The sequence below is a fragment of the Eucalyptus grandis genome, chromosome 8, assembly GCF_016545825.1.
Source record: "Eucalyptus grandis isolate ANBG69807.140 chromosome 8, ASM1654582v1, whole genome shotgun sequence".
In the NCBI taxonomy this organism is placed as follows: domain Eukaryota; kingdom Viridiplantae; phylum Streptophyta; class Magnoliopsida; order Myrtales; family Myrtaceae; genus Eucalyptus; species Eucalyptus grandis.
In genome coordinates this window covers 63,692,985-63,837,163 of record NC_052619.1, presented here as the reverse complement: position 1 = coordinate 63,837,163, position 144,179 = coordinate 63,692,985, and the positions used below count along the sequence as shown (strand labels likewise).

General features: G+C 38.3%; 8 protein-coding genes, 2 long non-coding RNA genes and 2 pseudogenes across 16 annotated transcripts in view; 1 reads left to right on the top strand and 11 right to left on the bottom strand.

Annotated features, from left to right (window-relative positions):
- Positions 1–46,160, bottom strand: part of LOC104415633 — a 46,660-nt gene extending 500 nt beyond the window's left edge. The window contains exons 1-5 of the mRNA XM_039300228.1: positions 46,055–46,160; positions 44,851–45,069; positions 43,963–44,214; positions 624–736; positions 1–383 (exon numbers count right to left, since the gene is read on the bottom strand). The exon at positions 1–383 is cut by the window's left edge and continues 500 nt beyond it. Of these exons, the coding sequence (XP_039156162.1) occupies positions 315–383; positions 624–736; positions 43,963–44,214; positions 44,851–45,069; positions 46,055–46,160 (759 nt within the window). The 3' untranslated portion in view covers positions 1–314. The remainder of the gene's footprint in view (positions 384–623; positions 737–43,962; positions 44,215–44,850; positions 45,070–46,054) is intronic.
- On the bottom strand, positions 751–2,977 carry LOC104415596. The gene is given in 5 exon segments (XM_039299051.1): positions 751–863; positions 866–1,057; positions 1,682–1,790; positions 1,878–1,997; positions 2,831–2,977. Coding segments are annotated over 5 exon segments (594 nt in total). The 5' UTR covers positions 2,936–2,977; the 3' UTR covers positions 751–795.
- On the bottom strand, positions 23,827–24,893 carry LOC120286682. The gene is made up of 2 exons (XR_005545355.1): positions 24,279–24,893; positions 23,827–24,209 (listed from the first exon to the last, which is right to left on the bottom strand). It is a non-coding gene; the product is annotated as an uncharacterized LOC120286682 (long non-coding RNA).
- On the bottom strand, positions 26,288–28,099 carry LOC120286679. 4 transcript variants are annotated; one of them, XM_039299061.1, is made up of 4 exons: positions 28,000–28,099; positions 27,065–27,424; positions 26,748–26,812; positions 26,288–26,439 (listed from the first exon to the last, which is right to left on the bottom strand). In XM_039299061.1, exons 2-4 carry the CDS (start codon positions 27,205–27,207, stop codon positions 26,330–26,332), a joined length of 318 nt encoding a protein of 105 aa, XP_039154995.1. In that variant the 5' UTR covers positions 27,208–27,424; positions 28,000–28,099; the 3' UTR covers positions 26,288–26,329. The 4 variants fall into 4 exon arrangements, 1 of the variants encoding a protein (XP_039154995.1); XR_005545353.1 differs by having other exon boundaries at positions 26,748–27,491; XR_005545352.1 differs by having other exon boundaries at positions 26,288–26,812; positions 27,065–27,491.
- A 23,909-nt stretch (positions 46,161–70,069) lies between the features above and the next one.
- LOC104417717 (cell cycle checkpoint control protein RAD9A-like) lies at positions 70,070–107,767 on the bottom strand. 3 transcript variants are annotated; one of them, XR_005545343.1, is made up of 5 exons: positions 107,597–107,767; positions 72,423–72,542; positions 72,228–72,336; positions 71,163–71,596; positions 70,070–70,310 (listed from the first exon to the last, which is right to left on the bottom strand). XR_005545343.1 is itself a non-coding variant. In XM_039299052.1 (5 exons), the coding sequence occupies exons 1-5, from the start codon at positions 107,699–107,701 to the stop codon at positions 70,300–70,302; spliced, it is 597 nt and encodes a 198-aa protein (XP_039154986.1). In that variant the 5' UTR covers positions 107,702–107,767; the 3' UTR covers positions 70,070–70,299. The 3 variants fall into 3 exon arrangements, 1 of the variants encoding a protein (XP_039154986.1); XR_005545344.1 differs by lacking the exon at positions 107,597–107,767 and adding an exon at positions 73,426–73,519; XM_039299052.1 differs by having other exon boundaries at positions 71,345–71,596.
- On the bottom strand, positions 94,001–96,512 carry LOC120286675 (annotated as a pseudogene).
- Positions 103,903–107,572, bottom strand: LOC104415635. 2 transcript variants are annotated; one of them, XM_039299058.1, is made up of 3 exons: positions 106,613–107,572; positions 105,436–105,864; positions 103,903–105,212 (listed from the first exon to the last, which is right to left on the bottom strand). In XM_039299058.1, exons 1-3 carry the CDS (start codon positions 106,629–106,631, stop codon positions 105,193–105,195), a joined length of 468 nt encoding a protein of 155 aa, XP_039154992.1. In that variant the 5' UTR covers positions 106,632–107,572; the 3' UTR covers positions 103,903–105,192. The 2 variants fall into 2 exon arrangements, 1 of the variants encoding a protein (XP_039154992.1); XR_005545345.1 differs by lacking the exon at positions 106,613–107,572 and adding an exon at positions 106,507–106,527 and having other exon boundaries at positions 103,903–105,864.
- Positions 107,768–126,343: 18,576 nt separating the features above from the next.
- On the bottom strand, positions 126,344–129,100 carry LOC120286683. The gene is made up of 2 exons (XR_005545356.1): positions 128,808–129,100; positions 126,344–128,628 (listed from the first exon to the last, which is right to left on the bottom strand). It is a non-coding gene; the product is annotated as an uncharacterized LOC120286683 (long non-coding RNA).
- A 120-nt stretch (positions 129,101–129,220) lies between these two features.
- LOC120287432 lies at positions 129,221–130,690 on the bottom strand. Its single transcript, XM_039300227.1, has 4 exons — positions 130,650–130,690; positions 130,081–130,403; positions 129,899–130,011; positions 129,221–129,639 (listed from the first exon to the last, which is right to left on the bottom strand). The coding sequence occupies exons 1-4, from the start codon at positions 130,688–130,690 to the stop codon at positions 129,571–129,573; spliced, it is 546 nt and encodes a 181-aa protein (XP_039156161.1). The 3' UTR covers positions 129,221–129,570.
- LOC104415593 (nuclear transport factor 2B) lies at positions 130,618–131,804 on the bottom strand. The gene is made up of 2 exons (XM_010026924.3): positions 131,359–131,804; positions 130,618–131,045 (listed from the first exon to the last, which is right to left on the bottom strand). Exons 1-2 carry the CDS (start codon positions 131,680–131,682, stop codon positions 130,830–130,832), a joined length of 540 nt encoding a protein of 179 aa, XP_010025226.2. The 5' UTR covers positions 131,683–131,804; the 3' UTR covers positions 130,618–130,829.
- A 7,237-nt stretch (positions 131,805–139,041) lies between these two features.
- LOC104431429 lies at positions 139,042–140,994 on the top strand (annotated as a pseudogene).
- A 1,348-nt stretch (positions 140,995–142,342) lies between these two features.
- LOC104415589 (N-terminal acetyltransferase A complex auxiliary subunit NAA15-like) lies at positions 142,343–143,367 on the bottom strand. Its single transcript, XM_039299059.1, has 4 exons — positions 143,312–143,367; positions 143,117–143,228; positions 142,905–143,005; positions 142,343–142,596 (listed from the first exon to the last, which is right to left on the bottom strand). The coding sequence occupies exons 2-4, from the start codon at positions 143,218–143,220 to the stop codon at positions 142,358–142,360; spliced, it is 444 nt and encodes a 147-aa protein (XP_039154993.1). The 5' UTR covers positions 143,221–143,228; positions 143,312–143,367; the 3' UTR covers positions 142,343–142,357.
- Positions 143,368–144,179: the final 812 nt, after the last annotated feature.

The following is a 144,179-nucleotide window of genomic DNA, read 5'->3' as shown; positions in this document are numbered from 1 at the left end:
ATTATCCAAACTCGATTCGAAGGTGCACTATATTCTACCAACCAAATTTTCAATGATAGTCTCTTGTTTCTTGACATTCAGCTCAGAAGTAAGCTTGTCATTGGCCTTTACAATTGTGATTGTGAAGCTATGCGTTAGCATGTATTAAAATTCTGAGCAGATAACTAGCAATTATGCATCTATTAAAACCAGTTATGGACTGATTGCATGACAACTACCCGCTGCATCTGAACTACTTGCATATACAAAATTGAAGTGAAGCATGGAAAAAAATGGATAGTAAGGCAAGAGTCAAAAGAGCATTCAGAATTTACTTACTTGCCAGCCTTCTCAAAGAACAAATGAATGTCCACTTCACATCCCTCACAGAATGCAAGAAATGCCTGGATTTCTATGAGGTGGACAGACTTTAAATACTATCATGTTCACAGGAAAAAACAAGGAAAAACTTTTACATAAAAGATGGTTCTGTATGTGACCCCAATAGCATTTCAGCAACTAGGTGGAGTCATTTTAAGGAAATGGAGCTAGGTTTGAAAGTGAAGTCATATGTTCAAGAACTTTTAGCTGCATTTACAACCCAAACGTCTTAATAGATAATATATAAAAATCAGATGGAACACCTTCAACTCTTTGACAGCAAAAGTCACGTCTACTGGGTTGCCATTATGAGTATACCGTACAAACTCTTCCGCAGGATCTATCCACAGCTGAGTATGCAGCAAAGAGTCATTCTCTGCAACCAGAATCTGAACCATGATATTCTTCTCCATATTTGATTGAAAAGGAAAAAAGTCAATCTCTACCTTTGGCAGGATCAATGTAGCTTTGAAACTCGACAGCTTTCCCACTAAATTCACTGCAGCATCAGAAGGATTGGAGTTGTGTTCTGTTGCAATCATAGTAATTTCATGAATGGATGACTGAAAATTTGCAAGCAATCTATTCAGATCATGAGGCCTCACTACAAAATTGCTTGGGTATCTTCTCCTGTCCAGAGATAATTGTTGTATGTCGGGGTCAACATTGCAAGTAATCCAGTACGTTTTCTTAATGCCTGCATGCATATGATGACAACATCACATATTCATGACCAAAAACTCACAGTTGGTATACTGAGATAAACATGTATCTCTGCATGGTGCAGCTTCTTATTAAATTAATGCAGGTTTGACAGGTGCCGGCCTCCTATTTATATTGCAGTTCGATAACAAACTGAATAGTATGTAGTTAGCATGACTAAGTCACAAAGACTTAAAATGGTATGTGGTTAACAAAAAAAGAAGTAAAAGTGGTAGACAGTGGAATCTAATTTTTAACATAAACTTCCCCATCTCTTTATTCTGAATTTGTTGGCTATATAGGTCATATTGGGGCACTGCAAAATCCCTTTAACAGAGTTCATGCTACTTTTACATGATGAGAAATTATCAAAGCTTGTCTCTGTGGACACATATGACATGACAAATAAATGCTTCTCCCAGCATCTTGCAGTCATTTTCTCTCAATGAACATATCAGTTTCAAGACTTCCCTGTTTTCCAATAGAATTGAAGCGAGATTAATTTTATGGGGAAAGGGAATGTGCTAACTTTTCCATCTGTGCCACAAGCTTGCAATCTTAACTGTCAAATACACCATTTCGAACATAATGAATACAGAGCACCAGATAAGGTCTTTACCACTGAAGCACTGCAGAGCCCATTGAATTTTTTATGCATTGACGTCTGGTAATTGCACACTCAAATAATCAATGTTTGTAATAGGCGTTCTAAGGACAGAACAGACAGCCTGCACAGAGTACTTTGTCAGTGTTTGTAAGTTGCTTACAACTATAAACTGGCAAATACACTATAAAGATGACAAACGACAATATACCTTTAAAAGAATGCTGCATTGAACCTGCGCACCAGATACTGTAAATACATCAAAGAGGTCTGGCTTGAAGGTTATCAATTGATAGGCAGATCTGGACGAATTGAGCGCGTGAAAGGAAATCTGGAGGTCAAATATGAATATGAGAATGAAATTGGAATCTTGATCCAATATATACGAGTAAGAAGGTGATATTTGTGCACTAATCAAGACTATTTCAATTCTAATACATCAAATAGTGCCAAGTGCCAAACATTGAGCTTAGAACTTGGAACTTCTATTGTCATTTGGGCAAAAGGAAGCCAAAAGGAAGTCATGCAAAGTATGGACATGTAAAATATGATAGGGAAGAGATCGTGCTTTCACTTTTTGATTGTTGCGAAACTCCACATAATACCATCAGAGTAATTAGACAAACCAGCAAAGCACTAGCAAAGACAGAATAGCAGCACCCATAGAAGGTTATCCATAGGGCTTTTCTCCTATGGTTTGACCATTCAACATTTTCCTTGAGTATTAGCTCTCCTGTTTATAGTTCTTCTTACGATATAATGAGTTTGAATCACCCTCCCAACAGTATGAGCTTCTTTTTGTCACTTCAGATTTATGCACGTCAGGTTCTGATCATCGTCAACAGGCCCAATCACAACCTAGGTCGACAAATTTCTGCCTCAAGTCCACCGCCAAAAGCTCCACGCCCTCAGCAATCGGTGCAAGGACTCAAAATTTCTCAATCGGACACCGCATCGAGTGAAATGAGCCCGTACCTAACACAGCATCATAGCCATCTAAACTAAGTATCGATCGGCAAGGGCACACGAAGAAGCAACTGCCGTAGCTATTTCACTCAGATAGATGAAGCTGAGGAACGATGATCGACGTTGATTTCAGTGGCCACATGCCGGAGCTGCGGCCGAGAGAGACTACGGAGGAGAAGAAGAAATCGATGGAATGACCTGGGAAGGGGAAGCTTGGATGGCGAGGTCGGTGCCGACGCGGGAGAGGCAAGTGATGGAGCGAGCCAACGTCTTAAAGGCGTTGCCGCTCAGGGTGAACTCCATTTTTTGAGCTCTTCGCTTCCCTCTCTGCAGCGACGCTGCAGATTTTTATGAGGTGGTGGCCGAAAAATTGGCGGGATCGGAAGAAGACGACGCTTTTGGTCTTTGGCTCGGGGAATCAATTATATAACAGTTGATTATCACTTTTGGCCCGCAAAGATACAATTATATTACTGATGTTTCCCCCGGTGAATTTGTTAGTTTTATAAACAAATTCATAAAAAATTAGGAAATAGTTTGCTAGATAAATAGAAGGAAACATGACTTCTCATTGGGCCACTTTTTATGTTTCAATAGGCGGCACCAGCCTTTCCAAAATTTTGATCAAGTAAATCCATTTCTTTTATTAAAAGTAAACTTTCGGCCATGCTGTTTTAATTATAACTCATGCTTCATTGAAGTTTTCCGTAAATTATAACTCATGAAACTCCCCAAAAATACAAACGCAGCCCAATCGACATAGTAATAAATATAAATCATTTTGATATTTGGTCGATGTTCGTGAAGAAAACATTACGTTGTACTATAATTTGCTTTATTCCTCGCGATAGAATCTAGGGTTAATACCCTAAAACTCCAAACCAGTACACACACCCGACAAATTTACCCCAAACTATTTTTTTGATCATGAAAAACTCCAAACTGGTATACTCGTGACAAATTTACCCCGACTAATTATAAAAAACCCTAAACTGGTACATTTATGACAAATTTACCCACAAACTAATTTATTCGACCGCAACAAACCCCAAATTGGTAAATTTGTGACAAATATACCATCCGCTAAATTAGATTAATATCATAAAAAAAAATCACAAAAGTTTTAAACTGTAACAAACGGAACGTAAAATTATACAAGTCAACTGTCACGTGTCATTTAATTTAATAATTTGACAATAAAATTTAATGAAAACTAACAAATGATAAATTTGTTACAAGTATACTAGTTTGAGGTAAATTTGTCAAAAATATACAAGTTTAGGATTTTTGGTAATCAAAAAAATAGTTTGGAGTAAATTTGTTATAAGTGTACTAGTTTGGAGTTTTTTTAGGGTTAACCCTAGAATCTACAATGTTACACGAGCAGCGGAGCCTCTAGCACACAATATCTACGAAGGTCACATATGAAGAGAAGAGAAAAAGGGCACAGGACACACAGCCACTCAGGCGCGCGTGATGTGAGGCTGTGAGCGTTTACATTTCCCACCCTCCAAGCTGCCCGTTCCCACTTTCGACAAAAAAAAAAAAAAGCTCCCCGTTCCCACTGCTGGGCTGGAAAGCCACTGAACCTCGGACACGTGGTACAACCTTCAGTACCATTCTTCCATTGTCCTGTCCAGCATGTCAACACTCAACGTGTACCCAAGTACGTGCTAAAACTCTTTTGTCTAAACTCTGAAATATAAAATATTGTGGGTACTCCCTCATTGGTCGAGAAGAAAAAATTACACTCGAGATTTAGAGGGACCTTCGGGTGAGGAGGGTAGACTCCACCGCACCTCGTAAGGGGTATTTGAGGAACTGATAGGCCGATATAATAGTTACTCGTGCCAGGTGTTGGTGAAGGTGAATGGGTGGGTGAAACACCCATTGCAAGGTCAACATGTGCTTTGCACAGTGTCTCTCAACTAATTTGATGGCCTTGTACCCCCGATTGAGAGACGCTGTGCATTAAGCATGCCTCATCCTCAATAAATAAAATCCCCTCCTCTCCGTCTTGCTTCATCCATTTGCGCAATTGAAGGTCGGAGGATTCAGGCTTCCGGGGTTTCTTCATCCCTTTCAAACATGGATTCTTTTTCCCATTTCGAGAAGAGAGAGAAATGCTGACTTGCTTTTGGATGCGAATTCTTTATTCCACGGAATGCTGCCATGGATCATAAGTATTTCAACATATCTCAACCATTGATGCATGCCTCATTTGTATGCATCAGTGTTAAGAATTAGTTGCTTAGACAAATGACTTTATGGAAAAAAATTTCCTAGTCATTGGAAAATTAATGTTTAAATTCAGGAAAATAATTTTATATTAAAAAATCAAAATTTTTTTTTTTTTTCCATAATATGATTGGATATGGATACTTTAATTGAAGACTCTGCGTTTGGGCACGATACTGGCTTTGGGATTGGAAATTGGGAATTAGAGCATTTCTTGGATTCTTTCTTAATTTGTTCTTTCTTAGAGCTTATTAGGGATGAGATTGCATTATTTTCATAACACAAATAACTTGTCAAGTTAATTATTTTGTACTAGAGTGAGATTGGACAAACAAAATTTAATCAATAGCATAATTGAAATCGACACTTCTTTTAAAGTTCTATTTATTTGTTAAATGAATCCGTCTCTCCTTTTATATCGTTCAATTCTATTTTCTGTTCGAAAAACCAAATTCCTCATCTCATGTTTTGATTGGGTCCAAGCAGAGAAGAGGGAAGAAGGTGCGATGAATGGAATAAGGCTGCCAATTCAGAGAATTTGAGAAAGAATCACATTAGATGTTGACGAATAAGACTATACATATTTTTCATATGTAAAAACGGTGAGAGAACTGAGATTTTCTGGGAGATAGGCTTGAAAAATTGAGATTTAGGGGAAGGAAGTCGCTCCAAGTTATGATCGTTTTGGCTTAGCTATTGAACCAATTACTTTGTTCAACTTTATCGGTCGAAGAGATGAAGAGCACATGGGGACCATGAGACGCATTTTGTCTTACTCAATTTATTATTTTTAATTACTTTCTTTTTCTTTTCTTTGCCTTCCACCTTCTTCCTCCGTTGGCCACGTGCCTCGGCGGCGGCTGGAGCTGTGGGCGAGAGGGACGATGGAGAAGAAGAAGAAATGTGGAAAGAAATGATTGAATGACCTGGAAGCAGATGCTTGAATGGCGAGGTCTTCGCTGACGTGGGAGAGGCAAGCGATGGAGCGAGCCAGGGTCTTCAAGGCCTCGCCGCTCAGGGTGAACTCCATTTTTGAGTTCTTTGCTTCTCTCTTTACACTGACGCTATGGATTTTTATGAGGCGGTCATTGAAAAATTGGCGGGATTGGAAGAAGAAGATTAGGCGAAGGTCTAGAGAGGGAAGCGAAAATATTTTGAATTCCAGTGCTACATCTTCTAGAACTCCGAGTCAATCCACGGTGCTAAATTCCAGTGGTACATCTTCTAGAACTCCAAGTTAATCCACGACAGCCATTACCAATTATAGTCTTCAATCGTCCGATACTCAAGTTGCTCTTTGGATAAGGGATTAATGATGTTAATAATGTAACACATTAATTATCATTTTTTGCCCCCAAAGATACGATTATATCATTGATGTTTACCGAAGAAAGTATTTTAGGTTTTTTAGATTTATCATTAGATAGCATTGACGCATAAATAATAATTTATAACTCGAAGAGAAATCACAAAAATGGTTCATGTATGAGTGTACCTATTCAATTTTGATCCTAATACTTTATATTTGTCGCATATTTGATCGGTAAACTAACCTTCAATCTTGATTTTAGGATCAATGTCGATTTTTTCGTCTAGATGCAAACAAAAGTGCAAAGTAATGGCTAAAGATTGTCATGTGGCATTAACATGTAATAATAGTGCAAAAACAATGGGCACCCGTGTGTTCTTGCCGGAAAATAATTTGTTATATAGTTCGGCACATCAAAAAATAATAAACAGTTTTTTTTTTTAAGCAAGGCTTGACATTTACAGAAATTATCTATGATAGATAACATTTGCGATTATTATAATTCTTTAATTGCCACTTAATTTGTTATTTATTTGTCTGAAGTGATAGAAAAATATTCTTGTGTTGTATATACCTTTTCTAAACTATGTAGGTCTAGTCAAGTAATTAAATATCCAATTGTTTCAATCAATTCTGCTTGAATTATATTATTTTTTAGTAACTTCATAATTTTTTTCCTTTTTCTTGTGAAAGGATATACATTTCGAGTTTTTAGGATCCCTAGAATTTCATTAAAAAAATAATAGGAACTCTAAAAGTGAAAGAACAAACCTTTAGATCTTTCTTTATCTTGTTGAATTTTCCTCTTATTTAAAGGATTAATCAATAAACATAAACGAAAAGGTACATGTTTTTCTTATTATTGATAAATGAAAAGAACAAAAGAAAAAGAAAAAAAAAGAGAAATAAGAAGGAAAAGCAAAAAAGGTAAACGTGGAATTTGATGATTTTTTACCGCTATTTTACTATGCATCAAAGGCTCAGTAAAGCATTAATATAGGATATACGAATTAATGATGTCATAGTTGAACGAATTTTTTCTCACAGTAGATATATTGTCAAATGCTAATTACATGTGCAAAGTGCAATATATTATTACTATATATAGGTATATATATCATCACAATTGGAAAATATATAAAGAAAATATAATATTACAAACGTTAAAAGATAATTAAAAGAATTATAAAAGCGCCCGGAGATTCGAGCCTGGCTCCCACCGACCTTGCTGCATTTCCGACCGCTGGCCCTTTGATTTTGATAGTCTTGGTCATTCTCTAATCTAGTCATAAGACGACAGAGAGGCAATGAAAAACTGATACATGGCTTGCTCCTGGGGAAACCTAGACCAATAACCCGTTGTCTACCTGCAGCAATTCTAAGTGATCGATCAGCACTCAGCAGAAGCCCTCGAGCATTTTGGTCCATTTGAACTAGGGGAAGCATTCCAAGTATATGCTAAATTATCGTTCATAAAATGGTTAGAAGCGATACTATTAGATACTTAAGAAAGCTCGACTTGAACCGCGCATGCAAGTTTATTTGTGTAGATCATCTTTGATAACTTCTTCAGATTGTATAAACTAGCATATTAATTTGGGACGAATTTAGCAATTTCCGTTTGCACATATAAGAAAATATTTGAAATTGAAAATGGGAAGTCAGGTTAAGGACTAAATTTGTAATAAATAGAGGAGGACCACCAAAATCAAACATCAACAACAATACATTGACCATTTTGTATTTTCTTTTGAATAATTATCTTTTTTCATTTCACGTTAGCACTACTTGTATACCTCTGGTGCTTAGTAAGCATATATAGTCAATATTTGATCAGTTACCTAATAACCAGGGATTAATTTATGGATTCAATTAGTTAAAGATAAGGAAATGTGCTAACTAAAGATAAGGGAATGCACATATTTGTTGAATGATTGCTTAGTCAGCATATCATGACTTTGAATTACTATATCAACAGTATAAGGTTCTTTTAAGCCCTCTTTAGAAACCGGCTCAATAGTGACTATATATGTTATTTTGTTCCCCAAAACAAAAAAAAAATGAACACAAATCCATTTGATAACGTCTTTGTTTCTGGAAACATGAACAAATTTGTTCTCGGGAATAAATTTGGAACAAAATCAAGAAGTAGAAAAAATCTACTTATTTATTCTTAGGAACAACTCAAGAATCAAGCAATTTTTTTTTTCTTTTATTCTTTTCATTTTCTTCTTCTTCTTCCTCTAGTTGACAAACTAGTTGGAGCCTCGCCCAGCCAAGAAAGTCAAGCTCGACCAGCCACTAGTGAGGCTCGGGCCAATGAGGCTTGACCTCGCTAGGGCTGGTGAGGTCGCCCATTCTCGTCTAGCCAGGTGGCCAACCTCGGCCGTGGGCGGCGATCGGCTAGAGAAAGAAGAAGAAGAAAAATAAAAGAAGAAAAAAAATATATAATAAAATTATTTAAAAATTAAAAGAAATTTCAAGTCACAAAAAAATTTGATGGTCGTATTCAACACATATCTATTTTGAGAATAGAAATTTTGTGCAGTTTTTAAACGCTTTTGAATGTTCAAAAATTCATCTAGGAAACAGTAAAAAAAAAAAAATTTTAAGTAAAAATTATTCCCGAGAATATAAATGCACTCTTAATGACTTAAAATTTATCCACATCAAGTTCTAACCATTGTCCATAGGCCCAATCACAACCTGGATCAACAAACTTCTGCCTCAATCCATCGCCAAAGTCTCCCCGCACTCGGTAATCGGTGGAAGGACTCTCAAATTTGTCAATCGGACACTGTATTGAGCGAAACAAGCCAATTCCTAACACATCATACAATCTAAACTAAGCACCACTCATCAGGGTACGAATAAACAATGACATAGCTTTTCCCTCTATATATGACTTTTTGGGTAGTGATTGGCGTAGATGTCAGGGGCGATCGCGAAAGTTTTCACTTTCCTTTCTCCATTTTTTCGGTAGAATGACTATTATATTGGACTCTTTTCGGCTCAACATGGAAAGTTACCATCATATCATGGGGTATACTACTAAATTAATCCCGTTCCAAAATACAATCATGGTTCTCGCTCGCGCACTAGATCATTTAATGATTTTTTGGTAATTATTATTGTAAAACATGGTCCAGATATTGCAACCCCCGACCAAAGGAACAAGTCCAAAAATAAGTTTACAAAGAGGAGCCAACAGTTGCTATAACTCTTAAGTTTGATAAGGTGCATATTCGATTGCCCGGATATACTATCGTGCCTTTTTAGCAAGTCCAGAATGCAACAAAGCGGCCATTTAATTGCAATTCCTTTTCCCCCTCTCTTTTGTTTTTCAGTATTAAGTTGATGTGCTTTGCTGAAGGTGGTGTCGGTATAGGTATGTTTCTGCATTTGTATTCTGTCACAACTGATGACTTTTCCTGGCTTCCTGCCAAGAAAAATAGAGCAGCGCCGAGAGAGCCTACAGTTACATGCTCTATGGGCAGGACCTGCAGTTTCGAACTATTGGAGATGGTGTTGAAGTTGCTTGTAGTTTTTTCATTTGTACTGACCCAAATAGATGCCTTGCGGTGGAAAGCTTTTCTGTTTTGTCTTTTGGAAACCATTTTAAGTTAATCTGTGTATATAGAAGAGGAAAAGTCAAACGGTTTTGGAGATGTTTATGTTCGTCTCTTAAAATCTCATTCTAGAATGATTACGTCATTTTTAAACTCCAACCGATTCAGTTTTAACTTTTCCTTGTCAGTTGATTCCATTATCTATACTCATGCTGCGGAGATAATTTGTGACAGTGTCAAGGTATCATAAAACTTTCTTAAGGTTCGGATAAGGAGTTTGTTCTGCAGAATAAGCACCTCCATGTAAATTTCAGTACAGGCAAGTCCTTGTGTCTGTGTTTTTCCTCTCACACATTTTGGGTCTTGGCATCGTGTCGTTTTATGTTGAATTTGTCACCTCCACCTACGGTCATTCATCCACGGACGTCAACCTTCAGGGCAAATGTCTTGATGTTTGTTCAGTTTTATTCTGTCCCATATACCTGCACATGAAATCCGACATTCATCTTTCCATGATGCCCATGACCTTTGGAGGCTGGGACCGATTTGGCACTTATTTAGGGTGTCACATTCATGATCAAAGACATTTGATTTCTCTAGTGGCAAAGACATTTCTTGCCACAGCGCGTACTCTTTTTATAGTAGGAAAAGAAAGCAACTTTTTTTGCGTGGATTTAAGAACCTAAACCTCAATTGGATTGGTTCATGCGCTAATACCATGTAATGAAATAAAATACATAACATGAGTACCCTGTTACATTAGCAAGTAATGTATGAATGAAATTACCGAGTAAATTTGGTAAACCGGTCTTAAAATAGTGATAAAATCATAAGTTCGGTAATCTCGTTAGTTGTCTCATGGCATGAACGGGTGAACAAGTGATGAATCAAGCCTGTACTTGTCTAGCCTGCTCTACGTGTGAGCTTCGATGTCCATTTAACTTGTCTAGCCTGCTCTACCATGAGGAACGATCTACAAATTATATCAAACACAATGTGTGTATCCAAAAACGAAAGAGTAGTGAACGGGGATCATGTTATTCTTTCTAATGTACCCATTGTTTCCCCCTCTCCTCTTATTATTATTATTATTATTATTATTATTATTATTATTATTATTATTATTATTATTATTATTATTATTATTATTATTGCCTAGTTTCTCCAATTTCATCATTTCTCAATCTTAAATTGCACCACGATCTTATGTAAAATTACCATTATCATCCTATATCCTGCTTTGAATGTAATAATAGAACACAAGGTGAACGTCCAAGCCAGTATTAACAGAGAGCAACCAATTCTTCACTTTTTGATTCATGTAAACGAGGCATGTATTAACAATTGAGATATGTTGAGAGACTTATGCCTTGTGAGACAAAGAACCACATTTAAGAAAAAGGGGTTGATAACTATCGACAATAAATCTTACTTTTGATAGATTTGAAACCATTTAAAGCCAGTTAATATGTTCTTGATTACTTTGCTTCAAGAATTTGAGTCGCTCGGAAATCAAGAATATAAACTCGAATATACTAACATATACAGAAAAGGAATACAGGAAAATCTACAAGGTACATATTGGTCTCCAATTGTTTCGTGGAAAATTTGACATTTTTAAATATTTTTTCTAAGAAATAAATTTGGACAGCAAAACTTGCTTTTAATTTTTTAAATAGACATGCACTATGTAGACGTTAATAATTTGGGCATGGGCAGTCATGGAATCGAGCATGGGCCCATAGAAGTCGGGCTCAAGATTCCCAATGCCCATGCCCGGTTGCTCAGCACCTCAAGCTGGGTCCTTCAAGGTGGACTAGCATCCACAATGGTTGAGCCTAGGACTTTAGCCCCCGTGCTTGGGTCCTTGACACCCAAGCCCTAGTTCATGGAGGCTAGGCACAAGCCATAGAGGTTGGGCTTGGGACCTCAATGCTCATGCTTGTGTCCTTAGTGCTTTAGCCCGTGTCCATTGAGGCTAGCCCATAACACTCATGCTTGTTGCTCGACCTAAATTTTGTGGACTCAAGCTCAATGTCAATGGACTCAGGTTGGGCAACAAGGATTTGAGCATGAGCACAGGGGTATTAGGCTAGGGCACTGGGGAGTCGGGAATGAGTATCGAGATCCTAGGCCTAGCCTCTGAGGATATGGGCTCGGCCTCTATGAATTCAGGCCCAACCTTTGTGGATGCCTAGCCTTTGTGGACACAAGCCAAACATTAAGGACTAGGCATCGGGATCCCAAGCTCAACCTCAATGGACCCAAGCCTAGCCTCAATGGAACTATGCCTAGTCTTGATGGACTCAACCCTAGCCCATTGCTAAGGACCCATGAAATAGCGATGGAGTCTCCGGCTTGATTTCTAGTCATATTTCGAAAATAAATTTTGACTTTTAAAGAGAAATTTATTTTCCTACATTTTCTTTTGTTAGTTTTTCTTGAATTTAAATATAAGTTTTCCATTGACTTGGAAAAAATAGTTTGTTAAGGGTGCATTTAGTAACAATTCTATTCTTAGGAACAATTTTTTATCAGAAATGGTTTTTTCTGATTCTATTCTCAGAAACAATTTCTGAGCAATAGAATGTGACTTGGTAACTGTTCAAAATTTTTATTCTTGAGATAGAAATGTGTTTGGTAGGATTCTTAAATTTTTTTGTTTCTTTTAATTTTAAATACTTTTATTACATTTTTCTTATTTTTCTCTTTTCTCTTTTTCTTTTTATCTTCTTTTTCCTCCTTCTTTGTAGCTAGTCGCTGGCCATGAGTTGGGCGAGGTCGGCAAGCTCACCGAGGCCAAGGCGAGCCTCGACTTCACCCGAGCCACACGAGGTCTGCTTCGCCCACCATGATGAGGCTTAGGTTGATGAGCCTTGCCATGGCTCGGCGTTGCCGGGGGCCGGCGATGCTTTAGCGAGGTTGCTGGCCCTCGTCTAGTTGATCGCCGACCATAGTTGGGGCCGGCGACCGGCCAAAAGGAAGAAGAAGAAAGGGAAAGAGAAGAAAAGTGGAGAAAAGAAAAAAAAAAAAAAAACTGATTTTAAGAATTGTTCCTGGGAATACGAAGTAATTTTTTTTTTCTATTTCTTGATTTTGTTCCAAATCTAGTCTCGGAAACAAAAATAAAATAAAATAGATATTTGTTCTCGAGAACAAAAATTTTACGAAATGGATTTATGTTCTTTTTTTATTCCGGAGAACAAAAGAACAAAAATAATTATTCCCCAGAAGATTACCAAATAGGACTTTACTCATTTTTCTAAACAAACTAAATCCCAAAAAATGAACTAATTTTTTTTTCCATGAAATAAATGAAGCCTATTTTTAATAGGCATAAAAAGGATGGAGATCCTTTACCTTGAACAATGTTTTCATTGGCATCTCAATCAATTCTTAACAATGAGAGATGTACATTAGGTATATTTTAATGGTTGAGATATATTGAGACACTTATGTTTCGTGAAATCATCTTGTGAAATAAAGAATCCATGTCCAAAAGTGAAGTCAGCATTTCTTTCTTTCCAAAATGGGAAAAAAAAAAGCCACGTTAAGAAGGTATACAGAAACTCAGAAGGTTGAAACCTAGGATCTTGATCGAACGAATGAAGGAATGAAGCAAGAGACGGTGGTTTTATTTATAGAGAGAGAGTAGGATCATTTATTCAAAAGAGAAGGGAAGGGGACCATGTCTTTGCATGACCCCTGCAACTCCAGTTCCTTCAGAAATCTTAAGATGTTTGGCTCAAGAAGAAGGGCTGACCCATATCATCATCACTTAGTTCTATGATGTATTGTCTGCACTTGTATTAGTTATCAAAGGGTTCTAATGAGGCGAGGGATGAGTATTCCCCATGGTAATGTTCCTCTGGTATTATAATCTTTACATAAAGGACATTACGAGCATAAATACCCTCTTTAGAAAGTCACGTAAAAGAGAATGAATAAAAAGAATATGGAAAAAGAAAATAGCCTCTTTAGCATAAATACACGGTTTTATCTTTCATGATGTAGAAGGTATTCAAACTAATATTAGTACAACACAAGGTCATGTCTGAATATCTATACCAACTTCACAAAGAGCAAGCCATAACATCCTAGAAACTAGAAACTGTTACCATTCTCTAATTTGCGATGAATGCAAATGCCATCAGGATATACAGAACGGCAATCGGCCAAGGCTTATCACTTAGGAAGGTGTACATTAACAGGCCACATTTGAGTTGCCTACTGGAGAGACGGAGGAGAAGAAGAGATGTGGAAAATATTGAGGGGATGAATGCTTCGGCAAACGGGGATAGTAGTTTTGGGGAGAATCCGCTCATTTCAGCAGGGGAGGAGTGCTTTTGTGAGGGTGTTTTGGTCCTTTTAGCGCGTCTTTGCGCTGATCACACATCAGCTGTTGATGTGTGATCAGCCCGCGAAACACCTCACAAAAGCACTCCTCCCCTGCTGAAATGAGCGGATTCTCCCCAAAACTACTATCCTCGTTTGCCGAAGCATTCATCCCTGGTGAATCAATATTTTCCCCATCTCTTCTTCTTCTCCTCCGTCTCTCCAGTGGGCAACTCAGAATCAGAGCGTTAATGGAGAACAACAATCCAGCTGATCTCGGTCGTTGGAGGTAAAGCTTCAGCAACCTCGAACGTGGCATAATGTCCTTCAATAAGTTGGAGAATTGTGACTTAAATCATGCCAATATCTTGATTTCCTTTCCTGTTCCTATATCTGATCATGTCCACTGAATGCTTATTTGTTTGGGAAAAAACCTGCATCCTACGTAGATCAGTTTAACTTGTTGACGCATTATGATCTTGTATGTTCAGCACTTAAGAGCTCAATTCCATGATCTTGTATGTTCAGCACTTAAGAGGTCAATTCCAGGTGTAGCACTTAGGAACCAAGACTAAAGTACAAGCCCCTCGAGTCTCAAGTAGAAGCTAGAAGACAAGACTTGGTTACATTCTCGTACCGAAACTCAGGTTCATGCTCGGTACAAGATGGAGCACCCAGCTTGTATCCTAGTTTCGGTTAGCTTGAGACTCGGTTTCTACTTGAGTCTTCTACCCAAATACCTGAGACTAAGCTTCTGCCCAGTAAGCATGGGTCTTACCTGGTTGTTTATTCACTCTGTTTCTGGGAGGGAAAATTCTTTCACATCGACGAAGAGACACGAAAGTATATCCACTCTGTTTCTTTCTTTTGTCAATGGAAACTCATATTAAGAAGAACGTATTAATTGAAGGTCTTTTTAGCTTTTCCTCCTAGTTAAAAGCTTCAGGGACCTCAAACATGTCATAACTGTCTGAGGTGTAGAACTGAGAAAACAATTGGGAGCAAGCTACTCGCGTGGCAAGTAGAAGCTAGAAAACGGGACTTGGGCACATTCTCGGACCAAAACTCGCGTTCATGCTCGGTTGAAGACAGACCACTGAGCTTGTACCTAATCTCAGGTAGCTTGAGACTCTGTTTCTACTTGAGTCTTCTACCCGAATACATAAGACTCAGTTTCTAGGTTCTAGCCAAGACTTAGCTTCTACCCAGTAAGCACGGGCCTTTTCTGGTAGTATATACATCCTGTTTTTGAGAGGGAAAATTTTGTCACATTGATGAAGAGACACAACTGTATATACACTCTGTTTCTTTCTTTCATCAACAGAAACTCATATTAAGAACTCGTTAATCAAAAGTCTTATTAGCTTTCCTCCTAAGAAAAGGTAAGATCTGCAATTAGCTTTACTCTGTTTCTGCCTGATAAGCATGAGGGCTTAACCGTGCGTATTTTATATGCCTATTCTTGATACTTATTGTTTGAGCTTCTGTAAAAGACAGATTGTCTAAAAAGAATTTGCTGATTTTTATTCCAAGGTTTGTGTTAGAGGATGAAGTTGGAGTTAACAGAGATCTTGATGCCATCTGGAATGTTTTGCAACGGCTGATTACGGTCAGGGAGGCCTTCATAGGTCCAATTCTCAATGCACAAGGCATTGTGCATATCTGTGTTGCCATCCATATCATCCGGGATATATTAATCTTCCTGATGAGAAGACAAGATATTGGACCAAGTTTCCAACTTGTCTTTGCTAGGATTGCTGCTGTGCTTGGAAGTGTTGAGCTTGCTTACCTGATATGCACTCTACTTAGCGATTTGCCTTGGCCAATTTTTGTTGCCTGCACCCTAATGTTGGCGGTCCTGTTCAAGTTCATCGTGAATTGAAGGATTAGCTTTTCTGATGCGGTGATGTGTTTGATTTGCTGGGAACCTTCCAATGCTGGCTCGGATATGAACCTCGTGTTGTATTAACATAGCAGAAAAAATTAAGATAATGATTACAATCATTTCTGGTTCAATGTCGTCTGCAGTTAAGCATACTTTGAGTTAGTTTAAGCATATCTCGGTAAGATCCCACAATCCCCTTTCTGGTAAGGCAAGTTTAACCCTTTTGCTAGAGTGCCGGTTTCACCTTTAAATCTTAAGTGTGTTTAGATCCATTACTCCCGCTTTGGATCGAGTTGCATTGGTAAGATAAAACTCATGGAGTTGCATTACAAGTAAACAGAACTCAGAAATGGTGGAAATTGGAGAAACAGGGCAAGTTTTTCCTTTGGGCCAAATAGAAACAGGGCAAATGAGAGTATATAAAAAAGAATCCCATACCCTCATTCACTATTCTTTCATTTTGGACACATGCATTGTTAGTTGGACATAATTTATAGGTCGTTCCACATATAGTTTTGATCACTATTGTTGTGCTTTTAAGGCTAGTTTACCAAAATTATTTGATAATTTCATTCATACATCACCGTTAACATCACAAGGTACTCATCCATGATCCATGGCCGAACAACAACAATGGTCATGTGTGCCATTTTATGTTTTTTACTGCATCACATGATAATAAATGACAGATTGAATTGATTGTGATTTAGGTTCTTAAATCCATGTAAAGAGTTGCTTATTCCCGTGGTATACAAAGAGTACACGCATGTGTGCGAAGAAAACATTTACATGTGTGGAGAGAGTTAAATACAAAAATAAAAATTAATATAGGTAGAAAATTAAATCGATTGTGAGATTAAATTCAATGCTAGTAAGTAAGATACTTATAAGTATTATTATCTTATGTATATTTATGTTCCAATTTTGTCCATTTTGTTGTGCTATGTCACTATGATATATCCAACAAACGGACAGAAGCATTACATAAGTTTTTTATAAAAATTGAAATCCTTGTTTGGATTTGTTTCTATATAATAGTAATAAACCGGCACTCACTCCATGGATAATCGATTAAGTTAGCATGTGCCATAAATATAGTTTCTCTAATATGGGCCTAATTGTTCTCAACGTTCCCATGAAGCAAGGATTCTTGGGCCTGGACCGACCCGCTGCATTAAGGATCGGAGCTGTTGCGGGTCATAGAGGACTCGGATTTAAGCTCCGACCCGTATAAAATCCTCCATCCACGTTCCCGCATTGTCGCTTCTCTCACCTGGTGCCGCTGCATAGCTCTCGATCCTCCTCCGGCTGAATTCCGGTCATTCTTCATCCTTCTGAATGCGTAGTTTCCTTCACATTCCGATGCTTTCATGTGGGTTCTTTTCCTTTTGCATACAATGGACTTGATGAATGATTTTGTAGAACGAAAGCTGCATTTGATTGGTAACCTAGTGTATCTTACTTTTGAATGGATCGTTGCGTTGTGAAAATGCAGAAAGATCCAAGTGAATTGTAGAACTTAAAGACTTCAATTAGTTTGCCTGGTTCTCACCAATGTCTTTGCGTTTACTGTTTAGACACTAGCGATAGAAGGAGCGGAAAAGGAGAGTTCCCAAGTTCCAACACCACAGATCAAGCACGTCCCAAGCTCAAAATGTGTGCAAATTGAAGTCTTCGTAATTTGATCATCTATCAAATAGAGAGTATAGAATTTGTAGCCACATCCATCCGTACTTGGAAGAGGATTCATGCGACTTTGGAAATCTACCTATCTAAATATAGCTCGCATTGTCAAAATGGATACATTAGTAAGAAAGTAAACGATGAAAATGAGATTAGATAAAATCCACATAATTTGAAACTGATTTAAAAAATTAGATAAGAGAGAAGTTCATTAGCTTTAATTTTTTATTTTATTCTTTGACAACTTTTGTTCTTGATCTTACTTCAAATAGAATTTAAATAATGGATAGAAAGAGATTATGTCTAGTTTTCACTTAGCCATTAAAATGTGAAGAAAATATCGATTGAAAAATATAACATAGAATAAAGAAATTCATATACTTTTTAAAAGTAAAAATGGAAATTGTGATGAAGCTAAGGCTCCGTTCGTTTCACGGAAAATATCATGTTTCGGAAAACATTTTCCTGGAAGTTATTTTCCGGGAAAATGACTCTATTTTCCTAGGTGTTCGTCAAAATCTAAAATTTGAGTGGAAAATATTTTCCACTGTTTGTTAGCTCAAACATTTTCCTGAAAAAAATTATCAAAAATTGAATTTTAATATTTTTAATTGACCAAAAAAATTATTTTATTTATTTATATTTTTTTTAAAATGATTTTTTTAAATTATTTATATTTTTAAAATATAAATTTTTATTATTTTTTTCCTTCCTCCTTCCTCCTCCTTCTTCCTCCCGATTCCTCCCGGCGGCTTCGTCCGCCGTCGCCTCCTTCCTCCTCGTTCCGCCGCCGCCTCCTTCCCGCCCGACGATGGCGGCTACCCGGCCCGACCAAGACCCGGTGGCCACTCCGGCGAGCTCGAGGCTCGGCCGATCTCACCGAGCTCGTCGGATCTAGCGACGAGCTCGAGCTCGCCGGATCCGGCGAGCCGCGAGCTCCGCCGCTAGATCCGGCGAGCTCGAGGCTCGGCCGATCTCACCGAGCTCATCGGATCGCGACGAGCTCGAGCTCGCCCGGATCCGGCGAGCCGCGAGCTCCGCCGCCAAATCCGGCGAGCTCGCCGGATCTGGTGACGATCTCCCGCGAGCCTCCGGCGCCGCCCATGCGGAGCTCCCTCTTGAGCCGGATCCTCCCGCGGCTTCGAGCCGCCGAGGAAGCGGAGCGCGGCGGTGGCGGCGCGCCCGGCCGGGCGGGGCGGGCGGAGCGGCCGGGGAGGGCGGAGGGCTGGTCTCGGAGAAGGACGTCGTCGAAGCCGACTTCGCAGCAAGGAGAGCAAGAGAGAGAGAGAACAAGAACCGAAGGAAGAGAAGAGGCGAGGCTTGGAAAATGTTTTCCTCTTTTGAAAAGAGGAAAACATTTTCCAAGCTGCAAAGAAGGAATTTTCCGGTCAATGGAAAATGTTTTCCGTTGACCGTGATTTTCCGCTCACCCGAACACCGGAAAATCCGGAAAATATTTTCCTGGATGTTATTTTCCGCGAAACGAACGGAGCCTAAATGTATACAAATTCTTATTTTCTGATTTTTCTATTGTGCGAGTACCAAAAATTTCTATTATACGTCTTTTTGAGGTCTTTTTCAGTAAGATTTTAAATTTAAAATTTCAGCCACATTTTGTATGTCCGTTTTGATGAGTACTTTCACTATGCCCGTTTGACAACAAGCCCAGATAACATGATGCCAAAATTGGTGACACTGGCAACGCAAAAAATAACAAACACATGTCAAAATGTAATGTCCAACAAATAAATCGATACATGTGAAAGTGAGTTTACAATATATGTCCGCGAAAATGCAGATCACATAAGTAGCTCATGGTATTATAAGTAACAATTGGTCGTTGTAATGCACGTTATATTTATTTGACGCTGAAATCCAATAACATAAATAATGAGAAAATGACACGTGGCTTGCTCTTGAGAAGCCTTGACCCGATAGCACTGTGTTAGTGTCTTTAGAATTGATGACCTAGCAGCAATTCTCACTAGATGATCACTGTTATTTATTACTTTCGAGAATTTAGTCCATTTGAACTGGGAGAAGTAACCACTGGGGGTTCGCCCCGGTGGCCACCCTTCCAACATGGAATGGGGAGGTGAGGGTTCAAATCCCCACCTCCTCGGGGGGATGGGGGTTAGGGACGCGTAAGTTTCGAGAGTGGGTTGCGACTCACGCCCGCAAGAGCGGGCGCAAGTCTGCGAGTGAGTGTAGGGTAGAAATAGAATAGGACTGACTAAAAAAAAAAAAAAAAAAAAACTGGGAGAAGTGTTACAACTCTAGGTCAAATTGTCTGCTGTAAAATGTTAATTCCGCAATAAATGGGCAATAGTCATGACAAATGCGCTAGTGCGTGAGTAAAAGCTTTGATACTTAAGAGAAATCAGATTAGAATCACATGTGCGAGTTTATCATCTTTGATAACTTCTTTAAATTGTGTTAACTAGCATATTAATTAGGCACTTATTGAGCAATTTCTAATTGCATTTGGAAGGATATATTTGAAATTGGGATCGGGTAAGGACTAATTAGTCGTAAGATAAAGTATGAGAACCAAAATAAAACATCACAGTAATATGGGGAACATTTTAAGATATCTATTGCATAATTATTTTTTTCATTCCATATTTAGTGCCGCCTGTATTCCTCCGTTAGCTTAACGTGGTCGGTCGTTGAAATTTTTCCTAAAATGATAATTGTCGATTATTTTATGGACCCTATCTATCACAAGATAAAGTATGATGACCAAAATTAAATAGTCGCAATGGTACAAGGATCGTTTTTGTAGTTTTTCCCGGATATATATTCCAATAATTTTATACTTTCATTTTCTCAATGTTCATTATTCATTTTTTATTCGATTTAAAACGTTAGTCTATTCATTAATAGTAAACTCGCAAGTCATGCGACTAGCTTTTTCTTTCAATTCAAAATACTGAGACTATTTTGAGTTATACTGATGTGATAATTTGTAAGTAAATATTTATATAAATCTCTCTAGGTATTATTTTAAAAAACAAATCTTCACCACCAAAAAAAGTTGCAACCTTAGGTCCAAATTTTATCTTCCCATCTCAAAGAGTAATTTTGGCAAACAATTTTGACCACGGTATGTATAAGCATGACGTGCTTGGGGAATGTTGCCAGCTTGATATGGGTTTATATGATGATGATGTTTCCAATATCCTGTGGTGCAGTTCAAAATTGAGGAACAATGAAAAAGCATGTACACCTGATTAGGCAACCATTTGACATTGAGATGCCTTCTAATTTAAATCATCCATCCTTGTAATAGGTTCAGAAAACCGATGCAATTGGACATTCTTTGGATGAGAAACATGGGAATATGCAACAGCAAGGTGTAGGATGATCCGCCCACAACTCAAAAATTCATGGTATCTTTTTGGGGAAAGGCCTAAACAATTTAAAACCAAAGAGATAACATCACGCCACTAACGATATTTAAATATGTTGAATGCAAGAGCGCAAGATGGAAAAGCCACGCACGACAACAGAGCTTCTAGACGATCCAAAACACAACCATGAGTTCCACGAATCACTCTGTGAGTGTGACTCTGGTTGGTTCAGTTACTGACAAAAAGAGTAACCGATTGCGAATACCTGGGAGCCCAAGACGCAAGTTGAATTGCCAATAGTCAATCCTTGCAGATCGAAACACCAGATCCATTTTTCTCCAAGTCCATTTAGGGCCTATTTGCTTTCACTCTTGAGCATTAAAAAAAAAAAAAAAACTAGAAATCCGTTTGATGAATTTTTTTTCCCAAGAACAAAAATTAATTTTTTTGTTCTCCAGAATAAATTTGGAACATAATCAAAAAATGAAAATAAAAATGTTGCTTCTTATTCCCAGAACAGTTCCTAAAATCAAGTCTAATTTTTATTCTTTTCTCTTTTTTCCTTTTCTCCTTCTCTCTTCTTCTTCGTCCCAGCTCATTACTGGCCACTACTGGTCATTGGCCACTATACTAGCCACTACCGTGACCGGCGACCGGATTAGAAGAAGAGAAAAGGAAAAAGAAAAAGAAACTAATAATAATAATAATAATAATAATAATAATAATAATAATAATAATAATAATAATAATAATAATAATAATAATAATAATAATAAGTAATAAAGATTAAAAGAAATAAAAAAATTAAGAATCTTACCAAACGCATTTCTATCACAAAAATAGAAATTTTAGACAGTTACCTAGTATTTTTAAAAACTTAGAAATTATTCTCGGGAACATAATTTAAAAAAATCATTTCTGCGTAAAAATTGTTTATCGGAATAGAATTGTTATGCGTCTTTATAGTTAAAGCATAGCTCACTCAACATTGAGAAGGGAAAATTGTTCATTTGTCCACACCTATTATACAACAACTAATTCAGTTCTAATTTTTTAAATTTTGCTAACTCAATTTTAAATTTTTTAAGAACTTGTCAATTCAATCATAAATCTTTTGATTGTGCCAATTTAATCCTAAATTTTTATACAATTTGCCAAACTAGGTTTTGGCAGCCTAGTTAGCATCTTACATGGCGTGACTAATACTAATGTAGACAATTTTTTTTTATTAATCTTTATTTATTTTTTTCTTTTCTTTTTTCTTCCCTCTCTTTACATAATGATGGTGGGGCCGCAAATCCCTTGTTGACCATGGGTTAAGTAGCACCGACACCAATACATGACGCCACGTGACACAACATGACATGCCGACACGTCATATCTAAAAAAATAGAGAATTCCGACAAATTGGGATATGTTGTATATTAAATATATATTTATATATATATAAATAAATAATAAAAAAGAGCCTAAAATGAATTTACACTAAGAATTGTGAGTCATATGAAAGTAAAAAAGAAGAGAAGACTATTTTTCTTCTTTCCTCCTTTATTATTATTATTTTTTTACATATTTACATTTTAACCTCTTATTTATTGATTTTTTTTTTTCAAATTGACCATGTGCATGTCGAAATTGTGGATTTGCGATTCAAGAGAGTTGACCACATGTTGAATTTCCCAACAATTATTAATTACATATCAAAGTATCGACCATGACACAGAAGCTTATGAAAAGTGTTGGTGCTTCCTAGGCCATGGGCGAGGGTCACAACCTTTGCTGTGGCTGACAAGCACATCGCGAGCCTTCACCCAAGGCCCAACAAGGGTCATCAGCCCTTGCTCAACAGCCAGTGGAGGTTGTCGACAGGGCCGCTAACGTTGTGTAAAAAGAAGAAAGAAAAATAAAAAATCCAAAATTTTTAAAAAAATTTAAAAATTATTTACGTTAGAACCGATTGTGTCACATAAGACAAACGACGTTGATTGAGTTGTTACATTAGTAATATCCAACCAACATTAGCCGAGAAACTAAATTGACAATCCGTTAAAAGCTTTAAGCCTAGTTTGACAATTCATTAAAGTTTTATAACAAAATTGATATAATTGAAAATTTTAATATTGAATTGATAAAATTGAAAGATTCAAGATTTTTTTATAAACAATTTCGCTCAAAAACCAACAATGTTTGAAATGATTTGATGGGAAGCACTCCACAACTAATTATGGCGTTTTTCATGTCGATTGACACTGCACCGCTGAAGAGAGCTTCCTTTAGGGTACTTTCACAGAGAAATGACAGCACCAGCGTAGCCTTAATGTTGCATGTAGGGTATGATTCTTATCCTAAGACGATTGAAGTTGGCTTATTTGATGGGGCAATTTCTCCAAGGGAGGACAAAAGAGAAGCAAGAAGACGAGTTAAAACAAACATAAAACGGACTTCGGCGATAAAATATCCAATGGTAGCAAATTTTGACCATGCACCATACAGAGATTTGCCGAAGGACAAAAAAAAAAAAAAAAAGACATACCTTTTGCACAAAGACACCATCTGTACCTTTAGGAAATGTTTAGTTGCAAACCAGACATTTGGGAAAAATACAAAATAAAATAAGCAAAAGCTCATGCAATAGCAACTGTGACCATCGTAGGTGCGACATAATCGGCTTTCGCATGGGCCCAAGTACTATGAACATTCCGTGATTCAATCACTTATATGTACATTGGGCTTAATTGAATTGGCCCACTTCTCCCGAATCGAGATGCTAAGGCCCACATCTTATGGCCCACTAAGTAAAGCTCATAGTGTATCTCTATAAATACAAAGATGTAATAATTTCATTTAAACAATTTTCTCCAATCTGGAACCAGAACAAAAATCTGCGTGGAAAATTTAAAGTTAAAAAGGAGAGACATTCGTTCCCCACAAGTTCACGGATGCGCCCCTTTGATTTGACAGCTCCAATTCTACAACCAACCTCACCCGATTCATCACTTCCCATTTTCCTCCTATTTTACCTAATGATGAATGGAGGAATGTGAATTAACAACTTGTGATGTCGTTGACATATCTGAAGGAATCATGCTGACCACGAAGAAATAGTCGCCCCGAAAATCAAATCGTATTGAATGAAACTGAGCAGAGGGGCTCGAGACCATGGAATTGATTGGAGGAGAACAGGTCAATTCGCTCTTGGAGTCATCTGTTCACCCACCGCACATGATGAGAACAAGCAGGAAAAGGGGAGAGAACAGGAATATGCAAAAGGTACCTCAACCAAATGCATCGGAGGGCTCCTTGGAAGGCCATACGATGAATAGTCTTCTTGGATTGTCGTTTGAATGGCCAGACCTTGGTTCATCAACGAGGAACATCAAAGTGTTTGTCTGTCTCTCGTTCGCGTCAAGGCAAGATAATTTTATCTTTACAACCACCTGCATCATGGCAGATCATCTCTAATCGGATTTCGGCGTCGTCCTTCTGGAATTACGCTATCAAATCCACCTCATATCGTCTAATCAAAACAGCAAGATGGGGCCGTCTTCGTTGAACATTAAAGCAAATAAAAGCAGACAATTACAACGACATAATCTGCTAAATGCTTTCAATGACCCTTATCAAATAAGATAATTTTACATTAAAGAAACAACATGATCCCATGACTTCCACCTGAATGACCGATATGTCTTTGCCACGGGAGAAATCAAATGTCTTTGACCGTGAACGGGACACCCTAAATAAGTGCTAATCAGTCCCCTCTAAAAGTCATGGGCAACATGAAAAGATGAATGTAGGATTTCATGTGCAGACATATGGCACAGAATAAAACTGAACAAACATCAAGACATTTGTCCTGAAGGTTTAAGTCCACGGATGAATGACTGTAGGTGGAGGTGATGAATACAACATAAAAAACATGAAGCCAAGACACAAAATCTGTGAGAGGAAAACCTCAGACACAACTTATGTGTCCTGAAATATGCACGGAGGGACTTACTCTGCAGAACAAACTCCTTACCCAAGCCTTAAGTAAATTTTATGATACCTTGACACTGTCACAAATTACCTCAGCAGAAAATATTGCCACAAATCAGAACACTAGAAATTCGCTATCCTTGAGTACAGATAATGGAAGCAACTCACAAGGAAAAGTTAAACTGAATTGGTTGGAGTTTAAAAATAACATAATCATTCTAGAATGTGATTTTAAGAAAGGAACATGAACATCTCAAAAACCTTTTGACTGCTTCCTTTTTAATATACACAGATTGACTTGAAATGGTTTTCAACAGACAAAAGAGAAAGCCTCCTACGGCAAGGGATCTATATGGTCAAAAAACTTTGACAGCCTTCTTAACGTTTTGAATGTGCTGGTGCAAATGGTAGAGAAAGAAAGTGGGAGAAAAACTGACATTATTTTCATAAACAGACAGACTACAAGAATAGCTCAGAGAAACTAGGTATAGAAGGCAGCAGAAACTTTAATCAGTCATAGATCTCTGCATGAATAGCTGTTTTAGAGATGGTATAGAGCACACCTCCGCACCACCACAACATTTGAAGTTGCAAAGCTAGAAAGGAATTATTTGACAGATTTTACAAGGCCTAAACACAATTTCCAATAATTCTAAACTGTGAGGTCCTGTCCATAAAGCATGTGACTCTTGTAAGTACCATTGGCACTGCTCTGTTTTTATTGGCAGGAAGCCAGGAAGAAGTCGTGATAGAATAAAAGTGCAGAACCATACCTACATCAATACCTCACTCAGCAAAGCATATCAACTTAATATTGAAAAACAAAAGAGAGGGGGCAAAAGAAGTGCATTAAAATGGCAGCTTTGTTGCACGGTGGACTAGTTAAATTGGCACAAGAACTAATGTATAGTCAAGTAGGAGAAGAAATGAGAAAGAAAAAATGACAAAGGACACTTAAAGCAAGCAAGGTACTACTCCAACTATATGAAGGAACACAAGACAGGAAATATCAAGCATAGGAAGGCACAAGCCCTTACCAGTAAAACTTAGAGAGCAAGATTATCATAGTCAAACAGGAAACATAATGTTATTGACCTTCACAGTATGGTGGTGTTGATCAAATACAGAGTTCATCACCATCCTTGTCATCATTGTCTTCATCCTCATCGGCGTCAACCCAATTACTTGGATGATGTTGTGAAAACCATTTTCATCTACACAAGAAACGAATGAAGAAAATCGCTTTAGAGGGATTACCCAATTCAACAACTAACAAACTGCATAAACAGACTTATGATGCGCTAATTAGTGATATGTAAGTGACAATCTTGTTCAGTAACTTTGCCTCTAAAAAACATCTAGAACCACTAACAAACGACTTGATACAAGCAGACCAATTGAATTGATAATGAGAGCCCAAGAAAGGCATGTGAGTTCAGTCTTCCAGAAATAGGTACCTGCACAGGTATGTGCAAGTGCAACACATCCTCAGGGTTCACAGTCGAGTAAAAAGGGGAAAATAGTTTTGCTCCAGCTTGTCTGTGGTATCAGATGGACAGTCGCTCTAAATAGTGGAAAAACAGAAATGCTTACAGGTTTGGTAGGACATATATTGATTTCTGCCAAAACTTTTTCCTTCTCAATGCATGAGTTAAGAGTAAAATTTTGCAAGACTCCAAGATAAAGTTGCGCAATCAATTGAAGTGAAGCATGGAAAAAAATTAATAGAAGGTAAGAGTCAAAAGAGCATTCAGAATTTACTTACTCGCCTGCCCTCTCAAAGTACAGATGCATGTCCACTTCACATCCCTCACAGAATGCAAGAAATTCCTGGATTTTTATGAGATGGACAGAGTTTAAATATTATCAAGTTCACAGGAAAACACAAGGAAAAACTTCGACATAAAAGATGGTCCTGAATGTGGCTTTAATAGCATTTCAGCAACTAAATGGACTCATTTTAAGGAAATGGAGCTAAGTTGAAAGTGAAGTCATATGTTCGGGAACTTTTAGCTGCATTTATAACCCAAATGTCCTGATAGATAATATAATAAAAAAAGAATCAGATGGAACACATTTAACCCTTTGACAGCAAAAGTCACGTCTACTGGGCTGCCGTTATGAGCATAATGCACAAACTCTTCTCCAGGATCTATCCACAGCTGAGTGTGCAGTAAAGAGTCATTCTCTGCAACCAGAATCTGAACCATGATATTCTTCTCCATATTCAATTGAAAAGAATAAAGTTAATCTCTACCTTTGGGAGGATCAATGTAGCTTCAAAACTCAATAGCTTTCCCACCAAATTCACTTGCAATGTCAGAAGGATCAGAGTTGTGTTCCGTTGCAATGATAGTAATTTCCTGAAGAGATGACTGAAAATTTGCAAGCAATCTGCTCAGATCACGAGGCCTCACCGCAAAACTGCTTGGGTATCTTCTCCTATCCAAAGATAATTGTTGTATGTCGGGGTCAACATTGCAAGTAATCCAGTATGTTTTCTTAATGCCTGCATGCATATGATATGCAGGTTTGACAGGTGCCAACCTCCGATTTATATTACAGTTAGATAACATACTGAATGATATGAAGTTAGCATGGCTGAGTCACAAAGACTTAAAATGTTAAGTGGCCAAGAAAAAAAGAAGTAAAAGTGGTTGACATCGGAATCTAATTTTTAACATAAATTTCCCCGTCTCTTTATTCTAAATTTATTGGCTTTATGGTCATACTGGGGCACTGCAAAAATCCCTTTGACAGAGTTCACGCTGCTTTTACATCATGAGAGATTAGAGAAGCTCGTCTCTGTGGACACATATGACATGGCAAATAAATGCTTCTCACAGCATCTTGCGGTCATTTTCTCTCAATGAACATGTCAGTTTCAAGACTTCATTTCTCCTGGTTTTTCCATAGAATTGGAGGGGGAAAAGGGAATGCACAAAGTTTTCCATCTGTGCCAGGAGCTTGCAATCTTAACCATAAAATAAACCATTTCGAAACTGCAAGGTCTTTACCACTGAAGCACTGCAGAGCCCATTGAACTTTTGATGCATTGATGTCTGGTAATTGCACACTCAAATGATCAATGTTTGTAATAGGCGTTCTAAGAACAGAACAGACAGCCTGCATGGAGTACTTTGTAAGTGTTTGTAATTTGCTTACAACTATAAACCGGCAAATATACTAGAAAGATAAGCAACGACAATATACCTTTAGAAGAACGCTGCGTCGAACCTGTGTGCCAGATACTGTAAACACATCAAAGAGGTCTGGCTTGAAGTTTATCAATTGATAGACAGATCTTGATGAATTGAGTGCGTGAAAGGAAATCTGGAAGTTGAGGTCGAATACAAATATGAGAATCTTAATCTGATATATACGAGTAAGAAGGTGATGTTTGTACACAGATCAATACTATTTCGATTCTAATTTCAAATCAAATGGTGCCAAGTGCCAAATATTGAGCTTAGAACGCAGAACTTCTATTGTTATTTGGTAGTTAAATGCGACGAGGCAAAAGGAAGTCATGCAAAGTATGGTCACACAAGAGATGTGCTCAGGAGCACAATCGTGCTTTCACTTGTTGAGTGTAGCAAAACCCCATACAACACCATCAAAGTAACTAGACAAACCAGCAAAGCATTAGCAATATAGAATAGCAGCACCCGTAGAAGGTTATCCATAGGGCTTTTCTTCTATGGTTTCGCCATTCGACAATTTGACGAGAGTATCGCGGATAGTTCTCCTGGCTACAGCAGCGAATTGCCTCAGTCTTACGATCAAATGACTTTGAATCACCCTATCGACAGTATCAGATCCTTTTAGTCACTTCAGATTTTTATGCACGTCGAGTTCTAATCACCGTCGACAGGGCCAATCCCGACCTAGCTCAACAGATTTCTGCCTCAAATCCACCGCCGAAAGCTCCACGCACTCGGCAATCGGTGCAAGGACTCTGAGAATTTCTCAATCGGACACCGTATCGAGCGAAACGAGCCAATACCTAACACAGCATCATAGCCATCTAAACTAAGCATCGCTCGGCAGGGCAAAGGAAGAAGCAACCGCTGTAGCTATTTCACTCGATGGATGAAGCTGAGGAACGATCGACGTGGATTTCAGTGGCGACACGGCGGAGCTGCGGGCAAGAGAGACGACGGAGAAGGAGAAGGAGAAGGAGAAGAAGAAAGGCGGGGAAGAAATCGATGGAATCACCTGCAAAGGAGAAGCTTGGATGGCAAGTGATGGAGCGAGCCAGGGTCTTCAAGGCGTTGCCGCTCAGGGTGAACTCCATTTTTCCAGCTCTTCGCTTTCCCTCTGCGCACTCAAGCTACAGATTTTTATGAGGGCGGTCGCTGCAAAATTGGCGGGATGGGACGAAGACGACACTATTGGTCCTTGGCTCGGGGAATCAATGATATAACCCATTAATTATCATTTTTCGCCCCCAAATATGCGATTATATCACTGATGTTTACCTAAGATAGCATTTTCGGTTTCTTAGATTCATCGTTAGATAGCATTGGCGCATAAATCACAACTTATAACTGGAAGGCAAATCACAAAAATGATTCTTGCACAGGTATTCCTATTTAAATTGATCCCAAAACTTTATTTTTGTCACGTATTTGGTTCGTAAACTAATTTTCAATCTTGATTTTAGGGTGAATGTTGATTTCTTTGTCCATATGCAAACAAAAGATGCCAAGTAAGGGCTAAATATAGTCATGCGGCATTAACATGTCTTGATAGTGCAAAACCAATGTGTACCTGTGTGTTGCTGCGGAAAAGTAACTTGTTATGTAGTTTGACATATGAAAAATTAATGAACAGTTTTTTAGCATGGTTGGACAGGTGCATCCATTATTTTTAAGTATATTTATAGAAAAATCTATGAGAGATGATATTTGCGATTATTAGAATGCATTAATTGCCACTTAATTTAATAGTAATTAGTTTGAAGTGATAGAAAAATGCTCTTGCATTGTGTGTACCTTCTATAAACTATGTAGGTCCATGCAAATAATTAAATATCCAATTGTTTCAATCTATCCTACTTAAAATTCTCTTAATTTTGATTTTTTTTCCCTTTTTACGAAAGAATATTCATTTTGAAGTTTTAGGAGCCATAGGATTTCATTAAAAAATATTAGCAACTCTAAAATAAAAAGAATAACCCTGCAGATCTTTCTTTATCTTGTTGAAATTTCCTCCTCTTAAAAGGATTAATCAACAAAGATAAACAAAAAGGTACATATTTTTCTTATTATTGATAAATGAAAAGAACTTAGATAAGAAGAAGAAAAAGAGAATTACGAAGGAGAAGAAATTAAGGGCAAATGAGAAATTTGATGATTTTTGACCACTATTTTACTATATATCCAAGGCACAATGGGGTATCAATACAGGAAAGACAAAGTAATGGTGCCATAGCGTAACGAATTCTTTTTCACTATAGATTTATTGTCAAATAATAATTACACGTTCGAAATGCAATAGTCCAATTATATATAGGGACATATAATAATTGGAAAAAAAATATAAACAAAATAGCCGACAAATTCAAAGCTGTCTCCCTCCGACCTTTGCTGCGTTTCCAACCGCTGGCCCCACAATTTAGTTGTTATAGGTTTGGTAACAGACAGTCAATGAAAATACTGAAACGTGGCTTGTTCCAGGGAAACCTTGACCAATGACTCGGTAACCTTGTTTTGGTTTCTCCCTGGCAGCAGTTCTCTCTAAACGATAACCACTCAACAGCACCTTTCGAATATTTGGTCCATTTGAATTAGGGGGAATATTACAAGCATAGGCTAAATTGGTCCTTCATAATATGATTATTCCACAATAAATGGGCATAGTCGAAACAAATGCGCTAATGCGCAAGTAGAAGCGATACTATTAGATACCCTAAGAAACCCCGACTAGGACCATTCATGTAAGTTTCTTTGTGTGAATTGTCTGGCTTCTTCAAATCACGTGAACTAGTATATTGATTTGGCATTAACCATAGTAATTTCCGTTTGCATATGGAAGAAAATATTTGAAATTGGAATCAAAAGTCGGGTTAAGGGCTAAATCTACAATAAAATAAAGGGCAACGACCAAAATTAAACATGGACAATAGTACATGGACCATTTTATAATTTCTTTTGAACAAATATTTTTTTCTTCCATGTTAGCGCTACCTACATAGCACCGGTGCCTAGTCAACATATTCAATCAATATTTGATCGGTTATATAAATTTTTTTCCTGATAACTGGAGAATAATCTATTGAATTGATCCATTACAAGATAAAGTATGATGATCAAAATTGAATAGTGTTAACTGTTAACAATATAGGAATCATTTTTGTAAGTTCTCCGTGATACATTTTCCAATACCTCATGAATTCTTTTCTTAAAGATCATCATTTATATTTTATTTGATGTAGAGACATTAGTCTATTAATTAGTGGTAAAACTCGCAAGCCATGCGATTAGTTTTCTATATCAATTATAAAAAATGCTAAGGAAAGAAAAGGTAATACTTAGGAAAACTGAAATTACTTTGTAAAATTTGAGTTACGGTGATATTATAAATTGTAAGTGAATATCTAAAACTCTCTCTAAGTAATATCGAAAAGGCCACCCTCACCAATAGAAAAAAGTCTAAACTCAGGTCAAAATATTATCTTCCCATCCAATTTTCGGCGAGAGATTTTTGACTAACCATGGCGGTTGTTCTGGCAATATTCGTCGGACTGCTATATGGTGTACACGTCTCTAATGGCTCAAAGTAAGGATTCCTCCATGGAATCAAGATGTTGGTTATCCATTTTGGCATGAGCTGCATGCTTTGCTCCATACTAGGAATTAAAATTAACAAAAATAATTGTTATAAGAAAGTCTTTCGCAGAGCCTCAAGTTCTCAAGAAATATGTTCGGGGCTCGTTTTGTTTAGCACACTTCTCAAGTATTTTCAAAAACGAAATATGTCTTAATACTTTACTAGTACGTAAAACAGGGGAAAAGTGTTAAAAAGTCCTAAACCTTTTTATATTTGTGCTAATTTAATTCTAAATCTTTTTTTGGTAACAATTTAGTCATAAAACTTTTTAAGTGGTGCCAATTCAGTCATTTCCAGTTAATTTTGATTGGATTTTGCTAACGAGACACCAACTGGCTGATGTGGATAATTTTTAATAATATTTAATTTTTTTGAATTTTTTTCTTTTTCCTTCTCTTCCTCCTTCCTTCGTTGGTCACTAAGCTCGACCTCACCAGCTTGACCATTGCCAAATCCGGCGAGGTGAGCCTCGCCGCCCAATGTGACGTTAGCTTGAGGCCACCCGGGCCGCGAGGGTGGCCTCGCGCCGGGCTGGTGAGGCTCGCCCTCGTCGGATGCGGTAAGGCTTGACCCTCGCTAGATCTGGCGAGGCCAGGCCTCATCAGCCCAGCACAAGGCTGCCCTCGTGGCCATTGGCGAAGGCTCGAGCCTCGCTAGTTGATTGCCGAGATCCGGTGACCGGCTGGAGGAAGAAGGAGGAGAAGGAAAAAATATTAAAATATTAAAATTCAAAAATATTAAAATATTATTAAAAGTTGTTCACGTTAAGCGCCACTCAACGCCATGTCACCCAGGTTGGGCGTCCGGTCAGGAAAATCTTGTCAAAATTAGCCGGAAAGGATTGAATTAACATCAAGTAAAAAAGTTTAAGACTAAATTAGCACAAATACAAAAGGTCTATGACTTTTTAACACTTGATTGTGTAAAATGGGCCTTGCACATGAAATGTGAGATGTAAAGAATTGAGCCCTTTAAGTACCATAGAAGACAGCAGTTTTTTCTAGTAACTAAAGTTATCAAGATACGTGTCTAAAAAAAATATCGTGTGTACTTTTTAATACTACAAACTACAAATACTCTCCCGAATACATTTAGAAATGCAAATCTAAATTCAAAAAGAAATCTAATGCGCGGTATTGTAAATTATATCCAATGAGTGGAAGGATCGTTGCGGGAGTATAACCTATATGGCTGCATTTGGATACATTAACACAAAACTGGATATATTAACAAAAGGAAAAATAGAGAACGAATCTTGGGAGAGCAAATGGGTGCTCCAACCTGATGTTGTTCCGAACCGATTTTCAAGTCATGACCCAATTAAGCTGACTTGCCTGCCAGTTTCGTGGGTCGCGGCCAAAGACAAATTTTGAGGAGACGCCATCGAAAAAAACAAATGCGAAGGCGTCGCCATCAAAATGCAACTGTATCAAAATTGAAAGGCGTCGCCATGAAAATGCAACTGTATCAAAAATGCGAAGGCGTCGCCATCAAAATGCGACTGTATCAAAATTGAAAGGCGTCGCCATAAAATGCAACTGTATCAAAAATGCGAAGGCGTCGCCATCAAAATGCGACTGTATCAAAATTGAAAGGCGTCGCCATAAAATGCAACTGTATCAAAAATGCGAAGGCGTCGCCATCAAAATGCGACTGTATCAAAATTGAAAGGCGTCGCCATAAAATGCAACTGTATCAAAAATGCGAAGGCGTCGCCATCAAAATGCAAGGGGGTCGCCCCCAAGCAAAAATTCCAAGGTCGGTCGGTCGCTACTTATTCTTCCCCAGCGGCACTTCGTTCAGGAGGCAGCAATCTGCAAACACTTGAAGAAAACACATTTTCAGGAAGAGAAGGAGAGATCAGGCAAAGTCGGCAGGTTAATGGAGAACAACAGTCCAGCTGATCACGGTGGTCGCCACCAGAGGTAAGCCTCAGTGACCTTAAAATAGATAAAAAAAAAAAAAGCACTGCACACCCAGCTCCGTCTGTAAGTTTGAGGAATCTGAGGAAACTCATGTCAATATCTTGATGTTCTTTTCCGTTTCTATCTCTGATCATGTCATACTGCATATACCATTTAGGGGAAAAAACCTGCGTTTTAGTAGTTGCAGGCGCTACTTTAGAGCCCAGGGGAATCTCACTTGCCTGTCTGGCCTGTTTCTCGTGTTAGATTGTGAGAGTTGGGTCGGAACACCAAATTTTACCATCCAGATTTTTTCATCCGTTCGTTTTTGCCTTTTATTGATTGAGATGTTCATAATGATTCGACTCTCAAAGAGCAGAAATGGGCTCGCTCAGAGCAGAGCATGTACTTCAGCCCCCTGTTTTCTGTGCGAGTTGGTAAATTTTCATGGTATCCATTTGGGCAATTGAATACAGTAGGACTCATACCAGGAATAATCCCTCTCGAGGATGCATACCATTAAAACAGCTGAGTTTGTTCGAGGAAAGTGACTGTCATAATAACCGTCATTCTTCTTGAAAATCATGAAATTGGAAAGATTGTCCACCTTCTCATAAAATTACTGGATCAGAGGAAAATTTCTGTCACGTGGATGAAAAGACACAACTATTCATGCACTCTGCAGCTTTCTTTTGTCAAAAGGAACTCATACTGAAAACATCAAATTAATTGAAAGCCTTCTTAGCTTTTTCTCTTAAAAATCTAGGTAGCTTTACTTTGTTTCTACCCAGTAAGCAGAGGGCTTACCTGGTAGTTTTGTGCATATGGGTGGTCTTGTTTTTGTGATGTGTTGTAAGAGAAGGTTGGGAAAGGTTTGTATGTGTTAAGGAGGTATCCCCTGGTTCTCTGATGTTCCAGTTTGTCGAGAAGAGGAGTTAAGGATGTGTCCCCTGGTTGACTACTTGAATTAGCCTCGGATCAATAGATGGGCACTCTCGCTATGCATATATAGGTTAGAGTCCTGCAATGCATAGACATGTTGGTTATGATTTGCACGGACTCTTGGTGTCATACAGAATTAAATTTCCTTTAGAACTTAAGTTGGTAATTCTTGAAAGCTTTTGGAAAGATTGCCCCTGATATGATGCAAAAAGAGCCCAAAACTTGAGCTTTCAAAAAGCCCGTACACTAACAAGTGGTTTTTTGATTTTATTTCCAAGACGTGGGGCAGAGTATGCAGATATAATTGCTACAATTCATTTCCTGGAGAAGGTCTTGCTAAAGATTATGATTGGTGCTGTCGGAATCATGGGTGTTTCAGCCATCACTAACCTTGAAACCATCGTGTGTATCTACACAGTGCTCGTAATCATTGGACAGTTACTAAAGATCAAGATGAGAAGGCAAGACCTGGACCCAAGGCTTCAACTTACGTCCATTCGCATCGCTACTATTCTCGGATGCGTCAGGTGTTGTTTGCTAGTGTACATTCCGCTTTGTGTCATGCCTTGGCCGATTTTCGTTCTCCGCGTCCTCTCGTTGATGAACCCATGAGTATTTATTGTGAATTAGAGACTTGGCACAATTTTCGGTTTTCCTAATATTCTGGTTTGCTATATGGGAATTTGGTATGATGTGTATTGTGCTTATGTTGGTTGGGACATGAAGCTTTTGTTGTACTATTATTATCTTTGGGAGACAAACCTTGTGTGGTACTATTATTATGTCAAACATCTTATATATGTAGAAAGTATAATATGTGATGTGATGAAGGTAATGGTACTACTTAGTTAAGATTCCAGTGCAACACGATGAAGTTGGAGACATAGTTTTTTCTTTTTCTTTTTCTTTTGGCTAGGGGAATTGATTCATAAAATTTGAGAAATAATCACATTATCCTTGTTCCCTAATCTTCTGATCCATGAATTGCAATTTAGACGTAGTTCATAACCCAATTCTCATATCCAACCTTAGCATTATTCTAGATAGACACTATCTTGAATGAACTTCGACTCACAAACGAAAATTACTAAGTTTGGCATAAAGGAAGCATTTAATATGTGAGAAAGAGGGAAGAAACTGGCCACAAATTCTTCAACGAAAGATTTATCCATTTAAGAATAAAGCGGAATCACATTGGGAAAGTAAAATGCACAACCTTTTGTACGTTGATGCATATTTGGAAGAAATTGAATAGTGAGACAAAAATTTTGCTTCAATATAAGTGTAGACATATATAGATAGATGTCGATGACTAGAAATTTTTTGTCTTTGGTGTCATGGATGGGCCTGAACCATTAAGATGAAGAGTCAAATAGGGACACTTAAAAGCCCAAAGCAAATCACAAGAAATTCCATTTGCTTGCACTTTGTCTTGTTTAAACTCGAGCAACTCATGGGAGTGTTAAAACACCAAGCTGTAGCTCCAAAATTTGTCCTCTATTCTTTTCTTATTTTGCCTAATATATACGGATTTTTATTCTTGATGTTCCTAGTGACTCAAACTTTCAGTGCAGACAATATAATTATTGACATATTCAATGACCGTAAATCTTTCGAAAGTAAAATTTATTATTGATAGTCATTGACCCTTTTTCTTGGATGTGGAATCTTTGTCCCCCAAAACCATGAGCATGTAAACTTATTTCACCCGTTGATGAAAGAACATACTTTTATAATAGTTTGCTAGATAGATAGAAGGAAACATAACTTGGCAACAGCCCTTGCAAAATTAAGATTCAAAAAATAATTCATATCAAAATTAGTAAACCCATTTCCTTTCTAGAAAATAAACTTTCAGCCCAAGCTGTTTTTACTTTCATAACCCATGAAGCTCCTCATATACAAATGCACCACAATCGGTACTTGCTAAATAGAAATTATTCTGATATGTGGTCAATGTTCGTGAAAATAACACTACGTTGTACTGTAATTCGCTTTATTCATCATGATGGAATCCACAGCATAAAATACTTTATGAGTAGGAACCACTAGAAGTGAGCAAAAGAATTGGATCAAACCGGCTAATTCACGGTTAGATTTTTGGTTCCTAAAACTTGAACCTGTGAAATCGGTCAAGTTCCCAATTTCAAGTGTGGATGGACCCACTTAGACCACTTGGATCGAATTGATATACTTTTTTTTTTATTTTTAATTTTCTACTCTTCTTTATAAAATTAAAAGAATAACCTCCATAACGTAACTTGGAAACTCAGAAACCCTAGCCTCCTCCTCTCTTGCACCATTGCACGATCCTCTTCCCCTCAATTTCTAATCTCAATGGGTTCCCTCATTGCAGTCGCTCAAGGCCCTATCAATAACAGTCTTGCCTCTAGTCCCCCCTCGCAATTGTGGCCTTGCCTCTAGCACCAATTCCAGAATCAGGTGAGCTGGTTTTTGGTTTCACAGACTGAAAACTAATCACTTCTAAGTAGCACACAACATCTAAAAGGTTACATAGGAAGAGCAGAGAAAAAGGACACCGGACCGCATCGTAGTCACTACGAGTAACCCGTTCTTGGTCCAGTCCGATCCCAGGAACTGGGAACTGAACTTGAAGGACTAGTTTCCACAGGAATATGAAACCAGACTAGAAGGGCCAGTTGCTAGTTTCTAGGACTACGGACAGTTCAATCCGGTTTTCAGGCGATTCAATAGAATTGGTTGATTTACATAACTCCTAGGGAACGTAGCCATCGCTTTTGAAAAAAATCATTGATAGTGTTACATGTAGCTTCATCACAAAGATGATGACACTCGGCTTCACCATGCGCTGAGCAAACAGAAGTTAAAGCAAAGCAAAAGAAGAAAGGCATCTAGTCATTGAAAAAATAAAAATAAAATAAAATAAAATCATCAATTTGGTTTTCCTTGGAATCTCGAATTAGACCGAAAATGAACAATTCCAATTTTATAGAACTGGACTGCCTACCTCGAGAACTGTTTAGAATCAGCCAATCCAGTCTAATCTAGGCGATTTTCGTTTTGGTGATCCATGTTTCTCACTCCTAACGGCCACTAAATGATCTCCAAGCGGCAAGCTGAGCCGACTTAGAGAAATGGCCAGTTTAGCAGAAGTAAGCGTTTAAATTACCCAACCTAACCTCTAAGCCCCCCTTCTCTCGCTGCTGGGCTGGCGTGCCAATCAACCCGTGACACGTGGTACAACCTTTAACGCTATTCTCGTATTTTCCTATCACGCAATACTCGAACGTATATAGTACACCCAATTCTTTATGGAAAGAATCACTCTCTCTTGCTTATTTACTTCATTCGTTCGATCAAAATTTGAGGTTTGCCTCCTGAACGTGGATTCTTTATCCCATTTGAAAAGAAAGAAATGCTGACATCACTTTTGGACTGGATTCTTTATTTCACAGGATGTTTTTACGAGATACAAATGTTCTATAATATCTCAATCATTAATATACGCCTCAATTACATGAATCATTGTTAGGAAATGATTGCGATGCCAATGAAAACACTGTTCGAGATAAACAATCTCCATCCTTTCTTTCTGTGCCTATTGGAAGAAGACTATTTATTTCGCCAAAAAAAATTTCAGATCATTTTTCAGCATCTGGATTATTTAGTAAAATGAGTTAATATGATTTTTTTTTTTTCAAGTCAATGGAAACTTTATGCTTAAATTTAAGAAAATGATTTTTCTTTAAAAACTGAAAAATCATTTTATAAAATATGACTAGAAATCAAGCTCAAGACTTGGGCTCTCAACATCAACGCCTTTCGTTCTTGGATCTTTAGCAATGGGCCAAGGTTGGATCTATTGGGGTTGAGCCTAGGTCCAACGAGGCTAGGCTTGGGTCCATTGAGGCTAAGTTGAGATCTTGGTGCTAGGCCTAGTCCTTGACACTAGGGCTTGAGTCCACAAATGCTAGGCATCCACAAGGGTTGGGCTCGGATTCATAAAGGTGAATTTCGAATCCATAGAGGCTAGGCTTGGGATCTTGATGCTTGTTCTTAGTGCCCTGGCCCAATACCTCGGTGCTCATGCTTGGATCCACATAACTTAGGCCAAGCAACAAGCATGGGTGTCTTAGGCCATCCTCGATGGATATGGGCTTAAGCACCGAGGACACGGGCATAGGCATTGAGGTCCTAAGCATAGCCTTTATGGCTTGTGCCTAGCCTCCATGAACTAGGACTTGAGTGTCAAGGAGCCAAGCAAGGGTGTTGAAGTCTTAGGCCCGACCATTGTGGACCCAAACACGACCTTGATGGACCCAACTTGGGGTACTAAGGAGCTGGGCACGAGCATCAGGATTTCAGGCCACTTTTATTGGCCCATGCTTGATTCCCCCGACTGCTCTTGCCCAAGTTAATAGCATCCACATAGTGCATGTCTTTTTAAAAAAATTAAAAGCAAGTTTTTCTTTTCAAATTATTTTTTGGAAAATATTTTTCAAAAATGTCAAATTTTCCGCAAAACAAATAGAGACCAATTTGTATCTTGAAGATTTGTCCTCTATTCCTTTTCTGTATTTGTTAATATATTCAGGTTTTTAATCTTAATGTTCTGAGTGACTCAAACTCTTGAAGCAAACAATGTAATTAAGGACAAGTGATTTTAAATCTATCAAAAGTAAAATCTATTGTCGATAGTTATCAACCCATTTTTTGGATGTGATTCTTTGTCTCGCAAGTGTCTCAAAACATCTCAATTGTTAATACATGCATCGTTTACATGAATCAAAAGATAAAAATTAGTTGCTTTTTGTCGATGCTGGCTCGGACATTAACCTTGTGTTCTATTATTACATTAAAAGCAGGATATGGGATGATGACGGTCGTTTTACTTAAGATGGCAGTGCCATTTAAGATTGAGAAATGAGGAGACCGGAGAAACTTTTTTTTTTGAGCTAGAGAGAAACGGGGGAACAACAATAGTATATTGGAAAGAATCACATGATTGCCAATCACTACTCTTTCGTTATGTACACGCATTGCGAGTTTTAGATAGTTTATAGCTCGTTCCTCATAATACAAACTTAGCAATTCATAATGCAAACTTAGCAATCTCTATACAACAAAATCTAAAATAAACTATCTGACCCCCAAAAATAAAATTAAAAACTGATTGGACACCAAACTACACACGTAGAGCAGGCTGGACAAGTACAAGCTTGATTCATCACCCGCCCGCCCACTCACACTATAAGGCAACTAACCAGATTACCAAAGCTATGCTTTTTGACTATTGTGTGTGTCTGTGTGTTTTTTTTTTTTTTTTTTTTTTTTTGTATTGTTTTGTTTTGTTTTTTTTTTTTTTGTTTTTTTTGTTTTTAAGACTGGTTTACCGGATTTACTCGGTAATTTCATTCATACATTACTTGCTAATGTAACAAGGTACTCACACCTAGTTGATAGCCGAACAACGACAGCCATCTGTGCATGTATTTTACTTTGTCACATGGTATTAGCACACGAACCAAGCTGATTGAGATTTAGGTCCTTAAATCCACACAAAAAAGTAAAAAGAGTACACGCACGCATGTGGAAAAACCTCTAATGCCACTAGAAAAATCAAATGTCTTTTGATCAAGAATATGATGCCCTAGATAAATGGTAATCGGTCCCAGGCTCTACAGGTCATGAGCAATAGATGTCGGGTTTCATGTGCAGGTATATGGGACAGAACAAAACTGAACAAACACAGAGACATTTGCCCTAAAGGTTGACGTCCGTGGATGGATGACTGGAGGTGGAGGTGACAATTGCAACATAAAACGACATGATGCCAAGACCCAAAATGTGTGAGAGGAAAAACTCACGCACAAGGACTTGCGTGTCCTGAAATTTACATGGAAGGTCTTAACAAACTCGTTAATCGAGCCTTATGTAAGTTTTATGATACCTTGACACCGTTACAAATTACCAGCAGAAAATATTGCCACAAATCAGAACATCAGAAATTTGACAGCCTTGAGTATAGATAATGGAAGCAACTGACTAAGGAAAAGTTAAACTGAACTGGACGGAGATTAAAAATGATGTAATCATTCTAGATTGCGATTCTAAGAAAGGAACAAAAACATCTCAAAAACCTTCTGACCCTTCCTTTTTAATATACACAGATTAACTTAGGTTTCGAAAAGACAAAACAGAAAAGCTTTCTACGGCCAGGGATTTATTTGGGTTAGTACAAATGAAAAAAACTAGATGCAATTTCAACACCATCTCCAATAGTTCTAAACTGCAGGTCCTGTCCATAAAGCATGCGACTCTGTAGGATCTATCAGCACCACTCTGTTTTTCTTGGCAGGAAGCCAGGAATGAGTTATGATAGAATACAAGTTGATAAAAATACCTATACCAACACCTCCTTCAGCAAAGCACATCAACATAATACAAGAAGGCAGGGAGTGATTGCCAGGGCTAGGGGGCTGGACAAGGAGTGGCTCCTAGCAGACTTCTAGGATAGCGAAGGGGGTGGGAGGAACCGAACTATACACTGAACAAGGGAAGGGCGATCCGGATGTGTGTGTGTGTGAACTGGAATTAATTCACGAAGGCACCTTTTGACATAATGACACGCTTTGCTTTGGAACTCCAAAGTTAAGTGAGCTTAGGCTTGAACATTGCTAGAATTGGTGACCTCTTAGGAAAGTGCTTGGCTGTACATCAAAGTACAAAACCGTGAAATTCGGTATGGGATGGACCAAAGTGGACAATATCTCAAGTGAGTTAAATCCAGGGCATACAAAAAGCAAGCAAGGGACTACTCCAACCGTTCGAAGGAACATAGGATGGGAAACATCAAGCATTGGAAGGCACAACCACTTACCAGTAAAATCAAGATAGCAAGGTTATATAGTTAAAAAAGGAACATAATGTTATCGGTCTTCATAGTATGGTGGTGTTGATCAAATGCTGATTTCATCACCATCCTCATCCTCGTTGGCATCAACCCAATACTTAGATGAAGTTGTGAAAAACCGTGTCCATCTACACAACCAAACAACAAAGAAAATCGTTTTAGAGGGATTTTCCAATTTAACCACTGACACAACTGCACAACCATACTTATGATGGCGCTAATTAGTGCTATGTTTGTGAGAATCTTGTTCAATACCTCTGCATCTAAAAACATTTAGAACCACTGACAAACGAAATGATACAAGTAGACTAATTGAATGGATACTGAGAAGCCCAAGAAATGCATACGAGTTCAGTCTTCCAGAGATAGGTACTTGCACAGGGGTGTGCAATGCATCATCCAGGTTCATGGTCGAGTGAAAAGCAGTGAATGTTTTGGCTCCACTTTGTCTATGGTATCATATGGACAGTCGCAGTAAAAAGTGGAAAGAAAGAAATGCCAACGGGTTTCATAGGCATATATGGACTTTGCCAGAAACTTTGCTTCTTGATGCAAGAATTAAGAGTTAAATGTTGCAAAACTCCAAGATAAAGTCGCACAATCAATTGGCCTAAGCCAAATGCTTTCTTGCAAAGCAGCATTTACAGAAGGGAAACAGGCGATAGAGAAAGTAGCACCTTTATTAAGTAATATTTGTATGAGACAGCAAAATAATGCGACCTAGAGAGATAAAGATGATGTTCATCATACACAAACAAACTGAGAGAGACATTGAGAGATGAAGAATCTGGACCAATTTTGATGTTTCCTTCAGCCGATGCAGCTTTTGATATCTGAATGGCGCTGATCCTTTCAATTCCTAACTGACCGCCAGCTTTTAGGATGCTTTCTTCTGAAACTTGCCTTCCATCAGAACCTCGGCCACTTCTCGCAGCACTTCCTGCCCAAAGTTAGTAAACCACTCAAATTTGATCCCAAGAGATATCTTCCTATTGACTTCATAAATAAAAGTATCTTACAGACGACATACACAGCATTTCATTTTAGAGCAAAGCAAAGGCAGTTTCGTTACCATCATTGAGATAATAGTGCCACAGGCTACAAGGATCACTCACCCTAGAGTTCAGACTATATTCTGGCATGATTTGATGGACTCTCGGAAGCAATCGTTCTCTGGCTGTTCTCCAGAAGCTTCCCCAGTATCAGCCTGGCCCGGCATTCATTTGCTGAAGGTCCAGTATTAGCTTCATGTAATTGTGATGTGAGCATGGTGGCCAGTACAAGCGTAACATCAAAATTGAAAGAGTCCCCCTCATCAATGCCAAATTTAGGGGCCATCAAAATAGGCCTGTTTCATAAAAAAATGCAGTTGAATTAAGTTCTTTATTTTTTTTTATTTTGCATTTTGCTGCACCAAAGCCCTCTGTGATGGCAGAGATGTTGCACTTGAAACCACCAATTTAGTATCAAAAAGAAAGTCAAAAGAAACGCATTAACTATCAAGTTTTGCACTGATATTTTTAGCTGGCATATTTTACTAGCATCTTGCATTGAACTTGATATTGAACTTGATAAATAAACCATTTATCATCCGAGCTTAAACCGCCATAAACCATTATTATCCAAACTTGATTCGAAGGTGCACTATAATTTATCGACCACATTTTCAAAGATAGTCTTTCATTTTTTGCATTAAGCCCAAAATTAAAATTGTCATTGACTTTACGATTGTGATTATGAAGCTATTTATTAGTATGTATTAAATCTCCAAGTAGGTAACTAGCAATCATTCATCTATTAAAACCAGTTATGGACTGATGCATCAAAACTACTCATTGCATCCAAACTACTTGCATATACAAAATTGAAGTGAAGCGTGGAAAAAAATGGATAGAAGGTAAGAATCGATGCCTTCTCAAAGTACAAATGAATGTCCACTTCACATTCCTCACAGAATGCAAGAAATGCCTGGATTTCCATGAGATGGACAGAGTTGAATATTATCATGTTCACTGGAAAACACAAGGAAAAACTTCAACATAAAAATAGTTCCAATGGCATTTTGGCAACTAGGTGGACTCATTTTAAGGAAATGGAGATTAGTTTGAGAGTGAAGTCATATGTTCAAGAACTTCTAGCTCCATTTATGATCGAACTTCTAGCTGCATTTATGATCAAATGTCTTGATAGTTAATATAATAAAAAACAAATCAGATGGAACACCTTCAACTCTTTCAAAGCAAAAGTCACATCTACTGGGTTGCCGTTATGAGCATACTGCACAAACTCTTCCGCAGGATCTATCCACAGCTGAGTGTGCAGCAAAGAGACATTCTCTGCGGCCAGAGTTTGAACCATGATATTCTTCTCCACATTCGATTGAAAAGAAAGAAGTTAATCTCTACCTTTGGTAGGATCAATGTAGCTTCGAAACTCGACAGCTTTCCCACCAAATTCACTTGCAGCATCAGAAGGATCAGAGTTGCGTTCCGTTGCGATAATAGTAATTTCCTGAAGGGATGACTGAAAATTCACAAGCAATCTGTTCAGATCACGAGGCCTCACTACAAAATTGCTTGGGTATTTTCTCCTATCCAGAGATAATTGTTGTATGTCGGGGCCAACATTGCAAGTAATCCAGTATGTTTTCTTAATGCCTGCATGCATATGACAACATCATGTATGCATGAACAAAAACTCTCAGTTGGCACAGTGAGATAAACATGTATCTCTGCATGGTGCAGCTTCTTATCAAATTAATGCATGTTTGACAGGTGCCGGCCTCCGATTTATATTACAGTTTGATAACATACTGAATAGTATGTAGTTAGCGTGACTGAGTCACAAAGACTTAAAATGTCAAGTGGCCAACAAAAAAAGAAGTAAAAGTGGTAGACATTGGAATCTAATTTTAACATAAAATTCCCCATCTCTTTATTCTGAATTCGTTCACTTTATAGGTCATATTGGGGCGCTGCAAAATCACTTTGACAGAGTTCATGCTGCTTTTAAAGATGAGAAATTATAAAAGCTCATCTCCATGGACATATATGACATGATAAATAAATGCTTCTCACAGCATCTTGCAGTCATTTTCTCTCAACGAACATGTCAGTTTCAAGACTTCAATTCTACTGTTCTTCCATAGAATCGGAGCAAGATTATTTTTAGGGGGAAAAGGGAATCAGCTAACTTTTCCATATGTGCCACGAGCTTGCAATGTTAACCATCAAATACACCATTTCAAACATAATCAATTCAGAGCACCACCCATGCAACTGAAAGGTCTTTACCACTGAAGCACTGCAGAGCCCATTGAACTTTTGATGCATTGATGTCTGGTAATTGCACGCTCAAATAATCAATGTTTGAAATAGGCATTCTAAGGACAGAACAGACAGCCTGCAGAGAGTAGTTTGTAAGCGTTGGTAAGTTAATACAGCTATAAACTGACAAATATACTAGAAAGATGAGCAATGACAATATACCTTTGGAAGAACGCTGCATTGAACCTGTGTGCCAGATACCGTAAACACATCAGATACCGTAAACACATCAAAGAGGTCTGGCTTGAAGGTTATCAATTGATAGGCAGATCTTGACAAATTAAGCACGTGAAAGGAAATCTGGAGGTCGAACATGAATACGAGAATCTTAATCTGATATATACAAGTAAGAAGGTGATATCTGTACACAGATCAATACTATTGCAAGTCTAATACATCAAATAGCGCCAAGTGCCAAACAAGAGTTTAGAACTTGGAACTTCTATTGTTATTTGGCAGTTAAATGTGGTGAGGCCAAAGGAAGTAATGCAACGTACAGGCACACAAGAGATCTGCTAGGGAGCGCATTCGTGCTTTCACCTATTCAGTTTTGCGAAACTCCATATAACACCATCAAAGTAACTAGAAAAACCAGCAAAGCATTAGCAAGACAGAATAGCAGCACTGGTAGAAGGTTATCCTTAGGGCCTTTCTCCTATGGTTTTACCATTCGACATTTTGCCCCAAGTACCGCCGATAGCTCTCCTGTCTATAGCAGTGAATTGCCTCGGTCTTACGATATAACGACTTTAAATTCCTTATCAACAGTATCAGATTCTTTTAGATTTTTATGCGCGTCGTGTTTTAATCACCGTCGACAGGGCCAAACACGACCTAGGTCCACAAATTTCCGCCTCAAATCCACCGCCGAAAGCTCCACACACTCGGCAATCGGCGGAAGGACTCTCAGAATTTATCAATCGGATGCTGTATCGAGCGAAACGAGCCAATACCCAACACGGCATCATAGCATCTAAACTAAGCATCGCTCAGCAGGGCACGCGAAGAAGCAACTGCTGTAGCTATTTCAACTCGATGGATGAAGCTGAGGAACGATGATCGACGTGGATTTCAGTAGCGACACGCTGGAGCGGTGGGCGAGAGAGAGACGACGGATAAGAAGAAGAAGAAGAAGAAGAAGAAATGTGTGGGAAGAAATCGATGGAATCACCTGGGAAGGTGAAGCTTGGATGGCAAGGTCGTTGCCGATGCGGGAGAGGGCAGGTGACGGAGCGAGCCAAGGTCTTCAAGGCGTTGCCGCTCAGGGTGAACTCCATTTTTCAAGCGCTTCGCTTCCGACTCCGCACCGACGCTACAGAAGTTTATGAGCCGGTCACTGAAAAATTGGCGGGATTGGAGGTAGACGTCGCTTGGTCTTTCGCTCGGGGAGTCAATGATAGAACGTGTTGATTATCATTTTTCGGCCCGCAGGATACCATTATATTACTTGTGTTTCCCCAAGTGAATATGTTAGTTTTATAAACAAATTCACAAGAAATTAGGAAAAAGTTTGCTAGATAAATGGAAGGAAACATGACTTCTCATTTGGACACTTTTCGCATTTGTATATCCAGAATAGACTAATAGGCTTGGCACCAGACCTTTCAAAATTCAGATGTAAATGAGTTCTTTTATCAGAAATAAACTTCTAGGCCCAAGCTATTTTAATTATAACTAATACTTGACCGAAGGCAACCGTAAATTATAACACATGAAACTTCCTAAATAAAATGCGGTCCAATGGACAAAGCAATAAATATGAATCATTCTGATACTTGATCGATGATCGTGAAAAAAACGTGACGTTGCTGGGCCGGCAACATGTGCTTTGTTCCCATAGGAAGAGCAGACAAAAAGGGCACCAGACACAGCCACTCAGGGCGCGCGTGATGCAAGCGTCTACATTTTCAACCCTCCAAGCTCCCCTTTCCCGCTGCTGGGCCGGCAGGCCAGTCAATCTCGGACACGTAGTACAACCTTCAACACCGCTCTGGAAGTGTCCTGTCCTGCATGTCAACACTCTCAGCACATCCAATCCTCAAAAAATAAAACCCCCTTCTTCTCGTCATCCCTTCGTTCAATCAAAGGTCCGAGGTTTCTAGCTTCTGGGGTTTCTTCATTGCTTTCGAACGCAGATTCTTTATCCCATTTCGAGAAGAGAGAATTGCCGCCTCGCATTTGCACGTGAATTCTTTATTTCACAAAATGCTCCCACAAATTATAAGTATCTCAACGTATTTCAACATATCTCAACCGTTGATGCATGCCTTATTTACATGCATTATTGTTAAGAATTGATTGAGATGTCAATGAAAACACTGTTTGGGATAGATGATCTCCATCCTCTTTTTCTATGCATATTTGAAAAGTTTCATAATATTAAGCTCTGTTTGTTTCATGAAATTTATTTTCTGAAATAACATTTTCGTTATTTTCAGCATTTGAATTGCTTAGGAAAAGTGAATCACTGAAATTTTTTTTCCTAACCAATGGAAAATTAATGTTTAAATTCAGGAAAATAATTTTATATTTAAAAAATTAAAAATTATTTCCCAAAATATGACTAGATGTTGATACTTTAACTAAATACTCTATATCTGGACATGCGAAATTACTGGCTTTTAAATTGGAAATTGGGAATCATAGCATTTCTTGGATCCTTTCTTAACATGTTCTTTCTCAGATTTTTGGGATTTTGTCGATATGAGATTGCATTATTTCCACAACGCAATTAACATGTCAGGTTAATTATTGTGTACCAGAGTGAGATTAGACAAACAAAATTTAATTAGCAACATAATTGAAATCGACACTTCTTTTGAAATTCTATTTATTTGTTGAATGAATCTCTCTCCTTTTATAGTATTCAATTCTATTTTCTGTTGGAAAGACCAAATTCCTCAGGCTTTGATTGGGTCGAAGTAGGGAATTTGAAAAAAATCACGTTAGAAGTCGACGACAAAGATTATATGTACTTTTTATATGTAAAAACGATGGGAGAACAGAGATTTTCTAGGAGATTGGCTCAAACCATTGGGATTTAGGGAAGGAAGTCGTTCCGAGTTATGATCTTTTCGGCTTAGCTGTCAAATCAACAGCCTTTGTTTAACTTTATGGGTCGAAGAGATGAAGTTTCAAATGGGAAGCATGGGGCGCACATGTTTTTATTTCTGTTTTTTTCTTCCTTAACATAAATAAAAAAAGTGTTTCTCGCTTCCTGAATGGTTTTTGAACAAAAGAACGCGTTTGGTAACGTTTGTTAGAATAAAAAATAAATAGAAACACGTTTGGTAAATTTTATTCTTTTTTTGTTTCTTTTAATTTTTTAATATTTTTATTTTATTTTCCATTTTTTCCTTTCTTTTTTATTTTTTTCTTCTTTCGGGCAACCTCGCCCACCATGGCGAGGCTCGCCGCCCCGGCACAGCCGAGCCTCGCCGTGGTTGGGCGTGGCTTGGCCTCGCCGAACTGGCGAGCCCGAGCCTTGCCCCCGCCGTCGGAGCCGAGCCCGAAACCTCTAGTGCCGCGCCGCCGTCGCACCGTCCTCCGGAGCCCCTCGCCGGAACCCTAGCCGAAGATCTCCCCTCGAGTGAGGCCGAGCCTCACCTTGGCTGGGCGAGCTCGGCCTCACCTGGGGCCGGCGACGCTCCGACCTCGACGGCGTCGCGACCCTCGACGGGCGTCGCCGGCCCTCGACGGCCGATCCGGCCATGACCGAGCCGGCAACCGGCGAAAGAAAAAGAAGAAAAAGAAGAAGAAAAGAAGAAGAGAAGAAGAAGAGAGAGAAGAGAAACGTTTCTCCAAAATTGTTTTACGGAACAAGAAGTAAAAAAATTTTGTTTTTTTTTTTTGTTCCTATTTTGTTCCGAACAAAAAAACAAAAAAATAAAAAAGTGTTCAAGAACAGAAATAAAGAACAAAAACATGCAAGCCCATGAGAAGCCAAAGGCAATCCCAAGAAATTCCGTCCACTTGCATCTTGTCTTACTCAATTTATTCTTTTTATTATTTTCCTTTTTTTTTTATTTGCTCTTTTTTTTCTTTTTTTTTTTTTTTTTTTTCCTTCCACCTTCTTCCTCTATCGGCCGCGTACCTTGGCAATGGTTGGAGCTACTAAGGGTGTGTTTGTTTGCGTTTCGTTTAAAAAAAAAAAATTGCTCCAGGAAACGAAATAGAAAAAGTGTTTCCGTTCCGGGAACAATTTTTGAACAAAAACGCGTTTAGTAAACTTGTTCCGGGAATAAAAAATAAACGAAACATGTTTGGTAAATTTGTATAATTTTTTTATTTCTTTTATTTTTTAATATTTTTATTCTAGTTTTTTTCTTTTTTTCCTTTTTTCCTTTTTTTCTTTTTCCTTTTTCTTTTTTCTTCTTTTGGCCGGTCGCCTGGCCTCGGCCATGGCCAACGACCGGCCGACGAGGGCCGGCGGCCTCACCCAGCCACGGCGAGGCTCGCCGGCCCTCGGCCTCGCCTTGGCTGGGCGAGCTCGACCTCGCCGTGGCTGGGCGAGGCCGCCGGCCCGTCGTCGGCCGGCCGCCGGCCATGGTCGAGGCCGGCGGCCGCGAAAGAAAAAAGAAGAAGAAAATAAAAAGTGTTTCTAAGTTTTGTTTCAAAATAAGAAATACAAATTTGTTGTTTCTTATTTACGTTTCTTTTTTGTTTTCAAACAAAAGAACAAAAAGGAACAAACGCACCCAAACTCGTTTATGTTCCTTTTTTGTTCCTAGGAACAAAAAAACAGAAAAAGTGTTCAAAAACAAAAAAAGAAATACAAACAAACAGGCCCTAATTGAATCACTTGGGAAGGAGAAGCTTGAATGGCAAGGTCGTTGATAACGTAGGAGAGGCAAGTGATGGAGCGAGCCGAGGTCTTCAAGGCATTGCTGCTAAGGGTGAACTATTTTTATGAGGAGGTCACCGAAAAATTGGCAAGATTGGAAGAAGATGACACTTTTGTTCTTTGTATCAAAGAATTTATGATGTAACAAATTAATTATCATTTTTTTTGCCCCAAAAAATACAATTATATTACCGATGTTTACCCAAGAAAGTATTTTCGGTGTTTTAGATTTATCATCGATAGCACTAATGCCTAAATCACAACTTACAACTCGAAGGGAAATTAAAAAAATGATTCATGTATGAGTATTTCTGTTCAATTTTGATTCTCCTGCTTTATTTTTTTACATATATTTGGTCAGTGAACTAATCTTCAATTTTGACAAATATTTATTCTTCCAAATCATAAAAATAAAAATAAAAAATGCGAAGTAGGGGCTACAGATTGCTATGCGGCATTAATATGTAATAATAGTGCAAAACCAGTGGGCACCTTGTGTTGTCGTGGAAAAATAACTTGTTATATAGTTTGACACATCAGATGATGATGATGATGATGATGATGATGATGATGATGATGATGATGATGATGATAAACAGTTTTTTTTAGCATGCCTTGACATTTACAGAAATTATCTATGATAGATAACATTTGCGATTATTAGAATTCTTCAATTGCCACTTAATTTAATGTAAATTTGTCCGAAGTGATAGAAAAATGCTCGTGTTGTATATACCTTCTATAAACTATGCAGGTCCATTCAAATATTTAAATATACAATTGGAGTTTTTAGGAGCCCTAGAATTTCATCAAAATAATAATGGGAACTCTAAAAGTGAAAGAACAAACCTTCATATCTTTCTTTATCTTGTTGAATTTTCCTCCTTTTCAAAGGATTAATCAACAAGACAAAAAGGTACTTGTTTTTTTTTTCATTTATCAACAAGACAAAAAGGTGCGTGTTTTTCTTATTATTGATAAATGGAAAGAACTTAGGAAAAAGGAAAAAGAAAAAGAGAGAAATATGGGCGAACAGGGAATTTGATGATTTTTTACTGCTATTTTCCTATACATCAAAGGCTTCATGGAGTATCAATACACGATAGACAAATTTATGGTTTCATAGTGCAACGAATTTTTTATTGCAATAGATATATTGTCAAATACTAATTACATGTGCAAAGTGCAATATTCTTACTATATATAGGTGTAAATATCATCATTATTCATGTGATTGGAAAAAAAATAAAAAAAATACAATATTAGAAACGTTAAAAGATAATTAAAAGAATAATGAAAGAGCCCAGAGACGCGAGCCTGGCTCCACTGAACCGACGATTTGATTTTGATAGTCTTGGTGATTCTTTAATCTAGTTATAAGACGGCAGAGAGCCAATAAAAAACCGACACATGGCCTGCTCCTCGGGAAACCTTGACCAATGACCCGGTGGCGTCTAACCGCAATAACTCCCAAGTATTTTGGTCCATTTGAACTAGGGGAAGCATTACAAGTATAGGCTCAATGGGCACTAGTCAGGACAAGTGTGCTAATCCACGAGCGGAAGCGGTAGTATTAGATATCTAAGGAGAGCCCGACTGGAATTGCATGTGCAAGTTTTTTTATGCCGATCGTCTTTGATAACTTCTTTAAATTATGTGAACTAGCATATTGATTTGAGACTCATTCAGCAATAATATTTAGAATCGGATCAAAAGTCGGGTAAGGATTAAATTTATAATAAAATAAAGGATGATATATTAAAATTATGTTTTTAGTTTGAGCTAGTTGAATAAAATTCGGCTGGAAGTAAAGTGGTTAAATTTACCAGTCATGTAAAAATGAAGTACTTCCGTTCTGTCGTGAAAATCGAAAAGAAAGAGGAAAGGAGTCACGAATTAGCTTCCACAAGATAAGCGAAGGAAAATAAAAAAGGAAAGGTGAACACAGGCCTTCATTTCAGACCTTCCTTTCCGTCTTGAAGCTTCCTTCAAGGAGGATCACCCCAATTTTGCTTTGGGCTCTTTTTGCGCGAGAGAGCATGCACGCTGCGGTTGACGAGGAGACTTCTTCGTGCCATTCGTGCTTTGGTACTTCCTGAAATTAATCTAAGAATTCAACTGTTAAAGCCAATAAAATTTATAGTAAAATTATTGTAATTCATTTATGAGATTAAAAAATTATTTCGTGAGAAATCATTGATTTAAATATTGTGTGAGTTATTGAATTGTAATTAGGGATTAGGATTTGAGTGACTCAAGTGGTTGTAAGCTCTGTCATATCACTTGATTTATAGATGAATTCTTTACTTCCCCACGGATGTTGATTACATTGATCAAACCACATTAATTTGGCACCCGATTTATTTTCTTGTTCTGTCTATTTTATTATTTGATTGTTTGTTTTAGCAACACATTAACATCAACAATTATATATGAACCGTTTTGTAATTTTTTTGAATAATTTTTTTTATTTCATGTTGGCCCAATTGTATACCTCCGGCTCTTAGTCGGTATATCGTGTCGATAATTGATCAGCTACATAAAATTTTCCCAATAACTATAACTATAGATTAATTTATGAACTCATATCATTACAAAATAAAAGTATGATAGATATCATTTTTATAAGTTTTCCATGAAACTTTTCCAATACTTTTATGATTTTTTTCTCAAAGATCATCATTCATTTTTCGTTGGAATTAAGACATTAGCCTATTAGTTAGTGGTAAACTCGCACGCCATGCGACTAGTTTTTTTTATATCAATAAAAAAAATGCTGAGGAAAGAAAAGGTAATACTCAAGATACTAAAACTAATTTGTGAAATTTGAATTACAGTGATATGATAAATTGTAAGTGAATATCTAAAAAAATCTCTCTAAATAGTACGAAAAAAGGCCACCCTCACCGGAAGAAAAAGTCAAAACCCAGGTCCAAATATTTCGCCTCTCAATTTCGCTGAGCGATTTTGACCACGGTGTACTTATGGCGGGTGTTTTGGCAATGTGGGTTGGACCGCTATGGGTATATAAGTCCCTAATGGCACAAAGTAAGGACTCCTCCATGAAATCATGATGTTGGTTATCCCTTTTAGCAATTTAAGCAGCACTCTTTGCTCCGTACTAGGAATTTAAATCAATAATGTACTCGTTTTATGGCAGATGTTTTGCAAAATCTCGAGTTATCCAGAAATATGTCCATGGCTCGTTTGTTAAGCACACTTCTCAAGTGATTCCAAAAATAAAATATTTTTTATCTTTTGGCTAAGTCTTATATTCGTTCCTTTTTGTTAAGAGAAACTCATATTACTTGCAATAAACTTTATTTGTATGATCCGCGTAGTCGAAAGACAAACCTGCATTAGGAGAGGATGTAGTTGGCACATTCCTTGCCAGTTGCCACGGGTCATAAGCGGGGCCACTTTCTTCCCAGCTGACTTCTTTTTTTTTTGGCTCAGCCATTGTGTTTTCCTTGTGAGTAATTCCCTTTTTTTTTCTTGTTAATTAAATCCTAATCAATTAACATCATTATATTAATACATTTAATGTGAAAACAAACAAGAAAAGTGTAGAAAAGTCTTAAAACTATTATATTTGTGCCAATTTAATTATAAATCTTTTGATAATATCAATTTAGTCATTCCAACTCATTTTGACAGGAATTTCTCAATCGGATACTGTATGCAGCGAAACGAGCCCATACCTAACACAGCATCATAGCCATCTAAACTAAGCATTGTTCGGCAGGGCACATGGAGAAGCAACTGCTGCAGCTATTTCACTTGATGGATGAAGCTGAGGAATGATGATCGTAGTGGAGTTCAGTGGTGACGCGCCGGAGCTATGGGGGAAGAAATCGATGGAATCACCTGGGAAGGAGAAGCTTGAAGGGCAAGGTCGATGTCGACGTGGGAGATGCAGGTGATGGAGCGACCAAAGGTCTTCAAGGCGTTGCCGCTGAGGGTGAACTCCAATTTTCGAGCTCTTCGCTTCCCTCTCTGCGGCGACGCTATGAGGTGGTCCCCGAAAAATTGGCGGGATTGGAAGAAGAATTAGGCGCTAGGTCTCAGGCTCGGTGAATCAATGGTATAACACGTTAATCATCACTTTTTGCTTCCGAAGATGCGATTGTATTACTGATGTTCCCCCAAGTGAATATGTTAGTTTTATAAACAAATTCATAAAAAAGAAGAAGGAAATAGTCTGTTAGATAAATAGAAGCAAACATGACTTCTCGTTTGGGCCACTTTTCGTGTTTCAATGAGGTGGGCACCAGACTTTCCAAAATTTAGACCGAAACGAGTAAATCCATTTCTTTTATCGAAAATAAACTTTCGGCCCAAGCTATTTTAACTATAACTTATACTTAATCGAAGTCAGCTGTAAATCATAAACCATGAAAGTTTCTAAATACAAATGTGGCCCAATGAATATAAATCATTCTAATATTTGATTGATGTTCGTGAAAAAAAAAATACGTTGTATTATAATTTGCTTCATTCATCACGATGCAATCTACAGCATTTTATGAGCAGGTGGCACACAACATCTACGAAATTCACAAAGGAAGAGCAGACAAAAAAAGGCACTAGACATGGCGCGTGCATGATAATCATTATGTTCTAGAAATCAATTTATGACCAGAAATTGATTTTTCTATTTTTATTCTCTTAATGAGTTTTTAAGCAAAAATATGCGTTTGATAACTTTATAAAATTTCTGTTTTTGAATAGAAATTCATTTGATAATAATACAAAATTTTTCCCTCCTGAGTGGTGGTAGGAGGCGTACGACGTTCGGCCGTGGGCATTCGATGACTGGCCACTGATTGGGCATCCAATGACCAACAACAGGTGGGCGACATCTAGCGTCCCTCGAGCGGCGGCGACCATTTGACGTCCCACGAGGAACAATGGGCGGCATGTGATGACGTGAGTAAATGATGAAAATGGTTTTCATTCTTACCTTTTTTTGGTAAGGATTTTTCATTTCTTACTTTTGTTCCAAAATTTAAAAATAAATTTAATTTCTGATTTATATTTCAAATTTATTTTTAGAATATAAATATATTGTAGAAATAGAAGAATGATATTACGTTATCAAACGGATTTATGTTCCAAATCTATTTTGGGGAATATTCTTCCAGTGTCCTGTCCCGCATGTTGACAATCCACCTATTCAGCACGCCCAATCCTCAATAAATAAAATCCCCTCCTTCTCTCTTGCTTCATCCCTTCGTTCAGTCAAAGGTCCAAGGTTTCCAGCTTCCGGGGTTCCCTCATCCCTTTCGAACGTGAATTCTGATCCCATTTCAGAGAGAGAAATGCCTACTTGCACTTGGACGTGAATTCTTTATTCCATAAAATGCTCCCATGTATCATCAGCATCTTAATATATCTCAATTATTGATGCATGCCTTTTTAACATGCATCATTGTTAAGAATTTATTGAGATGTCAATGGAAACATTGATTGGTATAGAGGAACTCCATCCTATTTTTCTATGCATATTTAAAAAGTTTCATGATATTAGGCTCCGTCTATATCACAAAATTCTAAAATAACATTTTCATAGTTTTCAGTGTTTGGATTGTTTAAAAAATTAATCGACAAATTTTTTTTTTCTAGTCAATGGAAAGCTAAATGTTTAAATTAAGGAAAATGATTTCATATTTTAAAAATCAAATATTATTTTCCAAAATACGACTAGATATAGATACTTTAACCAAAGACTTTGCATTTAGGTACGGGAAATTATTGACTTTTAGATTGGATATTGGGAATTAGGTCATTTCTTGGTTCGTTTCTTAATCTATTTTTTCTAAGATCTTAGGGCTTTTGTTAGGATGAGATTGCATCATTTCCGCAACACAATTAACTTGTTGAGTTAATTATTTTACACTAGAGTGAGATTGGATGAACAAAATTTAATCTATTGAAATCAACACTTCTTTTGAAGTTCTATTTATCTATTGAATGAATCTCTCTCTCTCTCCTTTTATAGCGTTCAATTCTATTTTCTGTTGGAAAGACCAAATTCCTCATCCCAGGCTTTGATTGGGTTGAAGTAGAGAAGGTGTGATGAATCGAACCATGTGGGGGGGGGGAGCATTTTTGTCTTTTCGTGATATAAATTGTCGATTCAGAGAATTTGAAAAAGGATCATGTTAGGTGTCGATGACTAAGATTATGCATATTTTTAGGGATATGATTAGCTAAGAAAGCAAATAGTGAACCCTCCACCACACATTTTCCAAGAGAGGGAGAAAGATTTGTGCTTCGCTTGGCAATTTCCGCATGCTTGTGTTGGAAAGAGACAACTTTTGTGGCTATCCATTGACCGTGAGATGGTTAGACCGTCTCGCCATAATTACCCTATTTTTTTATATGTAAAAACGGTGGAAGAACAAAGATTTTTTGGGAGATAGGCTCGAATCTCGGGCGCGAACCATTGAGATTTAGGGAAAGGAAGTCGCTCGAAGTTATGATCGTTTTGGCTTAGCTGTTAAAGCAACTACCTTCGTTCAACTTGAAGGGTCCGAGAGATGACGTCTCAAATGGGGACCACGGAAAGCCAAAAGGCAATGCCAAGAAATTCAGTTCACTCGCATCTTGTCTTACTCAATTAATTATTTTGAATTCTTTTCTTTTTTTCTTTTCCTTTTTCCTTTTTTTTTTTTGTTGTCTTTTTCTTTTCTTTCTTTTCCTTCCACTTTCTTCCTTCATTGGTCGCATGCCTTGGCAACGTCCGGAGATAATGACTGAATCACCTGGGAAGGAGAAGCTTGAATGGTGAGGTCTTTGTTGACACGAGAGAGGTAGGTGATGGAGCAAGCAAAGGTCTTCAAGGCGTTGCCGCTAAGGATGAGCTCCATTTTTTATCCTTCGCTTCTCTCTCTATGCTGACGTTATAGATTTATATGAGTGTTGAAAAATTGGCGGAATTGGAAGAAGACAAGATTTGCTTTGGATAAGAGACACGCTAATTATCAATTTTCTTTGCCCCCAAATATACGATTATATTACTGATGTTTACCCAAGAAAGCATTTTAAGTTTATTCGATTTATTATTAGATAGCATTGACGCCTAAATCACAACTTATTACTCAAAGGGAAATCACAAAAGTGTTTCATGTATGAGTATTTCCGTTCAGTTTTGATCATGATACTTTATTTTTATCACATATTTGAACTAGCATATTGATTTGGACTTACTTACCAATTTCTGTCAGCTTATGGAAGAAAGTATTTGAAATTGAAAATTGGAAGTCGGGTGAAGGACTAAATTTGTAATAAATAAATGATGACCACCAAAATTAAACATCAACGATAATACACTGACCTTTTTGTAATTTCTTTTGAAAAATCATGATTTCATTTCAAGTCAACACTACTTGTATACCTTTGTTGCTTCGTAAGTATATTCAGTCAATAATCAATCAACAACTCGATATATGGATATTAAAATTATGGACCTAGTCCATTTCAAGGTGAGGAAATGTGCTAACCAGAGAAAAGGGAATGCGCATAATTAATAGATGAACGGTTGCTTGGTCAGCATATAATGACTTTGAATCACCATATCAACATTATATGATTTTTTTAATCACTTTAAATTTATTCACATCAAGTTCTAATCATCGTTCACTGGGCCAATTACGACCTAGGTTAACAAACTTTCTGCCTCAATCCACCACCAAAAGCTCACCGCACTTGGTAATCAGTGCGAAGGACTCACAAATTTGTACCCAACACAGCCTAGCATTTAAAGCAGGCATCTTCGATCAAAAAAGAAAGAAAGTAAGCATCATTTATGAGGGTACGAATAAACATGGACATAGCTTTTCATCGATGTGACTTTCTGGGGAGTGATTGGCGTGGACATCACGGGCGATCGCAAATTTTTCACTCTCCGGTCGCCATTTTTTTTTTCAGTAGAATGCATTATTATATTAGCTTCTTTTCGGCCCCACATGGAAGGTCACCATCATCATATGGGATATACTAACTAAATTAATTTATGTTGCAAAATACAATCATTGTTCTTACTCGTGTATTATATCAATTAATGATTTTTCGGCAATGATCGTAGGAAAACGTGGCCCAGATACCTTCGGGGCTTGGAATTTTCAGACGCGCCTACAACGACCCCTTTTCTTGGAAATATTCTATTCCATTATTTTAATCCCGGCAGTTTCTCCTTTTCTCTTTTAATCTTCAGAAGAATTGTTTCTGGGGTATCTTTCACCCATGCCTAAAAAATCATCAGCACATAAGCATTCCCATAATAGGGCTATGAAGAATTTCTACATCGGGTGTCTCTCCTACCGTGCTGGTCAAAAGTGTTCCTCTGGAATTGTTGTTTGATTGTGCCGGTGTGAATTATGCCTCCCGCTACTGACGGAGTTAATGAAAGCAACCATCGGAGCCTCATGTGGCACCTAATTCCTTCAGCCGAGTGGACGAGAGCAAAAGCGGCACTAAAGAAGGACTTGAACTCGTGGACAACGGACTTGAAGCTTGCGGATGATGGAACTTGGGAAAGAACAGACGATGGCGGACGATGGACTGAAGCTTGCAAAGAGCGACGGGGATTAGCTGAGGAGTGGCGAGGACCGAGTGCCAAGCGGTCAAGGATAGGGCGGAGAGGAAGAAGAAAATGTGAAAAATTGAAGTAAGAACCTAATTCTAATTCAAGGTGGGGACTTTTTTTTTTTTTTTACTTAATTGCAAATTTTGTACAAAATTATCCCCAATTCCAAGTCTAAAAAAAAAAAAAAAAAATGATTACAGGCAAACATTTGGCCGACTGGCAAGCTTAAGCCTTTATTCGAGACTGACTAACCACTTTACGTCCTTAAATCATTTTATAAGAAAATAAATTCATTTCAAATTTTTATTTAGAATTTTTAAATTTTTTTATAACTAAATCAAAAGAAAATAAAAGTTGGGTTTTTTTTTTGGGAGGGGGGTTGGCCCACTGAGGATATATGCAAAGAAGGTACCACCTACATCCACTGCTGATGGATATTTGTCTCTTGACAACGTGTAACGTGCATATGAAGTTTGTTGTAAGTAATATGAGTTTCTCTTAACAAAAAGAAGAAATTAACAACTTAGCCAAGAACAAGAAAAAGAGTTTTTCTTAAGGCGCGTTTGATAATTATTCTATTTTCGAAAATAATTTTTGCTTAAAAATGATTTTTTATTTGGTTCCCGCGAATAATTTTTGAGTTTTTGAAAGTGTTTGATAATTATCCAAAATTTTATTCCTGGAATATAAATGAGTTTGGTAGGATTCTTAATTTTTTTAATTTTTTAATATTTTTATTATATTTTCCGTATTTTTCCTTTTCTCTTCTTCTTCCTCCTTTGTGGCCAATCGCCGGCCACGGTGGTGGCCAACGATTGGCTAGCAAGGCCTAGCCTTGCGGTGGCCTAGCAAGGTCCAACCTCGCGCTAGCTAGCGAGCTTCGGTGAGGTTGAGCCTCGCCTAGCCACGGCGAGCTTAGGCCGATGAGGCTCGTTGTGGCTTGGTGTCGACGGGGCCGGCGACTCTCTAGCGAGGTCATCGCCCCTCGTCTAGCCGTTCGCCAACCATGGTTGAGGCCCAAAAGGAAGGAGAAGAAAAGAAGAAAAAAAAAGAAAAGAAAAGAAGAGGAAAGAGAAGAAAAGAGAAGAGAAAAGAAAAAAAGTAGACTTTATTCTAGAAATTGTTATCGGGAAAAAGAATCAATTTTTTTTTTACTTCTTGATTCTGTTCTAAATATATTCCTAATAACAAAAAAATGAAATTTTGTTTCCGAAATAAAAAAATTTACTAAACGGATTCCTGTTTTTTTTTTTTTTTTTTTTGTTCTCAAGAACAAAAAAGATAATATCTTACTTTTACCAAAAAAAAAAAAAGAAGAAGATAGAATCAGTTGCTCTCGGAAATATTACCAAACATGCCATTAACAAAAGAAAGCAACAAAGTTAATGTGCAATGAATTGATACGGTATTTTTATCTCACCCTATGCTTGGCAATACTCTTTAAGTGTTTTTACATCCAAGTGATCCTAAGATTCGGATTTAACCTAGATGAATCATTTTAAGGACTTGATTTTCTCTTAACAATCGAAAGCAACAAAGTTGATGTGCAATCTCTTCCTACACGTGATAGTGGCTAGTGAAAATGAGGTCTCTTCATGCATCGACCAAGGCTTCTTGGCATTTTGTCAAAGTTTTAGATTTTCAAAATAAAACTCAACACAAAGGCTTTGTTTGTTTGAGAAAAATGAATGATTTGATTTTTTGTTGTTGCTAAAAATGATTACTTATGTTGCTTGAAATAATTATTCAATGGAAAATGTTTTTATTATCAACAATAATTTTGTCTAAACATTTTCATGGACAATGAAAATATTTTTCGTTCATTTCCTTCTGTAAGCGATACAAGCGATTGTTTTTAAGAAAACATTTTTCAAATCATTCGTTTTTGTAAAATAAATAGAGCCTAAGTGTAATTCTTTTTCTAATGTAAGTAGGAATTGTCAAGGTATGGAGAGAGATTACTCTAGCCATGAGTTTTATCTAAAATAATTTACCAAATTAATATCTTGGAACTTTTCCAACATAAATAACAGAAGATGATGAAAATTCCCTACTTCGAAGGTGCTTCCATTGGTATTTCAACCAATTCTCAATTGTGGATGCACGTAAATAAGGCATTTATCCACAGTTGAGATATGCTGAGAAATTACCATATGGGATAAAAAATGTTAATGACTATTAGCGGTATATCTTACTTTTTGATGGATCTACAATGACTGAATGTGCCTCTAAGTACATGTCTGCTCTGAGGGCCTCCGCCATGGATATATTAACAAAAAAAACAAAAGAAAAATAGACAATGTAATCTTTGGGTTCAAATGGGTCCTCCGAGGACGACCCTCGATGTTCGAGTCAAGGCGCAAATTAAGGAGACTTTGCCAGACTTTTCGCTTTGGTCGCTTGCGCGGGGGAGTCCACGTCAGCCTGCTCAGCCAGTCCACCAAACGCCTGCTCAGCCGGTCGCTTGCGTGGGGGGCAAGTGTAAAATATGAGATTTGTCAACCTGCTCAGCCGGTCCAACCTGGAGCCTGGTCGGCCGGTCCGCCTATATGCTCCTGTAGGGGCAGTTTGCAAATATATGACGCAAAAAGCCCAACGTCGGACGTTAAAGCTCCCACCCTGAGAATTCTCATCTCGTATAAATATTCCCCTGAAGCACTTCGTTGGTTCCGAAGACAGCAATCTACAAACACTTGAAACCACATTTTCAGGAAGAAAAGGAGATCTCAGGCAAAGTGGGAAGGCTAATGGAGAACAACAATCCAGCTGATCACGGTGGTGGCCAAAGGTAAGCCTCAGCAACCTTAAATACATAAAAAAGCACTGTTAGCCCAGCTCTGTCTGCAAGTTCTGAGGATTCTGAGGAAACTCATGTCAGTATTCTTTCCTGTTTCTATCTCTGATCACGTCACACTGCATCTACCATTACGTGAGGCCTATTTTACAGGGGAAAAATCTGCGTTTTAGTCGTTGCAGGTGCTACTTTAGAGCCTGGGAAAATCTTTCACTGCCTGTTTGGCCTGTTTCTTGTGTCGGATTGTGAGAGTTTGGTCGGAACACCAATTTATACTATCTGGATATTTTTATAAGTTCGTTTTTTTCGATGTTCATAATGATTCGACTCTCAAAGAGCAGAAATGGCTTTGCCCAGAGCAGAGCATGTACTTCAGCCCCCTGTTTTCTGTTTTCTGTTTTCTGTGCGAATTGGTAAATTTTCATGATATCCATTTGGGTAATTGAATAGAGTAGGATTCGTACCAGGAATAATCCCTCTTGATTTCGCATACCATTAAAACAGCTGAGTTTGTTCGAGGAAAGTGAACGCCACTTTAACCATAATTTCTTCTTGAAAATCATAAAATTGAAAAGATTGTCAACTGTCTCCTAAAATTACTAGGCGAGAGGAAAAATTCTGTCACGTGGATGAAAAGACACCACTATTTATGCACACTACAGCTTTCTTTTGTCAAGAGAAACCTATACTGAGAACCCCAAATTAATTGAAGTCTTCTTAGCTTTTTCTCCTAAAAAAAAGAGAAGACTTGTAGGTAGCTTTACTCTGTTTCTACCCGGGCAGCAGGGGGCTTCCCTGGTAGTTCTGTGCATCTGGGTGGTCTTTTTGTGAATGTGTTGTAAGAGAAGGTTGGGAAAGGTTTACATGTGTTAAGGAGGTATCCCCTGGTTCTCTGATGTTCCAGTTTCTCGAAAAGAGGAGTTATGGAGGTATCCCTTGGTTCACTACTCGGTCAAGAGTCCTGCAATGCATAGACACGTTAGTTATGATTTGCACTAGATGCTTGGTGCCGTACAACATCAAATTTCCTTCGGGATTTAAATTGGTAGTTCTTGAAAGCTTTTGGAAAGATTGCCCTATGATGTGTTGCAAAAAGAGCCCAAAACTTGAGCTTACCAAAAGACTGTACATTGACAAATGGTTTGTTGATTTTATTTCTAAGACGAGGAGCAGAGTATGCAGATACGATTGCTACAATTCATTTCCTGGAGGAGATCTTGCTAAAGATTATGATTGGTGCCATCGGAATCATGGGTGTTCTAGCCATCATTAACCTTGAAACCATCGTGTGTATCTATACAATGCTTGTAATCATTGGACAGTTACTAAAGATGAAGATAGGAATGCAAGATATGAACCCAAGATTCCAACTTACATCCATTCGCATCACTGGCGTTCTCGGATGCGTGAGGCAGTTTGTTGGTGTACATTCCGCTTCGTGTCATGCCTTGGCCGATTTTCATTCTCCGTGTCCTCTCGTTGATGAACCCATGAGCATTTATTGTGAATTAGAGTCTTGGGACAGTTTTAGATTTTCCTAATATTCTGGTTTGCTCTTTCGGAAGTCGGTATGATGTGTATTGTGCCTACGTTGGTTAGGACACGAATCTTGTGTTGTACTATTATTACCTTTGGGACATGAACCTTGTGTTGTACTATTATTACTTCAAACATCTTATATATGTAGAAAGTATATATGTGATGTGATGAAGATAATGGCACTACTTAGTTAAGGTCTCGGTGCAACACAGTGAAGTTGGAGAAACGTGTTTTTCTTTTTCCCCTTTGGCTAGGGGAATTGATTCATAAAATTTGAGAAATAATCACATTATCCTTGTTCCCTAATCTTCCAATCCACGAATTGTAGTTTAGACGTAGTTTCATAACCCAATCCTCATATCCACCCATAGCGATATTCTAGATAGACACTATCTCGAATGAACTTCGACTCACAAATGAAAACTGCTAAGTTTGGCATAAAGGAAGCATTTAATATGTGAGAGAGGGAAGAAACCTGCCATAGATTCTTCAACAAAAGATTTACCCATTTGAGAATAAAACGAAATCACATTGGGAAAGTGCAATGCACAACCTTTTGCATGTTGATGCATGGAAGAAATTGAATAGTGAGACATAGTAATTTTGCTTCAATATAAGTGTAGACATATATAGATAGATGTCGATGGTTAGGAATTTTTTGTCTTTGATGTGATGGATTAAAAGGGCTGGGAGACAGAGACTTTTTGAGAGATGGGCCTGAACCGTTAAGATGAAGAGTCAAATGAGGACACTTAAAAGCCCAAAGCAAATCACAAGAAATTCCATTTACTTGCACTTTGTCTTGTTTAAACGCTAGCAACTCATGGAAGTGTTAAAACACCAAGCTGTACCTCCAAAATTTGTCCTGTATTCTTTTTTTATTTTATTTTGCCTAATATATCCGGATTTTTATTCTTGATGTTTCTAGTGACTCAAACTTTCAGTGCAGACAATATAATTATTGACACATTCAATGACCATAAATCTTTCGAAAGTAAGATTTATTATTGATAGTCCTATACCCTTTTTCTTGGATGTGGAATCTTTGTCCTCCAAAACCACGAGCGTGTAAACATATTTCACCCGTTGATGAAAGAACATACTTTTGTAATAGTTTGCTAGATAGATAGAAGGAAACATAACTTAGCAACAGCCCTTGCAAAATTAAGATTCAAAAAATAATTCAGATCAAAATTAGTAAACCTATTTCCTTTCTTGAAAATAAACTTTCAGCCCAAACTGCTTTTACTTTTAACATATACTTGACCGAAGTTGCCGTATATTATAACCCATGAAGCTCCTCATATATAAATGCGCCACAATCGGCATTTGCTAAATAGAAATTATTCTAATATTTGGTCAATGTTAGTGAAAATAAAACTATTCACTTTATTCATCATGGTGGAATTTACAGCATAAAATATTTTATGACTAGGTACCACTAGAAGTGAGCAAAAGAATCGGATCAAACCGGCTAATTCACGGTTAGATTTTCAGTTCCTAAAACTTGAAACTAGTGAAATCGGTCAAGTTCCCAATTTAAAGTGTGGATTCACCCACTTAGACCACTTGGATTGATTGACATACTTTTTTTTAAAAAATTTTAATTTCTACTCTTCTTTATAAAATTAAAAGAATAACCTCCGTAACGTAACTTGGAAACTCAGAAACCCTAGCCTCCTCCTCTCTTGCACCATTGCACGATTCTCTTCCTCTCAATCTCTAATCTCAATGGGTTCTCTCATTGCAGTCGCTCACGACCCTATCAATAGCAGTCTCGGCTGTAGTCCTCCCTCGCAATCATGGCCTTGCCTCTAGCACCATTCTAGAATCAGGTGAGCCGGTTTTTGGTTTCACAGACTGAAAACTAATCACTTCTAAGAAGCACACAACATCTAAAAGGTTACATAAGAAGAGCAGAGAAAAAGGGCGCCGGACTGCATCGTAGTCACTACAGGTAACCCCTTCTTGGTCCAGTCCAATCCCAAGAACTGGGAACTGGACTTGAATGACTAGTTTCCATAGGAACATGGAACCAGACTAGAAGGGCCAGTTGCTAGTTTCTAGGACTACGAACAGTCCAATCCGGTTTTCGGGCGATTCAATAAAATTGGTTGATTTACATAACTCCTAGGGAACGTAGCCATTGCTTTTGAAAAAAATCATTGATAGTGTTACATCTAGCTTCATCACAAAGATGGCGACACTCGGCTTCACCATGCGCTAAGCAAATAGAAGTTAAAGCAAAGCAAAAGAAGAAAGGCATCTAGTCATTGAAAAAAAAAAAAAATCATCAATTTGGTTTTCCTTGGAATCGGGAATTAGATCGAAAATGATCAATTCCAATTTTATAGAACTGGGCCGCCTACCTCGAGAACTGTCTAGAATAAGTCAATCCAATCGATCTAAGCGATTTTTGTTTTGGTGATCTATGTTTCTCACTCCTAACAGCCATTAAATGATCTCCAAGCGGCAAGCTAAGCCGACTTAGAGAAATGGCCAGTTTAGCAGAAGTAAGCGTTTAAATTACCCAACCTAACCTCCAAGCCCCCACTTCTCCCGCTGCTGGGCTGGCGTGCCAATCAACCTGTGACACGTGGTACAACCTTCAACACTATTCTCGTATTTTCCTGTCACGCAATACTCGAACGTATATAGTACGCCCAATTCTTTATGGAAAGAATCACTCTCTCTTGCTTATTTACTTCATTCGTTCGATCAAAATTCGAGGTTTGCCTTCCGAACGTGGATTCTTTATCCCATTTGAAAAGAAAGAAATGCTGACATCACTTTTGGACTGGATTCTTCACTTCACAGTATGTTTTTACGAAATACAAATGTTTTATAATATCTCAATCATTAATATACGCCTCAATTACATGAATCATTGTTAGGAAATGATTGCAATGTCAATGAAAACACTGTTCGAGATAAACGATCTCCATCCTTTCTTTTTGTGCCTATTGGAAGAAGACTATTCATTTCGCCAAAAAAAATTTCAGATCATTTTTCAGCATCTGGATTATTTAGTAAAATGAGTTAATATGATATTTTTTTTTCAAGTCAATGGAAAATTTATGCTTAAATTTAAGAAAATGATTTTTTCTTTAAAAACTGAAAAATCATTTTATAAAATATGACTAGAAATCAAGCTCAAGACTTGGGCTCTCAACATCAATGCCTTTCGTTCTTGGATCTTTAGCAATGGGCCAAGGTTGGATCTATTGGGGTTGAGCCTGGGTCCACTAAGGCTAGGCTTGGGTCCATTGAGGCTAAGTTGAGATCTTGGTGCTATGCCTAGTCTTTGACACTAGGGCTTGAGTCCACAAATGCTAGGCATCCACAAGGGTTGGGCTCGGATTCATAGAGGTGGAGTTTGAATTCATAGAGGCTAGACTTGGGATCTTGATGCTTGTTCTTAGTGCCCTGGCCCAATACCTCAGTGCTCATGCTTGGATCCACATAACTTAGGCCAAGCAACAAGCATGGGTGTCTTAGGCCATCCTCGATGGATATGGGCTTAAGCACCGAGGACACGGGCATAGGCATTGAGGTCCTAAGCATAGCCTTTATGGCTTGTGCCTAGCCTCCATGAACTAGGACTTGAGTGTCAAGGAGCCAAGCAAGGGTGTCGAAGTCTTAGGCCCGACTATTGTGGACCCAAACGCAACCTTGATGGACCCAACTTGGGGTGCTAAGGAGCCAGGCACGAGCATCAGGATTTCAGGCCCAACTTTTATTGGCCCATGCTTGATTCCCTGACTGCTCTTGCCCAAGTTAATAGCATCCACATAGTGCATGTCTTTTTAAAAAATTAAAAGCAAGTTTTTCTTTTCAAATTATTTCTTGGAAAATATTTTTCAAAAATGTCAAATTTTCCGCAAAACAAATAGAGACCAATTTGTATCTTGAAGATTTGTCCTCTATTCCTTTTTTGTATTTGTTAATATATTCAGGTTTTAATCTTAATGTTCTGAGTGACTCAAACTCTTGAAACAAACAATGTAATTAAGGACAAGTGATTTTAAATCTATCAAAAGTAAAATCTATTGTCAATAGTTATCAACCCCTTTTTTGGGATGTGATTCTTCGTCTCGCAAGTGTCTCAACATATCTCAATTGTTAATACATGCATCGTTTACATGAATCAAAAGATAAAAATTAGTTGCTTTTTGTCGATGCTGGCTCGGACATTAACCTTGTGTTCTATTATTACATTAAAAGCAGGATATGGGATGATGACGGTCGTTTTACTTAAGATGGCAGTGCCATTTAAGATTGAGAAATGATGAAACCGGAGAAACTTTTTTTCTTGAGCTACAGAGAAACGGGTGAACAACAATAGTATATTGGAAAGAATCACATGATTGCCAATCACTACTCTTTCGTTATGTACACGCATTGCGAGTTTTAGGTAGTTTATTGCTCGTTCCTCATAATTCAAACTTAGCAATCTCTATACAACAAAATCTAAAATAAACTATCTGACCCCCAAAAATAAAATAAAAAATTGACTGGACGCCAAACTACACACGTAGAGCAGGCTGGACAAGTACAAGCTTGATTCATCACCCGCCCGCCCACTCACGCCATAAGGCAACTATCCAGATTCCCAAAGCTATGCTTTTTTTACTATAGTTTTTTTTTTTTAAGACTGGTTCACCGAATTTACTCGGTAATTTCATTCATACATTACTTGCTAATGTAACAAGGTACTCACGCCTAGTTGATAGCCGAACAAAGACAGCCATCTGTGCATGTATTTTACTTTGTCACATGGTATTAGCACACGAACCAAGCCGATTGAGATTTAGGTCCTTAAATCCACACAAAAAAAATAAAAAGAGTACACCCATGAATGTGGAAAAATCTCTTATGCCACTAGAGAAATCAAATGTCTTTTGATCAAGAATGTGATGCCCTAGATAAATGGTAATCGGTCCCAGGCTCTAAAAGGTCATGAGCAACATGAAAGGATAGATGTCGGATTTCAAGTGCAGGTATATGGGACAGAACAAAACTGAACAAACACAAAGACATTTGCCCTAAAGGTTGACGTCCGTGGATGGATGACTGGAGGTGGAGGTGACAATTGCAACATAAAACGACATGATGCCAAGACCCAAAATGTGTGAAAGGAAAAACTCACGCACAAGGACTTGCGTGTCCTGAAATTTACATGGAGGGTCTTGACAAACTCGTTAATCGAGCCTTATGTAAGTTTTATGATACCTTGACACTGTTACAATTTACCAGCACAAAATATTGCCACAAATCAGAACATCAGAAATTTGACAGCCTTGAGTATAGCTAATGGAAGCAACTGACTAAGGAAAAGTTAAACCGAACTGGACGGAGATTAAAATTGATGTAATCATTCTAGATTGCGATTCTAAGAGGAACAAAAACATCTCAAAAACCTTCTGCGCCTTCCTTTTTAATATACACAGATTAACTTAGGTTTCGAAAAGACAAAACAGAAAAGCTTTCTACGGCCAGGGATTTATTTGGGTTAGTACAAATGAAAAAAACTACATGCAATTTCAACACCATCTCCAATAGTTCTAAACTGCAGGTCCTGTCCATAAAGCATGCGACTCTGTACGATCTATCGGCACCACTCTGTTTTTCTTGGCAGGAAGCCAGGAATGAGTTATGATAGAAAACAGTTTAATAAAAATACCTATACCAACACCTCCTTCAGCAAAGCACATCAACATAATACTGAAAAACAAAAGAGGGGGAAAAGAAGTGCATTAAAATGGCAGCTTTGTTGGATGCTGGAATAGCTAAATAGGCACGGGCACTAATGTATAGACCTAGTTTGAAGAAGGCAGGGAGCGATTGCCAGGGCTAGAGGGCTGGACAAGGAGTGGCTCCAAGCAGACTTCTAGGATAGCGAAGGGGGTGGGAGGAACCAAACTATGCACTGAACAAGGGAAGAGCGATCTGGATGTGTGTGTGCGTGAACTGGAATTAATTCACGGAGGCACCTTTTGACATAATGACAAGCTTTGCTTTGGAACTCCAAAGTTAAGCGAGCTTAGGCTTGAACATTGCTAGAATTGGTGACCTCTTAGGAAAGTGCTTGGCTGTACATCAAAGGACAAAACCATGAAACTCGGTATGGGATGGACCAAAGTGGACAATATCTCAAGTGAGTTAAATCCAGGGCATTACAAAAAGCAAGCAAGGGACTACTCCAACCGTTCGAAGGAACATAGGACAGGAAACATCAAGCATTGGAAGGCACAACCACTTACCAGTAAAATCAAGATGGCAAGGTTATATAGTTAAAAAAGGAACATAATGCTATCGGTCTTCATAGTATGGTGGTGTTGATCAAATGCTGATTTCATCACCATCATCATTATGATCATGCTCATCCTCGTTGGCATCAACCCAATACTTCGATGAAGTTGTGAAAAACCGTGTCCATCTACACAACCAAACAACAAAGAAAATCGTTTTAGAGGGATTTTCCAATTTAACCACTGATGCAACTGCACAACCATACTTATGATGGCGCTAATTAGTGCTATGTTTGTGAGAATCTTGTTCAATACCTTTGCATCTAAAAACATTAAAAACCACTGACAAACGAAATGATACAAGTAGACTAATTGAATGGATACTGAGAAGCCCAAGAAAGGCATATGAGTTCAGTCTTCCAGAGATAGGTACTTGCACAGGGGTGTGCAATGCATCATCCAGGCTCATGGTCGAGTGAAAAGCAGCGAATGTTTTGGTTCCACTTTGTCTATGGTATCATATGGACAGTCGCACTAAAAAGTGGAAAGAAAGAAATGCCAACAGGTTTGATAGGCATATATGGACTTTGCCAGAAACTTTTGCTTCTTGATGCAAGAATTAAGAGTTAAATGTTGCAAAACTCCAAGATAAAGTCGCACGATCAATTGGCCTAAGCCAAATGCTTTCTTGCAAAGCAGCATTTACAGAAGGGAAACAGGCGATAGAGAAAGTAGCACCTTTATTAAGTAATATTTGTATGAGACAGCAAAATAATGCGACCTAGAGAGATAAAGATGATGTTCATCATACACAAACAAACTGAGAGAGACATTAAGAGATGAAGAATCTGGACCGATTTTGATGTTTCCTTCAGCCGATGCAGCATTTGATATTTGAATGGTTCTGATCCTTTCAATTCCTGACTGACCGCCAGCTTTTAGGATGCTTTCTTCTGAAACTCGCCTTCCATCAGAACCTCAGCCATTACTCGCAGCACTTCCTGCCCAAAGTTAGTAAACCACTCAAATTTGATTCCCAAGAGATATCTTCCTATTGACTTCATAAATAAAAGTATGTTACAGACGACATACACAGCATTTCATTTTAGAGCAAAGCAAAGGCAGTTTCGTTGCCATCATTGAGATAATAGTGCCACAAGCTACAAGGATCACTCACCCGGGAGTTCAGACTATATTCTGGTATGATTTGATGGAATCTCGGAAGCAATCGTTCTCTGGCTGTTCTCCAGAAGCTTCCCCATTATCAGCCTGGCCCAGCATTCATTTGCTGAAGGCCCAGTATTAGCTTCATGTAATTGTGATGTGAGCATGGTGGCCAGTACAAGTGTAACATCAAAATTGGAAGAGTCCCCCTCATCAATGCCAAATTTAGGGGCCATCAAAATAGGCCTGTTTCATGAAAACATGCAGTTGAATTAAGTTCTTTATTTTTTTCTATTTTGCATTTAGCTGCACCAAAGCCCTCTGCGATGGCAGAGATGTTGCACTTGAAACCACCAATTTAGTATAAAAAAGAAAGTCAAAAGACATGCATTAACTATCAAGTTTTGCACTGACATTTTTAGCTGGCATATTTTACTAGCATGTTGAATTGAACTTGATATTGAACTTGATAAATAAACCATTTATCATCCAAGCTTAAACCGCCATAAACCATTATTATCCAAACTTGATTCGAAGGTGCACTATAATTTATCGACTACATTTTCAATGATAGTCTTTCATTTTTTGACATTCAGCCCAACATTAAAATTGTCATTGGCTTTACGATTGTGATTATGAAGCTATTCATTAGCATGTATTAAATGTCCAAGTAGATAACTAGCAATCATTCATCTATTAAAACCAGTTGTGGACTGATGCATCAAAACAACTCATTGCATCCAAACTACTTGCATATACAAAATTGAAGTGAAGCGTGGAAAAAAATGGATAGAAGGTAAGAATCGATGCCTTCTCAAAGTACAAATGAATGTCCACTTCACATTCCTCACAGAATGCAAGAAATGCCTGGATTTCCATGAGATGGACAGAGTTGAATATTATCATGTTCACTGGAAAACACAAGGAAAAACTTCAACATAAAAATAGTTCCAATGGCATTTTGGCAACTAGGTGGACTCATTTTAAGGAAATGGAGATAAGTTTGAAAGTGAAGTCATATGTTCAAGAACTTCTAGCTGCATTTATGATCCAATGTCTTGATAGTTAATATAATAAAAAACCAATCAGATGGAGCACCTTCAACTCTTTGAAAGCAAAAGTCACGTCTACTGGGTTGCCATTATAAGCATACTGCACAAACTCTTCCGCACGATCTATCCACAGCTGAGTGTGCTGCAAAGAGTCGTTCTCTGCGGCCAGAATCTGAACCATGATATTCTTCTCCGTATTCGATTGAAAAGAAAAAGGTTAATCTCTACCTTTGGTAGGATCAATGTAGCTTCGAAACTCGACAGTTTTCCCACCAAATTCACTTGCAACATCAGAAGGATCAGAGTTGCGTTCCGTTGCGATAATAGTAATTTCCTGAAGGGATGACTGAAAATTCACAAGCAATCTGTTCAGATCACGAGGCCTCACTACAAAATTGCTTGGGTATTTTCTCCTATCCAGAGATAATTGTTGTATGTCGGGCCCAACATTGCAAGTAATCCAGTATGTTTTCTTAATGCCTGCATGCATATAACAACATCATATATGCATGAACAAAAACTCACTGTTGGCACAGTGAGATAAACATGTATCTCTGCATGGTGCAGCTTCTTATCAAATTAATGCATGTTTGACAGGTGCCGGCCTCCAATTTATATTACAGTTTGATAACATACTGAATAGTATGTAGTTAGCGTGACTGAGTCACAAAGACTTAAAATGTTAAGTGGCCAACAAAAGAAGAAGTAAAAGTGGTAGACATTGGAATCTAATTTTAACATAAAATTCCCCATCTCTTTATTCTGAATTCGTTCACTTTATAGGTCATATTGGGGCGCTGCAAAATCACTTTGACAGAGTTCATGCTGCTTTTACAGATGAGAAATTATAAAAGCTCATCTCCATGGACATATATGACATGATAAATAAATGCTTCTCACAGCATCTTGCAGTCATTTTCTCTCAACAAACATGTCAGTTTCAAGACTTCAATTCTACTGTTTTTCCATAGAATCGGAGCAAGATTATTTTTAGGGGGAAAAGGGAATCAGCTAACTTTTCCATATGTGCCACGAGCTTACAATGTTAACCATACACCATTTCAAACATAATCAATTCAGAGCACCACGCATGCAACTGAAAGGTCTTTACCACTGAAGCACTGCAGAGCCCATTGAACTTTTGATGCATTGAGGTCTGGTAATTGCATGCTCAAATAATCAATGTTTGAAATAGGTGTTCTAAGGACAGAACAGACAGCCTGCACAGAGTACTTTGTAAGCGTTGGTAAGTTAATACAACTATAAACTGACAAATATACTAGAAAGATGAGCAATGACAATATACCTTTAGAAGAACGCTGCATTGAACCTGTGCGCCAGATACCGTAAACACATCAAAGAGGTCTGGCTTGAAGGTTATCAATTGATAGGCAGATCTTGACGAATTGAGCATGTGAAAGGAAATCTGGAGGTCAAACATGAATACAAGAATCTGAATCTGATATATACGAGTAAGAAGGTGATATGTGTACACAGATCAATACTATTGCAAGTCTAATACATCAAATAGTGCCAAGTGCCAAACAAGAGTTTAGAACTTGGAACTTCTATTGTTATTTGGCAGTTAAATGTGGTGAGGCAAAAGGAAGTCATGCAAAGTACGGGCACACAAAAAATCTGCTAGGGAGTGCATTCGTGCTTTCACCTATTCAGTTTTACAAAACTCCATATAACACCATCAAAGTAACTAGAAAAACCAGCAAAGCATTAGCAAGACAGAATAGCAGCACTGGTAGAAGGTTATCCATAGGGCTTTCTTCCTATGGTTTCACCATTCGACATTTTGCCCCAAGTACTGCTGATAGGTCTCCTTTCTATAGCAGTGAATTGCCTCAGTTTACAATATAACGACTTTAAATCACCTTATCAACAGTATCAGATTCTTTTAGGCGCTTCAGATTTTTATGCGCGTCAAGTTCTAATCACCGTCGACAGGGCCAAACACGACCTAGGTCCACAAATTTCCGCCTCAAATCCACCGCCGAAAGCTCCACACACTCGGCAATCGGTGGAAGGACTCTCAGAATTTGTCAATCGGACGCTGTATCGAGGCGAAAAGAACCAATACCTAACACGGCATCATAGCATCTAAACTAAGCATCGCTCAGCAGGGCAAGCGAAGAAGCAACTGCTGTAGCTATTTCAACTCGATGGATGAAGCCGAGGAACGATGATCGACGTAGATTTCAGTGACGACTCGCTGGAGCGGTGGGCGAGGGAGAGACGACGGATAAGAAGAAGAAGAAGAAGAAGAAGAAGAAATGTTGGGAAGAAATGGATGGAATGACCTGGGAAGGAGAAGCTTGGATGGCGAGGTCGCTGCCTACACGGGAGAGGCAGGTGATGGAGCGAGCCAAGGTCTTCGAGGCGTTGCCGCTCAGGCTTAACCCGCTCAGGCTTCACTCCATTTTTCCAGCTCTTCGCTTCCCTCTCTGCGGCGACGCTAGAGATTTTTATGAGGGGGTCGCTGAAAAATTGGCGGGATTGGAAGAAGAATTAGGCGCTTGGTCTCAGGCTACGTGAATCAACGGTATCACACGTTAATCATCACTTTTGTCCCCGAAGATGCGATTATATTACCGATGTTCCCCCAAGTGAATATGTTAGTTTTATAAACAAATTCATAAAAATAGAAAAAAAAAAAAAAAAAAAAAGAAATAGTCTGCTAGATAAATAGAAGCAAACGTGACTTCTCAATTGGGTCACTTTTCGCGTTTTAATGGGGTGGGCACCAGACTTTCCAAAATTTAGATCAAAATGAGTAAATCCATTTCTTTTATCGAAAATAGACTTTTGGCCCAAACTGTTTTAACTATAACTTATACTTGACCGAAGTCAGCCGTAAATCTAAACCATGAAACTCCCCAAATAAAAATGTGACCCAATCGACGAAGCAATAAATATAAATTATTCTGATATTTGATCGATGTTCGTAAAAAAAACAATGTGTTGTACTATTATTTGCTTTATTCATCACGATGCAATCTATAGCATTTTATGAGCAGGTGGGACACAAAATCTACGAAATTCACAAAGGAAGAGCAGACCCAAAAAAAAAGGCACCAAACGCATAACCACTTAAGGTGTGAATGATAACCATTTTGTTTCATAAATCAATTTATAACTAAAAATTGATTATTCTATTTTTATTCTTGGAACGAGTTTTTTTAGCAAAAATACGCATATGATAACCTTATAAATTTTATGTTCTTGAAATAGAAATTCGTTTGATAACAATACAAAATTTCTTCATTCCGAGTGGTGGTGGGAGGCGTTTGACGTTTGGTGGCTGCAGGCATTCAATGACTGGCCACCTGTTAGGCATCTAGGGCTGTTTGTTAATGTTCTTTATTTATGTTTATGAAGAAAATTTCTGTTTTTTGTTTCAGGGAACAAAACGCATTTGTTCCAAATCTATTTTTTTATTCCCAATAACACATTTGGAATAGAAATAAGAAACAAGAAAAACGTGTTTCTTGTTTTAACAATTTTAAAAACAAATTTTCTCTCTCCTCTCTTTTTCTTCTCTTTTTTTTTTTTGGTCGGTCGCCTCGGCCATGGCCACAACCGGCCGTTGAGAGCGGCGACCTTGCCGGAGCGTCGCCGACTCCCCCGCGAGCCTCACCGGCATAGGGCAAGGCCGGGCAAGCTCGGGCTCGGCGGATTTGGGCGAGCCCGAGCTCGCCCGACCAAGGCGAGGCCGCTAGCCCTCGTCGGCCGGTCGGGCCATGACCAAGGCCGGCGACCGGCTAAAAGAAGAAAAAAAGAAAAAGAAAGAAAAAAAATTTAAAAAATGAAAAGAAACAAAAAGAACATAAATTTACCAAACGTGTTTTTGTTCATTTTTTATTATCGAATAAGTTTATTAAACGCGTTTTTTATTCAAAAATTATTTTCCCAATGAAACATTGTTTTCTATTTCTCATTCCCTAAAACAATTTTTAAAAAAATGTTCTTAAACGCGCCCCTAGTGACTAGCCACCGGTTGGGCATCGGCAATTGGCAATGGGCGGTGATGTTTGGTGGTCGGCGGCGGGCGGCAATGAGCGTTCGACGTCCCACGGGCCACGGGTAATGGGTGAGCGGCAAATGATGACGAGAGTGAACGATGAGAAGAGTTTTCATTTATTACTTTTGTTCCAAAAAAAAAAAAAGTTAAAAATTTTAATTTCTAATTTCTACTATAACTCTATTTCTAGAATAGAAATCTATTCTATAAATAAAAAAATAAAACTACATTATCAAAACGAATTTCTATTCCAAATCTATTTAAGGAAATAGAAAAATAGAAAAATAGAGAAACAGAATAATTATCATTTGATAAGCATGATATAAGCGTTTACATTTCCCACCTCCCAAGCTCCCCGTTCCCACTGCTGGGCTGGTGCAGTATTCTTCCAGTCCTGTCCCGCGTGTCGACACTCTACGTATTCAGCACGCCCAATCCTCAATAAATAAAACCCCCTCCTTCTCTCTTGCTTCATCCCTTCGTTGAATCAAAGGTCCAAGGTTTCTAGCTTCCAAGTTTCCCTCATCCCTTTCGAACGTGGATTCTTCATCCCATTTCAAAAAGAGAGAAATGCCTACTCGCGTTTTTGGACGTGAATTCTTTATTCCACAAAATGCTCCCATATATTATAAGTATCTTAATATATCTCAACGATTGATGCATGCCTTTTTAACATGCATCATTGTTAAGAATCGATTGAGATGTCAATGGAAATATTGATCGGGATAGAGGGACTCCATCCTCTTTGTCTATGCATATTTAAAAAGTTTCATGATATTAGGCTTCGTCTGATTCGCACAATTCCAAAATAACATTTTCCTAGATTAAAAAAATTAGTCAACGGAAAATTTTTCCGAGTCAATGGAAAGCTAATGTTTAATTAAGGAAAATAATTTCATATTTAAAAAATCAAATATTATTTTTCAAAATATAACTAAAATATAGATACTTCAACTGAAGACTCTGCGTTTAGGCACATAAATTATTGGCTTTTAGATTGGATATTGGGAATTAGGTCATTTCTTGGATCCTCTCTTAACCTGTTATTTCTCAAATCTTAGGGCTTTTGTCAGGATGAGATTGCATAATTTCCGCAACACAATTAACTTGTCAAGTTAATTATTTTACACCAGAGTGAGATTGGATGAACAAAATTTAATCAGCAGGAAAACTGAAATCGACAGTCGACACCTCTTTTGAAGTTCTATTTATCCGTTGAATGAATCTCTCTCTCCTTTTATAGCGTTTAATTCTATTCTCCGTTGGGAAGACCAAATTCTTCATCCCAGGCTTTGATTGGGTCGAAGCAGAGAAGAGGAAGAAGGTGTGATGAATCGAACCTTCGGAGGGGCATTTTTGTCTTTTCATGTTATAAGCAGTCGATTCAGAGAATTTGAAAAAGAATCATGTCAGATGTCGATGGCTAAGAAAGCAAACAGTGAACCCTCCACCACACATTTGCCGAGAGAGGGAGAAAGATTTGTGCTTTGCTTGGCAGTTGCCACACGCGTACGCTGGAAAAAGAAAACTTTTGTGGCTATCCTTTGACCGTGAGATGATTAGACCGTCTCGCTAGAATTACTCTATTTTTTTATATGTAAAAACGGTGGGAGAACAGAGATTTTTTGGGAGATGGGCTCGAATCTCAGGCGCAAACCATTGAGATTTAGAGAAAGGAGTAAGTTATGATCGTTTTGGCGTAGCTGTTAGAGCAACTACCTTTGTTCAACTTTAAGGGTCCAAAGATGAAGTCTCAAATAGGGACCATGGAAAGCCAAAGCAATGCCAAGAAATTCAATTCACTTGCATCTTGTCTTACTCAATTAATTATTTTAAATTCAATTCACCTTCTTCCTCCATCGGTCGCATGCCTCGGCAACGGCCGGAGCTAATGACCGAATCACCTAGGAAGGAGAAGCTTGAATCGCGAGGTCGTTGTCGACAAGAGAGAGGTAGGTGATGGAGCAAGCGAAGGTCTTCAAGGCGTTGCCACTCAGGGTGAACTTCATTTTTTATCCTTCGCTTCTCTCTCTATGCACGTTATAGATTTGTATGAGCGTTGAAAAATTGGCGGGATTGGAAGAAGACAAGATTTGCTTTGGATCAGAGACATGTTAATTATCAATTTTCTTTGCCCTCAAAGATATGATTATATTACTAATGTTTACCAAGAAAGTATTTTAAGTTTATTCAATTTATCATTAGATAGCATTGATGCCTAAATCACAACTTATTACTCAAAGGGAAATCACAAAAATGATTAATGTATGAGTATTTCCGTTCAATTTTGATCATAATACTTTATTTTTATTGCATATTTGGTGTGAAGTTTAATGGTTGAAGAGAGGGCGATGGTTCACCATTGAACTAGCATATTGATTTGGACTTACTTAGCAATTTCCGTCAGCATATGGAAGAAAATATTTCAAATTGAAAATTGGAAGTTGGGTGAAGGACTAAATTTGTAATATATAAAGGATGACCACCAAAATTAAACATCAATGATAATACACTAACTTTTTTGTAATTTCTTTTGAATAATCATTATTTCATTTCATGTCAACACTACTTGTATACCTCTGGTGCTTAGTAAGCATATTCAGTCAAATATTCGATCAGCAACTTGATGATTGGAGGTTAATTCATGGACCTAGTCCATTTCAAAGTAAGGAAATGTACTAACAGGAGAAAAGGGAATATGCATATTTAATAGATGAACGATTGCTTAGTCAGCATATAATGACTTTAAATCACCCTATCAACAGTATAAGATTATTTTAATCACTTTAGATTTATAATCATCGTTCACAGGGCCAATTACAACCTAGGTTAACAAACTTCTGCCTCAATCCACCGCCAAAAGCTCCCCGCAGTGATTGGCGTGGATATCATAAGCGATCGCAAACTTTTCACTCTCCGGTCGCCATTCTTTTCGGCCCCACATGGAAGGTCACCATCATCACATGGGATATACTAACTAAATTAGTTTATGTTCCGAAATACAATCATTGTTCCTATTCGTGCACTAGATCAGTTAATGATTTTTCGGTAATTATCGTAGGAAACGTGGCCCAGATATCTTCGGGGCTTGTAATTTTCAGACGCGCCAGCAACGACCCCTTTTCTTGGACATACTCTATTCCATTATTTTAACCCCGGCAGTTTCTCCTTTTCTCTTTTAATCTTCGGAAGAATTGTTTCTGCGGTATCTTTCACCATGCTTAAAAAATCATCAGTACATAAGCATTCCCATGATAGGGCTATGAAGAATTTCTGCATCGGTTGTCTATCCAACCGTGCGGGTTAAGAGTGTTCCCCTGGAACTGTTGTTTGATTGTGCTGGGGCGAATTATGCCTCCCGCCACTGACGGAATTAATGAAAGCAACCATCGGAGCCTCATGTGGCACCTAATTCCTTCAGCCAAGTGGCATTGAAGAACAAAATGTGACGACCCGAGCGGCGGTGTGCGGGGAGGAGGGATGGCGGTGCGTCCGTGTCTCGGTCCTCGGACGTGCGCAAGGAAGGGATCCCTCTCCCTCTTATCCCACATCGCTTAAGGGGGGAGTCCTGGGAGCCTTTATAAGGTTTGGGTCCCTCTTAAGTTGTGTGACACGTTTTAAAGTCACGAGGACTCAGTGTCCAAAGCGGACAATATCACACAGTGAGGTCTGGGTCGTTACACAAAATGTGCACGAGAGCAAAAGCGGCACTAAGGAAGGACTTGAACTCGTGGACAATGGACTTGAAGCTCGGGACAACGGACTTGAAGCTTGCGGACGATGGAACTTGTGAGAGAACAGACAACTGTGGACGATGGATGGAAGCTTGCGACGAGCGATGGGGGATTAGGCAAGTAGCGGTGAGGACTGAGTGCCGAGCGGTCGAGGATAGGGCGGAGAGGAAGAAAAAAAATGTTAAAAATTGAAGTAAGAACCTAATTCTAATTCAAGTTGGGAATTTTCTTTTTTTCTTTTTTTACTCAATTGCAAATTTTGTACAAAATTACCCCTATTCCAAGTCTCAAGAAGATGGTTATAGGAAAACATTTGGTCGACTGGCCACTTCAAGTATTTAAATCTTTTTATAAGAAAATAAATTCATTTCAAATTTTCATTTGGAATTTTTCTGATAGCTAAACTAAAAGAAGAGGAAGGAGGGCGAGTTGGGGTTTTCCTTTTCCCGGGGGGGCGGATGTGTGTGATGGGTGCGGGGCTGGGGGAGAAAGCAGCCCCACCGACGATCCATGCAAAGAAGGTACCTCCTACATCTACTGCTAATGGATATTTGTCTCTTCACTACGTGCAACATGCATATGAAGTCAATTGTAAGTATCACGAGTTTCTCTTAACAAAAAGAAGAAATTAAAAACTTAGCCAAAAAGAAGAAAAAAGTGGGGCCACTTTCTTCCCAGCTGACTTCTTTTTTGTGGCTCAGCCATTGTGTTTTCCTTGTGAGTAATTCCCTTCTTTCTTGTTAATTAAATCCTAATCATACACTTAATATGAAAACAGACAATAAAAGTGTCAAAAAAGTCTTAAACTTATTACATTTATGTCAATTTAATTATAAACTTTTTAATAGTATCAATTTAGTCATAAACATTTTGATCTAGTACCAATTTAGTTATTTTAACTAATTTTGACAGGAATTTCTCAATCGGACGCTGTATACAGCGAAACGAACCTGTACCTAACACAACATCATAGCCATCTAAACGAAGCATCGTTCAGCAGGGCACATGGAGAAGCAACTGCTTTAGCTATTTCACTCGATGGATGAAGCTGAGGTATGATGATCGACGTGGAGTTCAGTGGTGACACGCCGGAGCTATGGGGGAAGAAGTCGATGGAATCACATGGGAAGGAGAAGCTTGAAGGGCAAGGTCGTTGCCGACGTGGGAGAGGCAGGTGATGGAGCGACCGAAGGTCTTCAAGGCGTTGCCGCTGAGGGTGAACTCCAATTTTCGAGCTCTTCGCTTCCCTCTCTGCGGCGACGCTCTGAGGTGGTCGCTGAAAAATTGGCGGGATTGGAAGAAGAATTAGGCGCTAGGTCTCAGGCTCGGTGAATCAATGGTATAACACGTTAATCATCACTTTTTGCCCCCGAAGATGCGATATATTACTGATGTTCCCCCAAGTGAATATGTTAAGTTTTATAAACAAATTCATAAAATAAAATAAAAAGGAAATAGTCTGCTAGATAGATAGAAGCAAACCTGACTTCTCATTTGGGCCAATTTTCCCGTTTCAATGAGGTGGGCACCAGACTTTCCAAAATTTAGATCGAAATGAGTAAATCCATTTCTTCTATTGAAAATAAATTTTCGGCCTAAGCTGTTTTAACTATATCTTATACTTAACTGAAGTTAGCCGTAAATCATAAACCATGAAACTCCCCCAATACAAATGTGGCCTAATCGACAAAGCAATGAATATAAATCATTCTGATATTTGATCAATGTTCGTGAAAAAAAAAAAATACGTTGTACTATAATTTGCTTTATTCATCGCGATGGAATCTACAACATGTTACGCACAGGTGGCACACATCATCTATGGAGTTTACATGGAAGAGTCGACAAAAAAGGCACCGAACACACAGCCATTTAGGGCATGCATGATAACTATTCCATTCCAAAGATCAATTTTTGGCTAGAAATTGATTATTCTATTTCTATTTCCAGACGAGTTTTCGAGCAAAAATATGCGTTTGATAACTTTATAAAATTTATATTTCTGAAATAAAAATTCTTTAACAACGACTTAAAATTTCTTCCTCCCGAATAGTGGTGGGAGGTGTCTGGTGTCCCACAGCGGGTGTCCGGCGACCAGTAGCGGGCAAGCAACATTCGACGATCAATAGCAAGTGTTTGGCATCTCACAAGCAACGGGTGGGCAGTTTGCGAATTTAGAGTGAACGATGAAAATGGTTTTCATTTCTTACTTTTGTTCTAGAAATAGGAAAATTAAAAATTTTCAAACTTTTGATTTCTGTTTCAAATCTATTTATGGAATATAAATCTATTACAGAAATAGAAAAATGAAATTGCGCTACCAAATGGATTTTTGTTCGAACTTGTTTTAGGAACATAAAAACAAAGAAATAGAAAAATTGAATTGTTATCATTTGCACCCTAACTTCTTTCATAATTCCTACAAGAAATAACACTGATTTCGGCCATGTTCAACTATCGATCTCCTTGCCCTTGCTCCAATTTTTAGGACTCTTAAAGCATTAAAATAAAGGTACTATGTGCTCCACTCGACCATTTCTTGAAAATATTGAAACCACAAGCGACCCCAATTACTTTTCCATTGATAATCATTTAAACTAGATTAAAATGGTAAAACTAGGGTCATTTTGGCAAGTTAAATTATCATAGACAACTTATCAAAATGCAATTCTATATTAGAAGTAAGTTTTCTTCTCTTTCGTGACAAGAAGAAGTAGATACAAATTGTTATTTCTCCTAGTACTCACATAAGTTATGGACAATATTGTTGGGAAAGTATTTTCCAAGCAACCGATTCTTTTATGCGGTGCCCCAAATTAGGGAATAATCTTTTTTTGTTTTCTTTTGTTGGGAGAAGGAAGAAAATAAGAGCTACCAGATATTATAATAATTATTACCAATTAGGTGAGACAGAATATTTGATATTGATTGGTTGAAAATGGCTTAAGGTGGAAACTGAGGGGCATCGCTTTCAGACTTCCACATGATTGGGCAGCCATAAAACGATAATCACAGAGCCCGAAAATATAATATTGATTTATTATTCTTTATAGGAGGAATATATAATTTAGATAAACATAACTTATGTATAAATGTTTATTTAAATGTTTATTCTCATAATGATTCTAGGAAGGTTACCCATTTTCCGCAACTTTAATTCGCCGACCAGGGCTAATCCAAACATTATTAATTATTTAACTACACGTGTTTCAAAAAATTGCTGCTCCGTCAGCTCACTATAAAAAGGCGAGTTGACTCATGTCATTTATATATCAAACTCCTATTTAAATAATCTCTATGCTTTCTTTCTTTTTTTTTTTTTTTAAAGGTCCAACACTAATAAAAATGTGCATGATAATCATTTTATTTCAGAAATTAATTTCTAGCTAGGAATTAATTTTTCTATTTCTATTCCCTAGCCAAGTTTTGAGCAAAATTACGTGTTTGATAACTTTATAAAATTTATGTTCATAAAATAGAAATTTATTTGATTATGATACAAAAATTTTCCCTCCTAAGTAGTGGTGGGAGGCGTCCAATGTCCGATAGCCAATGATGGGTGGTGGGAGGTCGGGGCAACATTCGGTGACCGGCGGTTGGTGGCCGAGGGGAGGGGGCGGCAACTGACAGCAAGCGACTGGTGTCTGGCATTCGGCAACTAGCGGTTAGCGGGAAGTGAAAGGCAATCAGTGGCAAGCGTTCGACGTCCCACGGGCAACGGGCAAGCGGTAAGCGGTGACAAGTGTGAACAATAATAAGATTTTTCATTTCTTACTTTTGTTTCAGAATAGAAAAGCTAAACATTTTAAGGCACAGATGATAATTATTCTATTTCTCTATTTCTCTATTTTTTGGTTCCTCGGAACATATTTGGAACAGAAATTCATTTGGTAACGTAATTTCATTTTTCTATTTCTAGAATAGATTTCCATAAATCAATCTCTAGTTATTCGGTAACTGATCAAATATAGAATAAATATGCTTATTAAGCACCGGAGATGTACAAGTAGTGCTGACGTGAAATGGAAATATAATTATTCAAAAGAAATTACTAAATGGAGCCATTAGTCTATTAATTAGTGGTAAACTCGCAAGCCACGTGACTAGTTTTCGATATCAATTCAAATGAATCGCTAAGGGAGGCAAAGGTAATACTTGGGATAATGATATGATTAACTGTAAGTGAATATCTTAAGAAAATCTCTTTAGGTAGTATCAAGAAAGGCCGCACTCACTAAAAGAAAAAGTCGAAACCTAGGTCCAAGTATCTCCCACCTTATTTTTTGCCAAGCGATTTCGACCACGGTGTACTTATGGCGGGTGTTCTGGCAATGTTGGTCGGACCGCTATGGGTATATGTGTCCCTACTGGCTTGAATTAAGAACTCCTGCATGGAATCAAGCTGTTGGTTATTCATTTTAGCATTTTAAGCTGCACGTTTTGATGTACAAGGAATTAAAATGCCAAAAACACTTGTTTATACAGCAGTCTTTTGTGGAAGCTCAAGTTATCAAGGAATGTGTCCATCGCTCGTTTATTAGACACACTTATCAAGTACTTCAAAAAACGAAACATGTTTAAATACTTCCTTGTATGTAAATCGGGCAACACACATGAAATACGAGATGTAAGGATTCGAACCTACTAAGTATCATAAAAGACAACAACTTTTTTCTAACGGCAAGATACGAATTTAAAATAAACATGGTTTACAAGCTACATATACGCACATGAACACAACCCAAACTGCAAGTCTAAATTCAAAAAGGAAATTCAATATGAGGTATAATACCATGCCTTTAGTATAAATCATATCCAATGAGGGATGGAGCTCGTTTGTGTTCACATTGAAATATGGCATGAGCAATTTGAGGCGAGTGATCCACCCTCTGATTTTAAAGATTCCACCGGTCACTTTCGTTCTGAGTGAGTCACTACCCAAAACGCAAGGCGCAGACGGAAAAGCCCGAACGCAAAAGCGCGACTCCCCAAGTCAAATATCCCGAAAGGAAAGCGCGACTCCCCAAGTCAAATATCCCGAAAGGAAAGCGCGACTCCCCAAGTCAAACATCCCGAAAGAAAAGCGCGACTCCCCGTCCAAACATCCCGAAAGAAAAGCGCGACTCCCCGTCCAAACATCCCGAAAGAAAAGCGCGACTCCCCGTCCAAACATCCCGTACGCTCAAAACATCCACACTCAAAACATCCACACCCCAGGTTGAGTAGTTCTGCACCCTGTCGACATAAACGGCAGGTTGAGTAGTTCTGCACCCTGTCGACATAAACGGCAGGTTGAGTAGTTCTGCACCCTGTCGACATAAACGGATGTGCCGACCTGGAAGTTCAAGGCCTTCTGTTCAGAAGAGCAACTCCGAAAGCATCCGAAACCCGTTTTCAGGAAGAACAGGAGAGATTCGGCAAAGTCTGGAGGTTAATGGAGGGCAACGACCTGGCTGAGCACTTCGCTTGGAGGTGAGCGTCATCAACCTTAAACATGTCTTAAGCAATGTAGCCCAGCACTCCCATTTCTGAATCATCTCCATTGTCGACCTTGCTCCTTGATCATTCCTCATAACAGAGTGTATTCCCTCTCCAAGTATGCATAACATTTAAACAACTGAGTTTGTTGGGGAAAGTGTAATCTGCCGTTTCCTTTTTAATATCCTGGGTTGGAAAGAACGTGAGCCTGCAGTTGGAGGATTGCCAGAATGCAGTCTTCATTTTCTTTCGTGAAAAAGAACTTCTTAATGTCTCTGTATTTGTTCCATCATTTCAAAACCTTAGTGCAAGTATGAACCGCTCACGTGTTTTTCTTTGTTAATCTTTTATATGCCTATTCTTGATCCTTATAGAGCTTCTGTGAAAGACAGATTGTCTAACCAATTATTTGCTGATTCTATATCAAGGTTTCTGTTAGAGGAGGATGTTGATGGAGTTAACAGAGCTATTGATACCATCCTGATTGTCTTGCATTTGCTGATCATGGTCAGGGAGACCTTGACAGGTCCAATTCTCAGTGCAGAAGGCATTCGGCATATCAGTTATGTCATCCTTATCATCCGGTGTCCATTAACCTTCCTGACGAGGAGACTGGATATTGACCCAGATTTCCAACTCGTCTTTTCTTGGATCGCTGCTATGCTTGGATGTGTTGAGTGTGCTCTCCTGATATGCGCTCTGCATAGCGACTGGCCTGAGCCGATTATGATTGCCTGGGACCTAACGTTGGTACTTCTGCTCAAGTTCATCGTGAATTGAAGGATTGGCTTTTCTGATGTGCAGAGTCTGAATACGTAGTTTCCTTCACATTCCGATGCTTTCATGGGGATTGTTTTCCTTTTGCATATGATCGACTCGATGAATGATTTTGTAAAACAAAAGCTGCATTTGACTAGTAAATTCGTGTATCTTGCTTATGAATGGGTTGTCGCGCTGTGAAAATGCAGAAAGATCCAGGTGAATTGCACAACTTAAGACTTCAATTAGTTGGTGATGGAAGGAGCGAAAAGGGAGAGTTCCCAAGTTCTAGCACCACAGATGAAGCATGTCCCAAGCTCAAAATGTGTGCAAATTAGAAGTCTTTGTAGTTTTTGTTGGGTCAGAAGTCTTTGTAGTTCAATCCTCTACCAAATAGAGAGAGTACAGATTTAGTATCCACATCTGTCCGTACTTGGAAGAGGAATCGTGTGACTTTGGAATCCATTTATCTAACTATAGCTTGTATCTGTCAAAATAGGTACATTTTAAAGAAAGTAAACTATGAAATTGTGATAAATTAATATGGGAAAAAATTAGGGCACACCATATACTTTTAAAAAATAAAAATAAAAATTGTGATGGAGCTTAGGGTGCATATATTTCATGGAAAATGGGTGATTTGAGAAATATTTTGCGAAAAATGATCGCTTATATCGTTTAGAAAAATAAATAAATAGAAAATTTTTCATCGCCCATGATAATATTTAGGCATAGATTATTATTGATGATGAAAATATTTTTTATCGATTAATTTTTTTCTAAACAATATAAGTAATCATTTTTTGAAAAGTATTTTTCAAATAATCCATTTTCCGTAAAACAAACACATCCTAAATATATTCAAACTCTTCCTTTATGATTTTGGGAGTACCAAAAATTTCTATTATTGGTCTTTCTCAATAAGATTTTAAGTTTAAATTTTCAGCCACATTTCATTTGTCCAGTTTAACAAGTATTTTTACTTGATTATTACTAGAGTTAATACCATGAAAAGCCCTAAATTGATACACTTAGGGCAAATTTATCTCAAACTATTTTTTTTATCATCAAAAACTCATAACTAGTATACTTTTTATAAATTTACTCTAAACTGGTACACTTATAACAATGACAAATTTACCATGTGTTAGTTTCCATTAAATTTTGTTGTTTGAGATTTTACTCTTCGTTTGTCATTGTTGATTTTTTGTGATATAAATCCAATTTAATGGAGGGTAAAATTTGTTACAAATATACTAGTTTAGGATTATTATTTTTTTTGGTAAGGTTTAGTTTAGGATTTTTGTGGTCAAAAAATTAATTTGAGGAAACTTTTTTATAAGTGTACCTATTTAGAGTTTTATGTGGTTATTTAGGATAAATTTATCACATGTATATTAGTTTGAGATTTTTGGTAATCAAAAAATTAATTTAGAATAAATTTGTTACAAATATATCAATTTGGGGTATTTCACGAAATTAACCGTTATTACTATGCTCATTTGATGACAAGCCCAGATAACATAATGTCAGAATTGGAGACACTAATAAAAAAAAGAAGAAGATAAACACATGTCCAACATATAAATCAATTCATGTGAAAGTGTGTTTACAATATATGTCCGCTTAAAGTGCAGATCACATAAATAGTTCATTGTATCAGAAGTAACAATTGGCCATTGTAATGTACATTATATTTATTTGACACCGAAATTCAACGACACACAAAATAAGAAGATGACATGTGACTTACTCTTGGGAAGCCTGGATCCGATAACACCGTTTTAGTGTCCTTAGAATTGATGACCTAGCAGCAATTCTCACTAAATGATCACCCTTAAGTATTACTTTCGAGAATTTAGTCTATTTGAACTGGAAAAAGTGTTAAAACTCTAGGCTATATTGTCTTCCATAAAATGTTAATTTCACAAATAATGGGCAATAGTCATAACAAATATGCTAGCGCCTGAGTAAAAGTTATAATACTTAAGAATAGTCAGATTAGGATCACATGTGCAAGTTTTTCATCTTTGATAACTTCTTTAAATTGTGTCAACTAGCATATTAATTGGGTACTTATTAAGCAATTTTCTGCTTGCATTTGGAAGGATGCGTGAGTTTTTCATCTTTGATGACTTCTTTAAGTTGTGTCAACTAGCATATTAATTGGGCACTTATTGAGTAATTTCTGCTTGCATTTGGAAGGATATATTTGAAATTGGGATTAGAAGTCAGGTAAGGACTAATTAGTTGTAAGATAAAGTACGAGAACCAAAATTAAACATCAACAGTAATACAAGAAACATTTTGTAATATCTTCTGCATAATTATTTTTTTCATTCCATATTAGTGCCGCTTGTATACATCCGTTAGCATATTCCCTTGGTCGGTCATTGAAATTTTTCCAAAAATGATAATTGGCTATTGTTTTATGGACCCTATCTATCACGGGATAAAGTGTGAAGACCCAAATTAAATTGTCGCAATAATACAAGGATCATTTTTGTAATTTTTCCCGGATTTGTAAGAGGTTTAATTCCTACCTGGACTAGTCCTATATGAATATAGCAATATTTTTGTTTACGCTTTTTGATAGACTCTTGATTTAAAAGATGTATTTTTTCATAAGAATTAGAAAGAGGAACATCTCTTTCTTCAGTGGCTATGACATAATCTGATTTTTTGAAAAATTTCAATTTTGATTGTTTGTATATTTCCTTAAGAAGAATTTAGGAATTTCCCAATTTTCTATAGATCTGTTGAAATCTTCTATCCTTACTTCTTCTCTATGTATAGGACCTAGATCTGAGTCCATTTGTGATAGAGAACTAGAGGAAGATGTAGATCTTCTATGTAAGCTCATACTTAAGATTAGAACTATTCCTTCTTCAGATCTCACTTCTCTCTTCTTCCTCCTCATTCCTCTTGTAAACCCTCATCCTTTCGAGCCTCAAGCTTTCTTACCTTGTATTCCTGGTTACAAAGTAAGTTTGTTTTCAAATATATCTAGCATAGTTTATACAGGGTTACCAACTTACATGATAGTTGGTTAACCTTTTCTTATAATACATTTATCAATACTCTCTGGAGTGCAGATTACCGCCCTAGTGGATGACTTGATAATTTAGTTTCTATACTTTTCAATACATGTAATTTCCAGTTTATATAATACAAGTTCATACCACCTTCATGGTTGATTTTTGTTTTTGCATACTCTTACTTTACATTTTATATGTCGCCTTTGCTCTTTTTATCATTTTCAATTCTCAAGACTTTATTTAGTCTTCATACATGTTCGAGTTTGTAATCAGTTTAATATTTTTCTATACTTCATTCCTTTACTTAGTTCGCTTCTTATATACAATAACCCTAACTTTAGAATCAATTTGTGGCATTATACTTACTTTTTTAGAATTATTTGAGTTTTATTACATAGAATATAACATAGAACCATTTGCTTTTTATAGTCTAATTTTTATCTTAAAATATTATAGTCCAAACAAACGTAGAAGTTTAGATTAAGGTTTTCTCCCCTATACATTTAGATTTGTTAGTCTATTATACTTCCTTGTTCTCTCATATATATATTCCAATACTTTCAGGCTCTCATTTTCTCAATGATCATTATTCATTTTTTATTCAATGTAAAACATTAGTCTATTCATTAATGTAAACTTGCAAGTCATGTGATTAGCTTCTTTTTCAATTTAGAATACTGAGACTATTTTGAGTTACAATGATGCGATAATTTATAAGTAAATATTTATATAAATCTCTCTAGGTATTATTAAAAAAAAAATCGTCACCACCAAAAAAAGGTTGTAACCCTAGGTCCAAATTTTATCTTCCCATCTCAAAGATTAATTTTGCCGGACAATGTTGACCATGGTATATATAAGCATAACATGTGCTTGGGCAATGATGTTGGACTAATATGGGTATATATCATGATGATGTTTCTGATCCTCTGTGGTGCAATTCAAAATTGTGAAATGATGAAAAAGCATATGCACCTGCTTAAGTAACCATCTTACATTGAGATTCCCTATAATTTAAATCATCCATTCTTGCAATAGCTTTTGGAAAACCGACGGGACCGAACCTTTTATGGATGAGAAATATGGGAATAGGCAACAGCAAGGTGTAGGATTATAAGTCCACAGCTCAAGAGTTTTTTTATATCTTTTCGGGAAAAGGCCTAAACAATTTAAAACCGAAGAGAACATCACGCCACTAACAATATTCAAATACATTGAATGCAAGAGCACAAGATGGAAGAGTCACGTACGACAAGAGAGCTTCTAGACGGTCCAGCCCACAATCAATTCGTGCTTTGGGGAGACTCTCGGCCGTGTAAACTTTACATACCATGAATCGCTTTGTGAGTCTGACATGGCTTAGTTCCGTCACTGACGGAAAGGGCAATTGATTGCGACCCTCCCGTTACCTGGAAACAATAGACTCTTGGTGGCGGCGTGAATATTTCGAGGCCCAAGACGCAAGTTGAATTCCCAGCAATAAATCCTTGCAGATTGAAACGCCAGACCCACTTTTCTCCAATTCCATTTATAGTCATAGCACAGCTCACTCAATTTTTTTTTTTTTAATTGCTTAGCCATTATGAAGGAAAAATAGTTCAAATTATCCTAACCCTATTATATAATTAATTCAGTACTAAATCTTTTAATTTTGCTAACTTAATTCTAAATCTTTTGACAACTTGCTAATTCAATCATGAACCTTGGATTGTGCAAACTTAATCCTAAGTTTTTAAATGATTTGCCAAAATAGCCTTTGGCAACTCAATTGGCAGCTATCTTAAATGACACAATTAATACTAACATGGACAATTTTTTATTTAAAGAAAAAACTACAATTTTTTTTATTAGTCTTTATTGATTTTTTCTTTTCTTTTTCCCCTCTCTTTACATAAAACTAGTGGCCTGTAAAGCCCTCGCTAGCAATGGGTGAGGATCACAACCCTTGCTTGGACAGCAAGCACGTTGCAAGTCCTCACCCAAGGCCCAACGAGGACCGTCAGCTCTTGCTCGGTAGCCAATGGAGGTCTCTAGCAAGGCTAGTGGAAGGCTAGTCCACTAGCCTTGCGTAAAAAGAGAGAAGAAAACAAAAGATTAAAAAAAAATAGATTTTTTTTTAAATTAAAAATTGTCTACATTAGAAGACCGCTACTGACTGGGCTACTACATCCATAATATCTTGCCAAAATTAACCAAAAAGATTAAATTGCCAATTCATTAAAAGCTTTAGGCCTAATTTGGCAACTCGTCAAAGTTTTAGAACTAAATTGATATAATCAAAAAATTTAGGATTGAACTGCCAAAATTGAAAAGTGAAGAGTTTTTTGGACAATATTCCCCCGTTATGAAAATGCTCAAAAACCAACAATGTTTGAAATGACTTGATGGGAAGCACTCTCTAAGTATGGTGTTTTTCATGTTGATCGACCCTCCACCGCCGAAGAGAGCTTCCTTCAGGGTACTTTCACAAGGAAATGACAGCACCAGCGTGGCCTTTATGTTGCATATACGATATGATTCTTATCATGGAACAGTCGACAATTGAAGTTGGCTTATTGATCGGGCAATTTATTCAAGAAAATACAAAAGAGAAGCAAGAAGACGAGTTAAAACAAACATATGGAGGACTTTAGCGACATAATATCCAACAGTAGCAAATTTTGACCAAGCACCACACAGCGATTTGCCGAAGGAAAAAATGAAAAAAAAGACATACCTTTAGGAAATTGTTTAGGTGCAAACCAGACATTTGAAAAAAAAATAATAATAAATAAAATAAGCAAAAGCCCATGCGATTGCAACTGTGACCATTGGACCCCGTCGTAGGTGTGACATAATCAGCTTTCACATGGGCCCGAGTACTATGAACATTCCGTGATCCAATTACTTATATGTACATCGGGCCTAATTAAATTGGCCCACTTTTCTCGGATAGAGATGCAAAGGGCCACATCTTATGGCCCACTAGGTAAAGCTCATAATCGATCTCTATACATATAAAGATGTAACCATTTCATTAAAACAATTTTCTCCAATCTGGAACCAGAACAAAAATCTACGAGGAAAATTAAAAGTTAGAAGGAGAGACATTCGATCCCCCCAAGTTCACGGATGCGCCCCTTTGATTTAACAGCTCCAATTCTATAACCAACCTCGCCCGATTCGTCACATCCCATATTCCTCCTATTTTACCTAGTGATGAATGGAGGAATGTGAACTAACGACTTGTGATGTCGTTGACATATCTGAACATGCTGACCATAAAGAAATAGTCACCCCGAAAATCAAATCGTATTGATTGAAACTGAGCAGAGGGGCGAGACTATGGAGTTGATTGGAGAAGAATTGGTCAATTCGTTCGTCGAGTCATCTTCACCCACCACACATGATGAGAACAGGAGCATCCAAAAGGTACCTCAACCAAATGCATCGAAGGGCTTCTTTGGAAGGCTATACAATGAATAGTCTTCTTCTATTGTCGTTTGAATGGCCAGACTTTGGTTCATCTACGAGGAACATCGAAGTGTTCGTCTGCCCCTCGTTCGCATCAAGGCGAGATAATATTCTCTACAACCACCTGCATCATGGCGGATCATCTCTAACCAGGTTTTGGCGTTGTCCTTCTAGAATTGTTACGCTATCCATTCCACCTCATATCATCACAGCGAGATGGGCCATCGTCATTGAACATTAAAGCAAATAAAAGCAGACGATGACGACATAATCTGCTAAATGCTTTCAATGACCCTTATCAAATAAGGTATCCATTAAAGAAACAATATGATCCCATAACTTCTGCCTGAATGACCGATCTGTCTTTGCCACTGGAGAAATCAAATGTCATCGACCGTGAACGGGACACCCTAAATGAGTGCTAATCAGTTTTCTCTAAAAGTCACGGGCAACATGAAAGGATGAATGTAGGATTTCATGTGCAGATATATGGCGCAGAATAAAACTGAACAAACATCAAGACATTTGTCCTAAAGGTTTAAGTTCATGGATGAATGACCGTAGGTCGACGTGACAAATACAACATAAAAAACATGATACCGAGACACAAAATCTGTGAGAAGAAAACCTCAGACACCACTTATGTGTCCTGAAATGTGCATGGAGGGACTTATCCTGCAGAAAAAACTCCTTATCTGAGCCTCTAAGTAAATTTTATGATACCTTGACACTGTCACAAATTACCTCAGCAGAAAATATTGCCACAAATCAGAACACTAGAAATTCACTATCCTTGAGTTTAGATAATGGAAGCAACTCACAAGGAAACATTAAACTGAAATGGTTGGAGTTTAAAAATGACGTAATCATTCTAGAATGTGATTTTAAGAAAGGAACATGAACATCTCAAAGACCTTTTGACTGTTTCCTTTTAAATATACACAGATTGACTTAAAATGTTTTTCAACAGACAAAACAGAAAGCCTTCCACGGCAAGGGATCTATTTGGTCAAAAAACTTCAACAGTCTTCTTAATGTTTTGAATGTGCTGGTGCAAATAGTAGAGAAAGAAAGTGAGAAAAACTGACAAATTATTTTCATGAACAGATGGACTACGAGAATAGCTCAGAGAAACTCAGTATAGAAGGCAGCAGAAACTTTAATCGGTCATAGATCTCCACATGAATAACTGTTTTAGAGATGGTATAGAGCACGTCCCTGCACCACCAAAGCTAGAAGGAATTATTTGATAGATTTTACAAGGTCTAAACACAATTTCCAATAGTTCTAGACTGCTAGCTCCTGTCCATAAAGCATGTGACTCTTGTAAGTACTATTGGCACTGCTCTGTTTTTATTGGCAGGAAGCCAGGAAGAAGTCGTGATAGAATAAAAGGTGCAGAACCATACCTATATCAATACCTCACTCAGCAAAGAGCATAAACTTAATATTGAAAAACAAAAGAGAGGGGGGAAAAGAAGTGCATTAAAATGGCAGCTTTGTTGCATGGTGGACTAGTTAAATTGGCACAAGAACTAACATATAGTCAAGTAGGAGAAGAAATGAGAAAAGAAAAAACGACAAAGGATGCTTAAAGCAAGTAAGATACTACTCCAACTACATGAAGGAACACAAGACAGGAAATATCAAGCATAGGAAGGCACAAGCACTTACCAGAAAAACTAAGAGAGCACAGTTAGCATAGTCAAACAGGAAACATAATGTTATTGATCTTCACAGCATGGCGGTGTTGATTGAATACAGAGTTCATCACCATCCTTGTTATCATCGTCTTCATCCTCATTGGCATCAACCCAATTACTTGGATGATGTTGTGAAAAACCATTTTCATCTACATGAAAAGAATGAAGAAAATTGTTTTAGAGGGATTATCCAATTCAACTACTAACAAACTGCATGAACATACTTATGATGCGCTGATTAGTGATATGTAAGTGACAATCATGTTCAGTACCTTTGCCTCTGAAAAACATTTAGAACCACTAACAAACAACGTGATACAAGCAGACTAAATGAATCGATGCTGCGAAGCCCAAGAAAGGCATGTGAGTTGAGTCTTGCAGAAATAGGTTCTTGCACAGGTATGTGTAACGCATCCTCAGGGTTCACAGTCAAGTAAAAAGCGGAAAATAGTTTTGCTCCACCTTGTCTGTGGTAGCAGGTGGACAGTCGGTCTAAATAGTGGAAAAACAGAAATGCTTACAGGTTTGGTAGGACACTATATGGATTTCTGCCAAAACTTTTTCCTCCTCGATGCATGAATAAAGAGTAAAATTTGCAAGACTCAAACTTAAAGTTGGGCAATCAATTGAAGTGAAGCATGAAAAAAAATTAATAGAAGGTAAGAGTCAAAAGAGCATTCAGAATTTACTCACTCGCCAGCCTTCTCAAAGTACAAATGTATGTCCACTTCAAATCCCTCAAAGAATGCAAGAAATGCCTGGATTTCCATGAGATGGACAAGGTTAATATTATCATCTTCACTGGAAAACACAAGGAAAAACTTCAACATAAAAATAGTTCCAATGGCATTTTGGCAACAAGGTGGACTCATTTTAAGGAAACGGAGATAAGTTTGAAAGTGAAGTCATATGTTCAAGAACTTCTAGCTGCATTTATGATAAAATGTCTTGATAGTTAACATAATAAAAAACGAATCAGACGGAACACCTTCAACCCTTTGACAGCAAAAGTCACGTCTGCTGGGTTACCATTATGAGCATAATGCACAAGCTCTTCTCCAGGATCTATCCACAGCTGAGTGTGCAGCAAGGAGTTGTTCTCTGCAGCCAGAATTTGAATCATGATATTCTTCTCCATATTCAATTGAAAAGAATAAAGTTAATCTCTACTTTTGGTAGCATCGATGTAGCTTCAAAACTCAACAGCTTTTCCACCAAATTCACCTGCAGCATCAGAAGGATCAGAGTTGCGTTCCGTTGCAATGATAGTGATTTGCTGAAGCGGTGACTGAAAATTTGCAAGCGATCTGCTCAGATCACGAGGCCTCAATACAAAATTGCTTGCGTATTCTCTCCTATCCAGAGATAATTGTTGTATGTTGGGGTCAACATTACAAGTGATCCAGTATGTTTTCTTAATGGCCGTGTGCATATGACAACATCACATATGCATGAATAACAACTTACAGTTGGCACAGTGAGATAAACATGTATATCTGCATGGTGCAGCTTCTTATCAAATGAATGCAAGTTTGACAGGTGCCAACCTCTGATTTAAATTACAGTTAGATAACATACTACATAAACTTCCCCATCTCTTTATTCTGAATTCGTTGGCTTTATGGTCATATTGGGGCACTGCAAAATCCCTTTGACAGAGTTCACACTGCTTTTGCATGATGAGAGATTAGAGAAGCTCTTCTCTGTCAACACGTATGGCATGGTGAATAAATGCTTCTCACAGCATGTTGCGGTCATTTTCTCTCAATGAACATGTCAGTTTCAAGACTTCATTTCTCCTGGTTTTTCCATAGAATTGGAGGGGTAAAAGGGAATGCACTAAGTATTCCATCTGTGCCAGGAGCTTGCAATCTTAACCATCAAATACACCATTTCGAAACTGCAAGGTCTTTACCACTGAAGCACTGCAGAGCCCATTGAACTTTTAATGCATTGATGTCTGATAATTGCACACTCAAATAATCGATGTTTGTAATAGGCGTTCTAAGGACAGAACAGACAGCCTGCACGGAGTAATTTGTAAGTGTTTGTAATTTGCTTCCAACTATAAGCCGGCAAATATACTAGAAAGATAAGCAACAACAATATACCTTTAGAAGAACGCTGCATTGAACCTGTGTGCCAGATACTGTAAACACATTGAAGAGTTCTGGCTTGAAGTTTATCAATTGATAGACAAATCTTGATGAATTGAGTGCATGAAAGGAAATCTGGAGGTCGAGGTCGAGGTCGAATACAAATATGAGAATCTTAATCTGACATTACGAGTAAGAAGGTGATGTTTGTACACAGATCAATACTATTTCGATTCTAATTTCAAATCAAATGGTGCCAAGTGCCAAATATTGAGCTTAGAACTTGGAACTTCTATTGTTATTTTGGTAGTTAAATGTGACTGAGGCAAAAGGAAGTCATGCAAAGTATGGTCACACAAGAGATGTGCTCAGGAGCACAATCGTGCTTTCACTTGTTGAGTGTTGCAAAACTCCATATAACACCATCAAAGTGACTAGAAAAAACCAGGAAAGCATTATCAATACAGAATAGCAGCACCGTTAGAAGGTTATCCATAGGGCTTTTCTCCCATGGTCTCACCATTCGACATGTTCCGGGAGCGCCACTGATAGTTCTCCTGCCTATAGCAGTGAATTGCCTTAATCTTGCGATATAATAATGACTTTGAATCACCCTATCAACAGTATTAGATTCTCTTAGTCACTTTAGATTTTTATGCCCGTCGAGTTCTAATCACCGTCCACAGGGCCAATCCCAACCTAGGTCAACAAATTTCTGCCTCAATTCCACCGCCAAAAGCTCCATGCACTCGGCAATCGGTGCAAGGTCTCTCAGAATTTGTCAATCGGACGCTGTATCGAGCAAAACGAGCCAATACCTAACACAGCATCGTAGCATCTAAACTAAGCATCGCTCGGCAGGGCACACGAAGAAGCAACTGCTGTAGCTATTTCACTCGATGGATAAAGCTGAGGAACGATGATCGACGTGGATTTCAGTGGCGACACGCCGGTGCTGTGGGCGAGAGAGAGACGACGGAGGAGAAGAAGAAGAAGAAATGTGTGGGAAGAAATTGACGGAATCACTTGGGAAGGAGAAGCTTGGATGGCAGGTTATGGAGCGAGCGAAGGTCTCCAAGGCGTTGCCGCTCAGGGTGAACTCCATTTTTCGAGCTCTTTGCTTCCCTCTCTGCAGTGACGCTACACATCTTCCCGAGGTGGTCGCCGAAAAATTGGCTGGACTGGAAGTAGACGACACTTTTGCTCTTTGGATCGGGGAGTTAATGACACAGGACGTTAATTATCATTTTTGGCCCCCAGATATACGATTATATGACTGAGGTTTACCAAAGAAAGCATTTTAGGTTTTTTAGGTTCATGATTAGATAGCATTGATGTGTAAATCACAGCTTAAAACTTGAAGGAAAATCACAAAAATGGTTCATTTACGAGTATCTCCCTTCAATTTTGATCCCGACACTTTATTTTTGTCACATATTTGATCGGTGAACTAATCTTCAATCTTGATTTTAGGATAAATGTTGATTTCTTTGTACTGATGTAAATGAAAGATGCGAAGTGAGGGCTAAAGATTGTTACACGGCATTAGCATCTCATAATAGTGCAAAATCAGTGAGCACCCACGCATTGTTACCAAAAAATAACTTGTTATATAGTTTGATACATCAAAAAATAATAAACAGTTTTTTTAGCTTGGTTCGACAGCTGCGTTCATTATCGTTAAGTATATTTACAGAAATTATCTATGAGATGATATTTGCGATTATTAGGATGCTTTAATTGCCACTTAATTTAATATTAATTTGTCTGAAGTGATAGAAAAATGCTCGTGTTGTATATACCTTCTACAAACTATGTAGGTCTACGCTTCCATGTTAGCGCTACTTGTACATATTCCGTCAATGTATGATCAGTTATATAATTTTTTTTCTTGATAATTGGAGATTAATTTATTGACCCAATCTGTTACAAAATAAAGTATGATGATCAAAATTGAATAGTGGCAACAATATAGAAATTATTTTTGTAAGTTTTCCATGATACATTTGCCAATACTTTATGAATTCATTTCTCAAAGATCATCGTTCATTTTTCATTTGATGTAGAGACATTAGTCTATTAATAGTGGTAAACTCGCAAGCCATGTGACTAGTTTTTTCATATCAATTATAAAAAGTGCTAAGGAAAGGAAAGGTAATACTTGGAATATTGGAATTACTTTGTAAAATTTGATTTATGATTCTAAGTAGTATCGAAAAAGGCCACCCTCACCAAAAGGAAAAGTCGAAACCCAGATTCAAATATTATCTTCTCCTCTCATTCTCGCGAGCGATATTGACCAGAGTGTACATGACCATGGCAATTATTCTGGCAACATTGGTCGGACCGCTATGGATTTACATGTCCCTAATGACTCAAAGTAAGGATTCCTCCATAGAATCAAGATGTTGATTATATCATGAGCTGCATGCTTTGCTCCATACTAGGAATTAAAATCAACAAAAGTACTTGTAAAGCAACAGTCTTTCGCAAAAACCTCAAGTTATCGGGGAATGTTCAAGCTCGTTTTTTTTTTTCAAGCACACTTCTCAAGCACTTTAAAAACGAAACATGTCTTAATACTTCACTAATATCTAAAACAGGCATGGAATGCGAGATGCAAAGATCTGAACCTTTTAAGTATCGTAGAAGACAACGGTTTTTTTTTTTTAGTAGCTAAAAGTATCGAGCTACGTTTCTAAAATGAATATCGTAGGTACTTCTTAATACTACAGACTATAGATAATCACGCCAACACATTTAGAACTGCAAGTCTAAATTCAGAAAGAAATTTAATGCGCGGTATTCTAAATCATATTGTTGCGGGAGTATAACCTATATGGCTGCATTTGCATATATTAACAAAAAGAAAAAATAGAAAAACAGAGAACAAATCTTGGGAAAGCAAATGGGTGCTCCTGCTCCGACCCGATTTTCAAATCAAGGCGCAGCGCAGCTGGTCGCTCTCAAGTTGTGGAAAAATGTCCAAAGTATGAGTCGCCATCAAAAAATGCGTCAGTGTGAAACGAGAATTGCCATTAGATTGTAGATAGAGTACGACGTGGATCAAATGGGTCGCCATCGAACTCTACAGGAGGGTGCAAAAGCCGGACAAAAATATTGGCGCTCCAACTATTCATTCCCCTAAATCACTTCGTCCACAAGACAGCAATCTGGAAACACTTGAACAACCACATTTTCAGGAAAGAGAAGGAGAGATCAGGCAAAGTCAGAAGGTTAATGGAGAACAACGGTCCAGCTGATCACGGTGGTCGCCAGAGGTAAGCCTCAGCAACCTTAAATATATTAAAAAAAGCACTCCACACCCACCTCCGTCTGTAAGTTTGAAGATTCTGAGGAAACGCGTCAATATCTTGATGTTCTTTTCCGCTTCTATCTCTGATCATGTCATACTGCATATACCATTACGTGAATGCTGTTTTATGGGGAAAAAACCTGCGTTTTAGTCGCTGCAGGTGCTAGTTTAGAGCCCAGGGGAATCTTTCACTTGCCTGTATGGCCTGTTTCTTGTGTTAGATTGTGAGAGTCGGGTTGGAACACCAATTTATACAATCCAGATTTTTTAATCTATTCGTTTTGCCTTTTACTGATTGAGATGTTCATAAAGATTCGACTCTCAAAGAGCAGAAATGGGCTTACTCAGAGCAGAGCATGTACTTCAGCCCCCTGTTTTCTGTGCGAATTGGTGAATTTTCACGATATCCATTTGGGTAATTGAATACAGTAAGGACTCATACCAGGAATAATCCCTCTCGAGTATGCATACCATTAAAACAGCTGAGTTTGTTCGAGGAAAGTGAATGTCATAATAACTGTCATTTCTTCTTGAAAATCAAGAAATTGGAAAGATAGTCAACCTTCTCCTAAAATTACTGGGCGAGAGGAAAAATTCTGTCATGTTGATGAAAATAAATGACTATTTATGCACTCTGCAGCTTTCTTTTATCAAGAGGAACTCATATTGAAAACACCAAATTAATTGAAAGCCTTCTTAACTTTTTCTCCTAAAAATCTAGGTAGCTTTACTCTGTTTCTACCCGGTAAGCAGGGGGCTTACCTGGTAGTTTTGTGCATCTGGGTGGTCTTGTTTTTGTGAATGTGTTGTAATAGAAGGTTGGGAAAGGTTTGTACGTGTTAAGGAGGTATCCCCTGATTCTCTGATATTCCAGTTTTCGAAAAGAGAAGTTAATGATGTGTCCCCTGGTTGACTACCTGAATTAGCCTCGGATCAATGGATGGGCACTCTCGCTATGCATAGATAGGTTAGAGTCCTGCAATGCATAGACACGTTGGTTATGATTTGCACCAGACTCTTGGTGTCATACAGCATCAAATTTCCTTTAGAACTAAATTGGTAGTTCTTGAAAGCTTTTGGAAAGATTGCCTTATGATGTGATGCAAAAAGAGCTCAAAACTTGAGCTTTCGAAAAGATTGTACACTAACAAATGGTTTGCTGATTTTATTTCCAAGACGTGGAGTGGAGTATGCAGATATAATTGCTACAATTCATTTCCTGGAGAAGATCTTGCTAAAGATTATGATTGGTGCCATCGGAATCATGGGCGCTCCAGCCATCACTAACCTTGGAACCATCATGTATATCTACACGGTGCTCGTAATTGTTGGGCGGTTACTAATCCTCAGGATGGGAAGGCAAGATATGGACCCCAGGTTCCAACTTACGTCCGCTCACATCGTTGTTGTTCTCGGATGTATCAGGTGCTATCTGCTGGTGTTTATTCCGCTTCGTGTCATGCCTTGGCCGATTTTCGTTCTCCGCGTCCTCTCGTTGATGAACCCATGAGCCTTCATCGCGAATTAGAGAATTGTGACCATTTTCAGTTTTCCTATATATTGTGGTTTGCCCTTTGGTAAGTTGGTATTGATGTGTATTGTGCTTATGTTGGTCGGGACACAAACCTTCTATTGTACTATTATTACCTCAGGGACATGAACCTTGTGCTGTAATGTTATTATCTCGAACATCTTATATATTAGAAAGCATAATATGTGATGTGATGTAGATAATGCTACTATTTAGTTAACATCCCGGTGCCATACAATGAAGTTGGAGACACAAGGGACCTTTTTTCTTTGCCCAGGGGAATTGATTCATAAAATTTGAGAAATAATCACATTATCCTTGTTCTCTAATCTTCTGATCCACGAATTGCAGTTTTTAGAACTGGGGACGATCTGGTCCGATTTTTGGGTGGTCCAATAGAATTGATAAATTTGCAAATAATTCCCAGGTAGCCATCACTTTTTCAAAAAGAAAAAAAAAATCATTGATAGTGTTTCATATAGCTTCATCACTAATATGATGCTCGGCTTCATCATGCGCCGGACAAATAGAAGTTAAAACAAAACAAAAGAAGAAAGGCATCCAGTCTTTGAAATTGTCGGCATGTAAGAACAAAGAAGAGATGCAACGCTCGACGATTTCTGGGAAAAGAAGAAGACCCACAGCATAATCAATCTGAAAAAAAAAAAAAAAAACAAGACAGCCGATGCGATGTTAAGAGGTGTGAAAGGCAGAGCTCTACTAAGTCATCTTCCGCCGATCTGAGAGGACAAGGACATATCAAGTGCTTTTAAATGGTTTTAAATCTATAAGGAAGATCTATCGTCGATAGTTATCGACCCCTTTTTCTTGGACGAGGTTCTTTGTCTCACAAGTCATCAGTGTCTCAATATATCTCAATTGTTTTTTTTTTTTTTTTATGACCGATGAACTGCCAAAGACGCCTTATGGTGTCACACCACCCTCCGATACCCAGTGGCACTGTTAGATGTCGTCGCAAGCCACTATTTGGATGTAAACTTCGGGGGAGACTAGCTCAGCAACCCACCGCCAGGCCTCCCGCTTAAATCGTGGAACTGCTCTGGGAATTGTGGCAGATGTGAGTCGAACCCCTGACCTGCAGGATCAGGCGACCAATCCTCAACCAGTACAACCATGCGTGGGGGTTATATATCTCAATTGTTAATGCATGCGTCATTTACATGAATCAAAAGTTAATGGTTGCTCTTTGTTAATGATGGCTCGGACATTCACCTCGTGTTCAGTTATTACATTCAAAGCAGGATATAGGATGATAATGGTAATTTTACTTAAGATCTTGGTGCAATTTAAGAGTGAGAAATGATGTAATTGGAGAAAATGGGCATTTTTTTTTTTTTTTGAGCTAGAGAGAACGAAGGGTAATGATGAGTACATTGGAAAGAATCACATGATCCCCATTCACTATTCTTTCGTTTTGAAATACACGCATTGTGTGTTTGATATAATTTGTAGCTCGTCCCTCATAGTACAAACTCGACAATCTCTATACAAACAAAATTTAAACTAAACTTTCATCACCTGCTCGCCTGCTCACGCCATAAGACAACTAACCAGATTACCAAAGCTATGATTTTATCACTATTTTAGGACCATTTTACCAAATTTACTCTGTAATTTCATTCATACATTACTTGCTAATGTAACAAGGTACTCGAGCCTAGTCGATGGCCAAAAAACGATGGCCATCTGTGCATGTTATGTATTTCACTTCATCACATGGTATTAGTGCATGAACCAAGCCTATTGAGATCTAGGTCCTTAAATCCACGAAAAAAAGAGTTGCTTTTTTCCCCTACTACACGCATGCATGTGGACAAAAATGCCTTTGCCATTAGAGAAATCAAATGCTGTTGATCACGAATATGATATTCTAAACAAGCACTAATCGGTCCCTGCCTCTAAAGGTCATGGGCACCATGAAGGGGTAGATGTCAGACTTCATGTGCAGGTATATGGGACAGAACGAAACTGAACAAACATCAAGACGTTTGCCCTGAAGGCTGAAGTCCGTGGATGAATGACCGTAGGTGGAGGTGACAAATGCAACCCTAAACGACATGATGCCAAGACCCAAAATGTGTGAGAGAAACTCAGACACAAGATTTGATTGTCCTGAAATTTACATGGAGGGACTTATTTCTGCAGAACAAACTCCTTGTCCGAGCCTTAAGTTTTTTGATACCTTGACACTCTCACAAATTGCCTCAGCAGAAAATATTCCCACAAATCAGAATACCAGAAATTTGCCACCCTCGAGTATAGATAATGGAAGCAACTGCTAAGGAAAAGTTAAATTGAATTGGTTGGACTTTAAAAATGACGTAATCATTTTAGAATGTGATTTTAAGAAAGGAACATAAACATCTCAAACACCGTTTGATCCCTTCCAACCCCTTCCTTTCTTTTTTTATATACACCGATAAACTAGTAATGGTTTCCAAAGACAAAACAGAAAAGCTTTCTATGGCAAGGGATCTATTTAGGTTATTAGTACAAAATGTAAAAACTACAAGCAATTTCGACACCATCTCCAATAGTTATAAACTGCAGGTCCTGTCCATAAAAGATGTGACTCTGTAGGATCTATCAGCACTGCTCTATATTTCTTGGCAGGAAGCCAGGAACGGGCTGTGACAAAATACAAGTGCGGAAATATACCTACACTGACACCTCCTTCAGCAAAGCACATCAACTAAATACTGAAAAACAAAAGAAAGGGGGGAAAATAAAATGGCAGATTTGTTGCATGCTGGACTAGCTAAATAAGCATGAGCACTAACGTATAGTCAAGTAGGATGAAAAACGAGAAAAGAAAAGATCACAAAGGATGCTAAAAGCAAGCAAGACGCTTCTCCAACTATTTGATGGAACACAGGAAATGAAATATCAAGCATTGGAAGGGACAAGCACTTAGTAAAACCAAGAGAGCAAGGTTATCATAGTTAAAACAGGGAACATAATGCTATCGATCTTCATAGTATATGGGGGTGCTGAAAGTATGCAGAGTTCATCACCATCTCTGTTATCATCATCCTCATCCTCATTGGAATCAACCCAATTACTTTGATGACGTTGTGAAAAACCATGTCTATCTACACAACCAAAGGACGAAGAAAATCATTTTGGAGGGATTATCCAATTTAACCACTAACACAACTGCATGACCGTGCTTATGAGGGCGCTAATTAGTGCTATGTTTGTGATGATCTTGTTCAGTAGCTTTGCATCTAAAAACATTAGGAACCACTAGCAAACAACACGATATGAGAAGACTAAATGAATCGATACTGAGAAGCCCAAGAAAGGCATGTGAGTTCAGTCTTCCAGAAATAGGTACTTGCATGGGGGTGTGCAAAACATCATCTGGGTTCACGGTCGAGTGAAAAGCGGCAAATGTTTTTGCTCCACCTTGTCTATGGTATCATGTGGACAGTCGTGCTAAAGAGTGGAAAGAGAGAAATGCTGACAGGTTTGGTAGGCTTATATGGATTTTTGCCAGAAACTTTTGCTTCTTGATGCAAAAATTAAGAGTAAAATGCTGCAAAACTCCAAGATAAAGTCGCGTGATCAATTGCCCTAAGCCAAATGCTTTCTTGCAAAGCAGCATTTACAGAGGGAAACAAGCAATTGAGAAAGTAGCAACTGTATTAAGAAATATTTGTAGTAGACAGCAAAATAATGTGACCTAGAGAGATAAAGATGATGTTCATCATACACACCCAAACTGAGAGATCTGGACCAGTTTGGATGTTTCCTTCAGCTGATGTAGCTTTTGATATTTGAATGGTGCTAATCCTTTTAATTCCTGACTGACCACCAGCTTTTAAGATCCTTTCTTCTGGAACTTGCCTTCCATTAGAACCACTGCCACTTCTCGCAGCACTTCCTGCCCAAAGTTCGTAAACTGCTCAAATTTTGATTCCCAAGAGATACCTTCCACTGACTTCATAAAAAAGTATCTAACTGACAACATACACAGCATTTTATTTTAAAGCAAGGCAAAGTCCATTTCTTTGCCATCATTGAGATGAAAGTGCTACAAGCAACAAGAATCACCCTGAGAGTTCAGACCATATTCTGGTATGATTTGACGGAATCTCGGAAGCACTAGTTCTATTCCTCTCCGGCTGTTCTCCAGGAGCTTCCGCAGTATCAGCCTGGCCCGGCATTCCATTTGCCAGAGGTCCATTATTACCTTCATGTAATTTTTATGTGAGCATGGTGGCCAGTACAAGTGTAGCATCAAAATCAGAAGAGGCCCCCTCATCAATGCCAAATTTAGGGGCCATCAAAATAGGCCTGTTTCATAAAAATATGCAGTTGTATCAAGTTCTATGTTCTTTTCTGTTTTACATTTAGATGCACTTATCACCCTCTGTGACAGCAGAGATGTTGCACTCGAAACCACAAATTTAGTACCAAAAAGAAAAGTCAAAAGACATACATTGACCATCAAGTTTTGCACTGTTATTTTAGCTGGCATATTTTACTAGCATCTTGCATTAAACTTAATAAATAAACCATTCATGACTTGAACTTAAACCTCCATAAACCATTATTATCCAAACTTGATTCGAAGGTGTGCAATATTTTATCAACCACATTTTCAAAGATAGTCTCTCTTTTTTGACATTCAGCCCAAAAGTAAAATTATCATCGGCCTTTACGATTGTGATGGTAAAGCTATGCATTAGCGTGTATTAAATCTCTGAGCAGATAACTAGCAACCATTCATCTATTAAAACCAGTTATGGACTGATTGCGTGAAAACTATTCATTGCATCTGAACTACTTGCACATACAAAATTGAAGTGAAGCATGGAAAAAATGGATAGAAGGTCAGATTCAAAAGAACATATAGAATTTACTTACTCACCAGCCCTCTCAAAGTACAAACGAATGTCCACTATAAATCCCTCACAGAATGCAAGAAATGCCTGCATTTCCATGAGATGGACAGAGGTTAAATTTTATGTTCACCTCAACATAAAAGATGGTCCTGAATGTGACTCCAACTGTATTTTGGCAACTAGGTGGACTCATTTTAAGGAAATGGAGATAAGCATGAAAGTGAAGTCATATGTTCAAGAACTTTTAGCTGCATTTATGATCAAATGTCTTGATAGTTAATATGATAAAAAAACGAATCAGATGGAACACCTTCAACTCTTTGACGGCAAAAGGCACGTGTACTAGGTTGCCGTAATGAGCATACTGCACAAATTCTTCCGCAGGATCTATCGACAGCTGAGTGTGCAGCAAAGAGTCTTCTCTGCAACCAGAATCTGAACCATGACATTCTTCTCCATATTCGATTGAAAAAGAAAAAGTTAATCTGTACACTTGGTAGGATCAATGTAGCTTCGAAACTTGACAGATTTCCCACCAAATTCACTTGCAGCATCAGAAGGATCATGCATTCTGTTGCAATTATAGTAATTTCCTGAAGGGATGACCAAGAATTTGCAAGCAATCTGTTCAGATCACAAGGCCTCACTACAAAATTGCTTGGGTATCTTCTCCTATCCAGAGGTAATTGTTGTATGTCGGGCTCAACATTGCAAGTAATCCAGTATGTTTTCTTAATGCCTGCATTCATATGACAACGTCACATATGCATGAACAGAAAAACTCACAGTTGGCACAGTGAGATAAACATGTATCTCTGCATGGTGCAGCTTCGTATCAAATTAATGCAGGTTTGACAGGTGCCGGCCTCTGATTTATATTCCAGTTAGATAACATACCGAACAGTATGTAGTTAGCATGACTGAGTCACAAAGACTTTAAAATGTTAGTGGCCAACAAAATATAGGTAAAAGTGGTAGGTAGACACTGGAATCCAATTTTTTACATAAACTTTCCATCTCTTTATTCTGAATTTGTTGAATTTATAGGTCATATTGGGGCACTGCAAAATTCCTTTAACAGAGTTCATGCGGCTTTTAGGTGATGAGAAATTATAGAAGCTCATCTCTGTGGACATATATGACATGATGAATAAATGCTTCTCGCAGCATCTTGCAGTCATTTTCTCTGAATGAACATGTCAGTTTCAAGACTTCACTTCTGCTGTTTTTCCAAAGAATTTGAGCGAGATGATTTTTAGGGGGGAAAGAGAATGCGCTAACGTTTCCATCTGTGCCACGAGCTTGCAATCTTAACCATCAAATACAACATTTCAAACACAATGAATTCAGAGCACCGCGCACACGACTGAAAGATCTTTACCACTGAAGCACTGCAGAGCTCATTGATATTTTGATGCATTGATGTCTGGTAATCGCACACTGAAATAATCAATGTTTGTAAAGAAAGAAGAGCAACGACAATATACCTTTGAAAGAACGCCGCATTGAACCTGCGTACCAGATACTGTAAACCCGTCAAAGAGGTCTGGCCTGAATGTAATCAATTGATGGGCAGATCTTGATGAATTGAGCGCGTGGAAGGAGATCTAGAGGTCGAATATGAATATGAGAATCTTAATCCGATATATACAAGTAAGGAGGTGATATTTGTACACAGATCTATGCTATTTCTAGTCTTATTTCAAATCAAATAATGCCAAGTGCCAAACAATGAGCAGAGAACTTGGAACTTCTATTGTTATTCGGTAGTTAAATGCGACGAGGCAAAAGGAAGTCATGCAAAGTACGGTCACACAAGAGATGTGCTAGGGAGCGCAAATTGTGCTTTCACTTGTTGAGTGTTGCAAAACTCTATATAATACCATCAAAGTAACTAGAAAAATCAGCAAGACAGAATAGCAGCGCCCGTAGAAGGTCATCTATAGGGTTTTTATGCTACGGTTTCACCATTTGACATTTTCTGGGAGTACCACTGATAGTTCTCCTGGCTATAGCAGTGAATTGCCTTGGTTTTACGATGTGATGACTTTGAATCATCCTATCAACAGTATCCTATTCTTTAAACGGCTTCCAGATTTAGGCACATCAAGTTGCAATCACCGTCGACAGGGCCAATCACAGCCTAGGTCAACAAATTTCTGCCTCAAATCCACCACCGAAGGCTCCACACACTCAGCAATCGGCGCAAGGACTCTCAGAATTTCTCAATCGAACACCGTATCGAGCGAAACGAACCAATACCTAACACCGCATTATGGCATCCAAACAAAGCATCGCTCGGCAGGACGCACGAAGAAGCAACTGCTGTAGCTATCTCACTCGACGGATGAAGCCGAGGAACGACGATCGACATGGATTTCAGTGGCGACACGCAGGAGCTGTGAGCGAGAGAGCCGACGGAGAAGACGAAGAAGAAGAAGAAATGTGTGGGAAGAAATGGATGGAATGACCTGGGAAGGAGAAGCTTGGATGGCGAGGTCGTTGCCGACGCGGGAGAGGCAGGTGATGGAGCGAGCCAAGGTCTTCAAGGCGTTGCCGCTCAGGGTGAACTCCATTTTTTGAGCGCTCCGCTTCCCTCTCTGCAGTGACGCTACAGAAGTTTATGAGCCGGTCACTGAAAAATTGGCGGGATTGGAGGTAAACGTCGCTTGGTCTTTGGCTCGGGGAGTCAATGATAGAACGCGTTGATTATCATTTTTCGCCCTGCAGGATACCATTATATTACTGGTGTTTACTGTTTCCCCCAGTGAATATGTTGGTTTTATAAACAAATTCATAAAAAATTAGGAAATAGTTTGCTAGATAGATGGAAGGAAACATGACTTCTCATTTGGACACTTTTCGTGATTGTACATCCAGAATAAGTTTAATAGGTTCGGTACCGAACCTTTGAAATTTAAATCGAAATGAGTAAATCTATTTTTTATCGAGAATAAACTTTCGGCCCAAGTTGTTTTAACTATATTTTATAGTTGACCGAAGTCAGCCTTAAATTATAACCCATGAAACCCCCAAATACAAATGCGGTCCAATCAAAAAAACAATAAATATAAATCATTCTGATATTTTGGTCGATGTTCGTGGAAAAAACATTACAAGCAGGTAGCTCGCAACATCCACGAAGTTCCCAATGGGGACAGCAGAGAAAAAGGGCACCAGGCACGCAGCCACTCAGGGCGCGCGCAATGTCGGCGTTTATATTTCCCGCTCTCCGAGCTACCCGTTCCCACTGCTGGGCTGGCAGGCCACTCAACCTCGGACACGTGGGACACGTGGTCCCGCATGTCGACCCTCGACGTACTTAGCACGCCCAATCCTCAATAAATAAAGCTCCCCCTCCTCCGCTGCTTCATCCCTTCGTTCAATCAAAGGTTTGAGGCTTCTAGCTTCTGGGGTTTCTTCATCCCTTTCGAACGCGGATTGTTTATCCCATTTCGAGAAGAGAGAAATGCCGACTCTCATTTGGATGTGAATTCTTTATTTTACAAAATGCTCCCGTGGATTATAATTATCTTAACATATGTCAACCGTTGATGTATGTTTCATTTACATGCATCATTGGTAAGAATTGATTGAGATGTCAATGGAAACATCGTTTGAGATGAAGGATCTCCATCCTCTTTTTTCTATGCATATTTAAAAAGTTTCATGATATTAGGTTAGTTTGTTTTGTGAAATTTATTTTCTAAAATAACATTTTTCTTATTTTCAACGTTTGGATTGCTTAGGAAAATGAGTCATTGGAAAAAATTTCCCTTAGGAAAATAAATCATCAGAAATTTTTTTCCTAACCAATGGAAAATTAATGTTTAATTTTAGGAAAATTATTTTATATTTAAAAAGATCAAATATTATTTGCCAATATATGTCTAGATATTGAAAATTCAACTGAAAACTCTATGTCTGGACATGGAAAATTACTGGCTTTTAGATTAGAAAATGGGAATTAGAGCATTTCTTGGATCCTTTCTTAATATGTTCTTTCTCAAATTTTAGGGATTTTGTTGATGTGAGATTGCATTATTTCTGCGATGCAATTAACATGTCAAGTTAATTATTGTGTACCAGAGTGAGAAAATTTAGTCAGCAACATAACTGAACACGACACTTCTTTTGAAGTTCTATTTATTTGTTGAATGAGTCTCTCTCCTTTTAAAGCGTTCAATTCTATTTTCTGTTGGAAAGACCAAATTCCTTGTCTCAGGCTTTGATTGGGTCGAAGCAGAAAAGAGGGAAGAAAGAGACGTGATGAATTGAACCTTTTCTTTGGGAGGGCGCATAATTGTCTTTTCGTGGTATAACGCTGTTGATTCAGAGAAATTGAAAAAGAATCACGTTAGATGTCAACGGTTAAGATTATATATATTTATTTTATATAAAAACGGTGGGTAGAATAGAGATTTTTTGGGGGATGGCTCGAACCATTGAGATTTAGGGGAAGGAAATCACTCCAAGTTATGATCGTTTTGGCTTAGCTGTCAAATAAACTACCTTTGTTCAACTTTATGGGTCGAAGAGATGGAGTTTCAAATGGGAAGCATGAGAAGCCAAAGGCAATCCCACGAAATTCCGTCCACTTGCATCTTGTCTTACTCGATTTATTATTTTTAATTTTTTTCTTCTTTCCTTTTTTTTTTTTTTTATTCTCTCTTTTCTTTCTTTTCCTTCCACCTTCTTCCTCCATCGGCTGCATGCCTTCGCAATGGCCAGAGCTAATAATTGAATCACCTGGGAAGGAGAAGCTTGAATGGCAAGGTCATTGCCGACGTAGGAGAGACAAGTGATGGAGCGAGCCAAGGTCTTCAAGGCGTTGCCGCTAAGAGTGAACTCCATTTTCGAGTTCTTCGCTTCCGTCTTTGCACCGACAGTACAAATTTTTATGAGGAGGTCATTGAAAATTGGCGGGATTGGAAGAAGATGACGCTTTTGTTCTTTGGATTGGAGAATTTATGATGTAACACGTTAATTATCATTTTTTTGCCCCCAAAAATATGATTATATTACTGATGTTTACCCAATAAAGTAGTTTAGGTTTTTTAGATTTATTGTTAGATAGCATCAACGCCTAAATCACAACTTATAACTTGAAGGGGAATAAAAAAAATGATTGATGTACAAGTATTTCTGTTCAATTTTGATCCTCTTGCTTTATTTTTTACACGTATTTGGTCGGCGAACTAGTCTTCAATTTTTATTTTAGGACAGATATTTCTTCGTCCAAATGCAAACAAAGAAATGTGAAGTAAGGGCTACAGATTGTTATGCGGCATCAATATGTAATAATAGTGCAAAACCAGTGGGCACCCGTGTGTTGTCATGGAAAAATAACTTGTTATTGACGTTCACAGAAATTATCTATGATAGATAACATTTGCGATTATTAGAATTCTTCAATTGCCACTTAATTTCATGTTAATTTGTCTGAAGTTATAGAAAAATGCTATTGTGTTGTATATACCTTCTATAAACTCTATAGTTATATTCAAATAATTAAATATCCAATTGTTTCGATCAATTCTGCTTGAATTCTATTTTTTTTTCCTTTTTTCTTATCGAGTTTTTAGGAGCCGTTGAATTTCATAAAAACGTAATGGGTACTCTAAAAGTGAACGAACAAACTTTTAGATCTTTCTTTATCTTGTTGAATTTTCCTCCTTTTCAAAGGATTAATCAACAAGACAAAAACGTATGTGTTTTTCTTATTATTGATAAATGAAAAGAACTTAGGAAAAAGGAAAGAGAAAAAGAAAGAGAAAATAAGGGCGAACAAGGAATTTGATGATTTTTTACTGCTATTTTTCCTATGTGTCAAAGGCTTCATGGAATATCAATACACGATAGATAAATTTATGGTATCATAGTCCGACGAATTTTTTCTCGCAATAGATATACTGTCAAATACTAATTACATGTGCAAAGTGCAATATTCTTATTATATATTGGTGTATATATCATCAGTATTCATGTCATTGGAAAAAAATACAATATTAGAAACGTCAAAAGATATTTAAAAGAATTATGTAAGAGCCCGGAGATTCGAGCCTGGCTCCCACCGCTGGCCCCACGATTTGGTCTTGAGAGTCTCGGTCATTGTTTAATTTACGTATAAGACGACAGAGAGCCAATGAAAAAGTGACACATTGCTTGCTCCTGGGGAAACCGTGACCAATGACCCGGTAGTGTTCGCCTGCAGCAATACTTTCTAAATGATCAGCACTCAGACGCAACACTCGAGTATTTCAGTCCATTTGAACTAGGGGAAGCGTCCCGACCAAAAAAAAAAAAAAAAAAAAAGAACTAGGGGAAGCGTTACAAGTATAGCGTCCTTAAAAAAATAATCATTCCACAATAAATGGGCAACAGTCAAGACATATACGCTAATGCACGAGTAGAAGCGATACCATTAGATACCTGAGAAAGCCCGACTTGAACCGCTTGTGCAAGTTTCTTTGCACGGATCAACTTTGATAACTTATTCAAATTGTGTGAACTAGTATATTATTTTGGGACTTTCTCAGCAAATTTTTTTTTATGACCCAGGGAACCCGCGCACCGTACCAACACGGACAGTCTCAGTAGGCCCGGGGTGACGGGAGGTAAACCCTGGGGCCCTACGGGAGGACCCACCACCCCCATGGAACGGGTAAGACGCCAAGCATCTTTGCGGTGAGTCGAACCCTCTCACTCTTAGAAGGGGTCAGTGGGTCTCCCCACGGTGGGGAAGACTTACTAGCGGAGCCACCGCGGCCGGTGGTAACAATTTTTGTTTGCGTATGGAAGAAAATATTTGAAATAAAGATCAGAAGTTGGGTTAAGGACTAAATCTGTAATAAAATAAAGGGTGACAACCAAATTTAAAAATCAATAATAATACCCCGACCATTTTGTAATTTCGAATAATTATTTTGTTCATTTCACGTCAGTGCTATTTGTATACCTCTAGTGCTTAGTAAGCATATTTAGTCTATATTTGAACAGCTACCTGATAATAAGAGATTAATTTATGGGCATAGTCCATTATAAGGGAATAGGCTACTGGAGATAAGGGAATGCGCATATCTAATAGATAAATGATTGCACATCAAGTTCTAATCATAGTCAAAAAAATTTGCCTCAATCCACTGGCAGCATCTGCACGCACTAGGCAATTGGTGCAAGGACCCTCAAATTTGTCAATCGGACATTGTATCGAGCTAAACGAGCTAATTCCTAATAAATCACAAGCATCTAAAGTAAGCATCACTCATTAGGGCATACGAAGAAGCAACTACTTACCTTTTCACTCGATGGATGACTTTTTGGGGAGTCGTTGGCGTGGATATCAGGGGCAACCGCAAACCTTTCACTTTCCCTTCGTGATTTTTTCGGTAGAATGCATTGTTATATTGGACTCTTCTCGGCTCAACATGGAAGGTTGCATCATCACGTCGGATATGATACAAAATCAACCCTCTTCCTAAGTACAATCATTATTCTCGCTGGCACTTGACCATTTAATGATTTTTCGGTAATTATTTTCGGAAAACAAGGCACATATATCTTTGGGCTTGGACTTTTCAACGCGCCTGTACCAACCCCTTGGACAGGTTTTATTCCATTATTTTTAAAGATAAGTGTATAAAAAGTATTAAAACTTATCACAAAAATGCAATTGAGTTCTAAATTTTAAAAAATATAATTGAATCCTAAAACTTGTTATGAATGTACTATTGAGTCATAAAACTTATAAAAAGTGTAATCAACCAAATGACTTGATTCAACTATTTTAACAAGTTTTAAAACTCAATTACATTTTCATGATAAGTTTTAGAACTTAATTACATTTTTTAAAAATTTTAGAATTCAATTATATTTATGTGACAAATTTTAAGACTTCTAATGTACTTATATCTTTTTTAACCTTGACAGCTTCTTCTTTTTTTTTTTTAATATTCAGAAGAATTGTTTCTAGGGTATCTTTCACCCATGCCTGAAAATCATCAACACATAAGCATTCCCATGACAGGGTTCCGAAGAATTTTTACAACGGTTGTCTCCCCTATCGTGCTGGTCAAAAGTGTCCCTCTGGAATTGTTGTTTGATTGTGCTAGTCCGAACTATCGCAATCGTTCTCCGAACGAAAAAAAAAAACTATTACAATCGTTCTATTAGAGTTGTTCCACCACGTAAGTAATCATAGAGGGCAAAAATAGATGAAGGCCTGTATTAGACAAGATTCACTGAACCGTACTTCAGGTTCAAGGTTCTGAGCTCTTTGCTTCTCTCTCTGCGGTGATGCTGCAGATTTTTATGAGGTGGTCACTGAAAAATTGGTGGGATTGGAAGAGGGGAGACGCTTGGTCTTTGGCTCGGTGAATCAATGATATATCACGTTAATTATCATATTCCACCCCAAAAAAATACCATTGTATTAATGACATTTCCCCAAGTAAGTATGTAAGTTTCTTAGATTCATCATTAGACAGCATGAAATACAAATGAAATTATATGTAATCAAATTACTTATACCTTATATATTATAATATAGTTGGTTCACAACTACATCATCTTTGAATTTTATCATAATATAAAGGTAAATCTTTGCAAGTTCTTAAAATATATAACAACAGTAAGTACCTTATAATTTCTGTCCTCTTTTCTTTAGACGTACTCGTTCTTTTTTATGCAGTCGACCAAAGAAAATGAATGTGAAGCCATTTCAACTTTGTATACTCAATATTACGATATTTAAGGTGAGTTTGCTTGCATTCACATAAGCTTGGTACTTAAGTATCAGAAGAGTATTAGTTGTTGAAGATCAATCACTAGTATCAAATTATATATGATTAAAAATGCAAATCAATCATAGATTAATTACTTAGAATTTTAAATATAGATGATCTCATTACATGATTAAAGTCCTTTTTATATTAATTTAACTGGATAAATACAATGATATTAGTTAAGAAACAATTAAATAGATCTATGTATAAAAGAAAATGGGAATAAAACAAATATTAAAAATACTCCTTCTTAAATTATTCCTAAATCAAAATGTGTCTTATTTCATTGCATGATTAGATTAAGTAACCAAGAAACTTGCTTCATTTGAAGGTGATAATAAGATTAATTAAGTAAAATTTTTAAAAGATATAACTTTCAAAGTAAAATAGTAATTTAGGAAAAAAATAGAGCTTCCCAAGTAAAGTAAGCATAATATAAAGTTTATCTGCTCCATTCAGTGAGAAAATTATATTTAATTCACTTGATTTAATAATACAATATAATTAATTACAAAAACATTAACATTAAAACTAATAATTACGTGTAACTTATTGATATTTATGTTGTTTTGTTTCTTGTTTCTGCATCCATTCAAGATAAATACGAAATAAAATTAACATAATAAAAAATAATGAGTTATATTATATGGCAAGACACCAGGCATTGAATTGCCACGTATCTAACTTTTAAAATAATGTGGTCACGTGGCAAGACACATGGTATAATTTTGTTGCTTTGCCACATTCGACCCAGGATAATCAATATAAATTATTGTCTAACCATCTATATTTTATTAATCTTAAATTTGTAAAGACAGTTATAGAGAAGTATCTCAAATATGTTCTTAAACATACAGTTCGTTTTAAACATAATTTCTTGCTATATCTTAAATGATTTCATTTTTTAATTAAACGATATACCTTTAATGTAATTAAATCAAATATATTTAGCTGATAATGAAATGAATAGCATAATTTGTTTCATTAAGAAAAGCTTATTAAACAACGAATAAAGTGCATTTTTGAATGACACAATTTTTTATTTAAATGATATAGTTTCCCCAGTTCAGCACGATATAACGAAATAACTAATGTAGTCTATTTAATTCAGCAAAATTTAAGAAAATAAGTATACAGCTTGATTTATTTGAAATATACATATTCAAGTTATGTTGGTTTTTGTTTTCTTCATTGGAAATCTTCTAACTTAAATGTAGTTTATATCTATCAAAATAAGTACATTTATAAGAAAATAAAAATGGAAATAATTTTATCTAAACTCCACTTAACTCGAATTTTATTATAAAAATAAATAAGAGAGAAGCTCATGAGCTTTAATTTATTATTCTCGTGTTCAACAACTTATGTTTTGGATCATACAATTCAAATAAAATTTAAATAATGATAGGAAGAAATGATCTTGAGTTTTAACTTAGCCATTATGATTGAAGGAAAATATCATTATAACACATATCATAGAAATCCTTATACTTCAGAAAATGAAAATCGAATTTGTGATCAAGGCGTTCAAACTCTTATTTTCTAACTTTTCTATTATACGAGTATCAAAAGAATTCCTATTATTCATCTTTTTTAGCAAAAAATTAAGTTTAAGCTTTCGCCCTCATTTCGTATGTCCGGTTTGACAGATATTCTTACTTGGAAATTTTCGATGCCGAATGGACAACAAGCCCAAAAGAAATAATGTAAAAATCAGTGACGCTAATAAGAAAAAGAAGAATGATCATATGTCAAAATAAACGCATGTCAGAAGAAGAATGAACACATATTTATATACATGTATCAATATATATCCCCGTAAAGCGTAGACCCCGTAGTAGGGGTGAGCATGGTCCGGGTTGGGTCGGTCCACCCCCTAATTCTAAGACCAATCCGCACAGTGCTGGTCCTTAATTTTTTGGATCGAGGACCGACTCTATTGAACTTGGGACCGAGGACCGAACCGACCCAATGGGTTTGGTCCGGTTCCAGGGTCAACCTGGGGCCAACTGATAATTTTTATTTCATTTTTTGTACTCCTTAAAAAAATGATTGAGGATCGGATTAACCCAATAAGTTCGGTTCGGTTTCAATATCAACCCAGGACTAACCAATTAATTTTTAATTTCATTTTTTGTACTCATTGAAAGGGCAACTAAGGACCGTACCGACTCAATGGGTTCAATGATGAGCAAGGTCAGCTAAGAAAGGCAAGCGGTGAGGGTTGAGTGGGGTAAGTATCGAACATAATGAGTATCGAATGTCAAGCGAGAGCAACAAGCCAAGCAAGCATCGAGTAGCGAGTGGCACGAGTGACCCAAAGTGAGCGAGGAGAGTATCAAGTGGCGAGTGGAGAAATTATTATTATTTTTTTTCTATTTTAGCAAATTGAAGACTAAGAGGATAAATAAGATAGAAAATAATGAATATTAAATGATGATGTCATAAGGTGCCTTTTTTGACGTCGTGAGGATTGCTCACAAAAGCATTTTCCTCTTTCGTAAATTATGACTATTAACGCCATAAAAGATATTAAAAACCTAAGTTATTAAAGAACAATGTAAAATTATTCAAACTCCTCTCTAAAGAGCTGTTTAATGTTATTAACATCGTTTATTTTAAGATTTTCTTTATATAAAAAAATTATATATATAGTTAGGGTTGATTAGAGTTGGACCGACCCGAAACTCTTAGGACCGAGGACCGATCCGCACAATGTTGGTCCATGAATTCTAGGACCAATGATTGACCCAGTGTTCTTGGAAATCGGACCAAGACCAGCAAGGTTGGGCCGGTCCAGGGTCAATCCAGGGTTGCCCCTGGACCGATGCTCACCCCTACCCCATAGCTAGTTCTTAGTATTATAAAAGATAATTGGTTTTTTCGTAACAGATAAGAAATCTGACCCAAATAAAATAACACAACCCCCTTATCAATTCTTTTTTCGAAGGAACGTATTGGGAGTAACTATAGAAAATGGTCCTTGTACTCTAGTGTCACTACTTAATTTCGATACGTGTACTTTATTTTTGGGCAAAAGACACAAAAAGTCCAAACTATGTTCATTACGGCATATTTATCCATAAAAATGTTCTGTGACACAAAAAATTCCAAATTTGTACTCTCGTGACAGCAACTCGAGCGAGCGAAGGGGGAGGCAATGACGAGCTGCAGCTCGAGCGAGCGTTGCTCCCCTTCGGCGCGGCGGATCTGGGCGAGCAATGCTCGCTCAAGGCTTGAGCAAGCAATGCTCGCCAATGCTCGCCAATGCTCACCCAGATCTGCAGCAGATGGGTGAGCATTGCTCGGCCGATCTGCGGCGATCTGGCCGAGCAACGCTCGCTCGAGGACGGCTCGCCGCGCCGAAGGGGGAGCAGTGCCGACCGGAGAAGGAGCGCCGAAGGGGGAGCGACGCTGACCGGAGGAGGAGGGCCGAACGGAGAGCAACGCTGACCGGAAACGTACCTGGAGTCGCCGGAGAGTTAGCCGAGTGGGAGCCGCCGGAGAGATGGAAGACACGCCGGAAACGGAAGAACGAAGCTTCAGCCGAGAGGAGCGACGACGAGCACACACGACTCGCTTTGTTCCGAATTTGTTCTTTTGTTTCTTTCGTTTTGTTCTTTTGTTCCGTCGAAGAAGTGTTTCTTTTCAAAAGAAACAACTTTTTTTTTGTTTCTTTTTCTGTTCCTATTCCGTTCCAGAAACAAAAAAACAAAAAAGGAACAAAAACGCAACCAAACGCGTTTCTGTTCCTTTTTTGTTCCCGGGAACACTTTCCGTACAGAAGTGTTCCGGAAACACTTTTTTGGAGTGTTACCATGCACGCCCTTAGTCTCCGTCAAAATTTTGTAACGAGGACTGTTAAAATTCTACCAATACTGACGCTGGAAAGCAATCGTTGCTGACATGACGTAAGTGAAATAAAAAGAAAATGTTGTTTTGACTGAAAAATCATCCGATAGAATTTTGATGAAGGATAAATGTGTCACATAGTTACAAGTTTGAGATTTTAATGACACAAAAAAAGGTGAATGCGTCCCAATCAGCGTAGTTTGAGATTTTTTATGTCACAAAAAAAATATTAGATAAATGTGTCACTGTTATATAGTTTACGATTTTTGTGACTTTCTCCTTTATGTAGTGACATATTTGGTCCATCAACTCATCCTATGTCACAACTCCAGCAATAATTCCGTATTTTTCTGTCCCAGTGTCAATTAAAAGTGCCAAGTAAACAACTGAGATGAAAATGCGGCACTGATGCGTAAATCACAATTTAAAACTTGAAGAGAAATCACAAAAACGATCCATGCACGAGTACATGTGTTCTCCCATTTGTGTGTATTCGACGACGGACAACCGGCGGTCTAGGGAGCTGTCCGATTGTCATCTTCTTTGACCTGATTAAGAAGGTCGGCACAACGCGTGGACAGAAAGTACAGTGATGCTTTTAGACGTTCTACTTTTGTGTGCTCAAGCCAGGTCCACTTTCGATTTTCCATCTCCTCCATGCGCTCTCATTCAACAAGAACCAAATTCCGATGATGCCCTCGTTTCGTTCCCCCACTCCGAACCTTTTCCACCCTTTAACTGTAGAAACTGTCCCACCGTAGCGAGGCCATTCCAGTCATTCGAAGATGGAAACCCACTGCTATCTATACGTGTACGCCTTTGACCAGACCGTCCCGGCCTCATTCATGCCCGTAGAAACGTCTTCCGGGCGAAAAATCTTCTTCAGCCTCTCGCTATATCTCGCTCTCCCTCGCTCTTTAGATCTTCGCACAATTTGGTGAGCTTCCGGAATGAAAATGGCGGAGAACAATCTGACGATGCACGCGGTCTGCTACGAGTCTTATGGCAGAGGAGCCGCCGGGTTGAAGGTGCGAATGTTTCGGCTCTCGATCGTCTCGTGATTCATATGCACGTGCGCGTGCTGACATAATGAAGTTTGCATGGACGTACTATGTTTATGTGTTCTTGGCCAACTAATGATGTCGATGGATTGTTGTGACTTTAGTGAAAACGTCGAAGCCAGCTTTCCTGCATTTTTAGATTCTGCTGTTCCAAAGTAAAGAGAGGAGGAAGCTATTCGGTGTTCTCTTGTGTTGGATTTGGGAATGTTCGTTTGGTGGACTTCTTGGGATTCAAATTACAACTTGTTCACATATTTGGCCGATGGACTAATCTTCAATATTATTTTCAGGATAAGTGTCAATTTCTTCGTCCAAATGCAAACAAAAAATGCAAAGTAAGGGTTAAAGATTGTTATGCAGACGGCGTTAATATGTCACAATAGTGCAAAACTAGTGGGCACCTAAGTGTTGTTGCATCAAAATAAGTTGTTATATAGTTTGAAACGTCAAAAAATAATATAAAAAAAATTTAACATGACTCTACAGCTGCATTCGTTATCGTTATGTATATTTACAAAAAATATTTATGATAGAAAAAAAGATAGAAAAGTAATTATTTTTACAATTATTATAATGCTTTAATTGCCACTTAATTTAAGTTAATTTGTTTGAAGTAATAGAAACTCTTGCATTGTATATGCCTTCTATAAACTATGTAGGTCCATGCAAATAATTAAATATCCTATCGTTTCAATCAATTCTGTTTAAAATTCTATTATTTTGTTGAATTTTCCTCCTCTTCAAAGGATTAATTCAACGAAGATAGACAAAAAGGTACATGTTTTTCTTATTATTGATAAATGAAACAAACTTAGATTAAAGGAAGAAAAGAGAAATACGAAGGAAGAAAAATTCAAGGCAAATGAAGGATTTGATGATTTTTTACCATCATTTTACTATATATTAAAGGCTCAATGGAGTATCAATATAGAAAAGACGAAGTAATGGTATTATAGCGTAACAAGTTTTTTCTCACTATAGATTTATTGTCAAATACTAAATACATGTTCATATTCTAATTATATATAGGTACATATATTATCATTATTCATGTAATTGGAAAAAATATAAACAAAATATAATGATTAGAAAAGTTAAAAGATAATTAAAAGGAAAATGAAAGAGCTGGGAGATTTGATCCGAGCTCCCTCCAACCTCCGCTGCGTTTCTAACGACTAGCCCCACAATTTGCTTCTTTTTTGGTTCTTTTTCTGTTTTGAGGAACGAATAAACAAAAAATAGAGGAATAGAAATATTACCAAATAAGCATTTCTCTCTAAATGATTCCCTGAATGATTCCCCTCAACAGCAACTGCCGACTACTCGGTCTATTTGAACTAGGGGAAGCGTTACAAGTATAGGCTATATTGTCCTTCAAAAAATAATTATTCCGCATTAGATGGGTAATAGTCAAAAGACAAAACATATGCGCTAATGCGCGAGCAAAAGGCGATGCCACAAGATACCCTGTCAGGGTTAAAAGTTCCTTGGTCGGGGAGCCCGCCTTCCGTTTTCAGGCGTCGCCTTTCAAAAACCGAAAATCCCACCCGAAATGACCCTATATCTACATTGCTATTTTTTGTCCTGTTCTATGCGTCCGAGAGGTCGTTTAGTCGTCCTGGACTTCGGAGGCTGTTGATGTATAAGAAGGATCTATCTACTCCGTTCACAAGAGCGACTCTGAGATCATCCAAAACCCACTTTCAGGAAGAACAGGAGAGATCCGGCGAAGCTGAGAGTTATCGGACGGCAACGGCATGGCTGAGCACTTCGGTTGGAGGTAAGCCTCATCAACCTCAAACATGTCTTAAGCAATGTAGCCCGGCACTCTGTCAAGTAAGTTGGAGTGTATTCCGTTAGTGTAAATCCGTCCAAAAGTACGAACGTTTCTTGGAGTCATTGACCCCTGTTTTTTGTGACTGAAAACATTTCATGATATCCATGACTCATGCGAGGAACAATCCAAGTATGCATAACATTAAAACAACTGAGTTTGTCTGAGGAAAGTGAAATCCACCATTTCTTTTTTAATACCACGGAGTTGGAAAGAACGTGACCCTGCAGTCGGAGTATTGCCAGAAGTGCAGTCCTCATTTCCTTTCGTGAAAAAGAACTTCGTCATGTCGTTCCATTTTGAAACCTCGGTACAAGTTTTTCTTTGTTAACTCTTTTATATGCCTATTCAACTGAACTGCCCCTCTTGTCTCATCGACCCCTGTTTTTGTGACTGAAAAATTTTCATGACATTCATTCTCTAATCAAATACGGTAGGACTCATGCCAGGGAATAATCCCTCTCCAAGTATGCATATCGTTAAAACAAATGAGTTTGTCTGAGGAAAGTGAAATCCACCATTTCTTTTTGAATACCACGGGGTTGGAAAGAACGTGACCCTGCAGTCGGAGGATTGCGAGAAGTGCAGTCCTCATTCCTTTCGTGAAAAAGAACTTCGTCATGTCTCTGCATGTGTTCCATTTTGAAACCTTGTATGAATCGCTCCCATGTTTTTCTTTGTTAACTCTTTTATACGCCTATTCAACTGAGCTTGTCTTTTTGACTCATCGACCCCTGTTTTTGTGACTGAAAAATTTTCCTTGAAAGACAGATGGTCTAACAAGTATTTTGCTGATTCTATCTCAAGGTTTTTGTTAGAGGAGGATGTTGCTGGACTTAACAGAGATCTTGATACCATCATGATTGTTTTGCATTTGCTGATCATGGCCAGAAAGATCTTGACAGGTCCAATTCTCAGTGCAGAAGGCATTCGGCATATCTCTGATGTCATCCTTATCATCAAGGATCTATTAACCCTCCTGACGAGGAGACAGAATATTGACCCAAATTTTCAACTCGTCTTTTCTTGGATTGCTGCTATGCTTGGCTTTATTGGGTGTACTCTCTTGACGTGGGCTCTGCATAGCGACTTGCCTGTGCCGATTATGATTGCTTGGGACCTAATGTTGGGACTTTTGCTCTGGTTCATCGTAAATTGAAGGATTAGCTTTTCTGATTTGGTGATGTGGTCAATTTGCTCGGGAACCTTCCAATGCCGGCTCTGATATGAACCTCTTGTATTATTACCCTGAACACCTCTTATGTAATGGCAGAATAAATTTTGATGATGATTACAATCCTTTCTGGCGCAATGTCATCTCCAGTTAAGTGTACTTTGAGAGTTAGTTTAAGCATGTCTTGGTGAGTTCCTACCATCCCCTCCCTGTAAGGCAAGTTTAATCTTTTTGCTAGAGTGCCGGTTTCAGTTTAAGTCCTAATAAGTCTTCCGCTTTGGATCGAGTTGCATTACCAGTAAACAGAACTCGGAAATGGAGGAAATTGAAGAAACAGGGCAAGCTTTTCCTATGGGCCAAATAGAAACAGGGCAAATGAGAGTATATAAAAAAGAATCCCATGCGCTTATTCACTATTCTTTCATTTAGGATAGACGCATTGTTAGTTTCATATAATTTATAGCTCATCCCCCATATAGTTTTGATCATTATCATTGTGCTTTTGAGGCTGGTTCGTGATAATAAATGACGAATCAAATTGATTGTGATTTAGGTTCTTAAATCCATGTAAAAGGTTGCTTTATTCCCATGGTATAAAAAGAGTACACACATACATGTGGGTGTGCAAAAGAACCGGGAACTAGATGGTACCAATCCGGTTCCCTATTCTAAGTATGGAACCATGTACTCATTCACCTAGACCATACCGGTAATATATAAATATATACATTTAAGTTTAAAGAAAAATTTCCATAAAAAAAAAATTTAAGAAAAATGAAAACCCTAAAATCCCTAATTTGAAACTCGACACCCAATAACTGAATGCTCGTCTTGTCTCACTCTCACCTCATATAAGTCATCTCTCTATCTCTCACAAGTTCAATGCCCATGAACTCACGGCATTGACTCTCAAATTTTAATATGAGTCCAATCTTTTTACTTATCTTTCTATTAAGAATAGGAAAGTTCTTTATTTTTTACTTTACTTTGGCTTATTGGAAAATGTTACATTGAATGCGTGAAACTCGATGGGACCAATTTCATGGATCTACTTGAGAATCAAACTGAATCGACGGTCATGGAACCAACAGGCAATCACCTATTCCAAGGTGGAAATCGCTTATCCAGACCATGCTTACATCCAGACCATGCTTACCTCTACACATGCATGTGAAGAAAATATTTACATGTGTGGAGAGAGATAAATAGAAAAATTAAAATTAATATACATATAAAATTAAAATGATTGTAAGATTAAATTCAATGCTAGTAAGATATATAAAGTTTATTATCTTACATATATTTATGTTGCAATTTTGTCCATTTTGTTGATCTATGTCACTATGATATATCTAACAAATGGACATAAGCATTGCATATATATATATTTTTATATAAAAATTGAAATCCTTGTTTGGATTTGTTTTATACAATAGTAATTAACTAGCGCTCACTATATGGATAATCGATTAAATTAGCATGGGCCATAAATATGGGCCCGTTTGGTTTGGCTTCTGGGAAATGCATTTCCAAGAATGCAAATACCTTTGGGTGAATGGGGTTTTCCGAAATGCAAATATCGTTTGGTAAAATTTACATTGAGATACAACTTTGGCCAAAATACCGTTTGATAAAATTTATAGTTGTAAATGGCTTTTATTAAATTAAAAAAATAAAAAAACATTTGTATTATCTTTTTTGAAGTCCGGCCACCGGATCGCCGGATCCGGCGGCCGGACCGCCGGATCTGGCGACCGAGATGGCCGGATCCGCGGTCCGGCCGCCGGATCTCGGCGACCCGATGGCCGGGCGCGACCCAGTGACGGTCGCCCGAGGTCGCGCAGCCGAGGTCGCGCGACCCGGGCGGCGTCGCCGAGGTCGCGTGACCTCGACGACGTCGCTGGGTCGCGCGACCTCGGGCGGCCGTCGCCGGGTCGCGCGACTCGAGCGACGCTGGGTCGCGCGACCCAGGCCATCAGTCGCCTGAGTCGCGCGACCCAGACGTCGCCTGAGGTCCGGCGACGGTCGCTGGGGTAGGGCGACGGTCGCCGGGGTAGGGCGACCCTCAGGCGGCGGTCGCCGGCGCTTCGCTGGTGCGCGGGACCTCTCGGCCGGCGGTCGTCGGCCTCCGTGCGGTGGTTTTCCTCACCTGATGAACAGTACCCTCGAAGATGAACAGTATCCAAACTTGCATTCTCAAAATACAACTTCCCAAAGTACCTCCGGACCTCCATTTGGCTAAAGGCCCTTAGAGTCACTTGGAGATGCAATTGCATCTTGCCAAAGTCACTCAAAAAACCGAACCAAACAGGTTTGCATTTGGCTAAGGGACTTTGGAGTCCAAATGCTCATCCCCAAAGCTGAACCAAACAGGCCCTATAATTTCTCTAGTATGGCTTAATTGTTCTCAATGTTCCCATGCAGTGAGGGCTTTTGAGCCTAGGTAGACCCATTAAACAGGTGGGTTTGGTCGGGTTTGGGTCAGGTCATAAATGATCCGACCAAAATCGACCCATTTAACCCGTTTATGACCTATTTATTGCAATACAAAATTTTTTACCCATACTTGACCCAACCTATACTCGACTCATACCCGACCCATTTAACTAAACTTAAGAAAGCTTATTTCTTATAGGGATAAGTGTAATAGAAGTCCTAAAACTTGTCGCGAAAATGCAATTGAGTTCTAAAACTTGCAAAAAGTGCAATTAAGTTCTAAAACTTGTCAAATTGTTTCAATTGAGTCCTAAAGTTAATATCGTCGGCATTTTCAATAGAAAATGTTGACATGGTGCGAACGTGACATTTAAAATGATTTTTTTATTTCCATGTGACTTTTTTTAAATTAGATTTAAAAATTAGAAAAGAAAAGCTAAATTAAAAAAAAAAAACAAAACATTTTTTAAAAAAGAAAAAAAGAAAAAAAAAATTGCCGATTTCCTTCGCCGTCGCCCATCACCGGAGGGGCCGGTGATCCCTTTGGCGATGGGTGGCGGCAATAGGGGAGGAACTGCTAATTTTATCTTCTTCTTTTTTTTTTAACAATTTATTAAAATAAATTTTAACTTTTCTTTTTAGTTTTTAAATCTATTTTATTAAAAAAGCCATGTGGAAATTAAAAATTATTTAAAATGCCACATCCGTGCCACGCGCATTTTTCGTTAAAAATGTTGACGATGTTAACTTTAGGACTCGATTGAAATAATTTGATAAGTTTTAGGACTTGATTGCACTTTTTGCAAATTTTAGGACTCAATTGCATTTTCATGACAAGTTTTAGGACTTCTATTGCACTTATCCATTTCTTATATATATATATATATATATATATATATATATATATATATATATATATTAAATGGTATTGCTAAAATAATTTTATACAACACAAATTTAATGGACAATTTTTATAAATTTTAAAATAATTATTTTGAAAGATTGATTTTTAATTATTTTTTTAAATTAAATTTCAATTATTTTTATTTTTTAAATATAATTTTAAATTTTAAATTTTCTCTTTTCTTTATTCTTTTTTGTTCTTCTCCTTCTTTGGCCGACCGTTGGCCACGATGACAGCCGGCGACCGGCCACGGGCGAGCCTCAAGCTTGCCCACTTGCTAACACCGGCTAGCTCGAGTCTTGCCCAGTTGGCGAGGCCTTCGCCTTGCCGGATCGATGAGCTTAAGCTCGTCTCTCGCCGATGCCGACGAGCTCGAGTCTCGCCAAATCAGTGAGGCTCGAGCCTTGCCGGCCGTCGGCGAGCTCAAGGCTTGCCTAGCCAATTGTTGGCTATCACCGTGCCGGCCACTAGAAGGAGGAATAAAGAAAATATAAAAAATAATAATTATAATTTCGATTTTTATACAAAAATATTTGTGTAAAGTTGAAAATGGATTCTAAATTCAACCTATTTAAAACCCACTTAAGACCCACCTATCAAAGTTTTTAATTGTTAAACCCATTTAACTACTTCTTGTCAAAAAAAAACAAATGACCCATATATGATCAATTTATGATTTAAATGAGTCATATATGGATCTAAGACCCATTTTGCCACCTCTTGGCCTGGGCTGGCCTGCTGCATCGATAATCAGATCTGTTCGGGACATGGAGAGGACTGGGGCTTAAGCTCTGTCCCATCTAAAATCCCCAATATACGGTCCCGCCTTATGCCTTCTTTCATCTGCTGCCGGTGCATAGCTCTCGGTCCTCCTCTGGCTAAATTCCGCTAATTATACATCCCTCTGAATACGTAGTTTCCTTCACATTCCGATGCTTTCATGTGGGTTGTTTTCCTTTTGCATACAATTGACTTGATGAATGATTCTGTAAAACGAAAGCTGCATTTGACTGGTAAACTCATGTATCTTGTTTATGAATGGATCGTTGCGTTGTGAAAATGCAGACAGCTCCAGGTGAATTGCACAACTTAGGACTTCAGTTAGTTGATGATGGAAGGAGCGAAAAGGGAGAGTTCCAATACCCCATGGTGCAATTCGAAATTGAGAAACGAGGAAAAAGCACAAGCACCTGATTAAGCAACCATCTTACATTGAGATTCCTTATAATTTAAATCATCCATCCTTACAATAGGTTTCGGAAAACCGATGCAATTGAACCTTCTTTGGATGAGAAACATGGGAATATGCAACAGCAAGGTGTAGGATGATACGCCCACAACTCAAAAGTCACGTACCACGAGAGAGCTTCTAGACGATCCAGACCACCATCAATTCGTGCTTTAGGCAACCTCTCGGGGCAAGTAAACTTTGAATTCCACGAATCACTCTGACTCTGGTTGGTTCCATTACTGACAAAAAGGAGGGATTTACTCCGCAGAACAAACTCCTTGACACCGTCACAAATGACCTCAGCAGAAGATGTTGTCACAAATCAGAACACTGGAAATTCGGCATCCTTGGGTATGTAAAATGGAAGCAACTCACGAGGAAAAGTTAAACTGAATTCGTAGGAGTTTAAAAATGACGTAATCATTCTAGAATGTGATTTTAAGAAAGGAACACGAATATCTCAAAAACCTTTTGACCGCTTCCTCTTTAATATACACAAATTGACTCAAAATGTTTTTTAACAGACAAAACAGAAGCTTTCTATGGCAAGGGATCTATTTGGTCAAAAAAACTTCCACAGTCTCCTTCACGTTTTGAATGTGCTGATACATACAGTAGGGAAAGAAAGTGGGAGAAAAGCTGACGTCGTATTTTCATAAACGGATGGACTACGAGGACAGATCACAGAAACTCAGTATAGAAGGCAGCAGAAACTTTAATCAAACAAGTCATAAATCTCCCCATGAATAGCTGTTTTAGAGATGGTATCGAGCGCCCCAACCCCCCCAATCCACCACCGCCACATTTGAAGTTGCAAAGCTAGAAAGGAATTATTGGACAGGTTTTAGAAGGTCTAAACACAATTTCCGATGGTTCTAAATTGCTATATCCTGTCCACTAAGCATGTGACTCTTGTAAGAACTATCGACCCTGCTCTGTTTTTATTGGCAGGAAGCCAGGAACAAATTGTTGTAGAATAAAGTGTAGAACCATACCTGTATCGATACCTCACTCGGCAAAGTGTATCAACTTAATACTGAAACAGAAAAGAGAGGGAAAAAGAAGTGCATTTAAATGGCAGCTTTGTTGCATGGTGGACTAGTTAAATTGGCACAGGCACTAATGTATAGTCAAGTAGGAGAAAAAACGAGAAAAGAAAAAAATGACAAAGGACGCTTAAAGCAAGCAAGACACTGCTCCAACTCTTTGAAGGGAACACAGGACAGGATGCATCAAGCATTGGAAGGCACAAGCACTTAACAGTAAAACTAAGAGAGAAAGGTTATCATAGTCAAACAGGAAACAAAACGTTATTGATCCTCATGGTATGGTGGTGTTGATCGAACACAGAGTTCATCGCCGTCCTTGTTATCATCATCCTCATCCTCATTGGCATCAACCCGATTACTTGGATGACGTTGTGAAAAACCATTTCCATCTACACAAGAAAAGAATGAAGAGAATCGCTTCAACTACTAACAAACTGCATGAACTTACTTATGATGCGCTAATTAGTGTTATGTAAGTGACAACCTTGTTCAGTACCTTTGCCTCCAAAAACATTTAGAACCACTGACAAATGACGTGATCCAAGCAGACTAATTGAATCGATACTGAGAAGCCCAAGAAAGGCATATGAACTCAGTCTTCCAGAAATAGGTACTTGCACAGGTATGTGCAATGCATCCTCAGGGTTCACAGTCGAGTAAGAAGCGGAAAATAGTTTTGCTCCACCTTGTCTATGGTATCAGGTGGACAGTCGCACTAAATCGTGGAAAAACAGAAATGCTTACAGGTTTGGTAGGACATACATGGATTTCTGCCAAAACTTTTTCCTTCTTGATGCTTGAATAAAGAGTAAAATTTGGCAAGATCCCAAGATAAAGTCGCGCAATCAACTGGCCTAAGCCAAATGCTTTCTTGCAAAGCAGCATTTACAGTAGGGAAATAGGCAATTGAGAAAGTAGCAACTCTACTAAAAAAATATTTGTAAGAGAGCAAGATAATTCGACCTAGAGATAAAGATGATGTTCATCATACATACAAACTGAGAGCAAGATTGAGAGATGAAGAATTTGGACCAGTTTGGGTGTTTCCTTCAGCTGATGCAGCTTTTGATTTTTGAATAGTGCCGATCCTTTCAATTCCCGATTGACCACCAGCCCTTAGGATCCTTTCTTCCGGAACTTGCCTTCCGTCAGAACCACTCACACTTCTTGCAGCACTTCCTGCCCAGAGTTAGTAAACCACTTAAATTTTAATTCCCAACAGATACACCTTCCTGTTGACTTCCAAAAACAAAGTATCTTACTGATGGCATACGCAGCATTTCATTTTAGAGCAAAGCAAAGTCAATTGCCTTGCCATCATTGAGATGATAGTACTACAAGCTACAAGGATCACTCACCTGAGAGTTTAGATTTGATGGAATCTCGGAAGCGCTTGTTCTATTCCTCTCTGGCTGTTCTCCAGAAGCTTCCGCAGTATCAGCCTGGCCCGGCATTCCATTTGCCGAAGGTGCAGTATTACTTTCATGTAATTGGGATGTGAGCATGGTGGCCGCTACAAGCGTAGCATCAAAATTGGAAGAGGGCCCGTCATCGATGCGAATTTAGGGGCCATCAAAATAGGCCTGTTGCATAAAAACATTCAGTTGTATCAAGTTCTTTATTCTTTTCTATTTTGCGTATAGCAGAGATGTTGCACTTGAAACCACGAATTTAGTACCAAAAAAGAAAAGCCAAAAGACATACATTAACCGTCGAGTTTATTTTTTTGCACTGATGTTCTTAGCTGGCATACTTTACTAGCATCTTGCATCAAACTTAATAATTAATACGTTTATCATCCGAACTTAAACTTAAACCATTGTTATCCAAACTTGATTTGAAGGTTCACTATATACTATCCACCAAATTTTCAACGGTAGTCTCTTGTTTTTTGACATTTAGTCAGAACTAAAATTGTCATCAGCCTTTACGAGTGTGATTGTGAAGCCATGCATTAGCATGTATTGAATCTCTGAGCAACTAGCAATCATGCATCTATTAAAAAGCAGTTATGCACTGATTGCGTGAAAACTACTCGTTGCATCTGAACTACTTGCATATACAAAATTGAAGTGAAGCATGGAAAGAAAGGTAAGAGTCAAAAGAGCATCCAGAATTTAATTACTCGCCAGCCTTCTCAAAGCGCAAATGAATGTCCACTTCACATCCCTCACAGAATGCAAGAAATGCCTGGATTTCCATGAGATGGACGGAGTTTAAATACTATCATGTTCACTGGAAAACACAAGGAAAAACTTCGACATAAAAGATGGTCCTGGATGTGACTCCAGTAGCATTCCAGCAAGTAGGTGGACTCATTTTAGGACTCATTTTTAAGGAAATGGAGACAAGTTTGAAAGTGAAGTCATACGTTCAAGAACTTTCAGCTGCATTAATGACCCAAATGTCTTGATAGATAATATAATGAAAAACGAATCAGATGGAACACCTTCAACTCTTTGACGGCAAAAGTCACGTCTACTGGGTTGCCATTATGAGCATACTGCACAAACTCTTCCGCAGGATCGATCCACAGCTGAGTGTGCAGCAAAGAGTCGTTCTCTGCAGCCAGAATCTGAACCATGATATTCTTCTCCATATTCGATTGAAAGGAAAAAAGTTAATCTCTACCTTTGGTAGGATCAACGTAGCTTCTAAACTCGACAGCTTTCCCATCAAATTCACTTGCAGCATCAGAAGGATCGGAGTTGCGTTCCGTTGCAATGATAGTAATTTCCTGAAGGGATGACTGAAAATTTGCAAGCAGTCTATTCAGATCACGAGGCCTCACTACAAAAATTGCTTGGGTAGATAATTGTTGTATGTCGGGGTCAACATTGCAAGTAATCCAGTATGTTTTCTTAATGTCAACATCACCTATGCATGAACAAAAACTCACAGTTGGCACGGTGAGATAAACGTGTATCTCGGCATGTTGCAGCTTCTTATCACATCTATGCAGGTTTGAGAGGTGCTGGCCTCCGATTTATATTACATTTAGATAACGAATTGCGTCAATAGGTTTTGCCCCTATGGCCAGGCTTGACAGCCTGTCATGATTTGCTTAAACACTCAAAACAACACATGGTTAAGATGACACGGGGACAATAGTTTGCTACACTTTTAAGCGCGGAAGTGAGAGAGGGAGAGGGAGTGGAGGCATAGATCGAGAAGAGGACAAGATAAGCCAGTTCAATTACAATTCCACCAGCACTGATGACCAGTTCAAGTTGAATTCCATACATATATATATATATATACACACACATAGATAGAAATACGTTTTAACCACGACCACAACTTGCAATCAAACAGTACTGCATTCATACATTGAAAATAAAACAGAGACTAGAATGATCAGACTGAAGCCTAAGGATGATTCATTCTCCCGCCTTGGCAGACATGGGCAGTGCCGAGACAGATGCTGGCGATGTCGAGGTGGCCATGGGCAGTGCCGAGACAGATGCTGGTGCCGGTGCTGAGGCGGACATTGGTGGTGCTGCCGACGAGATCCAAATCTTGTTGAGATCAAAGGGCCTCCAAATTTGTGTTCCTACGTAAAAGCCTCCCTGTGGTGTTGGCATCAGATGGAACGTCTGAAAAAGGCAAAGAATCAGGGTCGGACTCTCAGAATTTATGCGCAGGAGGATTGATTAATCGATTAATCAATTGATCGATAGAGAAATTGCAGACGGTCGACAAGAAATAATGACTTAGAAAAAGGTTAAATTGATTTAGCTTTTTTCTTAAACAACTTCATCATCGGAGCAACAATTCAACAACTCCTCTCCATTAAGCTACAGACAGACGAATAGTCTCTGCTAACAGTGGATTGGATAGGATGGATAAGGGGATCAACCAAGGTGGTGGTGGGTGATGTTAATTCAATAGAGGGAGAAAGAGAGAGACCTGGTTTGTAAGGACGGCGTGCGCCTTGTCCTTGGTGCCGCCTACCCACGTCTGGCCGCAGACAAAGACGAGCATACTGCCGGGTGTGCAGTGGCGCAAGCAGTTGAAGTCGGCGATTTCGTGGTGGCACTCCGGAATGGAGGTAAGTTTGGCGAGGATAGCCTCCTTGCCCTTGATATGCTGGTCTTCGAAGGCCAGCACCGACTCTTCCCGGAACAGATTGACCAAATCCGCCCGGTTCGCGTCGAACGTCCTGTAGTAGTTCTCCATGAACCGCTTCGCCTTCCCTATCAGATCCTTGTCTTCTGACTTGATGGTCGACATCTCTTCCTCCTCCTCCTCGCTTTGTGCACGCGATTCAGACGGTAACCCCAAGAAGAAAAACCCTAGCGCAGCTCCGAGAGCTTTCTTATCAATTCGGAATCGGTCGGGTCAACGGACGGATCAGGTTTCGGGTCGGGTCGGTTATATATATAATAAAAATCCCCGACAAACCCGACAATTCCTTATGGAAAACAAAACCGCTGGAAACCCTAAAATCCCCCCACCTCCCCTCCAAGAACGCTATGATGGCCGCCTTTTTTGGCGTCAATACTACTTCGCCTTCCACTCCAGCCGCCCATTCCTGCTACTCTATTATTGCCCCACATCGAGGATTTGATTTCGACGGCCAAGCTGCCAACTTGAAAGGAAATGAAGACAGCATCCTTGCAAGCTTATTATCAAAAATAGGCATATACAGGATTAACAAAGAAAAACATGTGTAGCGATTCATACTTGCACCAAGGTTTCGAAAATACGGAGACATTCCTTTTTTTTTTTTTTTAAGTCTCCGTATTTGTTCCATCATTTCAAACCGTGCTGCAAGTATGAGCTGTTTTTCTTTGTTAATCTTTTATATGCCTATTCTTGATAATAAGCTTATGTGAAAGATAGATTGTCTAACCAATTATTTGCCGATTCTGTATCGGGGTTTGTGTTAGAGGAGGACGTTGCTGGAGATAACAGAGCTGTTGATGCCATCCTGATTGTCTTGCATTCGCCGATCACGGTCAGGGAGACCTTGGCAGGTCCAATTGTCAATGCAGAAGGCACTCGGCATATCTGTAATGTCATCCTTATCATCGGTGTCTATTAACCTTCCTCACTAGGAGACAAGACATCGACCCAAATTTCCAACTCGTCTTTTCTTGGATCGTTCCTATGCTTGGATGTGTAGTGACTGGCCTGAGCCGATTATGATTGCCTGGGACCTAATGTTGTACTTCTGCTCTGGTTCATCGTGAATTGAAGGATTGGCTTTTCCGATGTGGTGATGTGGTCGATTTGCTCGGGAACCTTCCAATGCGGGCTCGGATATGAACCTCTAGTATTACCCTGAACAACTATTACGTAATAGCAGAATAAATTATGATGATGATTACAATGCTTTGTGGCGCAATGTGGTTGTATGTTGGGGTCAACATTGCAAGTAATCCAGTATGTTTTCTTAATGCCTGCATGCAAAGGACAACATCACCTATGCATGAACAAAAACTCACAGTTGGCACGGTGAGATAAACATGTATCTCTACATGGTGCAGCTTCTTATCACATTTATGCAGGTTTGACAGGTGCTGGCCTCCGATTTATATTACATTTAGATAACATACTGAACAGTATGCAGTTTGCTTGACTGAGTCACAAAGACTTAAAATGTTAAGTGGCCAAGAAAAATTAAACAAAAGTGGTAGACATTGGAATCTAATTCAAATGGGAGCTAATTAGACAATTCGATGATTGCACGACTTAATATCGCGCATCAAGTAAGCTTATCCTGAATTTCAGGATATTGTCCTACATCGATTTCGCCAAATTATTACATCTAACTTATTTTTTTGAGAAAAAAAAAAGTTAGATTACCAAAGCATCAATTCCATGGGATTCCTATCCCCTTTGCGGTCGTTTCACTTATTTCCTTTTATCAAGTCTATTTTTCCTCTTTGGGTGCACTTCTCATGGTTTTAAGACAAAATTAATAGAGCTACATCTACCACCACCGCCGGGCCACCAATCTTTCCGTAGACGAGATACGAGATCGGACAGGATAATTCCTACTCGCCGACATTAGACAACCCTCAAATGGATGAACTGGCATTGAATAGAGCCGACTGATTGGGGTATTTTTCTGCTTCTAGGGTTTGTGTGTGGAAATCGAACTTACTTAAATTGTGAAGATGTTTAAACCAATTCCAATTTGTGAAAGATGTTTATGAGAAATCAAACTTACTTAAATTGTGAAGATGTTTAAACCAATTCGAATTTGTGAAAAACACGTATACATCGGCGTTCAAAGCCCCCTCAAACTTACTCGAGATATTTCTATTAATCAAGATAATATATATAATGATTTCCCAAAAATAGTCATAAAACTTATTATAAGGATACCAATTCAATCTAAAATTTTTCAATTTGGTTAATTTAGTCCTAACCTTTTATTAAGATTTGTCAATAGTTTATTCGAGCAATTTAAATGACGATCACTAAAACGACAATAGGTGGTTGTTAGCCAAAATTGACCGAAATGGCTACGTTAATAAATCTTCACAAGTTTAGAATTGAATTAATAAATTGAAATATTTTGATTGAATTTGCATTTATATATTAAGTTTGAGACTTAAAAAAAAAAAAATCTCATGTGCATTGGTGGAGAATCCGAATGCGGTGTCAAATGAAATGTTTGATACGCATGCTGTGTTTTTTTTTTTTTTTTTTTGATCGAACATACGCATGCTGGGTTAAGCTGTATAAGGACGTGTAAACCAAAGTCCGTACATCATATCTGGAAAGATTTCGATCGGTTAAGGACAAATACCCAGTTATTATCCCACATGGGAAATCCGCCAACCGCGCGGCGGCAAGTCAATGATCTCATCTCAAGGATTGGCCGCCGAGGTGGCCAGAGCAGCACCTCACATTTGGCTTTTGTAGAAGAAGAATAAAAGCGCTTTTCTTTTTGGTATATCTAATGATGATGATGATATTATTATTATTATTATTATTATTGATCTAATTTTCACGTACTCAATATAATATTCACCCATACCACGAGGACATGTAGAGGACCGCATGCACATACGTAAGGTATTCATTTATTTATTTAAGGGTTTCCACGTCGTCTCTTCCTTTTTCTCCTTTTCTTTTTTCATTTGTATATTCCTTAGAAATTAGCAGCCCCTTTAGAAGAAGCCTCTATTCGAGGGGAAGAAAAGGTCGTCTCGGACTCCCCATCTTTGAGGTTCCACCAAAATGACCATTAATTCAGGTTTTAAATTCAAAGAGATTATCTCAGGAAACAACTCCTAACAAAAAAATAAATAAATTGGTCTATACCATGGTTTTGATAATTCAAACAAGAATGTTTGTTTAAGGGAGAACCATCATTTCAACGAGTTGCTTATTAAACTCTCTTTTGAACTTATCAAGGAATCAAACTGAATTTCAGATGATGACAACAAGAGCATGTGTAGGTGCATGGTGCTTGCATGTATCTTTGTGATATATGGGACATTGGGTCATTTGCATGAAAAAGGTGTAGCTGCTTCTTACTTTCTTAGTTTGCTATTGAAAGCACACGGAAATCGAAAACCATGGAGAAGTCTATCAAGTTACTAAACTTGCTTAATCTGTAGAGCACGGCACCTGGAGTTAGGCGCATCGTCGATCTTGAATTTCAACGTGTTGTTTATTAAACTCTCTTTTGAACTTATCGTGGAATCAAACTGAATTTCAGATGATAGCATCAAGAACATGTGCAGGTCGCCACGCTTGCGTGTATATTCGCGACATATGGAAATGGAAATCAAAATAGGGCCACTTGCACGGAAAAAGTTGGAATTGCTTTTTACTTTCTTAGTTGGCTATTGAAAGCACACGGAAATTGAAAACTATGGAGAAGTCTATCAAGTGACTAACCTTGATTAATCCGTAGAGTTAGGCGTACCGTTGGTCTTGAATTTTCCATATGCATCGTGATGGGGGGCATAGATAAGGGCTTTGCCTAGTAGAGAGGGGTGCGCACGCTAAATTTGCAGCATTAAGCTAAAACATTCCCCTATGGGTGATCTATAGTCTGCTGACGCTAGACGCCCTTCTTTTTTCTTTTTCTTTTTCTTTTTTTTTGGGTGTGAAATTTAAAAAAAAAAAAAGGGTAAAACTTATTAGAAACAATGATTATCAAGTTGGAATGTAGAAATCATGTTCAATGTATAGTTACTGTGATTTAATATTTGCTTCTTTCGTCTCTAATTTGCTAATAACTTGACATCCCTTCTATAGTTAAAAAGGATTGTGATAGTTGCGGACGAAGACTTTTGCATTACATTGTTTAGGCTGTTTTTTCACATGCATTGCTTGTCACTATATAGTAATGATCTGTTAAAATGAGCAATAAACTTATATCTTAACCCATATTTGATAAGTTGAGTTATTGTATGGATTAGTTATATTTAGTAAATGGATTTAAAATAGCAAAGTCTAAAATAATATGGATATCAAACAAACTCACAGTTTACTTAAACCAATTCACATCTATGACTCTCTCTCTCGCCCTCACCGATCTCGCAATCACTCACTCCACATTCTTACCTCAGTTTGCATATGAGTTTTCCTATATTAGGTAGAACATGAAAGCGCTTTAACCATATGAATTAGGTTAGACAGAAAAACGCGTCGGGTCATTATGAGTCGCTAAATTGGTATTGCATAAAAATAAGTCAAAACAACTTAAATTGGCCAAATTAGGTCAAACTATTTTTCACTCAACCCAAACCCAACCTAATCCACCCATTTCACGAGTCTCTATAATGCTAAGTATTAGGTTTTTATCTCTTGTTTCCAACTATACAATTTTTTTTTTCTAAAGTATTAAAGCTCGTGGGTCAAAGTTCTAATCCTAACCCCAACACAGACTTTTCTTCACGCGTACTTCGATTTTTGGCATGCCCACATTTGTCTACCTTTCCCATTCTTGTTGTCATAGAATCCTCATCATGTCCTAAATTGAGGAATGGATTAGACTGAAGAAGTAATTTCGTAGGGAAGTCGACTCATGCCGTTTGTTGAGAAGATCGCCTCAAAGTAAATGGATTGATTCGCTTGGAGGAAATTAATGTGCAGTTGTCGGTGCGTTTAACATTTTTTTTTTAAATATCATTTGTATTGAATGACTAAAAGATATTTTTATTTTGCTACACAAATATTTAAAAATAAATGGTTATCGATAAAGAAATTACTTTGTATTGACTAATTATTTCATAAATAAGCAATTATTTTTAAAATATATATATTTTCAGATTATTTATTTTCACAAAACAAACGGACTTTGCGTAAATGTTCGATTGATGCTATTGGTGTTTCTTTTCAATTCAATCGTCACGATAGCAATCTGACTAGATCTTTTAAAAGTCTACAATTCGTTTGCTTTCACGCTAGGATTTATATTTCCTTAAAAGACATTGAAACCACATAGCTATATCTCTCTTGCATACATGCTCTTGGGACCACTATAGTTAATGTCTAGATGCAAAGTTGCTTTGGTCACCCCTCCCAACCCATTTTAATCTAAAATAAAATATCAACAGAAAGGATAATAACTCACTCAGCAAATATCCGAACTTTTTTCCATCTTATTATCAAATATCTAAACTTTTTATTTATTTGATCAAGTACCTCAATTATTCAAATTTAACTCAATATAAGATCTCTAGTGAATAAATTGTCATATCATGTGATTAAGCCCATGTGACTCGCTTAATTAGTAAAAGTTAAGCTGTCTCCATTTTGATGTCAATTCATGAGGAAAGAGAGAAAGAGAATGTTACTCGGACGACGGTAGCAATCCAATATGCCTCGGCATCATTTCAAAAGTCCCATCATGTATGCAATCAAAAGTGGAGAAAATATTGGGTGGTCCGGGACCTCCACGTCAGCGTGGTCCCCGGCCACTCACGAGGCGCCATGTGGAGGGGTGGGCCCCACTTGGCGTATTCCGCTTCTGCCTTCTTCCCCTCTCCCGACGCCCTCTCTCCTCTCTGCTCCTCGACTCAGGCTTCTTTCTCTCTCCTCTCTCTTCTCACTCTCTCCCAAATAACTTGGCTGGTGACTCGGCTCGGCTCGGCTCGGCTGGCAGAAGAAAGGACGGGTAATAAATGCGCAACACTCCCGCTTAAATTTTCTCTCTCTCACTTGAATTTTCTAGGTTTTGTCTCTCTTTCGTGGAAGAGCACACAAACAACGAGCTGCACTTACTTCCTTTGTTTCTCTCTCAGCGCATCCCACTCCCTCCGCCTTCGCCTCTCCAAAAAGCCTCGCCGGTCATCTACCTCTGGCACGTCGCCTCCTCCAAGAGCCCCGCCAGTCGCAGTTGGTTCCTCGAACCTTCGCCTCCGACTGTTTCCAACGCGGAGATCGAGTTTGTGCTCGCGTTGGTCTCTCGACAACTTCTGCCCTCCGTCCGGTTGCCTCCCTCCGACGAACTCGTCGTCAACTCCGACTCCAAGCTGCCGCCGCCACCGCCGATGGCGTCCTCCGTCTCTGGCATCTGCTTGTCCTCCCACTCCCTCAGGCCGAAGACGCCGCTAGCCTCCGCCGCGAAGCCGTCGGCCTCCAACAGGAGGGAGGCGGCCTTGATCTCGTTCCGAGCGGCGCCAGGCTCCCCGCCATCGACCGGGTGTTGTCCACATCGGCGCCCGAACGGTCGCAAGGGAGATCTCGGTGGACACAGGCGGGGGCCGACGGCGTGGCGAAGAAGGAGAGGCGCGGGCTAGAGGGCTGGAGATTCCCGCTCGCTGTGGACGAGGTACGTGGGCTGGCTACACCAGCACCGGAGCTAGGGCTTTTCCTTGGACGTGAGCCTGAATCGGGTTCACGGACGAGTTCGTGGAGGAGATAGAGCCTCGGTTCCGGGCCGCGTTCAAGGCGATGGAGGAGGCGGGGAAGGGCGCGATCGCGAACCTAGCCCGACGAGGGCCGCATGGTCGGGCACTGCTGGTTGAGGAAGTCGGAACTCGCGCCGGCCCGATTCCAAGCGCGAGATTGAGAGCACGCTTGACGCCGTCTGCAATTTCGCTGTTCTTCTTTGATTGCTGTTTCCTGAGTTTAATGAGCTCGTGGTAATGATTCTAATGATATCTATTGCTCCTATTCTAGAGGATTCTTAGAAGAGAAGCTTGACGATCAGTTTATTTGTTGACATTTGCCGAATGTCAAGTGTCAGGAGTTCTATTGAAAGATGATAAAATTTTCATATGTTTTTGGAGCTATTATTCATTGGAGCAAGTTCAATAAGACAGGAAGCTCGTGACTTTTAACTTACAATGTTGGACACTCTGCCGTATAGGTTTGTCTTTCGGTCGACTTAGATGGATGTTGGAGCTCCCGAACGACATAGAGATAGTCGAGATAGATCGGTATCCTTTGCTAATGGAACAAGTGGAGAGTAGTAGTGGTCATCGGCACGTAATTGATGTACGAGAGAAATGGGGACGCCTCATTGACAGCATCTCATGGTGATCGGCAACGCGGGGTAGACTTGACGAGAGAATGAGGATGGACTTTCGCCTAGCATGCCAGCCCCTGTGGATCAAACAACTGTAAATTCATCAAACAGATTGAACTCCGTGAATTCCTCTAGCACGAGGAGTGATGATTACCACCAGCATCGAACAAGTCCATTGAATTCTGGACTATGGATTTCGGTGGAGCTAGTTGTCACCGTGGGTCAAATTATAGCATCCATAGTGGTTTTGTCATTGTCAAGACATGAAAATCCAGAGGCTCCACTATTTGCATGGGTTGTAGGTTATGTGGCAACGTTGCCTATTCTTTACTGGTGTTATCATTCTGGCAACCGTGGTAGTGATCAGCAGTCCAGTCGATCCCATTGAGGGACTTCTCATGGCAGTCAATCAGAGCCTAGATCTTATACAGCTATCTCTGTCACACAGTCCACAGATGAGGGCAATCAACATTCTGAAGAATCGGCATCATGGAATGGCCAAATTGCAGACACTCTTGAGTTCACGGTAAAGTTCAATTGTTTCTTATGCTGCTCATGGATGATGATTGCTTCTCATCTATTCAAATTGAATTTCAATTTGCATGTTGTGGGATTATTGGCATCATTCAGAATAACCTAGTCTGTACAATCTATGATAGATGGAATCAACAGCTAATTTCGTTTTTGCAGAATTAGTGGGCTGGTGGACCATTTCAAGATGGCCTTAGACTGTTTTTTTTTTTTGCTGTATGGTTTGTTGTTGGCAATGTGTGGATTTTTGGAGGTCACTCTTCACCTTCTGATGCTCTGAAACTGTATAGGTACCAATTTATAGGGACACTGTTCTGTTCTGTCTATACATGTAAGTGCTGTGCTTGATGAAATATATGTGTTGTGGCCCTTTTGCAGGTTATGTATAGTATTTCTAACTTTTAGCTGTATTGGATATGCCATGCCTTCTATACTATGTGCAACAATTTGTTGCTGCCTACCTTGCATAATGTCTGTTCTGGGCATCCGAGAAGACTTTTCGCAGACAAGAGGAGCCACCTCAGAATCCATCAATGCTCTTCCTATCTACAAATTCAAGGTGAAGCAAGACTTAAATGCTGACGGCGAGGAATTTAACACAGGAGGAAGTGAAGGCGGGGTCTTGGCTCCAGGGACAGAAAAGGAGCGTTTCTTGTTGGGAGAAGACGCGGTAAGCATAAAACCCACTTATGTCCTCCCATTCCAATTCTGGAGTTCAAGCACCTTCCTGCTGAATTTTGACCTATAACGTAGGGCTAGCATTTGATTTTGCGTCCTAAAAAGAAAGGCCTCGCCTCACATATGCTTATATGTTCCTTAACATGGTGAAACTATCATGACAGCAGCAAGTGGCAAATGCTTACTATCGGCAGCTAGGCATGATATTTATCTTCAAGCAGACAAAGTGATGTTGCCATTGTATTTGTGCAGGTTTGCTGTGTTTGCTTGTCAAGATATGCAGATAACGATGAACTAAAAGAGCTACCTTGTCACCATGTCTTCCACGTTGAGTGCATTGATAAATGGTTAAAGATCAATGCTTCATGCCACCTCTGTAAAAGTGAGATTAGCGAGAGCAGTGGGCTTTCGAAATCTGACAGAGACGGCTAGAACTGAGGACGAGTTTCAAGTAGCTCAAGAATTTGCATAAGGGAGCTGCCCATGAATGTGCCAACTACAATGTTTGCTCATCGGACTTACGATGAAACAGGGCCTCTTCGCAGAGACGTGTATTGACTTGGCACAGGTAGCAAGAGGTTATATCTGCAAAGAGGTTCTCTTGCGACGCATCGGATGATTTACCATTGCTACACTACACTATGGAGAAGTGAATCTCTTGCTTGGGAGTGGTCCCACCTTCTCAGGACATGTAAATGTGAGGTCGAAGTTGGATGCTCGGCTCATACACCGGGTCCCGTGAAACGATCTGGGGGTGCTGCAATGGCAAAGGAATCTTTGCGCACAGATCCTATCTCAGGATAATGGTAATGATGTATATAGCTTGTTCGAAAATACAGCACATGGTGTATTTAATCACGTAAATTGCGATAAACTGTAACTATTCATCGTGTCAGGTTCTCCTATTTTGGAGCCCTAGAGTGGGCATGCTTAAGATAAATGGAGGACCTCAGTACTATTGCTGTTACAGACAGTTACCCAAGGCTGATCAAGAAATAGCTAGCATAGTGCGTAATCAAAGTTGTAGCAATATGCTAAAAAATTGCTGATATTTGCAGAGAACAACTTAGTTTTTATCTTTCCGCACCATACATCACAAGATATGAGAGAGCATTGTGCACGTGGTCGGTTTGGGACTCATAGAAAAGAAGAAAAATGGCTTTTTCTTGAACTTACATATTTCGTGCCATTCATGTTACTATTCTGGTTGTGGTCTAAGAAGGGAGATGAGGCTACATAATTTCATCCTTCTTATTTTGGTGCAAAAACAGCAAAAATGGCATACCATTATTTTCGCATTTTCTAAATTTATTTTCAGAGTTTCAGACAACTTAAAAGCAGGAGAAATTGCCAAAGGCCTCAAAGAGATAATTTCTTCGAAGCTTGTAAGAGGGAAAACTAGAAGAAAGAAAAAGAAAATGAAACGTTTTCCCTACAACCTAGGGAAATTTCCGTACCAGAAAAAAGATCAAGTCCAGCAAAACATATGGCTCCTCTCCAACAACCCATTAGGAGACCACTTGTCTTCATCCATTTCATTAGTGATACGAAAAAACCAAAGAAGATAAATTAGGAGGTTCATATTAGCAAGGATAACATAGAGCCAAGGCCCGAATCACTCACTTGCGTACTTTAACCAAAAAATAGAAAACTGTCATGACCTGAAACTAGAAAACGAAGAACAAAAACCAACCCAGGAGAGTATGTTTTATTGATGCAAAATCTATCATTTGTAACATCTCATTCCAAAATTTTTCACAGGACGCAATGTTTATACAAAGGAAAAACAATGGTGGACATAAACAAGGTAAGTACAACATGTCTCCGGAAGTAAGTTTGCAGAGGCCACTTGTTCTTAAGGCTGACGAACCATCCGTTCTCGAAAATTTCTCCTGTGGCTCCACCTCAGGGATCTCCTATAGATTGTAAAACTAACAATGCAAAAAGGAAACCTTAGTTTAATGCATATTCCCACGGAGCCCGCCACCTTTTCTCATTCATGCCCACAGACACACAGGCTATGAATCCGACCGGAAACGAAAGTGGAGGAAGATTATACACAATTAGCAAAACAAATTCCAAGACGAGAGGGAGAGGGAGGCCAAAAAGAACAGAAGCAAATGCCAATCCAATAAAGCGACAGAATGGCCATGAACTGGAAAAGGCCCTATGAATGATACTTCCCCAGTGGTTGAACGAACTATCTCCCAAGCAGCTGTGAACTAACTCTCATGCATACCGATGAATGTACAATTACATTGCCCAAAATGAGCTTTCAACTCCACTTGTTAGATAGAGAGAGGTCCTTAAAAGCTTCCAGTTTTCCATTTGGCGCAAGAGAATCCATATGCTTATGCCACCCGCAGGAGGGTTGAGTCCATTTTCAGGATTATGAGAAATCTGGTTGTACGAGGACTTTAGAACTGCAGAACTGCAACTTCCTTCAAAATACGTGGAGTGCAGGAAGTATTCGGCACAACGTAATTTCCATCCTGTTGAAGATGTATTTTACAAGTGTCAGAGACACCATCTCAAAAGTCAAATCTAGCTTTATCCAATCATAATATCCCATCTTTGTATTCAGTAAAATGAGTAAGCCAATAAGGAAGTAGGGATAGAAGAATGGTCATCAGTAACGAAATTCACTGATGAGATCCCTCCCTGACTCTCACACCCCAACACACACCCACCCAGCCACCCACTTGCTACCCTATACTGCTGCTACTCCAATTATTCCAACAGATACTCCACATTTTAAGCATAACTTTAACCAAAAACAGTTGATGAGATCAAAACTTACTTGACGCAACATCCGTATCAACTACTACTGAGGAGAGTAGCTTGTGAACCGCAATACAATCCTTGAGTTTCCATTCCTTAACTGATCCGAGTGCTCCATTTCTATGCAACATAACGTGGACATGCTCAACAGATTATCAAGGGGATGGCAGCGTAAAACAGTCCAAAACAAATGAAATGAAGATGGTAGACCTTCGTTGCACCAAACAGTACCTTTGCACCAAGTTGTTGCTTGAATCCTCAATTAATTTCACAGCCTTGCCCTTATTGCTGGGTTCCAAAAGATACAGCATTTCTGCAGCAGCTGCCCTGTGCATCAAGGAATCTGCACACACAATAAAAAAAAGACCAAGCACACTTAGAACATGTTATAACACACGTAAGAAAATTGTCTGATGTTGAGGATACCTTTATGCTTATCGAGGAATGACTCATTTGCCTCTAAAAGAGACTTCCCATGCAAATGACTGCAAGATGAACAATTGTATGTGTTAAAAGACTGTCATATTGAAAAAAACAAACAAGAAAGATATAGCAAGTCCAAAAGACAGGTTGTAAAGAACCTGATTTTTTGGTCGTTCAGCTTCTAATACAGTGCAAATGAGTTTCTCAGAGTCAGTAGCTGGGGCAGCCATGGAACTAACTACGTGGAAAAACTTTAACTGCAGCAAAAAGCACCCATCAGGAACAACACCGAGCCGTCAAAGTCTAGCAACCGGGGAAACAATATAGACCACCACTGAAAAGAGTTGAGGAAAAAGCAGCAGCAACACAGATCAACATACTATGACTTGCATCAAAATTTACAGACACCCAAAAGATGCGACAAATATATCAACAGCTCAACCCAAGGAGTTAAGAGGACATATGAGAATGATAAAATATCTCGAGTGCAAACTAGAGAGAAACTAACCAGGCACCTATGTGTGTCAGGGCTTTCCGCGTCCAACCAGAGCAGCTGCTTCACTGTCTGGGTTTATGAAAAGAGCATCATATAAAGATGCATATATTAAAATGGAGTTAAGTAGAAAATTAAATTGCAAGCAGCACGTATATAGGAAAAAGAAACAGAACATTTATCAGCTCGTCATTAAGTTACTCCGAACAATATGTTTCAAGAAGTTTCAAGAGTAAGAAAGTCACTGGACAAAAAAGAAGAAGAAGCAAAGTAACCCCAGGCAAAATTACTTGAAAGGCAAGCAAAGTTTTCCGCTTGCTCATATTTTCTTCAAACGAAAGAATGTATGTTTCCAAAGAATCAGGTGAGCTCATTTGA

Coding starts and splice junctions, on each gene's coding strand:
- LOC120287432 (XM_039300227.1), bottom strand. CDS start 130,690: ATGGAATTCAACTTGAACTGGTCATCAGTGCTGGTGGAATT. Junction 130,404..130,649: donor TCATCAGTGCTGGTGGAATT/GTAATTGAACTG, acceptor AAACCTGCATAG/ATGTGATAAGAAGCTGCAAC. Junction 129,640..129,898: donor TTGCCGTCAAAGAGTTGAAG/GTGTTCCATCTG, acceptor ATGGAAATCCAG/GCATTTCTTGCATTCTGTGA.
- LOC104415635 (XM_039299058.1), bottom strand. Junction 105,213..105,435: donor TTGCCGTCAAAGAGTTGAAG/GTGTTCCATCTG, acceptor ATGGAAATGCAG/GCATTTCTTGCATTCTGTGA.
- LOC104415589 (XM_039299059.1), bottom strand. CDS start 143,220: ATGCACAGGGCAGCTGCTGCAGAAATGCTGTATCTTTTGGAACCCAGC. Junction 143,006..143,116: donor AGCAACAACTTGGTGCAAAG/GTACTGTTTGGT, acceptor TATGTTGCATAG/AAATGGAGCACTCGGATCAG. Junction 142,597..142,904: donor TGATACGGATGTTGCGTCAA/GTAAGTTTTGAT, acceptor CATCTTCAACAG/GATGGAAATTACGTTGTGCC.
- LOC104417717 (XM_039299052.1), bottom strand. CDS start 107,701: ATGGAGTTCACCCTGAGCGGCAACGCCTTGAAGACCTTGGCTCGCTCC. Junction 72,543..107,596: donor TCCAAGCTTCTCCTTCCCAG/GTCATTCCATCC, acceptor TTTGACCTCCAG/ATTTCCTTTCACATGCTCAA. Junction 71,597..72,227: donor GGCTCTGCAGTGCTTCAGTG/GTAAAGACCTTT, acceptor ATATGCATGCAG/GCATTAAGAAAACATACTGG.
- LOC104415593 (XM_010026924.3), bottom strand. CDS start 131,682: ATGTCGACCATCAAGTCAGAAGACAAGGATCTGATAGGGAAGGCGAAG. Junction 131,046..131,358: donor ACGCCGTCCTTACAAACCAG/GTCTCTCTCTTT, acceptor TGCCTTTTTCAG/ACGTTCCATCTGATGCCAAC.
- LOC120286679 (XM_039299061.1), bottom strand. CDS start 27,207: ATGGAGAAGAATATCATGGTTCAGATTCTGGTTGCAGAGAATGACTCT. Junction 26,813..27,064: donor GTGACTTTTGCTGTCAAAGG/GTTAAATGTGTT, acceptor ATAAAAATCCAG/GAATTTCTTGCATTCTGTGA. Junction 26,440..26,747: donor TACTTTGAGAGGGCAGGCGA/GTAAGTAAATTC, acceptor ATACCTGTGCAG/GTACCTATTTCTGGAAGACT.